The 144,179-nt window shown below is 39.8% G+C and overlaps 4 protein-coding genes and 1 long non-coding RNA gene across 8 annotated transcripts; 3 read left to right on the top strand and 2 right to left on the bottom strand.

Annotated features, from left to right (window-relative positions):
* The first annotated feature begins 2,197 nt into the window (after positions 1 to 2,197).
* Positions 2,198 to 36,988, top strand: psme4a (proteasome activator subunit 4a). Of its 3 annotated transcripts, XM_061746022.1 has the most exons (48): positions 2,198 to 2,834; positions 4,877 to 5,017; positions 5,315 to 5,431; positions 8,472 to 8,528; positions 9,925 to 9,969; positions 11,291 to 11,440; positions 12,850 to 12,913; positions 12,997 to 13,071; positions 13,429 to 13,551; positions 13,643 to 13,735; positions 15,701 to 15,966; positions 16,096 to 16,282; positions 16,397 to 16,486; positions 16,575 to 16,639; positions 16,969 to 17,119; positions 19,954 to 20,052; positions 20,157 to 20,226; positions 20,873 to 20,940; positions 21,028 to 21,243; positions 21,643 to 21,800; positions 21,938 to 22,033; positions 22,219 to 22,274; positions 22,736 to 22,792; positions 22,947 to 23,002; positions 23,223 to 23,321; positions 23,489 to 23,551; positions 23,632 to 23,727; positions 23,885 to 24,016; positions 24,137 to 24,346; positions 27,080 to 27,216; positions 28,130 to 28,183; positions 28,284 to 28,413; positions 28,510 to 28,591; positions 28,681 to 28,834; positions 28,925 to 28,994; positions 29,087 to 29,212; positions 29,298 to 29,450; positions 31,094 to 31,198; positions 31,281 to 31,372; positions 31,466 to 31,597; positions 31,696 to 31,904; positions 32,030 to 32,115; positions 32,225 to 32,353; positions 32,634 to 32,789; positions 35,101 to 35,263; positions 35,369 to 35,502; positions 35,581 to 35,722; positions 35,909 to 36,988. In XM_061746022.1, exons 1-47 carry the CDS (start codon positions 2,638 to 2,640, stop codon positions 35,713 to 35,715), a joined length of 5,544 nt encoding a protein of 1,847 aa, XP_061602006.1. In that variant the 5' UTR covers positions 2,198 to 2,637; the 3' UTR covers positions 35,716 to 35,722; positions 35,909 to 36,988. The 3 variants fall into 3 exon arrangements, with proteins under 3 accessions (XP_061602006.1, XP_061602007.1, XP_061602008.1); XM_061746023.1 differs by lacking the exon at positions 8,472 to 8,528; XM_061746024.1 differs by lacking the exons at positions 2,198 to 2,834; positions 4,877 to 5,017; positions 5,315 to 5,431; positions 8,472 to 8,528 and adding an exon at positions 9,333 to 9,590.
* A 1,016-nt stretch (positions 36,989 to 38,004) lies between these two features.
* On the top strand, positions 38,005 to 40,839 carry gpr75 (G protein-coupled receptor 75). The gene is made up of 2 exons (XM_061745246.1): positions 38,005 to 38,304; positions 38,609 to 40,839. Exon 2 carries the CDS (start codon positions 38,704 to 38,706, stop codon positions 40,360 to 40,362), a length of 1,659 nt encoding a protein of 552 aa, XP_061601230.1. The 5' UTR covers positions 38,005 to 38,304; positions 38,609 to 38,703; the 3' UTR covers positions 40,363 to 40,839.
* Positions 40,840 to 40,970: 131 nt separating this feature from the next.
* erlec1 (endoplasmic reticulum lectin 1) lies at positions 40,971 to 53,987 on the bottom strand. 2 transcript variants are annotated; one of them, XM_061744658.1, is made up of 14 exons: positions 53,676 to 53,987; positions 53,318 to 53,422; positions 50,934 to 51,014; positions 50,666 to 50,743; positions 50,512 to 50,575; positions 50,397 to 50,431; positions 50,085 to 50,308; positions 49,344 to 49,488; positions 48,373 to 48,540; positions 48,227 to 48,286; positions 48,009 to 48,133; positions 47,188 to 47,265; positions 46,995 to 47,070; positions 40,971 to 41,763 (listed from the first exon to the last, which is right to left on the bottom strand). In XM_061744658.1, exons 1-14 carry the CDS (start codon positions 53,811 to 53,813, stop codon positions 41,692 to 41,694), a joined length of 1,449 nt encoding a protein of 482 aa, XP_061600642.1. In that variant the 5' UTR covers positions 53,814 to 53,987; the 3' UTR covers positions 40,971 to 41,691. The 2 variants fall into 2 exon arrangements, with proteins under 2 accessions (XP_061600642.1, XP_061600641.1); XM_061744657.1 differs by having other exon boundaries at positions 53,667 to 53,987.
* Positions 53,988 to 127,882: 73,895 nt separating this feature from the next.
* On the bottom strand, positions 127,883 to 130,114 carry LOC133464014 (uncharacterized). The gene is made up of 6 exons (XR_009784399.1): positions 129,958 to 130,114; positions 129,166 to 129,225; positions 128,884 to 128,943; positions 128,719 to 128,781; positions 128,205 to 128,267; positions 127,883 to 128,020 (listed from the first exon to the last, which is right to left on the bottom strand). It is a non-coding gene; the product is annotated as an uncharacterized LOC133464014 (long non-coding RNA).
* A 644-nt stretch (positions 130,115 to 130,758) lies between these two features.
* On the top strand, positions 130,759 to 135,020 carry LOC133463926 (uncharacterized). Its single transcript, XM_061745712.1, has 7 exons — positions 130,759 to 130,785; positions 132,271 to 132,492; positions 132,856 to 133,019; positions 133,267 to 133,438; positions 133,602 to 133,813; positions 133,997 to 134,207; positions 134,864 to 135,020. The coding sequence occupies exons 2-7, from the start codon at positions 132,276 to 132,278 to the stop codon at positions 134,983 to 134,985; spliced, it is 1,098 nt and encodes a 365-aa protein (XP_061601696.1). The 5' UTR covers positions 130,759 to 130,785; positions 132,271 to 132,275; the 3' UTR covers positions 134,986 to 135,020.
* Positions 135,021 to 144,179: the final 9,159 nt, after the last annotated feature.

A 144,179-nucleotide genomic window follows, 5' to 3' on the forward strand; every position in this document is an offset into this window, starting at 1 on the left:
GAGTTAATATCTTGTGGCCACGAGTTAATATCTCGTGGCCACAAGATATTAACTTGTGGCCACGAGATAATCAATGCGCGGCCACGCATTATGCATCTCGTGCCCACGCATTATTTTACTCGTGGATGGCATTATAACCTACTGTCTGGACTTTGTGGATGCAACTTCCTTGGTGGGATGGTTATTCATCATTAATAACGGTAATTATAGTCTATTTATATGAAAGAGCAAAAGTATTGTCATGTCATGATACATAATGCGTGGCCACGAGCAGAGCCGGATTAAATAAATGGACTACACTAGGCAGACTGTGATTTTTGGGCCCCCCTCCATCGATGTTATTTATGAAATCTTAAACTTACCAAAGTTACTAATAAAACTTAATTCACATTTTACATAGCAAAGTCATAGTCAAGTTGGTTCTTTGTATTCCAAAATAAGTCATGTGTTGTATATTAAACAGTCTATCAGACTATTTTTAGATTTTTATTATTTATACGTTATTACAATGCTCTATTAAATGCTATTAAATTATCCTTATCTTATCGATTGTGAGCATTTTGCAGAAAATCTTAATTAAATGTGTTGATTAAATTGAATAGTTAAATAAGAAGCCAAATCTACAAAGACCAATACAATTTGCAGTAAGACAAAGTGTGCTGTAGTATGTATGTCTGTATGTGTATATGTATGTATGTGTATGCGTATGCAGAGCCGTTTGAGAGATTTGTGAGGCCCTGTGTGAAATAGCCAGGGGGGCCCTCGCGCGTGAGCGTAGCGAGCGCGCGCAAAATTTTTGGGTTTTTCGGGTCGGATCGGGTGTCTATATGTGCAATTTTAACTCTCCAATTAGCAAAATACTGGATACCTTCCCCTGCCTCATCATCATCTAGGCTTACCTCGACGCGGGGCCCCACGGCTGCTTGAGACCCGGGCGGATCGGTGATTTTTGTAACAAATTTATCAAACGTGCCTTTCAGAGAGGCATTAAACTCTTCCATTTTCTTTTGTTTTTTTCTTTTTTCATCCCCTGATGGAAATTTCCTGAATCTGTCTCGTTCTCTCGACATTGTGTGACAGTTTGTTCCAACTCCACCCGTCTGGATCAGAGCAGCTTGTGTCCGCGCTTGGTCTGATCAGTTGTATTGAACAACAGACACGCGTCATCATTGCACATATATTTATTGATATGCACAGACTAGTACACATTTAGGTCTGTAATGGAACGTGACTGTTGATATTTATAAGGAAAAAAAAAAAAAATAGGGGGAAAAAAAAAACGGCCCATAGCGCCAGGCCCCTTGGGGCGCCAGGCCCCTTGGGGCGCCAGGCCCCTTGGGGCGCCAGGCCCCTTGGGGCGCCAGGCCCCTTGGGGCCCCTTGGGGCGCCAGGCCCCTTGGGGTGCCAGGCCCCGTGCGGTCGCACGGTTCGCACATCCCTTGCGGCGGCCCTGTGCGTATGCGTATATATATATATGTATGTATACTAAATATAGTAATAATGCACATATATATATGCCTTAGGTTTTTACCGGCATGTTATCAACCATTAATATGTGTGCAGACAATTGTCTGGGCCCCGCCCCTGTCGGGCCCTAGGCACGTGCCTAGTCTGCCTTTGCGTTAATCCGGCTCTGGCCACGAGATAATCAATGCGTGGCCACGCATTAATAACTCGTGGTCACGCGTTAATAACTCGTAGCCACGAGTTAATATCTCGTGGCCACGCATTGATTATCTCGTGGCCACGAGATATTAACTCGTGGCCACGAGTTATTAATGCGTGGCCACGAGTTATTAATGCGTGGCCACGCATTATTTTATTTTTTTCAAATGTCACCAGAGGGTGACATTAAATGAGACGTAAAACGTAAATTTCTTTGTAGAAAGGCACTTTATGAAAATAAGTCCATTTACTTGTTAACTACCTATTTAGTTTACATCGCTGTCTTGCCCCATCCAATATGGCGGCGACGTTGACGTATCGCAGCAGCGGGCAAGCCCACTCGATGCGGCGTCTACGTCTATAGGCTGATTTATGGTTCTGCGTTACACCAACGCAGAGCTTACGCCGTAACCCTACGGCGTAGGCTCTGCGTCGATGTATGTCTACGGTTGGCAGCATGGCAGCCCCAGCAGCGGATATGACGTCCCTGCAGAGGCCGGTAGCTCGTGTCGTCTCTTTGCGGTAGTTGGATGAATCGGTCGACGTGACAGTCCTCGGGATATGACAGTGCTTTTGTAGTAGACTGCTAACTTTAGCTAGACCATTAGCGGGCTGTCAGGCTTTTAGGATTACCGAAGGACAGGAATTCCGGTGCTAAGGCAAATTTATTTTTATTTCAGTTATTTTTCTCAGTCTGTATTATGTTTAAAATGACGTAAACACGACTCGGGTTAATAGTAAATGTAGCTAATTGAACTTAAGGTAGATGGCTAGCTAGCGTGTTTTTAACTTGTGAATCTCAACTTGGTCTCTTAGGGCCACAGAAACCCCACGGGAGGGTAAGCTACTGGGTATCTGCTTTATATAGCCGTGCTTTCGGCCAGCTGGCATAAATAACCACGCACCAGCCGAATAAACACCATAAATAATACACTGCTGGCACATTGGAGCTAGCCCATTAGAATTTGTAATATGAAAAAGGCGCAGTCGGATGCATTAGGTTTTGCTCCTCAGAAAGACATCGTATACAACAAACTTTTGCCGTATGCCGATAAGCTAGATGCAGAATCCAATGACATCTTGAGCAAAATTAAAGGAAACTTGGGCCGAGCTGTTCAACTCAGAGAGATATGGCCCGGGGTCTTGTTTTGGACGAGGAAGCTTTCCACGTAAGTAGCAACATGACATTTAAAACATTAGAGTCGGTCTGTTCCCACGAGTATTTACAGCCTATACACTGTGTATTTATCTTTTTATTTAGCTATATATATATATATATATATATATATATATATATATATATATATATATATATATATATATATATCCCACAACTGTCAACCTCAGTGGAAAAGTCTGCCTGTTACTGTCTACATTGTATTAATTGCACAGTGTATTTTAATTGAATTGTTATTCAGGAAAGGAATATTTGTTTTATTTTATTCAATAAGCATTTTTATTCTATATATGCAGGCAGTTTATTTTTATTTCATTTTTTTTATACATTTTGATATTGTGCAGACCTCTGTTAATAAAGGTACCTGTGTGACATTTGGCACAAGGCTTTGTATTAAAACTGTTTTTTTAAGGGTTTGCCTCAGAAAAAAATGAAGCTAACAGAGATGCTATGCTATAATGCTATGGGGGAAACCCCAAATGATGGCACAGAAAAAATATCGATATATATCGAGTATCGCCATTCAGCTAGAAAATATCGAGATATGACTTTTGGGCCATATCGCCCAGCCCTATACACAGGACTGTCTCAGAAAATTTGAATATTGTGAAAAAGTCCTTTTTATTTTCTGTAATGCAAAAATGTCATACATTCTGGATTCATTACAAATTAACTGAAATATTGCAAGCCTTTTATTATTTTAATATTGCTGATCATGCAATCAGCATCATGCAAAGAAAACTCAAATATCCTATCTAAAAAAATTAGAATATTCTGGGAATCTTAATCTTAAACTGTAAGCCATAATCAGCAATATTAAAATAATAAAAGGCTTGCAATAGTTCAGTTGATTTGTAATGAATCCAGAATGTATGACATGACAGTTTTTTTAATTGCATTACAGAAAATAAAGAACTTTATCACTTTATCTATGTTTAATATTCTAATTTTCTGAGACAGTCCTGTATATATGTATATTTATATCTGTGTGTGTGTGTGTGTGTGTGTGTGTGTGTGTGTGTGTGTGTGTGTATATATATATATATGTGTGTGTGTGTGTGTGTGTGTGTATATATTTGTATATGTATATATTTATAGATATGTATATACAATACAGACTGAAAGTTTGGACACACCTTCTCATTCAAACAAATGGGAAAGTGTGTCCAAACTTTTAGTGTGTATGTATGTATGTATGTATATGTGTGTGTATACATTTATATGTATATTATGTATGTACACACGTTTCAGCTGTACTGTTGATTTGCATAGTATTTTTTTACTCTATGTATTTTGTTAGAAATGTACACTGTGTGAGTGGCCGTAATTTTGTCATACATTGTTCGTGAAAGATGTTTTGTCCCGTGGTGTGTTTTTGATGAGATGTAAAACTTTACATAGCGTTTAATCTTAAAAATACTCAAATCTGGTGTGGGTATCAGATTAGAGGTGGCATAGGTTTCATAATCGGGGCAGCGTAGTGTCAGATACACAACATGACCCAGACAGCGCAGCAGGTCATAATCTTACTGCTGTGCTTGTGTTCAGCCTTTCAAATTTTCTCTAAGTCAGCAAGTCAGATGTCAACTCAGTCTAAAATATTAGAACTTTGAGTGTCCTTTTGACGTTGCTACAGTGGTCCTTTGGGGGAATCCATAATCCACCAAACTTTCAAACTGCAGTGTCATGCTTGTGGTTTTACTCTTTCACCTGTTTAATGTTTAGCTTCACCATTCCTTTTATTACTTGAAGAAATACAAAAAATGGAATTTCATATTTCAGTTTTGTCACATTTCACTACAACACACACTTAACGTGACTTTTGATGACAGAACAATGTTTCCTATCTTATTTTATCTTCGCTTCACAATGCTATTGTATTGTGATGTCCAGAGAGATGGAAATGTGGTTATTTTAACTTAGTAAAGTACAAATAAAGACAAGGTTCTACCTGTTATTTATGGGGATGTTTAAATGGTTGTTGCAGGTGAGTAAACTGGAACAATTTTCCATAAGCCTGTACTTTTTCTTAAGGTACATGAGACTGTATGGACGGAAGTTCAGCAAAGAAGACCATGTGCTGTTCATCAAGTTGCTCTACGAGCTAGTGACGATCCAAGGACTGGAAATCAGTATGATGCAGGGCCTTGCTCGTCTTCTTATCAACCTTCTCAAGTAAGAACGGCCCTCATCTATTCTTCCTAATGACTTGTACTGTTGAACATTATTGCTCTGTATACATTTTGCAGTGAATGTTACTCAAATGTATGTATTCTTTTATTTATTATTTTATTTATTCTTTTAAAGTTATAGAACAAACTAAAATATACCAGCCACAAATCATGACTGTTGGCCATTTATTAATATAATAAATATAATAAATACTTATTTTTTAAATGGGCTTAAATCATTAAATTAGATTTTATTTTTGTGTATTTATTCATCTGTCGGGATGTGTTATTCAATTAACAGGAAGAGAGAACTGTTGTCAAGGGAGGACCTTGAGTTACCATGGAGACCACTGTACGAGCTTCATGACAGGATTCTCTTCTCAAAGACAGAGCATTTGGGCCTCAACTGGTTTCCTAAGTATGCCTTTAATTTGTATTTATGCTATTAGTAAGCTATAACAGCATGCCTAATATTAGGGCCATGTAATATTGAGTTTTTAAGATGCGTTTACATATTTAAAGTTTAAAAACTAAATATAGATGAGAGTACTCTTTATGGCAGTGTAGTTTGATACTGTATTTTTTTCCAACTCAAAGAATCACAGAGCCAACTCTTGCAGTTCTTTTGTCCAATACAAACTACTTCACGTTGACTAGAATTGCCTGGTTGAGGACTTTGTTTTTCCACTGCAACCGTGCAGGTGCCACTCTCTGTGAATAAAACAGCAGAGCCAGCAGACTTTTCCTTAGAATAGAGTTGTTGTTTTTTTTTTTTTGTGAATGAGCATTTTACATATCAATATTTTGCATAACGTACAGAACAACCATAGTATACTATCTTTAGCCCCTTTCACACAGCCAGTTCGAGGCGGGAACGTTGCGCCTTTAAGCCGCCTCGCTGTTCTGTGTGAAAGTCACGGAGGCGGAATGGGGGGGCCAAGTGGCCCCACCAATAAGCCGGCAGCGGAGGTAGTCACAGAGCCGAAACGGGGTCTGTGTGAATGACACAGCCGGCATGCCGGCATGCCACTAGACACTGACGCTGTCGTCACGCCTCTGATTGCGGAACGCCGGCATGCTGTGTGAATTTACAGACGGGAGCGGCGTTATGCCGGCGTTGTATGGTTCTGTGTGAACCAACAAAGGCGGCGTATTGGCAGGACTTCTTTACACCAATATTGCGGAATCTCTGTGTGAAAGGGGCTTTTGGAACATTTTGTAAGATGGTCTTAGAGCCATTCAGCTAATCACTGATAAACAATTAAAGATATTTTTTTTATTACACACTAAATACTCAGGATTTGAGTGTATTGAACCAAAGTGTTAAAAACTAATTAAAACTGTAAAGGGTAGGAACTTGTACAGCATACATAAGGAAGCACTATTATGCACATTCTGAATTGCATATCAGACCACTCAGACTAGGGATAGCAGTATCTGTGTTAGGGCTGGGCGATATGACCTAAAATCCATAATCAACATAAATTGGGCAGTTTTACCTTGATAATGATAAATGCAGCTTTGCCCCAACCCCGCCTACTTCTGCTCTGGGTACTGGATTGAAATGGAAAAGAAACTAGGCCAAGATGAATCAAGTCGAGTTGAGCCGAGTAGGTGCTTGTGAAAAAGCGCCATTAGTTTACCTCCGCTATGCATTCATGGAAGGCCTGAAGCTGAAACTCAGACATTAGCTGACAACAAAAAAATCTATTTTCTGATTGGCTGATGAGGTTGGTGACTCCAGACAGCTGCTCTGAGCTGAGAGCTCAGCGCACAGTAGGGTACCGTGACTCGTTTGTAAGATGGGCTGTTGGAGTTACTGTGCGGTGAAGTTAATTTCTCAGCGTGAGAAAGGCCGTGTATGGCGAGAGAGCCTGTCAACTTGTTGAAATCCGTGAGTCTTGCACTAGACAGCCCTGTTACGTCAGCCGCTTCCAGCCGACTGGACGGGTGGAGTCACGTGATTACACACACTGTACACTGTCTTAGAGGGGAGTGAATATAGCCTATAAGGACACGGTCAAACTGGACAAAAAGACGTTTCTTTTCTTTTTTCTTTTATCAAAACACACAATTTTCCAACATGGGAAAATTGATGTCGGTCATCGCAGTGAATGTCGGTAACGGTAAATTTTCGGTTTATCGCCCAGGCCTAGTCTGTGTCAACCTTTAGCTGTAGCATTTAGGTTAAAGTTAATTTAATTTAACATTCACCCACTTTATACAAGCTGTAACAAATTAAGACAAGGTTTGTTCTTTTCTTAACTCGTCACTCAGTGCAACAGTGCAATGCTATCATTTTTCTACAGAACTTCCTGAAATATGCAAAGCTCTTCCATCACTTTTGCTGTCTAATGTGGTCAAATATTTCTTTAAAGGATGTTTTTCAGTAGCCATTAAATCCAGACCCTTTCTGAGATTGGCAATTTATGTCAAATAATTTTGTTCCCAACTTAATTTATTCAGTTTAGTTAATTTCAATTCAGTTTTATTCATAGAGCATCTGTTACAATACAAACTGTCTCTAGGTGCTTTTCCTAGACTCAGAACATGACCTCTGAGCAAATGTTAAAGAAAATTAATCACTTATATTGTCCTGATGTTTACGTGGCAGCTTTTAACAGTTTCACAAGGCAATTTTATATATATAATATATTATATATATGTGTGTGTGTGTATATGTATATATATATAATATATATGTGTGTATATATATATATATATATATATATGTGTGTATATATATATATATATATATTATATTATATATATGTGTGTGTGTGTATATGTATATATATATAATATATTATATATATATATATATATATATATATATATATATATATATATATATATATATATATATATATATATATATATATATATATATATATATATATATATATATATATGTGTGTGTGTATATATTTATACATTGGTTTACTCTTATGGTATGGATTTTTGCAGGTTCAAATCAGTGTGTTGCTTAATTTGGGCAAGTTGGAGAGGAAGAGGAACATGTTTTATATCACAGACCTTCTATGTTGTAAAATACAGTTTCCTCTCTGAGCTTTACACCTAGCACGATTTTGGAGGAATTTTCAGTTTATCAGTTTAACCTTATAAAAGTTCCCACGAAGGGCTTGACAAGCAGTGCGAGGTACTCTCTTATGGTGGTATGGGAACATTGCATGTTTCTCACAAATTCACCTGATTGCACATAATTTGAACATACAGTCTGATTGCCAGCTCACCTGTCAGGATTTCTAGATTATGTAATTTAATGTACATTTGAAATTCCATTTAAGATTTAAAGTTGTATAATTTGGACAAAGCAGAATGCCGTAGGAAGATCAATGTCTAAAAATTTGATAAACAGCTTGTTTACATTTCAAGCAAATGACGCTTTGTCATGTGCTGAAAGTGTTCTTAATTCCTTTGTTTCTTTTTACATTCAGTTCTTCACGACATCGTTCATCTGCTAAAGTCATACTGTTAAATTTGGTTCATTGGTGGTAAGAATAACACTTTTTGTGGGTCACTTGCAGTCCTTAGGTGTTTACTTGCTTTTTTCCCCCACATTGCATGTGAAAAAAACTGGACACCCCATATGAAGTTTGTTACAGGAAAAAAAAAAAAATCAAGATTTCATCAATGTCAACATGCCAATCATATTGGAGGCTGTCGCACTGCAGCAAAAAACGTTTTATATTATTCCTTTCTATCTACCAAATGAGCCATCAGAGGATAACGAAAGACTATAGTGTCTTTATGTTTGGTTATTCATTTAAAACATTTTTAGTATTTCATTTAAAGTTAATCTTTACAGTTTATCATCTAAACTGGATTATGGGGCACCAGCACAGCAGCAAAATGATAATTACTGTTCTAAAAAAAACACTGCAGTTGAACGTTTCTGACACATTATAATTAAGTAACCAGTAGGAATGGTTTTCACTCTAATAATCACATAAGAGTTGTCTAGGTTTCTGCTGTTTTATATATTTATCCTGCTATCTTGCTGTGAACTTTGCCATCACTGCTTTACTAAACAACGTATATAAGAGCACAAGTTTTTTGTTGTGTTTCCTCCCCTTCCTCTGGGCTGGTGTTATGTTGAAAGTATGAGTTAATTTGAACTAAGATACAAATATAAAATGGTGTAGTTTGGAATTCCTTCCCCAAGGTGAGTGTGCACTCAATGTGACTAGATCTCAAAGCTGGACTTGCATGTGTGTGACCATGTTCCATTGGTGCTGTGTTGCAGGCTTTTTTTTTTATATATATATAACTCTGGGCTACATCCATTCATTTGGGTGCTGTTCTTTTCCAGGGAGTTACTCATCACTCAGCAATTGTTTAAGTATAACATGTAGAGTGTATCAACTAAATTAAGAGCTGGAATATGTGGAGATTGATAATAAGATGTTTAATGAGGTTTGCAGAGCATTTCTAGGCAGTCATGACCTCAGCTTGCGTGTGAGCAGATGGAAAGGATTGCAGGCTCAGAGGCAGTGGTTATATCGGTCCCAGGCTTTCAACATGGTTATGTGACCGGAGTCCAGCATCTGTAGTCTGTATGTGAGGATATTTGTAGGAAGTTTGTAGTGTGTAAAACATTTATTTACTCCAATTTAAAACCACTTCTGCTAGTATTGTTTTGCAAATATATTTAATTGAACAGGGAAAGATTAACTTAAACATTTGTGTAATTGTCAAATAATACAATTTATAACAATATAATAGTTATATATTCAATCCATAAAGGCTTTGCTTCTTAGTTCTTTGGACAGATGTGTTAAGCTATTGCTGTGTGCATGGAATTTAAATTCAGATTACATTGTTGTGATGTCACTTTAATATGAATCTTTCACTGACAAGTTTAACATATTTTTCTTCTTTTTTTTTTAGCTCAGTGGAAAGTGTGTTGAAAACACTTGTGAAAAGCTGCAGACCGTAAGTACATCTTAATGTCCATGAATACTCCATCTCCTTTGGTTTTCTAATTTAGGCATAGACAGCCCAATTTGTGTTGTATTTGTCAGAGAATTCCTTGGTTTTATTTCCGTTTCATCTGACAACTTCAAAAACATAATGTTGAGAACATTAGTACATGAAAAATTGCAGATGCTCAAACTAACTGCATAACATTTTGGATGCTTTAATGGGCCAGTATGAAGTCTCACTAAAATACTTTATCACTAGAAAAACTGCTGTCACTGGCTAATTGTGTTCATCAGAGTTGTGTGCATCTAGGTTTGTTAGGCAAGCGCTAGGACTTGTACCTCAGTTTGCACTTAGGCGGATAATCCTATTACCTCATCTAATTCGGTCTTGTGTGAGAGTTTTCTGTTACTGTGAGGATGATGAATGATTTCTCGTGAGCTGCTGTCCAGACACTGTGGATCAGCAGTGAGACAGAGAGTAAAGACCTGTATCTTTTTTTTCCTTTTTTTTTATGCCTCCAGTGGATGTGAAAAAAAAAACAACTAGGTGCTCCGAAATGAACTTAAGGGTTCGCACAAGCTCATGGTGTATCACGTAAATCCTTCTGTGAGCCCTAAACTCAGACAGAACCACAGAATCTTAAGTAACACCTAAAATGTTCCAAGTGTTGAAATTGTAATCTCCCGGTTCAGGGACATAGTACTCCAGCACTGAAATATCAATGAAGCCACTGTTTCCACCTGTACAAGAATTTCCTTTTCTAATGTGCACATTGTTTGAGCACAAACGGATGATAGATCAGCGCCACAATGACCAACTTGTTGCTATGCATGTCATGTTGGTGTGTCATCCCTAAGCAAAGAATCACTGTTTCATTCCCGAGCTGTGTGTATTATTTACTGTATATCACATTCATGTATTTTCTCTCTAAAATTATCTGTCGATATCTTCACCGTCCCTGTCTCCACTGTCGGATGCATGTTGTTTCTAATCACAAGATATGATGCGATCGTTGTGTGTAAGAGGCCTGGTAAAGCAGTCAAAAAGCACAAAACAATAGATTTCAATGAAGTGAAGACTAGATGACCCAGGCTGTAATGCTTTACGTTTGAATAAATAACTCTTATCATAGGTACCAAAACTCTGTTTCTATAAAGTCTTCAGATATGACAAGCTTTATAACACTGACATGCTCTCCAGGTTGAGATAATTCAAGTTTTGTATGCATTCATTCATAGGAGAATGAATGATATCGTTCTTGTTTGAATGCATTTATTGGCCTAATTTTACTAGTATAGATCTGATTGTGATTCTCTCTTTGTCCATACAGATACTTCTCAGAGGCTGCTACTCAGGAGATGCTTAATGAGTGGAGACCACTCCTTTGTCCCTTTGATGTCACCATGCAGAGAGCAATCAGCTACTTTGAGCTCTTCTTGCCCACAACTCTCCCTCCTGAGCTGCATCACAAGGGGTTTAAGTAAGATATTTCTCACCCTGTCCTACGTTTGGATGACTTTCACAGTATTGCACTTGTCTGAGGCCATTTTATTTTTGGAACACAGTAAAGAATGACCTAGTATTTGAAAGGAAAAGTAATGAATGAAGGGGGGTATTGTGTTGGCTGTCCTTAGTGTTATCTAGTGTATGTCAGCCATTTAGAAGGATAGACGCTCCTGATACAGACGTCATGACAGCCGCTCTGGGCTGGCAAGGATAATGGAATCAGTATCAGTTTTAATATCCATGTAGGTGTATCAAAACGTTTACCCATTGAGACGAGTGCTATAAAATAACAACTCCCTGTTCTGATTTTATTTTTGCATAACCAGTTGCTTTACAAAAAATATTCAAGTTTAGTGATTCATCTTCTTGTTTTAGTAGATTAAGCATATACAAATGCATTATAGTGTCGAGATTAGGGCTGTTCGATTAATCGATTTTAAATCGTAATCGCGATTATGTAATTAGAACGATGTTAAAACGTGAAACTCGTAAAATCGATTTTTCACTTTTTACATTTTTTTTAAATTTTTTTATTTATTTTTTAATCTTGTCTGCACACATATTAATGATTGATACCATATTAATAATTGATGGAAATACCTCTCAATACCTGCGACAAGTGCCCCATGGGAGAGGCTCTTTAGTGTAGGAGGGGGCGTTGTAACCATGGTGATATACTAACATGCCACCGGGCATCCCTCAAGCCAGATGCCGTAGACCGGCTCGTGTTCCTTGCAAAAAACTTGCAAATGTTAATATCAAATGTAATGACTGACATTACACACCTCTACCTCCTTCATGGGTTGTATTATTATTTAGCATGCAAAGACCCAGTTTAGTTTAATTAGAAAATGTCTTGTTTTATTTAATTGGAATTATAACTTACTGTATGTTTGCAAGTGCTGATTTGCTGATTTTTTTTTTCAGAGATAAAACTTTATATTTTATTATATTTTTTAAAACTTTTTTTCAACTTATTTTACAGAGTTTTGCACTTTATTCATTCGTTTTTGGTTTAATAAGAGCAAAGTTTGCACTTAAAGCCCAATGGGGCAAATGTTCAATAAAAAAACAGCATATTTGAAATCATTTCTTTGCCTTTTGTCAATTCACAAAATAATCGTAATCGAAAATCGGATTTTGAGAGAAAAAAATCGAGATTTTATTTTTGGGCAAAATCGAACAGCCCTAGTCGAGATGAGGTGAAGGATTTCTTGGTAAACTTTAAATCTGCTGGTGGATTCTCTTTTGGTCACCATTTAGTTTTATCAGTACGCCAACCATAACTTTTACTGAAATGTTTCTCTAGCACCCGTCAGGTAGATGCCTCATGCACCTGTGGGAGTTCTTGTCAGCTGTTGTAAATATTTGTTTGTCTGACAGGTTGTGGTTTGATGAGCTGGTCAGCTTATGGATGTCTGTGCAGAATCTCCCAAGCTGGGAAATTGTAAGTGTTGCAAAAATTAAAAAAGTTATAACTATGAATATTTCTTCCTCCTTTGGCTAACATGTTATTCTCCATGTTCACAGCACCTGGTCAATCTCTTCGCTCGCCTAGCCAATGACAACATTGGCTACATTGATTGGGACCCTTATATTCCTAAGGTAAGAGTTTCTTCTTTCCTGAATAATTCTTTTAGGACACTAATTACACAACTGAGAACTCTTCGGTGTGCCACATGCTGCCATGTGTTCTTGTGGTTTTATATTTCATGTTTTTTGTTGCTTGTCAGAGGAACAAAGTATCAGGTTTCTCTGTTGAGATTTCACAATGTGTTTAGAGGGGAAGTAAGCTGCATCATGTCTGTATATCCTCAGAGACACCAATGTGTATCACTATTAAACATATTGACCTGTTGACTTCAAATGTCATGTGCTTTTACTGAATTACAATAAATAGATCCACATTAAAATAATTAAATAACCATTGAACTCAGCTTGTTTTCTCCTCTTACGTAACAGATTTTCACAAGAATTTTAAGGAGTTTGAATCTTCCTGTGGGAACCAGTCAGATGATAGTACCACGATACATCACCAATGCTTATGACATCAGCCACGTGGTGCTTTGGGTGTCATCGCTCCTGGTAAGTTTATTACACCGAAAATTTATTTTATACTGTATGTGTTGTACTTGGTGCGGATGATTTTTTTTCAGTACTGTTCTGACATTTTCAGGGTGGGCCCAGCAAACAGGCTCAAGCACAGCTCAGTGGCCTTTTTAACAGTATCACATCCTTCTTCCACCCATCGAACCATGGCCGCTGGTTGGTAAGTCACTTTTACATCCTGCCAATGACTATAGAACTGACAATACTATAAATATTCAAGCCTCCTTGAGTATAGTTACATGAGCCAATAGGATCCGATGTTTGTAGCTCATCACTCTGGGAACCAAGTAGCTGCATCGTAACAAGTATGCCTTGAGAAACAATGAGTCATCTGAAATCTGGGCCATGGATTCCTGAAAAATCCAACTGGCTCATGGAAATCAATGGAATGTTTTTAAACCAAAGCCCACTTATTTAGTATTTAGATGTATGCAGATAAAATAAGTCTTCAAAAATCATGTAAAACTATCACACCTTGTCAAATCGTTTTGATCAAGTCAGTTCAGAATATCATATATCATGTGAAGCTTAATAAAGCTTCACATTAATAAAAAAAATATATGAATATATATTTTCAATACTCTGTCTGTGAGATTCAAAAGCCTTTCAATTATAAGGGGAAAAAAGCTAAGATAAAACAAAAGATGTCTCTGAGGATCTTATTAATTCTGATGTTTTGCCTGCTCCTGGTGAGTTAAAGCACATCACTCCACCATCTAGTTTCATCTATAAATTCCAATATCATTTTGGATAAACAATGAAGGAGCTTGTAGTTGCGTTTTCATTCTTCAGGAAGGTTCCTTGATATTGGCTATCTAGTTTTATATTAGTAACTAGCTCATAAATAACAGCAGGACATGTGAGTGAGATGACTGCAATGCTATTAAAGGTCAGTGGCACCACAGTCACATGCCTTTCTGTTTTGAGGATCTCTTGCACTTGATTTGAAGCAGCACAGGCAGCAATGCTGCCTCATGCACAAACGTTTTATGGGGAGGGAGGGGGTTGTGTATTTGAGGCCGCTGGTTAGATAAATGTGAGATGTTCTGACTGATAGCTGATATGATGGGTGTCAAGAGTGTTTTGCAGTCATGGTCAACAAATAAGTACAGTGCTAACTAAGTTGAGTAATAGTCTGTTATTGTAGGTAACAGACAACAACAGTTTGTATAGCTCAGGGGTCGGCCACTCAAAATGTTGAAAGAGCCATATTGGACCAAAAAAACAAATATGTCTGGAGCCGCAAAAAATGAAAAGTCTTGTATAAGCCTTAGAATGAAGACAAATGGCAAAAGGTGAAATGTCGAGAAAAAAGTCGAAATGTTGAGAAAATAGTCGAAATGTTGAGAAAATAGTCGAAATGTTGAGAAAATAGTCAATGTCGAGAAAAAAGTCGAAATGTCGAGATAAATGTTGAAGTACAATCTCGGGAAAAAAGTGGAAATGTTGAGAAAAAAGTAGAAATGTTGAGAAAAAAGTGGAAATGTTGAGAAAAAAGTCGAAATTTCGAGAAAAAAGTCAAAATTTCTAGAAATAGTCGAAATGTCGAGATTAATGTTGAAGTACAATTTCGAGAAAAAAGTCGAAATGACGAGAAAAAAGTCAAAATGTCGAGATTAAAAAGGAAAACGAAAAAGGAAGAAAAAGAGGAAAAAAAGGAAAAAAGAGGAAAAAAGAAAAAAGCAAAAGAAGAAGAAAAAAAAGGAAAAAATAGAAAAGAAAAAGGAAAAAAAAGGAGGAAAAAAAGGTCAAACATTTTTGAAAAATCTCCAGGAGCCACTAGGGCAGCGCTAAAGAGCCGCATGCGGCTCGGGAGTCGCGGGTTGACAACCCCTGGTATAGCTATTCAGTGGAATAAAAGGTGAATGAATAGTTCTTTCCCATTGCCTTGTGGTATTTCATTCATGAATCCTATCTTATTTTACTAGTGTTTCCATTATTTGCAAAAGATAAAATAATATAAGACTATGTTCACATTGTATTGGTTTTGTCTGTATGTCCATTATGTCATCTGTCTCTAGATTCCCCATACAAAACCTTCTACTTCATTTGTGCATTGGGCTGTCCACATCCATCACCCCTTTGTTATGTATCTGTCTTTCTGTCCTCTTATTCTCGTGTCCAGATGAAGCTCATGAAGCTACTTCAACGTCTTCCAGCCAGTGTGGTTCGGCGGCTTCACAGAGAGCGCTACAGAAAGCCCTCATGGTTAACGCCAATACCAGACAGTCACAAGCTTACTGAGGAAGACATCACAGACTTTGTGCAGAGTATGATGCAGCCAGTTTTGCTGGCCATGTTCAGCAAAACAGGAAGTCTCGACGCCGCCCAGGCCCTGCAAAACCTTGCTCTGATGAGGCCTGAATTGGTCATTCCCCCAGTGCTTGAGAAGTAAGTTTGTATTATAAACTTACAGATAGCAACATTTTGGCACAAGTTCAGTTTCAGTTATTTGCACCATTGCTATTTTCCACGTCAAAAGAAGAGAAAGGGACGTATTGTTCTCTCTGCCCACCGTAGAACATATCCTGCGCTAGAGACCCTAACGGAGCCCCACCAGCTGACAGCCACTCTGAGCTGCATGATTGGCGTGGCACGGAGCCTAGTGTCAGGTGGGCAGCGCTTTCCTGAGGGGCCTACTCACATGCTGCCCCTGCTTATGAGGGCTCTGCCAGGCGTGGACCCAAATGACTTCAGCAAGTGCATGGTGCGCTCCACTGCTCTTTAGTCTTCCATCTGCATTGTTAGTGTGCACATAATAATTCGTTTTCTTGCATTAACTGCTCAGTTCTGACACAAAACATAATTCCTGTTCTTACAGATCACATTCCAGTTTATTGCTACATTTGTGACTCTTGTGCCTTTGGTGGACTGTTCGTCTGCCCTACATGAAAGAACCGACTTGACAGAGGTGAATTAGTTTCTCTTGGTCTCACAACCTAATCAAAGTTGTTACATGGTTAGTGCAAAAAGCATCATGTTTTTGCTGTGATTCTTAGGTGGAAAGAGAGATGTGCTCCGCCTCAGCTGAGTTTGAAGACTTTGTGCTTCAGTTTATGGACAGGTAAATGGTTGCTTGCAGAACATAATTTAGAAGGAAAAGAACATCCATTGATTCACAATTCTTTGCAGATGTTATAGTAATGACATTGCTTTACTCCCTCAGTCAACTAAATGTACACCTGAAATCACATTATATAGTGTTGATAGCAACATCTTCTGCTTTTGCTAAATGTCTATGTTCCCATCCATAAAATCCAAGAGAGTTTGGCCTCAAACAAAGAGTTAAGACAAAGAATCAACACATTTTCTAAAGCAGAAGAGTTGAAATATTGAACTGTGAAGAGTAATTATGTCTGACCGTTTTAACTTGTGCATTCTTGTTTTGGACAGATGCTTTGCCCTCATAGACAGCAGCACTCTTGAACAAACTCGAGAAGAAACAGAAACCGAGAAAATGACTCATCTGGAGAGTCTGGTGGAGCTCGGGCTGTCCTCCACTTTTAGCACCATCCTCACGCAGTGTTCCTTGGATATCTTCAAGGTCTAAATCCACACTTTCCTTTTTCTGATGTTTATTTGTATACGTTTGAGTAACATTTATGGACATTTTATGGAAAGTGAGAATGCTTTCAGAAGTAGTTCTATAAAGAACCCCCCCCACCCCCCCAGACACAGTACCATTGCAAACACAAAATGATCTAAAGTTGCAGCCATTATTAAAGCTGCCTTTTGCACACAATTTTATAAAGTTCTTGGCAAGAAGTCACCAAACATCTTGAAGAGATTGCAGTACCTGATTTATGTGTGTCCTCTGTCAGTTCATTGTAAGAAGGCCTCTGTTTGAGCCATTCAACCTTGAAGGTTTTTCTTTTTAGTCTTATTTCTTCAATTGCTTTTCAAATGCTTTTTTTATGACTCCTCATGAGGAGATGCACCTCTCTTAAAGGTTGGATCTGTTAAATCTTATTTTATCTATAATTCTTTCAGAAAAGTTGTGTGCACACTGAACTTTTCATCAAGTTAGGCACGATCATGCATCATGAATACGTCAGTACATCGTCAATACAAGTGTTTTGGAAAATAATACAGCAATTCTTTTAACGGTTAGCAGTCACTGAGGAACTTGTTTCGAGTTGTTTTTAATTTTTAGATACTGTAGTTTGATACATTTTCCTTCTTTTTATGAGAACAATTTAAGAAAAAATGCCCGGTGGTGGACACCGGAAGTACAGGATGCCGTCAGACTGAAGAAGGAGTCCTACCGGGCTATGTTGGCCGGTGGGACTCCTGACGCAGTAGATAGGTACCGGCAGGCCAAGCGGGCCGCGGCTCGGGCAGTCTTGGAGGCAAAAACTCGGGTCTGGGAGGAGTTCGGGGAGGCCATGGAGGAGGACTTTCGGTCGGCCTCGAGGAAATTCTGGAGGACCGTTCGGCGCCTCAGAAGGGGGAAGCAGTACTCTGCCGGCACCATTTATGGTGCTGGTGGGGAGCTGTTGACCTCGACTGGGGACATTGTCGGACGGTGGAAGGAATACTTTGAGGATCTCCTTAACCCGACTGACATGCCTTCCACTGAGGAAGCAGAGGGTTGGGGCTCGGAGGCGTGCTCATCCATCACCCAAGCCGAGGTCACCGAGGTGGTTCGTAAGCTCCTCGGTGGCAGGGCACCGGGGGTGGATGAGATTCGCCCTGAGTACCTCAAGTCTCTGGATGTCGTAGGGCTGTCTTGGCTGACACGCCTCTGCGACATTGCATGGAGGAAGGGGACAGTACCGCTGGGGTGGCAAACCGGGGTGGTGGTCCCTCTGTTTAAAAAGGGGGACCGGAGAGTGTGTTCCAACTACAGGGGGATCACACTTCTCAGCCTCCCGGGGAAAGTCTACGCCAGGGTACTGGAGAGGAGATTACGGCCGATAGTCGAACCTCGGATTCAGGAGGAACAATGCGGTTTTCGTCCCGGTCGTGGAACACTGGACCAGCTCTATACCCTCCGCAGGGTGCTCGAGGGTTCATGGGAATTTGCCCAACCAGTCTACATGTGCTTTGTGGATCTGGAGAAGGCATTTGACCGTGTCCCTCGTGCCATTCTGTGGGGGGTGCTGAGTGAGTATGGAGTCCGGGGCCCTCTACTAAGGGCTGTCCGGTCTCTGTATGATCGAAGCAGGAGTCTGGTTCGCATTGCCGGCAGTAAGTCAGACTTGTTCCCGGTGCATGTTGGACTCCGGCAGGGCTGCCCTTTGTCACCGGTCCTGTTCATAATTTTTATGGACAGGATTTCTAGGCGCAGCCAGGGGCCGGAGGGGATCCGGTTTGGGAACCTCAGGATTTCATCTCTGCTTTTTGCAGATGATGTTGTCCTGTTGGCTTCATCAGACCGGGACCTCCAGCATGTGCTGGGGCGGTTTGCGGCCGAGTGCGACGCGGCAGGTATGAGAATCAGCACCTCCAAGACCGAGGCCATGGTTCTCGACCGGAAAAGGGTGGCATGCCTTCTCCGGGTGGGTGGGGAAGTCCTGCCTCAGGTGGAGGAGTTCAAGTATCTCGGGATCTTGTTCACGAGTGAGGGAACAATGGAGCGTGAGATTGACAGGCGGATCGGTGCAGCGTCCGCAGTAATGCGGTCGATGTACTGGACCGTCGTGGTAAAGAGGGAGCTGAGTCGAAAGGCGAAGCTCTCGATTTACCGGTCAATCTACGCCCCTACCCTCACCTATGGTCATGAACTTTGGGTAGTGACCGAAAGGACAAGATCGCGGATACAAGCGGCCGAGATGAGTTTCCTCCGCAGGGTGGCTGGACGCTCCCTTAGAGATAGGGTGAGGAGTTCGGTCACCCGGGAGGAGCTCGGAGTCGAGCCGCTACTCCTCCACATTGAGAGGAGTCAGCTGAGGTGGCTTGGGCATCTGTACCGGATGCCTCCTGGACGCCTCCCTAGGGAGGTGTTCCAGGCATGTCCCACCGGGAGGAGACCCCGGGGAAGACCCAGGACACGCTGGAGAGACTATGTCTCTCGGCTGGCCTGGGAACGCCTCGGACTCCCCCCGGAAGAGCTGGAGGAGGTGTCTGGGGTGAGGGAAGTCTGGGCATCCCTGCTGAGGCTGCTGCCCCCGCGACCCGGTAACGGATAAAGCGGGAGAAGATGAGTATGAGTATGAGTGAGAATTTAAGAAAAAATAGTTTATTGGAATTCTTGTGCGTTTGTGGATAAGGCATACAATTTACAGTTATCTAATCGAAATGGCTGTAAGTGCAGGTTCTCAGCCTTAGCTTGAGGCTACTTCCATATAGATCTGCCAGAATTACAGTTCATTACATCATTATTCGCTTAATTAGTTAAGCTGATAAAAGCTTCTTTTTTTTGTGTGCATCTGATAGGTTGCCCTGGAAAAAGTGTTCAACTTTGCAACCACCAACATCTTTGAGACGCGTGTAGCTGGGAGAATGGTAGCCGACATGTGTCGAGCCACTGCTAAGGTAAGTCTGATCAATTAAAACTCTTCATTGAAATGCAGCACATCTTCCATTAGATTTTTGTTTTTAGTTTCCTGTGTTCATCCTCACTGTGCTTCTGTTTTCAGTGTCATCCTGCAGAGTCACTCAAGATGTTTGTACCACACTGCTGCAACGCTATAAACCAAATTGCTGTCAGTAAGTAGTCAAGACACTGTAGTGGGCATATAAGAGGTTAAGAAATGTATGACTCACGCAGGGTTCCCATCTGGCCTGGAAAACCTGAAAAATGATTGGTCAATTTTCCAGTTCTGCAAAACATATGGAAAATGAAGGGGAAAAAAAGGTCAAATCTCCTGGAAATGGCTAAGTTTTCCTGGAAATTGATCCTCCCCCTGCTTTGATAGTGAATGTAAACGGGTTAAAAGTTCTGCTAAAAAGATCTGTTGTCACCTGATCAGAGCAACATTAAGGCTGCGCCATGGAGTAGAAGGCACAGCACTTTTCTGCTTCTAGCTGGCGCAGCGCCCCAGCCAATCAAATTTCCTCTTCCTCTAAAATGTATGTATGTGCACAGATAGATGGGAGAAGAAATTAGAGAGATTAATGACTTTTCATGTAGACTTAACCTCATTCATTTCCAATAAAAGTAGCTGTCAACAGAGTGAGTTGCTCACAGAGACTACAGGGAAGAGGAGCACTCTTAATTAAAATGTCGGCTTAAACTGTCCTGGTAAAGTCCTGGAAAATAATTTCAGGGAAAGAGTGGGACCCTGTCATGTCATCACACCCCTTTAGCTCTGGCCATTTGCCTAATGTAAACTTTTTTTTCTTTTATTTTAAGATGAGGAAGTGTTGAATGAGGAAGAGCTGGATAAGGAGCTCCTGTGGAATCTACAGCTGCTTTCTGAGGTGAATGAACTCATTTAACCTTTCGATTTGTCTGCCCTTCCCGTCTAAATTCTGTTACAGTACTTTTTTTTTTTTTGTGCACTGCAGGTGTCTCGGGTGGACGGTGACAAGATCTTGCGTTATCGTTCTGAGCTAGTCCAGATTTTGCAGTTGACACTCCATCTAAAGTGTAAGCAGGGCTACACTCTTGCTTGCAACCTGTTGCACCACATCCTTCGATCCACTGCCCTCATCTACCCCACTGAGTATTGCAGTGTGCCAGGAGGTTTCCATCAACCAGTTGGTGACTATCTACCCATCAAGGTATCTGTATGTTGCTTGTAAAAATTAAAAGCTTAACAAATCAGTGTCACATGTCTTTAAATGGTAATCCTTAGTGATGTGGCTGTATTTATGTTGATATCCCATATGTAATTGTATTTAGAAAAGTATTTTTAATCTCATGTTTTGCATCCAGAGGTATTTCATTTGCCTTAAAGCGTGTCATTGATTATGTTAGAGCATATCAGATTCAAGAGATATTGTTTCCTTGACTACCAAACAACCAAAAAACAATCTCAATTATTTTTAGTGTTGCAGAGAAAATTCCAAACAATACCAGTGCCTTTCCTCTTTAAATGCCTTAGACCTCTGTGCTTCCTATGTGGCAGATGTGAAAATATCAAATGTTGGATGGCCTGCTTCATATTATTTTCCATGCAGGACTGGGGTCGACCTGGTGACCTGTGGAACTTGGATATCCGGTGGCATGTACCCAGTACTGAAGAGATGTCATTGGCTTTTTATCTACTGGACCTGTTCCTCCAGCCTGAACTGCAGCGCCTGCAGAGATTTGCAAAAGGAGAACAGGACATGAGCAGGTCAGAAACTCGAGTCTTCCACTGGGCCCCCGTCAGAAATTGCTTTCTGCAAGTTCTCCGAATTTTGAAAGTGTATATTCACAAGCTGTGTACTTAGGATAGATGAAATATATATGGTGGGGATTTTGTGTTTTCAGAGACGATGTCCTACTGAGCCTCACCATCATTCAACACTGTCTTCTGGGGGCAGGCGGTCTGATGCCACCATTGAAAGGAGAGCCCATCACTGGACTGTGAGCACATTCATCCCCATAATGAAGACTGTGTTTTTTTTTTTTTTTAAGAAAACCCGAAAATGCTATTAATTTTCTCCTAAAATTTAAAGCAATTCATTTTATTTTTTATTTTTTAGTCTGCTTTACATTTTCAATCTCAAGTATCAGGAGTAAAAGTTGTCTTTGACCTTGTTTTTCCTCAGTGTTCATAGCATGGTGGATCTGAATGAAACCACCCTCTATACAGGAATGGAGTATGGTACATAACTTTCTTAAACAAATATTCAAAGGATATATACAGGACTGTCTCAGAAAATTTGAATATTGTGATAAAGTCCTTTATTTTCTGAAATGCAAAAATGTCATACATTCTGGATTCATTACAAATCAACTGAAATATTGCAAGCCTTTTAATATTGCTGATCATGGCTTACAACTTAAGAAAACTCAAATATCATATCTCAAAAAATTAGAATATTCTGGGAATCTTAAACTGTAAGCCATAATCAGCAATATTAAAATAATAAAAGGCTTGCAATATTTCAGTTGATTTGTAATGAATCCAGAATGTATGACATTTTTGTTTTTTTAATTGCGTTACAGAAAATAAAGGACTTTATCACAATATTCTAATTTTCTGAGACAGTCCTGTATATTACGATGAACAATACAATTGTCTGTGGCAGAATTTTTGCTTAAACCCTTTAATATTTTCTACAGATAAAACCAGAGAGAACTACAGAGATGCCATCTGCAGTGTGATGAAACAGCTGCTCCGTACGTGGTCACCCTCTTGAACTCTGCCATAAGCTTATAATCTACTATTTTGTTACAACTACAGTATAACGCATTTGCAGTCTCAACATCATTATACAGCGCAGTATGTTGGCGTTCTTTGTCTTACCATTTAAATTCCTTCCTTTCCTTACAGATTATATTCTGGAGCACACTGAAGATGACACAAAGTCTCTCTTCTCCATCATCAAGGTGGGTAGACATTAAAATAATGAACACAACACTTGTATATCATTTTGAAAGTCACAGTGGAGCACGGTTAACTTATTATTTGCTATGTGAAAAGACGTGGGGGTTCCTTATTATAAACTTGAACTAAGTCACTTTTGTTGTTGTAAACAGATGGGTGACAGAATTTGATATGCTGATCCCAACACTGATGCAGCTCATAATATTTTCTAACACGTTTTAGATCATCAGCGACCTTCTGCACTTTAAAGGTTCCCACAAGCATGAATTTGACTCCCGCTGGAAGAGTTTCAACCTTGTGAAGAAATCAATGGAAAACAGAGTGAGATATTTTATTGGGCTTGTTACTTTTGAACTCTTGTAATCCCAGAGGGGGATTAAAGCAATTGCACTGTTACATAAAAGGTTACTTAAGATTCAATATTAACATGGATTTTACTCACTAGCTCTTACCTCAAAGTGTTGAATGCCTTTGTGTTATTTCTGCAGCTTTACGGCAGAAAACAGCACATCAGAGCTCTGCTAATTGACAGAGTCATGCTCCAGCATGAGGTAAGTCTAATTTTGAGATGCCTTTTTGGATATAATTGTGTATACATAACTTATCGCATTAAAGCTCTGTCTTTTATCAGCTGCGAAAACTGACAGTGGAAGGATGTCAGTACAGGAGCATTCACCAAGAACTGATGAGAGACCTGTTGAGACTTTCCACGAGCACATACAGTCAAGTGAGTTACACAAGACACCAAACATGTTATAGCACAGTTTGTTTTTCCACCCCTTTTTAAAAATGTTTAATTACATTTCTTTGTGTTTTGTTAGTGTGATTTGTGTATTTAATACACTGTTAGAGGAAAATGTTTTGACACCTTGAATACCTTCCAGGTACGCACTAGAGCTCAAAGTGTGTTGTTCACCGCACTGGGAACCTACAACTTCTGCTGTCGAGATCTGATTCCACATGTCCTGGAGTTTCTCAACCCAGACAACAGCAGTGTCACTCAACAGCAGTTCAAAGTATGACAGCCCTCTCTATGCCATAGAAGTGTGAAAATAATTGTTAATCTTTTCATGCTGTTTAAAAAAAAATGTTTTTATTAATTATAATTACCTATATGTTTTTCTGGTTGTTGCCAGGGTGCTTTATACTGCCTTATGGGGAGTCACAGTGGAGTGTGTCTGGCTAATCTGCATGACTGGGAGTGCATCGCTCAGACGTGGCCTGCGGTTGTTCGCTCGGGCCTCAGCTCGGCCATGTCTCTAGAAAAGCCTTCCATCGTGCGACTCTTTGACGACCTCGCAGACAAAATCCATCGCCAGTATGAGACCATTGGCATTGACTTCTCTGTGAGTTATATACTAAAAACACATCCACAAATACAGCACAAAATCAAAAATAACTGAGATATCTGCTACGTATAATTGCAGGCTCATTAACTGTCACATTGGGAATTTAGGTTGGAGGTTTGCTTTGCTCAAGAGTATTTGGACAAAGTGATGTAATTCTGAATGTCACCATAATTTTGGAAGTTTGGTTAATGACTTCCTGAAATCTGGAGTTGCATCAACAAATTCATAGTTTTCTCTCTTGAGGAGAAACTGTCAGCCTCTCTGCCTTCAGTTTTGTTTTCAGAAAATTAAAAACATGCTTTATTGGGTTGAGTTCAGGCGATTGACTTGGGCATTGAAGAATAGGGAGTTTCTTTTCCTTCATAAGTCTTGAGTACCTTTTTCAGGATATTTAGGGTCAGTATTCATCTGCAATATAAAGCGCCGTCCTATCAGTGTTTCACCATAGCTGAATGTGAGCGGAGAGTATAGTCCTATACACTAGAGGGCTGCATTGGGATTGGGTCCCGCCGGGTCCCGCGGGACCCAACGCAAATCTCGCGGGATCGGGCGGTTTGAATTTTGCTGCGGGCGGGAGCGGGCGGACAAAAAAAACCCCTGCGGGATCGGGATGTAGTCTAGCAACCAGATGGAAATAAATGACGTGAAAAAGAACTTAAAATAAGGTCTTTACAAAGCAAAGACAAAGCAAGGCCAGTCAGATATTTGGAGAAACTGCATTTAGTGTCTGTGGGCGCATGTTGGAAGAGAGACGCACGGGATTGGGACGCAGTCGGTCAGCAGCATTCTCTTCCTCCACAGCAATGTAATGGCCAAGCGATTAATTTGTTAAATTACAGTAATTCGTTTCATTCATTAACATTGTTTATATTATGTTATTTATTAGTCTTATTTGAGCCACTCACAACCTACTCTCGTTGCTGTAACCACAATCACATAATTGATGCATGCGCAAAAGGCGAGTTTTGCGGGAGCAGGCGGGAGCGGATGAAAACACTGCAGGAGCGGGCGGGAGCGGAACACACAAGTTGCGGGTGCGGGCGGTAATGGTCAGAAATGCAGCGGGAGTGGGCGGGAGCGGGATGAAAAAAACAGTCCCGCGCAGGGCTCTACTATACACCTCAGATTTGATGTTGCTACTTCTGTCAGCAGTCACGTCATTAAGAAACACCTTTGAACCAATTCCATTGACATCCATGTCATAACACCATGTTTGACACATGATGCGACCTTGTCCTTTTAAATGTGAATCTTTTTAAATGTTTCTGACAAAGTCTTACTTATATGACTTTCCTTTTCTTGAAAGTTAGCATTGTTTTGCACTTTGTTGTAAACCCTCTTACATTAATGAAATGCCAACCTTCTCCAGAGTATTTTTGACTTGTGATGATGTAAAGGGATTTTCTTCAAGTAAAAATAGGATTCTGTGTTTCTCTGCTTTAATTGTTTTCTGTGGGCTTTTAAGCCATTCTATGTATCTATCTATCGTTTTTAGAAAATACCAAACTGTTGATTTAGCCGTACCTAAGGTTTTTATGTTGTTGTTTTTTCAGGCCTAATGATGGCCTCTTTCAATTGCGTTAACTTCATATTGGAAGCTCGAGTCAAACATCTGCCACTTGCCAACTCAGTACCTCATATATCAATGAACTTTTATCTGCTTCTTTTGTCTTAAAGTAATGAGGGAATTGACTGGACTTGGCTAATTCCTTTCTTTCTAGTCAATCATCCAAAGACTTTTGAGGCCCTGATTAAAGAGGTACTTTAGAAATGATAAATGCTGTAACTTTTAAATTAAAGCTGAAAGTCTGAACTTTGATCACGTCTTGATCATTTATTTTAAATCCATTGTGTTGGTGTGTGAAGGCAGAAACAAAAATTCTGATATTGTTTAAATACTGTACCTGTGGGCCTAACTGTACACGGCTGGCCAAAAATAAAGACATAGATTCTCATGTTTTTTAGGACAACCTAAAATGCCATAAATGCCATGGCCATTGAGTGTTTTAATCGTAGCTCAAGGTTGTCTTACAAAACATTAGAATATATGTCTTTGGTTTTGGCCAGGCAATTCTTTTGATTGGAAAGAAAAGAACTGGCGAAGTCCAGCCAATACTCTCATTACTTTAGGACAGAGGAAACAGATACAAGGTCTGGCATTGATATGAGGTACTGAGTTGGCAGTTAGCAGATGTTTGACTCTAGTTTCCAATGTGAAGTCCAAGGAGATCTCAAAGCAAGTGAAAGAGGTCATCAATAAGCTGAAAAAACAACATAAAAACTTATAGCCCAGCAAAAACCAGCTAAATCAACAGTTTACTGGCCACAATTTCTAACAAGGAAAAGTCTAAAGTTATTTTCTTCTAAAGGTTCTTAAAATAAATACTGATTGAAATGCCAGAATATTTTTGGAAATGCTAGTTACTTTTTTTTCTTTTTAAAGTTTTCATAAAATAAACTTGAATCCTGTATTTGCATTGTCATTGTGGAAATTGTGATTTAGTTTAAGGGGAATGAAATCGAATCCCTTTTTTAAGCTGAGTCTAAGACTTTTTAATAAATGGAAAACTTTAGTGTCTCAAAACTGTCCATATGCATTATATAACCACTGCATCACACGCAAGACATTCTTAGGTCTGAACTTAGTCAAGTATGTCACAACCTCCTTACAAATCCTGTACTTTTGAAGTAATTAGCTCTGACATATTTATTTAATTTTCATCTCTTTAGGTCCCTGACGAATGCTGTGCTGTGGCGAAGCAGCTTATGACAACAGGAAATCCTTTTCCTGACGACCATGTGCCCACTGAAGATGAAGCAGCTGAAGGTCTAAACAGACAGCAGCTCAAGAATACCGAGTCTATTGAGTGAGTTTTACAACACTAACAAGACCAGTAGGGGTGGGTATTGGGAAGGACCTCACGATACGATACGCATTGCGATTTCCCGATTATTATATTCTACATAGTTCACCGAAAAATTTAAAAATGCTTTACACATCTTAAAATCCAAGTTGTATATATGTACATCAGATGATAGTGATGGATCTTAAAATCCGAGTTGCACGTTCATCAGATTATAGTGACAATTCATGGGACAAACTGAGTCAAAACAATGTTTTATTATAACTATACAAGCTAAAGTTACAACATATTTGTATATGTTTTTCATATTATTTACATCATATGAAATTAACATTAAATTTAGTATGAGGTTGCTTTAATTATGTGGCAAATGATAATAAACACAAGAAAGATGGGTACTAAAACCAAGGACAGGCACAGTGATCAGTCAGTATAGATATAAATCCATAAATAAATAAACCTCTGTCCATTATTTTTCATTTTTTAAGGACAGGCAATTGTGTTATATAAAAAATAAATTATAAAATGAAATAAAACGTGAAATAAAACCTGAGCTTAGTGCAGGGCCCTCCCAGGGTTGGTAGAGAGTGGCAATGCCCAGGACTGTCACTTAGGTAGGAGCACTGGGTGATATAATGGGGAAAAAAATCGGGGATAAAATTAAAAAAAAAAAAAAAAAAAAAAAAAAATCGATATTCAAATTTTGAATATCGATATTGAATCAGCTGGAAAAGTATTGCGATATATTGCCATATCGATATTTTTGCCCACCCCTAAAGACCAGAGTATCACATCACTGTTAGGTTGAGCTGATGCATTTGTAAACCTCAAAGACTTTTCATCAAGTGAGATTTGTTCCTGTCTTTTTTTTTTTTTTGTTTAACTGATGCAAATACTATTTTTCCTACTTTTTTAGGAAATACAAGCAGATTATTGCTGATCTGCTTCAAGGTCTCAACAACAGGAACATGTAGGTTAATTTAAGTACAATGAATATACTAATATGTACGGTATATTAATAAAGAGCTGTTTGTGACGGATACTTTTCTTTTCCTTTTAAAACATCCCAGGCCTTGGAAGTTCGAGCACATTGCGATTGGCTTCCTGTCTCTGCTGTTGAGAGACGACCACCACCTCCCACCTGCAGCTGTGACATTCTTTGTGAAAAGCCTTAACCATGATTCCCTCTATGTTCGTAAGGTATGACATACATAAGTTAGGAGACATGTAGGAGTATTGCTTTCAGCTGAGCTTTTTCCTGAATATTTGTTTGAAATGTCTCATTTCCTCCATTAGGTGGCAATATCAGCTGTGGCTGGAATCATGAAACAAATAAAGAGGCCACACAAGAAACTCCCTGTCAGCCCCTCCGAGCTTTGTAAGGACAATCATTTTCTCCTGTTGAGTTTTCATATAATTTTCTTGAATATAATTCTAATTACAGTTTGTTATTGCTGTTCTGGATAGGTGGTGAGATGGAGCAAAGTGTGATGATTGCAGGGGACCGTCCAGACAACCAGTGGCTCCAGTATAACAGCAGCAACCTGCCGCGCACACAGCAAGAATGGGATCAGTGTGTGTTTATAGAAAAGACTCACTGGGGATACTACCGCTGGCCAAGGTTCACATCTTATAATGCCTGTATTTCTCTTGGTATTCGTCAAGCAACGCCTTTAATGTTTTTTTTACTTCTCCCAACCATATACTTCAGAAAACTGCTTAAGTATGCACCTGAGAAGGAGCAGCCCAGACAGAACCTAAGCAGAGAGGAAATGACTGAGGTTTGTTCACTCAAAACAATAAATTAAGTTGTGTGAAATCATGCCAAGCATAGCTATTAAATAAGAGCAATTGATTTTGTTTTTCCACACAGCGGGAGCAGATCATCTTTGACCATTTCACAGACTCTGTGTTCATCAACCAGTTCATCGAGTTTCTCTCTCTCGAGGACCGGAAGGGCAAAGACAAGTTCAGCCCTCGCAGGTTCTGTTTGTTCAAGGTGAGATGTCCGTGACCGTAAATTCACATAGGGATGTAAGAATATAGTGAATAATCACAGACTAATGTCGTCCTCTGCTCTCCAGGGATTGTTCCGTAATTTTGGCGATGCCTTTCTGCCTCTGTTGCGGCCACACATGGAACGCCTGGTGGCAGACTCGCACGAGAGCAAGCAACGCTGTGTTGCGGAGATTATCTCTGGTTTGATCAGAGGCTGCAAGCACTGGAGCTTTTCAAAGGTACACATCTGAATAAAAGTGAAGTGATTTAAGTTTCCACATTAATTTAGAAATGTTCTCATTTTTATTGTCTATTAAATCTACTAAGGCCACGTTTGCACGTAGCCGGGTATTCACAAAAACGGATATTTTCCCCTCTCCGTTTTCAAAAATATCCTCGTTTACACGGACTCGCATGAAAACGCTGGTAACGTCATGCCAGCCAATCAGAATCCTGGGAAAAAACATCAACAAATGACACGTGTAACTTCCAGTTAAGGCTGATTTATGGAATCGACGCGCTCGGTCCACACTGAACGCGTTATCGGCCCCACGTTCTACAACGTTCTTTTGATTGACAGCAGAGACTCGCCTTTTAAAAGGCTGATTTATGGTTCCGCGTTACACCAACGCAGACCTTATGGCGTAGGGTACGCGGCGCACTCACCGAACGGTGCGCGTCGCCGCGTACCCTACGCCGTAGGCTACGCCGTCGATTTTACGCGGAACCATAAATCTGCCTTTATTCACCCGCCCGAGAATCGCCTTTTATTCGCCCCACCAACCGCCCGTGCGTTCCTGAAAGAAACTCCTAAAAGAACTCCTAGACAAGGCGGCAGGAAGAAAATAGAAGCAGGTCTAACGTCCGCCCAAAGTGGGGAAAAAAACGAACAAAATAACGGCGTGTGGTGACGCAATCAAACAGCGAACAGCTGGAGTGACCGGCGTGTTCGTGGTGTTAATGCAGCAAACATGTCAGCATGTCAGATCATGTGGGGAAAAAGCAGAGGACACGAGAAATGATCAAATAGGTACCAGATCTTGTTGGATCCGGCACAAATTAAGCCCTAATAAGATTAAGATAAGATTCTTATTATATCTTATTATTTTATCAGAACCTTCCAGCTCCTTGGCGATCTCCCTCCAGCCAGCTGCCACTTTATTGAGGTTCTTGTATTGAAATTACTGTTTCCTACAGCGCTTTCAACTTTTTTTTCAACTTTCAACCGGCATTCAAAGCGAGCGACAGGAAGAAAATAGAAGCAGGGCGTGCGACAAAAGTCCAGCTCAAAACGACGCTGCGTCGTTCGCAACCAGTGTAACAGTGCAAATAAAAAATAAAGCAATGGAACTGTTTTTGACACTGACGCTCGCTCGCGTCGCATGCAGTGTGGACATGGTGACGGAACGAGAGTCTGAGAGAATTTAAAACAGGTAAAATAAAATAAAATATTGACGGTGGCCAAACAAATTGTAAACACAGGTCGCACTCATGACGCTGCTGGTGACGTTTCTGTCGCATAATGTGACGTAAATCTCCGTTTTCCTCCGTTTTCTCTGTTTAGACGCAAACGTGAAGACGGAGTTTTTGAAAATCTCCACTTTGGCCGGAGTTTTCAGAAATTATCGTTTTTGGGGGCTTTGACCTCCGTTTTCGGCCAAACGAACGGCCAAAACGCATGAAAACGCCTCAGTTTTTGCCCCGTGTAAACGGGGCCTAAAAAAATAACCTCAGATGTGGCTTCTAGAGATTTTCATGATTACTATGCGGTGATTGAGGGCCAATTAGTGAATACTTTACTACTCTAGATAGTTGAAATGACTTTTTATAGTACTTAATCCCTATTATTTTTTTTTATTTTTTTTAACCCATTCTCTGACAGGTTGAAAGCCTTTGGGAGCTGTTGTGTCCTTTGCTTCATACAGCCCTGTCCAACATCACAATAGAGACTTATGCAGATTGGGGCACCTGCATCGCTACAGCCTGTGTAAGTTAATTAAAATCTGACATTATCCTGTAACTTATTTATCTGCTTTTCCTAAATGGCTGTTTGTTTCTGACTTCAACAGGAGAGCAGAGATCCACGCAAGCTTCATTGGCTGTTTGAGATGCTAATGGAGTCTCCAGTCAATGGAGAGGGGGGGTCTTTTGTAGATGCCTGGTGAGTGCAGAGGTAACTGCCTTCAGCTGCTGTTTCTGGGGAACCAGGAAAATTGTCAAGATTGTTTTTTTTCCCCTTTTCCTTTCTGTCCAGTCGTCTCTATGTGCTACAGGGGGGTCTAGCCCAGCAGGAGTGGCGCGTACCAGAGCTTTTGCACAGATTGTTGCAGTACCTGGAGCCCAAACTCACTCAGGTGTACAAGAATGTACGAGAACGCATCGGCAGGTGAGGTCTTGTTTTACACTAATAGTGAACATGATTGTATTATTACACTTATTTGTATATTTTTTGTCTCATTAAGTCCTGATTTGGTGTTCTTTCAGCGTGCTCACGTACATCTTCATGATTGATGTCAACTTGCCGTTCACTCAGCCAACTACCTCCCCACGTATCTCAGACTTCACTGAACGAATTCTGTTGCAGCTGAAGCCCTTAACAGAGGGGGATGAGGAAATTCAGAACCACGTGGTTGAGGAAAATGAAGTGGGAGAGCAGGATGAGAGGACTCAAGCAATCAAGTTGCTCAAAACGGGTGGGTTGATCAGGCCTCGTAATTCTGCTCTCAGAAAAGAAATTGAGATTAATCTCTTTATGGCAAACACCCACATTCAGTGCAGTGAAGCATTCTTTAGTTTTGCTGTCTTCAAATGTCTACAGTGCTAAAGTGGCTGATTGCAAGTGCTGGTCGCTCTTTCACCACTGCCGTACCAGAACAATTACGGCTGCTTCCCCTCCTCTTCAAGGTGACAAACTGATCCATTCATTTGTAGTCTTGATCTGCAGCCCTCATCAATTCAAACTATAAACCCGTTCCACTGCCCTTTTATAGTCTATTTCCCTTCTCTTTTCCAGATTGCTCCAGTTGAAAATGATGAGAGTTACGATGAGCTTAAGAAGGATGCAAAGACCTGTCTGTCCCTGATGTCTCAGGGCCTCCTCTACACAGATCAGATCCCCACGGTTCTCAATGTCCTGAAAGAGGTGATTCATTTGAAAGCTTTAAGTTATTGTGAGATGGTTTTTTTTTAATTAACAACAGACCATTGCCTTCTTATCATAAATATTTTTTTAAGATATTAGCATTTTTATTTTCTACACATCTGGTAGAAATATTAACAAATAAAGTTTGACAGGAAAAGCAGAGCAAAATAAGAATGAGAAGTAGAAAAGATATGTACTCATCCAGGGCACAGGTTGTTCCTTTTTATTAAATAAAAGAAAATAAGTGGTGTTGATGTGTGATTGGTCTGTTGTGTTTCAGATTGCCGGCAGCAGCTCCTGGCATGCTCGATACACCGTGCTCACATACCTCCAGATCATGGTTTTTTATAACCTGTTCACATTCATGAGTGACCAGAAAGCAGTGAATGATGTGCGGGCGCTGGTGATAAAACTGCTGGAGGACGAGCAGCTTGAGGTAAAACCAGACGCACATAACCCACAATTTAAAGGTTAAAAATCAATCAAAATGTCAGACCAAGAGTTGAATCATGTAGTGCAGTATAATACCTAACTGGAAGGCAGCTGGTAGACGGACAAAATTACAGCAGTGTGATTATATAACAGTCGCCAAGCTATTGGCCTGTACATGCTTGTTTATGCTAGCAGGCACTTGCACTCGCTCAGCCTCACTGTAGTGATTCAGCACTCTCCTCCTAGACCTGGCTCTCCATTCCCTTCCCTCCCTCCAGTCGTCTTGCTGTTTCTATGGAAACCACTAGCTGCAGTAATCTGTTGCTATGGAGATAATGTTCAAATTGAAGGAGAACAAGGGAGAGGGAAGGAGTAGAGACAAAGAATGTGTGCGTGTATGACGAGGGCTAAGAAGAGCCGGTGGACGCAGTAGTGACTTGTGTAACTCTGTGCCCCATGATGTTCTTGTTGTATTATGTCTTTTATAAAGTCTGTAAAACACTGGAGCTTAGGTATTAATATGGACAGTAACACTTGACTGCCACAAAGGTCAGATTGTGGGATCAGCTTTCAATTTTTGATCTTAAGTTTTAATCAATGGTATGACCCGTGTTTCCAGATAAAATATTACTAATTTATTTCACTGAATTATTAATATATTACCATATTTCAATATCAATGAAACATAGTATGTCAACAATGAAATTATTTTTAAATGAAGTGCTTGTGATGGATAAGTTTCATGGAGCCAAGAAGGGCATGTCACTTCCACTAAGTGACACTAAGTATTTCTTTTGGATTTTGAAACGCTCAAGGTTTGTCTAATGCAAATGTTTATTACTTTCGTGGATTGCATGCAAGTGTGCAGCAAATAGACTGAAGGTTGTTAATTTGCTACCTTGAGGGTGTGCAGACATTTTCCATATTAAAATGATTAGCAACAAGTGGAAAAGCGAACTGGAGTTTGTTTTAAGTGTACTAAGACTGTAGGTGTGAAAGTGTTCGCCAAGTGTTGAGCATAGTGATGCACCGAAATAACATTTTTTGGCCGAAAACGAAAATAATAATAAACACTTGGCCGAATACAGAATAATACCGAACAATGGTTCTTCGCAGTTTTTCATTTATTTTGCCAATTTTTTCACCATTGCATAAATCAAATAAATGTGCAGTGAAATACCCGCTCACAGCAAGAAGGTCCTGGGTTCGATTCCCGCCGGGGGACGCTGTGGGTGCTGAAGTGCGTGTTAGTTCTCCCATGACTTCGGCGCCCACACCATGGGTGGGGTTGGCGAAAGGATCTTTCTGTGTGGAGTTTGCATGTTCTCCCCGTGTTCCCTTGGGTAGCTAATGGGAGCTACCCTCACAAAAACATGCAGCAGTCCTGGGCTATACATGCCCCCTCTGGCCAACCGGGGCGCCAGATGGGGTGGGGAGGATCCGGCCGGAATAACGTGATCCTTCCACGCGCTACGTCCGGCCGGAGAAACCCCACCCTGTCTGGTGAAAAGAAGCGGCCTGCTCACTCCTCAGGTTAAGGAGGAGACCTGAGCTCAGTGCAGGGCCCTCCCGGGGTTGGTAGAGGATGGCAATGCCCAGGACTGTAGGTTAGGTAGGAGCACGGGGTGGTAAAAATGGGAAAAAAACCGGGATAAAAATATTAAAAAAAAAAAAAAAAAAAAATTTGTCTATTTTTTTCTCCTGTTCAAATCCAATTAATCGGGCCACGGGGTGGGGCTGATCTCCGCAATTTGAAGCCTTGTATAATAATTGTGAAAATCTGGGTTATTTTCTTGGAGGATCTCGTCAAACATATCAGACAGTGAGGGTTCGTGCACCGCATCGGTAGTACGGGCCCTTTTCTCTGCGCTCTCTCTCCACGATCTCCTGCGCTGTGCGTCCCGTGACCGTTTCCATCACCAAGCGGCTTTCCCAAATCCAACTCAGCCAGGATCATTTCTCGTGTCCTCTGCTTTTTCCCCACATCCAAGTAATGAGCTGACATGTTTGCTGCATTTAACACGGCTCGCCCCTCACTCCACGCTGTTCGCTGTTTGATTGTGTAATCTAAACATGCTGTTATTAATTGTTCGTTTTTTCCCCCACTTATTCCACCAAACACCGAGAGTGTTTTTTTGCTATTTTCGGCCGAACAATTTCGGTTACCGAACATTCGGTGCATCACTAGTTGAGCACTTGAGGTCCTGAAGTCACCTGAATTAATTTCTTAAAAGAAATATTTGTCCATCTACTGCTACTCTGGGTCATGCAACACTGTGTTGAACTTCATATCTCCTTCTCTTCCTTTTACCTAGGTACGAGAAATGGCGGCCACTACACTCAGTGGTTTCCTTCAGTGCAATTTTCTGTCCATGGACGCCCCCATGCAGGCACATTTTGAGGCTCTCTGCAAAACTCGCTTGCCTAAGAAGAGGAAAAGGGAGCTCGGTTCTGTCGTGGACACCATACCCTCTGCTGGTAAGGAACTACAAACTACTAATTATTTATTAAACTACTCAAAAAACAAAGGATGGTACACATACTGTACAGTTTAATTCAATTCTTTGTCCTATGTGTTTGCAGACCTGGTACGCCGCCATGCCGGTGTGCTCGGGTTGAGTGCTTGTATTCTCTCCAGCCCATATGACGTCCCCACCTGGATGCCCCAGCTACTGATGGACCTGAGTGCTCACCTCAATGACACACAACCCATTGAAGTACGTATTATTGCCTGTTGATTATCCTGTGTAGTTGATTGTCTGGAAATAAGCATCATTCCTGTCATCTTCCTCTAGATGACTGTAAAGAAAACGCTGTCAAACTTCAGACGGACTCACCATGACAACTGGCAACAACATAAGCAGCAGTTCACTGACGATCAGCTGCTGGTCCTCACTGACCTGCTGGTCTCCCCTTGTTACTATGCCTAAAAACCTGGTAAATTATGTACTTATGTTTCAACGCAAGTTTAAAAACATTTGCAAGAAAATTGAAAGAGTTTAATTGCTGGATACCAGTCATTTCCTGAATGGAAATCATAAAACTGCTTTAAGGCATAGTTTTAGTGCCTAGACAGATTCTTTAACCATCTTATTACATTTGTTTTTGTTTCTCTTCCTTCAGTTCTGGACAACCCCAGACTGCAGACACCAGCTTACACTGTGGAGGAGATTCCAGTTCCTGACTGATGGAAAAACCCAGCATCCTTAGACCTGAAAGAAGAGAAATGGCACGCTAAATTGTTGCTGTCAGAAGGATTGAAATGTTGTGTATTTATGTATTTAGCTCATTAACATTTCTACTATACTTAATATTTAAGGATCAATCATGGCAGGAAAGAATGACCTGCAGTTTGTAACATTACTGTACAGATTTTTGTTTTATTTCATTTTGTTTTTCCTTTTCTTCTTGGCTTGTTTGTATGCATGTACACGGGTTTGTGTGTGTGCGTGCGTGTGTGTGTGTGCGCCCTTTTATGGGATGCTTGAAGACATCTGTTGGTGTCCCACACTTTTCTCAGGATTTTTCCTAAGTATCCATCTTGAACCAATGCAATGTTCAAAGCAGGACATACCCTTTACCATTTTCCAGCAGTGAAGTCACAAACCACACAGAATGGTCTCAAGAGGTTAGGCCTATACTTGCAACACACAATGTTTGTGTGGCTTTTTGATCTATATATGATAATATGCATCATGTATGTGTATGTCATGGTATAGCAAATATGCACAAACTCAAATATTTATTTACTTTTTTGAAGTGCTGAGTTTTTATTTTCTCCTGTAGTGTGCGTCTACGATCATGTAGATAACTTAGCAATTGAGCCTGTGTTCATCTACATCTCTTGTGCAAAGAAGAGGAGAGTGTGAGCTCCCCGGTCCCGTGCTGCGTGATGACCCGAGCACAGGTGGATCACTGTCATGCTTCAATACAGGACAGAAAAAGAGAGAAGCCAAATTACTTGTTCATAATTGACAAGTTTCCTTCTTACCGTTAAATTTCACTCTCTTGGAACCCGCTGAGATGATACTGAATTACTTATGTCTTGTGTATGTTTCCCCAGATGACTTGAAACCAGTCTTAGCATCAAAGCATTTAGTACCTCACACCTAGTGTAGTGCCAAAGCTGCTTTTATTTTCTCTTTTAGACATTTTGTTTGCTTGTTCAGAGATTACAATAAATTGTTTGTTACAGAAACACAATTTGAGATTTTTTCTTTCACATTTATATCAATTAGTAAGTTATGTTCACTATTAATCTAGTCAGTACTCGAGTTGAGGGGGGATGGCATCCCCCCTGAAATCACCTGAAAAATAACCTTTTTGACAATTTTCACTTGCAAATCTGCCGGTGGGACAAGATTTATCTTCGCATTACAAGCAAAAAAATCTTGTTCCACTGGCAGTGGCATTTTTCTACTTATTTCAACTGAAAATCTACTTGAAACAGGTGAAAATTGTTGTTTTTTCCAGTGACGAGTCTTGTTTTAAGTGTAATAAGATTTTTTTTACTCTTTTTTTTTTTACTTTTTTACTTTAATCAGCACAAATTATCTGTCCCCATATGATAAAATCCACCATCCCCCCTGATTTTTTTGTACAACTCTATTACTGAATCTAGTTGAATGGACATGATCTTGTATTAATAATATTATTATTGTGGAGCTCCGAATCGCCACTCTGTCGCCTAGCAACCGTCGCTTAGTTGCTGATTAAGGACAGCAGTAAAAAAGCGAGACGAAAAAGGGTTTTTTTTTGTGAATAAAATGACTGGAAACAGCGCGTTTTAGTCCTTTTTAAATTGTTTGGAGGAAGGGAGGAGGGGGGTACTGCAGTATAACGTGAAAATGTGGTGCCGCTTGATTTGATGTAGCGCCATAGAGAAACATCTCGGAGGTGGCTTCTCCTTTCTTTTTTTTTTGTCGTTCGTATAATCGTCAGTGGGAAGCGGTAAGATGAGTTTTTACAGATGGTCCGCTTGAACGCAGTGCCTATATGCTCATGCTCAGATACGTAGACAGTGACTTCATAAACCTGAATTATGGTACTGCGTTAAATCGACTCAGAGCCTACGCCGTAGGGATACGGCGTAGGGTACGCGGCGACGCACAACGTACGGTGCGCGTCGACGCGTACCCTACGCCGTAGGTTCTGCGTCGGTGTAACGCGGAACCATAAATCAGCCTGTTCCTGATCGTGTTTCTCTGCACGTCCAGCGTCCGTCGCTCTGCTGCGAGCCTGAATGCATCACTCGCTGCCATCCACTTGTCCTGCTTCCTTATATCTCTGCGGATATGTAACGAAACTTTATATACACTAATGCGTGTGCCCATCAGTGGATGATTGGCTGCTGTCGACGTTTTCTTTTTTTTTTTTTTTTTTTTTTTTTTAATTATTACTATTTTTGTTGTAATTGTTCCCCATAGCGGCGCTGCGTTCACTTGCAGTGCCATCGTGCTGCTTTAAAATGAAGACTGGCTGTAATCAAATGATGACGATGGACACACGATCTATTACAGGTGACATGATCTATTTTCTTATTGTTGGTGGAGACTGTTTCATTAATTAAGATGCAGGGTGAAATGATGTGAATGGGTTTTCTATATTTCAGCTTGCTGCTGCTGTGTTTGGGGGGGGGGGGGGGTACAAGGATGTAATTACCCATATTCAACCAGCCTTTTGTAGTAGCTGTTGTCTACCATGTCGGCCAATCTGTATTACAGTGAATTGTTAGATGATTGTGTATTCTTCCCTTTGATCGATATTGAATATGATCATCTGCACAATAACACACACAATAACATCTCTTTGTATCCTTTGCAGCACACGACCAAGGTGGCAGCAGACTCTGTGATCATCATGTGCTCCCTCCATGCAGAGGAATAATGCTAAACCTGATGACAGTGGGATCCGTATAAATGACCAGCAACACAATGAACACCAGCGTTTTGCCATCAGACCTGGTGGATGTGCCAAGACAGCACACCTTCAACGGCACACCTGGCGCGCACACGCCTTCAGGTTGGGCCGTGATCCACACCGCTACTCTGACCTTTTGCTCCCTCCTCCTCATCTTCATCTTCTTCCTGGGCTCTTACGGCAATCTCGTGGTGTTCCTGTCTTTTTTCGACCCGGCATTTCGCAAGTTCCGCACCAACTTTGACTTTATGATCCTCAACCTCTCGTTCTGCGACCTGTTCATTTGCTGCGTGACCGCTCCCATGTTTGCTCTGGTTCTCTTCCTGGATGCAGGTGGAGGGGACGGCGTCTCCAAGAGTTTCTGCTTCGCCTTCCACTTGACCAGCTCGGGCTTCATCATCATGTCCCTGGAGACGGTAGCCGTTATTGCTTTACACAGGTTGCGCATGGTTTTGGGGCAGCAGCCCAACCGCACCGCCTCCTTTCCCTGCACCCTGGCCCTCACTGCCCTTCTGTGGACGTCCAGCTTCACCATGGCCGCTCTCCTTACCATGCGAGCCTACCCACGAAGAGATGGACCCTGTTTGCCGCATTTTGGCCTGGGAAATGGACAGGCCAGAGTTGTGTTGTACGTCTACCTGGCAGACTTTGCTTTTTGCGTTGCTGTGGTATCTGTCTCCTACGTAATGATTGCTCAGACTCTGAGAAAAAATGCACAAGTCAGGAAGTGTCCCATTGTCAGTGTAGATGCCACATGTCCACATCCGCCGCCTCCTCTCCTTGCAGCCGGGTTTGAGAGCATGCAGTGTGCTGTTCAAGGCCCTTCTCTGTACCGCAACCAGACTTACAACAAACTCCAGAATGTACAGACACACTCTTACGTCACCAGGACCAACCAGCCTGTGGTTCCTGGAGCGGCCCAGGGGGCCACATGCTGTCAGATCGTCTCTTCTGTCAACTTGGCAACAGCTAAAGACTCTAAGGCAGTGGTGACCTGTGTTGTTATTGTGTTCTCCGTGCTGTTTTGCTGCTTGCCAATGGGGTTTTCGTTGGCGCAGGACGTTTTGTCTCCTAAAAGTACTTTTGGACACTATCAGTTTGAACTGTGCGGCTTTGTGCTCATTTTTCTCAAATCGGGCATTAATCCATTTGTGTACTCGCGCAACAGCGCAGGCCTCCGCCGCCGTGTGCTGTGCTGCGTTCAGTGGGCTGCACTGGGCTTTCTATGTTTCAAACAAAAGACTCGCCTGCATGCAATGGGGAAGGGGAGCCTGGAAGTCAATCGCAATAAATCTTCCCACCATGAGACCAACTCTGCATACGTGTTGTCACCTAAGCCGCAGAGGAGGCTGGTGGACCAGGCGTGTGGGCCCAGCCACTCCAAGGAGTGTGGTGGGAGTCCCAGGGTTCCAGGTGTGCGCAAACCTCGCCTCCCAAGTACCTCTACGCCGATCAATACCCGCATTGAGCCCTACTACAGTATATACAACAGCAGTCCCTCCGCGGGGCCCAGCTCTCCCACCAGCCTGCAGCCCGTCAGCTCTCAGACGTTTGCCTTTGCCAAATCTTACGTAGCCATGCACTACCACACTCACCAAGACGCACTGCAAGACTTTGACAGCACATCAGCACACCAGATTCCCATTCCCTCCGTCTAATCGGAGAACAAAAAGACTTGAGCAGCATTGTGTTGTTAAATTCATGCAAATGAAAACAGACATTTTTAATGTTTTTGAAAATCAGTACTAACCTCTTGTTTTCTCCATTAGATATAAATGCTATCGAGAATTATAAGCTTGGTTGTTGTAATAATTAAGTTGCTCTTTTTGTGTGTCCGCTCAAAAAACTTACTCTTTTACTGATTTTATTTCTCTTATGGATAGTTTCACATAAATCTCCCCTATTGTGTGCAGGCTTGTGCCACTATAACCCCCAATTATGGAGGTTTCCTCTGCCTGCCTCCCCTCCAGCTGACGTTTCGGAGCACTGACACCTGCTTTTACTTCGTCAGACAGCCATGTGCGCCTCACATGGCTGTCAGTGGAATGTGGTTGCACTTCAATGGACTTTTGCTTGTTAAGAAAAATGTATTTGTGAGCATCATGCATTTTTAAACACAATAAATGTATCCTAAACACAGAGAACAGCACCATCTAGTGGATTTTTCTTTACTGCACCAACTGCAAAAGTAAAAAAAAAAAAAATAGGTTCATAGTTGGGCCATAAAAAGGAGGGGGGATTTGGAAAAAAAAAGTGGGTCGGGGAGTAAATGAAGTCTCATGTTTATTCTTTGCTGCATATGCATTGGTTGCAATACAGCAATTTTAACAATCCCAGTGTGTATCTTCATAAAACCACAGAATACCTCTGAAATGAACACACAGACATTCTGAACATTCTACAAACTTAAATGAAATCTTAAACACACCGTTTTGTTCCACAGTCACACTCGAATGCATAAGTTACACTCATTCATCTAGTAAATTAGGAGCACACATTGTCCCTGCTGCAAGAGTCCCCAGCCTTGCATTTCTTTTTCTTTTCTCTACAAGTACAAAGTGCCACATTCAAGCAGTTAATCATTCATATCACACGCACGCAAATTCAGAAACAATAAAACCACCATGAACAGAGTAGATTCCCCTGATGACTGCAAAACCCCTGATTCATCACTTCTTTGTGTTATTAACACAAAAACAAAGCACAGATATAAAGTTGAGGCGTAGATCCACTGGGTTAAGAATCAGCCCCTTTTTGCTCCTTGCACAAAAACCAGTGTGCTGAAATCCACTGATGTAGCATCCGCAGCTGCACAGACCAGTGCATGGTTTGGAGCTCTGCATGAAGTCCAGGCTCAGGGGCGGGTTAAACCTCAGGTTTGGCTTTCAGCACGAGTCTTATGGCCATCTCTTCCACCAAACAAGCTTCCGTTTAATAAGTGTCCTCTCGTCCTTCATGCACCGCTGCTGTAGTAGGATCTTTTCAGTCTAGCTGGAGATCGACAGAAGTCCGTTTTCATCGGCTGTATCAAGAATTCTGCATATAACTGGAGACTCAACCTGAAGAAAGAAACAAAACAAAAAGGTCAGTTACCTTTAGTGTTCCATTCGTCTCTGTTAAGACACACAGAAAGTCTAAAGTTACAGTCCTACTACCGTACTTGTTATTCATTTTCGTTGTGTTTAATGCCATTCACTGGTTAAGTGTGACTGCATAATTGACAGGCAGGAATTGAACCTCTTCCGAGGTCATCAGTGGCCGGTTTCAAAACCACATGCTGTATAACTACTATACTTTTTAGTTGTCGAGACCACTTTTTTGTGGTCTTAGTCTTGTCACGGTCTCGCCAGTCTCTGTACTTGGTCTTGTCTCGGATAATTGAGATGCCGTTGGACACCAAGGTGACAGAATCTTGTGATCATCCGTTCTTCCTCTTGTTAATGTACAGTTTTGTAAACTATTTGTATTTTGCATTTGATTTAATGCATGTTTTGGTGCATCTGCATGTGTCCGTATTAAATTACAGTATTGTGTTTATAATAGCCTTGTTTGACTAAATAGGATAGGATTCAACTTTAATAATCCCCAAAGGGGAAACTTCATTGCCAGCATGGCCACAACAAGACAACATAAAACGATCAACAATACACATTAACATCCACCTAGGGACAGCAGTGGATCAATACAACAAAAACCATATATAACCATAATAACCAGAAAATGACCCCCCAAAAAAGGTAGATAAAAGAAAAATAATACAAATCAATTTAAAAGTGCAATGTGCAAGACAAGTATAGCAGCAAATTAAACAGCTAAGAATATAGCTGCAATTAAAGGTGCACTGTACAAGAGAATATGGCAGCAAGTTATGACAGTCTAAGAGAGTGGCTGCAGTTTAAAGTGCAATTTGCAGTACAAGGGTTAATATAGCAGCAAGACATGACATCAGCAGTCCAAGTTAAAAAGTCTGGTTGCTCCAGGAACAAAGGACTTCCTAAATCTCTCTGTGGAGCATCTGGGCAAAAGAAGCCGTCTACTTCTGCTACTTCTTGAAAAAAAGCTGTACAGGGGATGATCATATTGGGACAGGATAACTCTATGGCATCATTTTGAATAATATTTGCATATTATTGTGATTGATTAAGCGTTAGGTCTATGCCATCTCAGTTAGTTCGTTTGTTCTGTTTATTTAGAACATGTATAAAAAACAAGAAAAAAGATAAGAAAACAAATACAAGTGGGCATTCCACCACATAAAGAAAAAAACAACAACATCAAAACACATATTTCAGTTACATGTTCGAAAAGGAGTGGGGGGAAGTATAAACTTATTTAATCCCACCCCCTTTCCACAACTAAACATAAATTATATGTCCGTATTTACTTTTTATACTATACACTAATTTGTATAAATATAAATCATTTTTACAAAAATAACCTGTTTAATACCAGATGTAAGCTCTATCATAAATATAATGTATATAATCAGTGATGGTGATATACAGTGTAATATGGCTACTATAATGGTAAAAAATGCTAGTTCAAGTCGATAATTGTGTGTATCTTTAAAATTCACGTTTCATCTACAAATTAAATACAATTTAAATCAGTAACCTTTACTATTCACTAGGCTTTTCTGAGGTGGAGGGGGTGTTGGAGGCTGGTTATTTTGTTAGGTGACTTTGGTACTAGTTATTGTCGTGTCAATCCTTAAAAGCACTAGTCAATCCTCCAATAGTGTAGAAATAGCGGTAGTGCAGTCGCCACACATATTTGATCTCAGTTAATTGAATAAAACATTTATAGTGAGTTGACACATAAGACATCCACTTCTCTGTGTTATTGTGCTCCAGTTGAATACAACCTCATATGTAAACTAAGCAGCTGAACCAGGATGGTGCTGCTGTTCTACAACTCACGCAAGATAACAAAATAACTAGGTTTTTTTTTTGGTCTGGGCCTTGAGATGAACTAGTCTTGGTCTTGTCCTGGTCTTGACTACAAGTCTAATAACTACTAGTACATCTATTTCCCCCAAAACCTAAGATGGAACACACAAACAGTTGCAAAAACATACAGGATATGAAACACACATAGATGTTGTACTACATCCACGACAGAACTTAGTTTGCAGCTGGCCAAGTTCACCCCCCATAATGCAATGGTCCACTACAGCATTGTTTACTTCCTCTTTCTAAACTGAAGCCAGCTAAAAATACTGTAGCACAAATAACAAGCTCATTACTACGACGGAGTATTAGGGCCAAACTAAGACAAAAAAAATTTGGAAATTACGAGAATAAAGTCATAATATAATGAGAATAAAGTCGTAAAATTACGAGAATAAAGTCGTAATGTTGTGAGAATAAAGTCGTAATAGAATAAAGTCGTAATATTATGAGAATAAAGTCGTAAAATTACGAGAATAAAGTCGTAACATTACGAGAATAAAGTCGTAATGTTGCGAGAATAAAGTCGTAATATTATGAGAATAAAGTCATAATATTATGTAATTTATGAGAACTCTAACAGGAAGAGCATCTTCTCCCTGTGTTAAAATGAGGAATATTGAGCATCTTGTGAAGTTATATTTACACCGTGTTCCAAATTATTATGCAAATTGTATTTAAGTGTCATAAAGATTACATTTTTTGTTTTTCAATTAAACTCATGGATGGTATTGTGTGTCAGGGCTCTTTGGATCACTGAAATCAATCTCAGACACCTGTGATAATTAGTCTGCCAGGTGAGCCTAATTAAGGAAAAACTACTTAAGAAGGGCGTTCCACATTATTAAGCAGATGACCATTTCCAAGCAACATGGGAAAGAAAAAGGATCCCTCTGCTGTCGAAAAGCGTGAAATAGTTCAATGCCTTGGACAAGGTATGAAGACCTTAGATATTTCACGAAAACTTAAGCGTGATCATCGTACTGTAAAGAGATTTGTGGCTGATTCAGAGCACACACGGGTTCGTGCAGATAAAGGCACAACGAGGAAGGTTTCTGCCAGACAAAAACATCGGATTAAGAGAGCAGCTGCTAAAATGCCATTACAAAGTAGCAAACAGATATTTGAAGCTGCTGGTGCCTCTGGAGTCCCACGAACATCAAGGTGTAGGATCCTCCAGAGTCTTGCAGTTATGCGTAAACCCTCTATTCGGCCACCCCTAAACAACGCTCACAAGCAGAAACGGCTGCAGTGGGCCCAGGAATACATGAAGACTAATTTTCAAACAGTCTTGTTCACTGATGAGTGCCGTGCAACCTTGGATGGTCCAGATGGATGGAGTAGTGGATGGTTGGTGGACGGCCACCATGTCCCAACAAGGCTGCGACGTCAGCAAGGAGGTGGCGGAGTCATGTTTTGGGCCGGAATCATGGGGAGAGAGCTGGTTGGCCCCTTTAGGGTCCCGGAAGGTGTGAAAATGACATCTGTAAAGTATGTGGAGTTTCTGACTGACCACTTTCTTCCATGGTACAAAAAGAAGAACCGTGCTTTCCGTAGCAAAATCATCTTCATGCATGACAATGCACCATCTCATGCTGCAAGGAATACCTCTGCATCATTGGCTGCTATGGGCATAAAAGGAGAGAAACTCATGGTGTGGCCCCCATCCTCCCCTGACCTCAACCCTATTGAGGACCTTTGGAGCATCCTCAAGCAAAAGATCTATGAGGGTGGGAGGCAGTTCACATCCAAACAGCAGCTCTGGGAGGCTATTCTGACATCCTGCAAAGAAATTCAAGCAGAAACTCTCCAAAAACTCACAAGGTCAATGGATGCAAGAATTGTGAAGCTGCTATCAAATAAAGGTTCCTATGTTAAAATGTAACTTGACCTGTTAAGATGTTTTTGATTTCAGTAAATATGACCTATGTCCTAATGCTGTAAATTCTAAAGATGAGCATTTCAGTTCATAACAACCTATAAAATGTTATAAAACTCTGTTGTGCGTAATAATTTGGAACAGTGCATTTTAAGTTTTTTATTTTTGAAAAATTCTGTTATCATTGGGAGGTTTGTTCAATAACATTCGAATTCATTAAACAATTGGTTGATGACTTGAAAATTATGCTGACTGTCATTTGCATCGACTATTTAGGAAAATCTGAGAAAAATATCATTTGCATAATAATTTGGAACACAGTGTATATATTTATAATATATTACAACTTTATTCTCGTAATATTACGACTTTATTCTCGTAATATTACGACTTTATTCTCGTAATATTATGACTTTATTCTCGTAATATTATGACTTTATTCTCATAATTTTACAACTTTATTCTCATTACATTATGACTTTATTCTCGTAATTTCCTTTTTTTGTTTTTTTGTTTGGCCCTAATACTTCGTCGTACATTACATTGTCATGTGGCTAATGTTACCGACAAGAATCCAAAGGCGGATCACAGAGACTCTATTCTATTTGATGCCTGGCCTCATGTTTCAGGCTTTATAAATGTGAACATCCGAGTGAAAATATCAATTTATCATCAATACTGGTGATTTAAAACAGTCAGGGAATAAAAGAAAGAAAGTGAAATATGACTCACTAACCCACTAAATTTGATAAAAACGACACATGACATTGAACTGTGCTCATCTGTTTGCCTTCGTAAAGGACGGTCCGGTGCATCATCTTCTAAAACTGATACTGAAGGACTTTAACTTTGCATTTAGGGAATGTGCCCGGCTCTTATCGTGGCTGCCACGTCCAGGTCATTTCCCTCAGTTAGGCAAAAAGAAGACTATTCCGCCAAACCCGAGGATTAAGGATAATCCTATTGACAGTGACCTTATTGACCGACACGAAGGAAAAGTAAGCGACGACCCACGTGACCACGCTGGCTGTCAAGATAATGGCTCCACGGGAAGTGAATCGCCTCGCCACTCGCTCGACAGCCAGGTTCAGATTCACTCACTACCCACTACATAGCGGGCTACATAGGGAACTGACCATTCTGTAGTACTCTCTGAATGAATAGTGACATTTTGTAATTCAAAATCAATGGTCACTAACAGGCCAAAGGTGTAGCTTCAAGTATTGATGGAATAAAAAATGAAAAATGGCACAAATAGCTGCTTAGGTAATTTGCAATTCTAAGTAAATGACTGGAGTAGTGGCTGAAAGTGCTCCTTTATTATGATGAGAGCACCACATCACCCTCTACATACACAAGTAGCCAGTATAACGCAGTGCACGTCGCGTCTAAAATCACACACTGCTGCTGAGCATTTCTGTTGTTTAAACATTTCAGTGACTGTGGCTTCGAGTAAACTTACCCCAAGAATGTACTGACAAGTCTGAGGCTCCAGCATGTAGACTGTGACAGCGTGGGGGGACTCTGACTCCTTACATCTGACACAGACCAGAGAAATCATAGGAGTGAGTCGAATGTTTAGCCGTGATGTTGCTCACGCTGACATTTCAGAGGGCTATTATTCCCGCTCCGCTGCCCCTTCGCCATTCACTTACTTCAGCTTGACAATGACCTGTCTGGGCTTCCCCGTCAGATCACACATATCCCCGTGACCATAAAAATGGGAAACCAACCTGTCAAGGCACAAAGAAAAGTCAGAGGGAGAAAAAAAAAAAAAAAAAAAAACTGAATTCTGGTTCAAATCAGATTAAAGGGGACCTATTATGGCATCTAATACCTATTTTAAACAGGGATTGAATGTCTTAAAAACAAGCTTTTGATTGTTTTTGCTAAATAAATTAGAAATTCAGCCTCTGAGCCATGTCTTTATCATCCCAGTTTCTAACCTCCTTCTCAGAATCAGAAATCAGAATCAGAAAAAGGTTTATTGCCAAGTTTGATAGACACACACAAGGAATTTGTTGTGGTTATTGGTGCAATACAATACAAATATAAAAGCAAATATATAAGAGAGAAAAAGTATAAGCAAAAATAAGCAAAAATGTACGATATGTATGCAGGATTCTGAGTGGGCGAGGCTATGATAATGAGGCTCTGTGCTGATTGGCTGCCTGAATGACGCGATACACCGCTACGAAAAATGGCGGAAGCTCCGCCATTTTAAGTTGTGGCCGTGGTTTCACGTATCGGAGGCCAACCTATGTAAATCGTAACGACGGGAGCAGAATCTTATTGGCTCGTAGATCCACATCACACTGGATGGCTCATCCGGGCGGCTGTACAGACACTGCAGAATTTAGTTGCTTTCCTCCTTCTCTGAGTTGGCAGGCTGAGGGGAGACCACTTTATACATGTTAAAGCAAGAGAAAACGTGATTTTCATAATAGGTCCCCTTTAAGAAGTATGAATGTCCTACTTGACTTTCTGCACTCCGTCATCTTTGAGCTGGAACGAGCGGGCGACATTCTTCTTGGCCCAGTCAGTGTGCTCCCCTGCGTTCCAGTTCCCCACCACCACGATGTTCTTCCCTTGCTCCTTGTCCTGGGACAACAGGGGACATTTTAGGGACGCTACAAATTTTCTCTCCAACTGTGAGAAGGTACTGTGTCCAAGTGGCATGCAGGTGATTCTTACGTCGTGGTACTGATGGACGTGCTTCCCATAACAGAACTCGTACTTCCACCAACCCACCCCCTGGAAACACAAACAGTCAGATCAATACGACCGGATACTTCCTGAAATAATACTGATGATGGTACAAGCAAACCAACGCCACTCACTCCGTGCAAGCAGTACGAGCCACTGAGGAACTCCTTGATCAGCTGGTCGTCCGTCAAGCGGGAGATGTGAGTGGTGCCGACGGTGACCTGGGCCTGCCCTCCAACCGTCATGGGTCTGTGAGTGGAGGTGAAGGATTCCTCCCTGACCGGCGCCGCCGCCGCCTCCTCCTGAGATGTGTCAAAGGGACACGTGAGCCGCGCGTCATTTAGTTTTAGTTTAGTTTATTTCGGTCATGACATCACAAAAAAATAATAAAAATAAGACAAACATCAAAATAGCTTTTACAGAATTAAAAATAAAATAAAAATGACAACAAGGAAACGAATACACCGTTCAAAGAAAACATTACAAAAAAGTTTCCAATATACAAATAAACAGATAACATCTAGACCGAAAAAGGTGTAGGCTGAAACAAAGCTTATTCATTGCCTACCCTCAAAAGGATTATTTAAAGTAATTAAATAAAAGCAAGAAGTAAGAGATAAGACTGCCAGTAAAACAAATTGCCTCCATGGGGATAACAAAGATTGCTCGAAAAATAAGAAAGAAAAAAAAGGTGCAGTCTACATGTTTCCTTCATCCTTGAATAATCAAATCAAATCACCAATTAAATGAATACCCAAATCAACATAGTAAGCATCACCACTCATTACTTTGGTATAGAGAAATCATCCTTCTTTTCAATGTTTTTTTAAATAAGGTTAAGGTTCTACTTGATTTCAAATCCCTCTCCAACTTATTCCACTGCTGCCACTGTAGCATCTCAGTTTGGTGTTGGTTCTGATTTTTGATTTCCTGTATCTGCTCTCCCCTCTGAGGTTGTAATGGCTTTGTCTTAAATTAAACACGTTTTGGATCCAGTCTGGCAGCATGTTCTTGTTGATTTTGAACATACTCTGTGCAGTTTTGAAGTCCACCAGTTCATTGAATTTCACACGTGTAACATGCCACCTCTCTGTCACAGTCTCACCTCTCTGGTGTCGGCGGTGGAGCTGCTGAAAGGCGGCTTCAGCTGCTCTTCCTGCTCCTTGTCCAGTTGAGAAAGCCGCTGAGGCCGCAGAGGGGATCCAGCCATCGCCTGGCAGAAGATGGCATTCACCGGGGAGGACTTGAACCTGCAAAAGATACGTGCCAGCTTTGGAAACAGTCCCATAAAAGCAAACGTTTCAATTTATAAAAACTGAGAGCAAAACTCAAAATCTTACCAGGAATATTTGTCTTATTTCTAAAAAAAAAAATCTCATTACACTTAAAACAAGAGTCATTACCAGAAAAATAACTTGTTATTTGACAATTTTCACCTGTTTCAAGTAAATTTTCACTTGAAATAAGTAGAAAAATCGGCCATTGGGACAAGATTTATCTTCTTATTACAAGCAAAAAAATCTTGTTCCACTGGCAGATTTTTCTACTTATTTTGAGTGAAAATCTACTTGAAACAGGTGAAAATTGTTGTTTTTTTTCCAGTGATGAGTCTTGATTTAAGTTATTTTGCATAGAGACAAACAGGCGCATTATAAACATTTATGTCGCCGACGGTGTATCCGAAGTCAAATTCCCTGTTTGATGTATTCAAACCCTGTCATTAAATTCTGATTTTGATTCTGATTTTAACTAGAAATAAGACAAATATTCAAGACTTTGAGTGTTTGCAGTGAATGACTTTAAACAGCTATTCTTTTGGAGAACTGCGGTGCTTTGACGGATCTACCTGTACTTGGGGTGGGCACACAGCAGCGGGGTCAACACCACCACCTCGTATTCACACGTGGTCACCTCCGCCACAGACAGGATCTCATGCTTGGCCTCTGGGTGGCAGACGTACAGCACGGACGTGGAGCGAGGTTTGTTCTGTTTCAGGACGCAGGGCGTCCCGTTCCCCATGTCCAGTGAGTAGTAAGGGGTCAGCTGGCCCTCGATGTTCTTAGTGGACACCTAAGCACCCAGAGGTGAGAAAACATGAGAATCAAACAGCTCGTGCAGCAGTCCTGGCTGCATGCTCAGGTTTCCGTGTTGTACTTACTTCCATTTCTGATTCTGCTTCGGCATTTTCTCTCTCTTTAGACAAAAACAACTTGATTAAGAACCAAATCGTATACATACATTGTGCGATAAAATAAAATCCCAAAGAAACTTGCCTGTCTCTGCTGATTGGCTCCTCTGTGCCATATCCCCCAGGACGTACTCTTGAACGCTCATTTTCTGTTGAAACACACGTGTTTACTTTTGGTTCGTACTGAAAGAAGTGCCGGCTTCTTTGTCACGTCATTTTAATCTGCTGAACACACAGACCTGGCCGGTCTCCTTCTCTTCATGATATTGTCTCACATGCTTCCCGTGGCAAACCTCGTACGTCCAGTAAGACTCAATCTGAAGTTTTAATGGAGAAAAAGTTAGGAGCAAACTTTGCAGTTTTCCAAACACTGTCTGCATGAAAGCAGAGGGACAGGTTTGCAGTCACGGTCTGCCAGTGTTGCATAAGATCAAACCGAAAAACACAACTGAAACTGGTTTCAGTTTCAGTTCTCACAGAAATCATCTGAAAGCTGAAACATCTCACCCTGTAGGAGCAGCTGCTTCGTTTGAACAGCGGCTCGAGCAGTTTGCCTGGACTGGGTCCACCGTACAGCTTATCGTCACCCTAAGACACCAGGAGACAAAAAAACACACGCTAAAAAGAGAATACTCTAATGGGGAGGGAGAGAAGCTGTGAATATGTTTTCAAACCATATTAATGCATTCATACAGCATTTTCTTCCCTGCGTTTTTTTGTATTTTTCAGTTAACAACAACAAAAAAAGCAATGAAATAATATTTTTATTGCTTCACAGTAGCAAAATAAATGTGTAAAATTGAGTCAAGCGAGATAAAAGATCAGATAAACAGAAGTTAATGGACGACTATGATGGATATGAACGCTGATCAAAACTCCAGAAATGGGGCTGAAATTGAAGCTAAACTACTGAAAGAAAGAAAAATGCCCGAAAAATTAATGTAAAATACAAAACAAAATCAAAAATAAGGTAGCACTCATGTGCAAGATAAGATTGAAAGGGCAGAGCTGTGACTCATCTGTTGTAAGATGATCATCATAACACGTGTGTTCAGTTGGACCAAGTATGTTTAGGTATGTTTATATAAACCAGGATAACGACTTCCATCAATGTTAACTCTTGCAGTTAAAAAAAGAAAAAAAAAAGCTGAAAAAAGAATTTCTAAATAGATTTCTCATAAAATGTGCTCTGATCTTTACTTAATATGGTGTAAGAGTTGATTTTTTTTTTCAAAAACACAGAACATCTTCGAAAACCTCTAAGGAAACTGTGAGAAAGCAGGTTATTAGATAAAAATTTGTAATTAATCAGTGTAACATGCAAACTTTTGTAAATCAAATCCACAGAAATGACTAAGCCAGTCACTGAGTGGGAGTAAAAGACCCTGATGGGTTTGAACTGGCTATTCAAACGAGCTGCATGTGAACAGTTTGTATTGTTCATATATTTCAACCTCATACCAATCATTTATTCATGTTTCAAACTATTGAATGCTTAAGTTTTTGGCAGACCCCCTTTTAGCAGCGACAGTCTCTTCCTGTCAGCACTTAGGAAATTTACAAGGTGCTGGGGATGACTTCTGGACTTTTAATTGAAACAAAACTGTTCCAGATCACAGTTCATTTTAGGAGAACTGGACCGAACAGCTTTCTGACATTTCAAAACATGAACTTTCATCCTTTACAACCATTCATTTGTGCACCTTCACTCTTTGACTTGTGTAATTACTGGACATTTCCTACGTGTCAACACATGGATCACCGCTGGAGCTTCCGCCAGTAAAACTAACTGCAGTTATTGTGAGCTGTAATTGTGGGAAAGTATCCAGGTGATGATGCAGCTTCTCTGTGAGCTTCAGGACAAAAACAGTCCTGCAACTGGCTCTGCAACAAGTTATGCTTTGGTCTCCTGCCCACAGAGCTTTATCCTGCAAGCGTCATGGAAGACCAGGACAGTCCTGAGCATGTTGTGGTCTGTGGTCCTTTATCAACCCCTTTCTCTTCTCTGTATCCCTCCTGTTTTACTTGCATTAAAAAGTAGGCCTGTGTTGAAAAAATCGATTTCCCAATTCTAAATCGATTCTAATATTAATTCCTAAAAATCGATTCATTTTTTTTTGGTTTTTGGTTTTATTTTTTATGTATTTTTTTTTTCATCATAACATTACAACTTTTGGTTATTTTTTTGTTTATCCCCAAAAAAGGAATGTTTTGTTGGACACGAGAATAACTGGTGCCATGTTTTTGCCTTTAAATATGTTTAAAGGTATGAAAACATTAAAGTGTTGGGTTATAATTGCATAAATTGTCTTGGGGTTACATTTGCAAAAAATGCTAAAAACCAAATGCTCAAAAATTAAAAACCAAAATAGACCGAAAATGGAACAAATAAAAACGGAATGTGGGAAAAAATAAAACCGATTTCATCCGTCTCTGTTCCCTCCCTGGATCTGTTTGGTAATTCTGACCCACATGATGTTTCTGAAAGCAGTTCTATCAGCATTCTGGGAGCTGATTGGTCCTTACAGCATCATTAGCTGACAATACTTGCTGTTTAATCTCAATATAATACTAGTAGTAATATTTTGCATAACTACAGTCATATAATTCATGCAACAGCTCAAAACACAACCCAAATCAATATCGTAATCAAATCGAATCTAATCAAATCTTGATAATCGATTCTGAATCTTAAGAATCGGAATCGAATCGATTCTTGACATTTGAATCGATCCCCAGCCCTAAAAGCATTTATCTGCAGCAAGAGCCTGATCGGAGTCATGATATCAATTGTAACACCTAACTTTCTTCAAGAGAAATCATCGTTTTGGTATTTTGAAGATTAAAGCAAATGCTATAAATAATGAATCCAGAAATCCAGTGATTCTCACCTCATCTCCAGTTGCCACAGAAGGCAGCATGCATTTGTACTTCTCTTTCTCTGTTGTTGTCATAATCACGAAGTCCTCTTCTTTGTAAAGTACACCTGTATTAGGCTGTAAAGCAGAGATTAAAAAACAAATGTAAGCGAGGAAACCGAGGACAGCGTGGAGTCATCTCATTAAGGCTGATTTATGGTTCCGCGTTACACCAACGCAGAGCCTACGGCGTAGGGTACGCGGCAACGCCGTAACCCTACGGCGTAGGCTCTGCGTCGCTTTAACGCTAAACCATAATTCAGGCATTATAGAGATGACAGCAACGGCCGTGCATGCCACAATAAACGTGTCATTAAAGCACCATTTGTACCAGCGTGAACTCAGATCCCGGCCAGCTGATTTTGAAGGGGATTTCGTCTGTGAAGGAGGGATATCCCCCCCTGTTCGCGGACACGCAGCTGCAGACCTCCAGCAGCCCCCCGAGCAGCAGCAGCAGCAGCCCGGCCATGGCCTCTCCTGTGCGGCTGCGCAGCCTCCGGCAGCCCGCTCCTTCAGCACGGTGCAGACAAGTACGCTGCCTCCCGGACACATTCACTAAAACTAGAAAAAAAGGTGGGATGATGTCCGGGTTGACGGTTGACGGACTTCAGGTGCGGAGCGTCAGTGCAGCTGTAAACACAGGAAGTGACTGTTCGGCTGCCACGTCGTTTTCCGGCGCGTCGCCGGGTTGCAGCGACAGCTGCGCCCCCTGGCGGCCACTGCGGGGGTTGCAGCTGCGCTTTGTTAACCCTTGTGCTGTCTTTGGGTCAAAATGACCCAATTCTTCTATCCTTTTTTCCTTCTGCCATGCTCTCTCCTTCCTTCTTCTTTTCCTCCCCTTTTACCCTCCTTTACTCCTTTTTCTTCCTACCTCCCTTTCGTAATTCGTTCCTTTATTACCTTCTTTGCTTTTCCTTCCTTCTTTCCTTATTTTATCCATTCCTTCCTTCTTCCCTCCCTTCTTTCTTTCCTTTTCTCCATTCCTTCCTCCTTCCCTTCTTTCCTTTCTTTCTCCCTTTCTTCCATCTTTTCTCCCTTCCTTACTCCCTTTCCTCCTTCCTTCCTTCCTTCCTTCCTTCCTTCCTTCCTTCCTTCCTTCCTTCCTTCCTTCCTTCCTTCCTTCCTTCCTTCCTTCCTTCCTTCCTCCGTTCCATCTTTTCTCCCTTCCTTACTCCCTTTCCTACTTCCTTCCTTCCTTCCTTCCTTCCTTCCTTCCTTCCTTCCTTCCTTCCTTCCTTCCTTCCTTCCTTCCTTCCTCCCTTCCTTCCTTCCTTCCTTCCTTCCTTCCTTCCTTCCTTCCATCCTTCCTTCCCTCCTTCCCTCTTTTCTCCCTTTCTTCCTTCTTTCCTCCCTTCCATCTTTTCTCCCTTCCTTACTCCCTTTCCTACTTCCTTCCTTCCTTCCTTCCTTCCCTCCTTCCCTCTTTTCTCCCTTCTTTCCTTTCTTTCTCCCTTTCTTCCATCTTTTCTCCCTTCCTTACTCCCTTTCCTACTTCCTTCCTTCTTTTCTCCGTTCCATCTTTTCTCCCTTCCTTACTCCGTTTCCTCCTTCCTTCCTTCCTTCCTTCCCTCCCTCCTTCCTTCCTTCCTTCCTTCCTTCCTTCCTTCCTTCCTTCCTTCCTTCCTTCCTTCCTTCCTTCCTTCCTTCCTTCCTTCCTTCCTTCCTTCCTTCTTTCCTTCTTTCCTCCCTTCCATCTTTTCTCCCTTCCTTACTCCGTTTCCTTCCTTCCTTCCTTCCTTCCTTCCTTCCTTCCTTCCTTCCTTCCTTCCTTCCTTCCTTCCTTCCTTCCTTCCTTCCTTCTTTCCTCCCTTCCATCTTTTCTCCCTTCCTTACTCCCTTTCCTACTTCCTTCCTTCTTTTCTCATTTCTTCCTTCCTTCCTTCTTTCCTTCATTCCTTCTTTTCTCCCTTCACCCTCCCTTGACCCAAAGACAGCACAAGGGTTAAGGAGGAATAACTTTCCCTCGTAGTCCATGGGCCAGAGCCCAACATTTCACTTGTCAGTTCATGAAGTTACCCACCCCCTTCAGAAAATTACATTTTAGATGCTGCTGCATATCCTGGTTTAGACTCATGTACAGGATATCTGTCAATGTGTCACAATATTGTCTTTGGTATCATTTTAAAAGGGACCTTTAAAGCATTCATTCAAGCTAAGATGTGATACATTTCTTGAATCCTTATGGTCCTGTGAGTATTCCAGTTTTTGTAATTTGTGTCTCTGTTGTTCCTAGTTGACACAGGGATAAAAGATAGTATTACTTTTAGGCGAAAATTGTTTAAAAATGTGCATTGTTTATAGTTTAAAGAGCTGCAGTGACCTCTATGTTGGTCAGAAAGATTCACATCTTAGCTTGAATGAAAGCTTAAAAGGTCCCCTTTAAAATGATACCAAACACAATATTGTGAAACATTGACAGATATCCTACATGAGTCTAAACCAGGATATGCACCAGCATCTAAAATGTAATTTTCTGAACTTCATGAGCTGAAAACTATGATACAGCTGCCACTCAGGAAGGGTTATCATACCAAAATATCCTCTATAGACATAGATATTTTCAAAAATTATAATCAAGTTTTGTCACCTTGAGTGGTGCTGATATCTGGTCTGGCCCATGGAGTATTCGTGGGTAAAGTAAGGCAAGGCAAGGCAAGTTTATTTATATAGCCCTATTCAACACAAGGTAATTCAAAGTGTTTTACATCAACATTAAAAGCGGCAAGACACAATTAAACAGTAAATAACAAATAAAATGAGATACAATTATGAGAAAAGAAGGTAAAATAATAAAAAGCAAGAGTATTTGATTTAAGAGTATGCTTAAATACTAAATAAATGAAATAAAATGATAAGAAAAGAGGTAAAATAATAAAAAGCACAAGTTGTTAAAAATAAGGGCAGTAGTGTACAGCAGGTAAGTATTTAATTTAAGAGTACGCTTCAGTAAACTAATGTTTTTAGCCCTGATTTAAAGGAGCTGACAGTTGGAGCAGACCTCAGGTCTACAGGAAGTTTGTTCCACCGGTGAGGAGCAGAATAACTGAACGCTGCCTCACCTTGCTTGGTTCTGGTTCTTGGGACACACAACAAACCAGATCCAGATGAACCTCAGGGGTCTGGGAGCTTCATAGGAACTAACAGATCATCAAGCATGGATTTGGGTCCAAGACCATTCAGTGCTTTGTAGACCAGCAGTAAGATTTTAAACTCTATCCTTTGACTCACTCAAAACCAGTGTAGTGATTTCATAATGTGGTCCAGTTTCCGGGTGTTTGTAAGGACTCTGTAACTTTACCATACCTGTCAAGTCTCCCGTTTTGGCCGGGAAACTACCGTATTTCACCCCTCTTTCCCGCCGTCCTCCCGTATTAGTATTTTCCTGTAAATGTCCTGATTTATAATATAATAATTTTTAAACTGCAAACTGAATTGTCACTAGCCTCGCGAGACCTGCCACCTGCTGTAGCCTGGGTGAGAGTTCTCGTGAGGTTAGTGTCAACAACAGGAGCAAACTCGGAACAACAAATCAGAGAGATGGATGTAACAAGAGTGAAGGCATTTCTGGTCAAAAAAGAAAAATACTTTGTGTAAATATCTCTAAAAATGGGAAACCAAATTTATTTTCCTAAAGATGAGCAGGACGGGACACAGAAACCTGCGTCTGTGTCATCAGTCATGAATGCCAGAGAGCCACATGAGTGAAAATGACAAATTAAAAGAAAATGTAAATGTTTCACTTGAAGTCAACCAATGTGTATATAAACTGAAAATATTTAAAATAAATAAATGTGCTTTAATTCCCCTTTGTGTTTTCATTTAGGTTCTATTATAGGAATAGGAATGTCCACAGCATTTTAGTGTCAACAAAGGTCAGTCTATCAGATTCTGAGCACATAATTGTAGTTTGTAAGTGGTTGAAAGGTAGTTATTTTGGATTTTCTGTCTTAAAATGTAAGATACTGGACCTCAGTTGGGCTGGTGGGACAGCAGCGGAAAATCTTCCGTATTTTTAAATCCAAAACTTGACAGGTATGCATTACCCGTGCAGATTGAGCTAAATATTATACAATAAATACTTAGCTCGGTTAGGATTTAGCATGTTGAAACTGCACAGTTAAAAATAAAGTACCAAGTTCTTCCCTATTTGACTAAAAACAGAAGAACAGTTGAATTTCAGATCCTGTTTGTTTATTTAGATGTGTAATACCTCTCCTCTATGCACCACTGGCATGTTCTCCTTTCTCGTCATAAACGGAACCACAGCCTCTTTTGATGTAACATAAAGCTGTTGCTGAACTCAGACCAGAGCTGTTTGAATCTTTTGTCTCCTTTTGAGCGTAAACGCTTGAGATGGGTTTCCAGATCATTGCCTCCCAGTGGGTGGATTTGGAAATGCCAGTGCTGAATGCACTAAGGCTTCATTTAGGTGTTTAACTTTGGCTTTAAGGATCACACCTGAAGACTATAACTCCAAATGAGAAGCTGATTTTTCTTAGTAGCGCATGGTTGTGATTTTCTTTTACTTACCCTATAGACAAGCAGTGAATCCCTTGCCCTATTATCTTGTAACTGTTGATTCAGCATGAATAAATACATTCCCTCTACCTTACTTTATATGAATAGATCCCCTAATAATTAGTCAATTCAAAACCACAGATTCCACAGTGAGGGAAAGGACGGACGGAGACATTGCTTTGGACAGAGAGAAACACAGGGCGTAAACCTGAGACTAATGTTTTTCTGCCTGTGGGTGGAGCTGTTGATGTGAGGATGTGCAATATGTGAGCCAGGAGAAAAGGAGGAAGATTAGAACAGAGATTCTGAGACAAAAAGGGAGAGGATTAAGGGGAGAGGGGGATATGGACATACAGGGAAGGATACAAACCCCAGGAACAGCCGTCCTCCCCTACGTACATACATACATACAAATTATACTCACACCTGTCTTTAATGTGCATGCTATTTATAGAGATAGATAGATAGATAGATAGATAGATAGATAGATAGATAGATAGATAGATAGATAGATAGATAGATAGATAGATAGATAGATAGATAGATAGATAGATAGATAGATAGATAGATAGATAGATAGATAGATAGATAGATAGATAGATAGATATGAAATTATCTTTTTCATCCGCTGGGTGAACTTGATTTGCATAGATGCTTTCCATACACCCTCACCTTATGCATAATTGATACAACTGTCATCTCTCCAACCATAATAAAATCCTTCCAGAGGGAGCGTAGAGAAATGAAACTTGACATTTGAAGGTCTTGAGCAAAGATTAAGATATCTCCTGAGCTGTCACCTAAAAATATACATAGAATATGTCAGATGTCAAATCAATACTGGCACCCTTTTTTTTTCCCTCTAGTTTTTCCCTGTGACATTTTGTATTGATTTATGTAAAGTATCCTACCTGTTGCAGAGGTTTCCCTTGTTAAAAAGGTTTTTTTTTTTTTTTTTTTCTTTTCCCCCAGGTCCTTTCCTTTAGACTTGGACTGGATTCAGCTCCACCGATAATTCACTCATGGTTCACTGAGGTATTCATTTATGTTGTAAAATCTATCAACATCACATTACGCCTTTCTTCCTGAGTGCATTTATTTATGTTTCTGTTGCAACGATTGCACCAAAAGTCTCTAAGTGACTTAATGATTCTGATAGAGCCGCAACAAACCAACAGGTGTGTTTAACGGCTAAAGCAGCTTTTTATGACAGCACTGTGAAAGCTTCCTGATCTGCACTACTGGGCCTGCTCTCCAAATTGTATTCTCTTCTGCACAGGTACATTGTCGATTGTGCACCTGTTGTGATTCAATCAAACTAAATCACTACATTATAGGGTAAAGTAATCAGGTAAAGCGCAACCAATTAAATAAATACTGCGAAGGAGCAAAAACAGCAAGTCAGAGCAATGAGAAAGAAATAGAGTGAAACATGCCAGTGGATCAGAGTGGTGCTCTGCACATCCCTGCAGAGAAGGTAATGAGAGAGTATTTTTGTTTGGCTGGCTCTGGAGAGGATCCAGATCATCACAGAGCTGGTCCTCACTATATTTGTCTCCGACTGTGGTTTAGCTCCAGTGTGAAAATGTCAGAGGAGGCGAAGGGAGGGGGGTTGTCGGGAGAGACAGAGCAACCTTGTGTTTCTTGAATGCACCATAAAGGTACAGAGTGAAACAAGTTTTACAAGAATACAAATTTTGTCTCAGTTCTTCTGCATGCAGTGTTTTGTATTTCCAGCCTTTTCTGCAGAGCTTAGGGAAACGTCCACTTACAGTAACATCAAAGCGGTCTATTCCACCAGGACCACTCTCAAAGGTGACCAAGGATGTTTACGTAAATGAATTTGGCATTGTCTGAGACTTTAAGCTTTTTGAGGGAGTCTTGAGATACCAAGTTTGAATACAAGAAAAAAAGAAAAAAGAATCACTAGAACCCGAGAAGTGTCCTTTTGTTCTATAAACAAGAACAGAAAGTGGGTTAACTACTTGAAAATGTACTGTCAGCAGTGTGCATAAGCTGTACGAGCTTAGAGACTGAAGACTTGGAGAGTGAAAGTCATTCAGTGTCTTCACAGTGTGACAGTAAATGGTGCCAGTAGAGCACAAACATGAGAAGAGTTCTTGACTGAGTGGATGGGCAGTGCAAACTGTGGATATTTGTTCAAAAAACCCACTTCAGCTGCTAAGTGCATGGAAATGTGAACAGAAGTGGTGTATAACCAACATAAAATACATGATCCTATCCTTTATAATCTATAAAATGGAGGATGAAAGTTAGGTACAGCCTTTACTTCTTGATGCGCTTGTTAAAGGAATAAGCTTACCTTTCTGCAAAGCTAAATACAGACACAAACTAATACCACTTGTTAAATATTCAGTGGGAGATATTGAATATTTTATTGATTTCTCTGACTTATATTTAAGACATCTAACCAAGATCCCGTTAACTGTCCACAGCAACCCACACATGCTATCTACGAGGTGGATAAATCTGGTCGTGTCTCTACAAAGCTCTTCATCTCGCTAAGGAGAACTACAGTACGTTGTGCACTTGCTGCATCATTTGCATGCGACTCCGCTCTTGCGTAATTGATGCAAAGAATCCCCATGCAATCCATCATCATTTGAATGCAGTCACAAGATTTCATTGGCTCCAATCTGAGCCGCAGATGGGTTTAACTGGCTGAAATATGGCAAATATAATAGCTTCTTCAGTTTTATGTACAAGTCCGCTGTCTATCCTTTAGCTCCAAGGCAGAGAAAACAAGTAAAAACAGCAGTTTGGTTTATACAATTGTACCTTTGTGCTTTTATGTTTATGGACAAGACTGCAAAGTTGTTACAGATCATAAAGAGGTTTCAACACAATCAATACTCATGTGCTATTAAGAGATTTTGGTGAATAGCAAATTAGCAACACTGTTGCACATGCAACAATGCAACAGGTTTGAGAGTAATGAACAGCACATATTTGTATTCATTTCACAACATAATATTTGCAATAATTGATCCTTGTGCTGAATCAGTGTTGCCAACTCCTCAGTAAGGAAAGTCGCTATTGGCTGTCCCAAAAGTCGCTAGAAGTCGCTAAATGACGTCATCGCCTAATTTGCATAATTGGCAATTTGCATATAACTGTAATGGACGCTGTAGGAGAGAGGAATAACGTCTTGGGAGAGACAAAATTGAGTAAAAAACACCCTACATATGTTTAGAACTACAAATGTACAAAAATAATTTCAACATTAACAACATTTAATGATTTTAATGCTTTGTCTAGATCCACATTACACACATCAGTTTTGTCCTGTATTGTTAAATGTTATAACAGTAAATGTAATCAAAAGATTGTTATGTAGGGTGAAATTGCTAGCTCTAAAACCAACCCTCCTCCTTTATCCGGGCTTGGGACCGGCAAAGTGACCCAAAAGACGCACTCTGGCAGAGTCTAGTTTTCGTTTATAACTTAATACTCCACTTACCTGTAGGAGCCTACAACAAGTCACAGTAAACCATGAACATAATTTGCAACAACAATAACATGTTTAACATTTTTTTGTATAGACGGTTTTAACTTGACAACATTAACAATCTAAAATGGACGAAAAAGAGACAACAGAAAAAAAACTGTCAGTGGCAAAGAAAATGATAACTAGTTTGGCCCTAATTCAGGTTCATTGTTTTTTACAGGTTCCTCGGCCTCCACACACACACACACGCTGTCTCTGCGTCGATTTAACGCGGAACCATAAATCAGGCTTTACCCATTCATTTATGTGCGCTCGGCGCAGAGCGGAGCTCAGCGGCGGACGAGAGGCCGCCTGCCGCAGGGTTTGCGCTGGAACATTGTCTCCAAAACACCAGATAAGTCTCCAATAACACCAGAAAAAGTCGCTAGATTTGTCGCTAGTCGCTTTTTTGAAAAAAAGTCGCTATAGGGGTCTAAAAGGTCGCTAAATCTAGCGACAAAGTCGCTAAGTTGGCAACACTGTTCTGAATATCCGTAATCCGGATCTCCATAACATTTTCTACCAGTGCTTGTTACATTTACTGCAACTAAAAAAAAAGAAAATTCATATCCCATTAAAGGATGAGCAGTTTTATTGATGCACATCACTGTCTTTATCTGTGTTATCCTATTATTTCAGTTTTGCAAAAGGCTGAGCTTGCATTGTTCCCCGCAAGTTCTTCAAGGTTCCCCCAATAGACCTCCAATTTTCTCTGACTTTCTTTTCCTCTTTTGAACATGAAAACACTGAAACAATGTCATTTATTTCTGCTGAGAGTGCACAACTGTCACAGTTGCATTCATTTTCATTGAACGGTAGTGCGTTTCATTTTCATCCTCCAAAGTTTTCGCTCACCTTAGGCCCAACCTGCGTTTGCTAGAGGCTATACGGCATTAGGAAAGTTTTCAGTAAACAATGTATGGTGTTAACACTCAGATGAAAAAGACATGCTGAAATTATATTGGCAGGTTGGCATCATGCTGCTTCTTTTCCAAATGGCACGGGGAATGTGACCTTTACATGATCTCAGAGCTGTCAAAAGATGACCTTTGTGCACAGCTTCACATCGTCGATGCGCCTTTAGTCTTTAGACAAGGCAGGCTTCGCCTTTAAAAAAAAAAATCACTCGTCAGTACTAACATGGAGCACAAAACGATAAAAAAACAGCAAATTTATTTTGCTTTGCCGCTGTAACGAGACAATATTCTATCTATATCTTATTCATTATTCAGTTTTCATGAGAGTTGTTTATCTGACGATGAGTTTGAGTTTTAAGAGTTTTCCGCTTAGACTCAAACAAGAAAGAAAAAAGAGGAATGGTTCAAAGACAAATTTACTCCCAGTCTAGTCACAGACCCACTCTCCAGAGAATAGAAGGAATTTCAATTCAAACACCCACAGACAATCTGTTAATGTTTTTTCAGGACATTCTCACACCTCTTTTTTGGAGGGGGAGTTGAGAAACTTCGTAAATCAATAAACTTCTGTTATACTTCTTGGATTGCTGATGCAACCTCAGGGAGTAGCAGGAGGAGGAGGAGGTGCAGAACGGGCAACTTGGCTTCCCTGGTGGGTCAAGGTGAGTCTTTTAGCCTGATAGCTTCTTCACTCTGCAGATGTCATCTGGTCATTATCCTGAGGCAGCCATCTGCCAGTTGGTCCTGCAGGGCCCGGCTACTTCGTCTTCTGGGCTCCCGTGTGACCGACAGGATCCGTGCTGCTTTCTCTTCCACTCCGAGCCGCTTCTCCAACTGCCTCCCGTGCCCTGTAACAGGGCCGTGCTGGTCCGGGGCGGATGGAAGGCACGAGACACACTCGGAGAAACACAAAAGTAAGCTTTGAACCCTGTGCCACAACAAAAAACTGGGATAATTAATGATGAAACTGCAGTTTTTAGATGGGCTCCCCTCACAACTGTCTGCTTGGCTGCTTCTCATCCTTAGAGCTGCTGCGAAACAGACTCGACACTGTCGGCTGCCAACATGAACCCTATCCTCTATTTTAGACTCACACGTTACACTTGCCCGCGGTTTTCCCCCCAAAAAAGCTCCATTTGGCTTTGCTATCGCTTAAAATTATTGACAGAATCATCAGACACTAAAGGATGTCCTTACATACACACCAGTGTTAGGCCTTGAATTATCCAGATCATGTCTGGCGGCAGGTAATTTTGCCAGTAAATGCAAGCCTTCCGTTTGGACCCACTTAATCATACCCCCTTCAAGGTGCTCGATACGCCTGTGATTTCTGCTTCTAAGATGTAAATTTAACCTGATGGGCTTTTTAGGATGGCTCGGTCATTATAAAGAGATTTCACTTCTGAAGTGAGGAGAGGAATCTTCTCTGATACTACTGAGAAGTTCAGCTCTTCAGCATGTATAGTACATATTCATGAAGCATTTCTCACATTTCCCCGCAGGCCTGTTTACTTAAATGAATGGGCTCACATAAACATAACTGCCTTTGAGTTTGTTGAGTTGATGCATTTAGTTGATGGTTCAACATTTCTTTTCAAGATTTAAGAGCGAAACGCAGACGTGTAGCAGGAGTCGGGAGATTAACGGTGAGGCATAAAGACTGAAGCCGGGGCGAAGCAGCTGGAAAATGTGCCAAGTGAACCCTATAACAGTGATCTCTTGAGTTGTCATAGATAAGTAGCAATCAGAGCAGCAGACAGACGTAGATAATCTGTCAGAAGAGTCAAGCTTGCTCTCCCTGCAGCTACAAGTTTGTTTTTTCTTTTTCTTTTCTTTTGTGTGTAGATACAAAAAATAAAAACACAGAGCATCTGAAGTGGAAGGATGCACTGTTTCTTTATAAGGAAGCAGGTAAAAACTGACACATTTATTTAATTATGCAGTATAAGTTTACCTCAGTTATTATTTCCTCGACTGTGTATATTCATCTCCAGGTTGACTAAACATGGGGAATCTATACATAACAACCATTAAACATTCTGAACACCCATGAATTATCCATATCCATAAATTATTAACCAAAGAAAACTCGATCCAAAAGCAACAACTCAATCCTTTTGGTTGCAAAAGTTTATCACTAAAGTTATATTTGTTCATTCTGTTGTACAGGCAGTTCTGTGAAGGAAAAAGACTCTCAGACTTACAGGGAGGAGGTTATTTTTCTTTAACTTTCTGGGTTAGTTTAGTCACGGTACGATGAAGTGAGATGGAAGAAATACTCTAATAAAATAACTTTAAAAAAGACAGTTTGTACGGCATGTTCATTTGTTATCTTGACTGCGTGAGGAACACAGGGAAGTTACATTTGTTTAAGTCTTCATGCTAAACAAACCTTGGGACTTGACGTCGGCTCAAAACTGTTCTCTGCAGAGAATGATATCATTTTTATGCAACTTATATCTGTCCCTTGCCAAAAGAGATGCACAGTTAAATCTCTAACATTTCTCGCTGGAGAAGTGCAAATCTTTGTGCGGGTGATTTCATCTTCTAAGAGTTTTCTGTGACTGGTGTCGCTTTTCAACGCTGAACTTTGTGATTAGGGCATAGCAACATTATTCATCCGCTTTCTTCTGTCCTGCTGTGTGACACATGCTGATAGCAGAAGACATATCCACAGATAACCAATCAGGCAAAACTCATAAACACCCTCAGCTTCTGCCAGCGCGTAAATTCCAGGAGGCTTTCAATTTTTTATAATCTCCTCACTTTCATCATTTTTACTGACCACAAACACACACACACACACACACACACACACACACACACACACACACACACACACACACACACACACACACACACACACACACACACACACACACACACACACACACACACACACACACACACACACACACACACACACACACACACCTTTGATCTCCTATGTGCTCTGATATTTCAACCTTGCCCTGGTTTGAACTCAGGACCTGCAGTAATGTGCTGGACATGAATGGCTGCGTGGGCAATTTGCTCCTCCTTTCCTTCTGTTGTTTTTTTTTTTTTTGTTGGACCACTCGCGCTGTTGTTTAGGACGTAGGAACACCGTGACTTGAGGCTTGGCTCTGTTTCCAGGACCTGATATAAAAAGGCAAATCATGATTGCAGGAGGCCCACCCTGTAACCTGCCTGTGCCCCTGGCAGCCTGAAACGGCCAGCTGGTCCTGTCAGCAACCCTGACGGACGGCCCGCTGAGCGGATGCTTTTAGATCATGATTCACTCACCACACAAATGTACAGTCGGATGTTTAATGTACTGAAGGAAAGTGTTCTTTTGTTACAGTAGCATCCACAGAATGTACTACATGCACTTCTGGCATGTAAACAAAGTTTCATTTGGAGAGTATATACTGTATATCATGATACATTTAAAAAAACTGAGCAAAAGAAAAGACAAAAATGTCCGCTTTCAAAACAATTTGGTTCAATGCTTAATGCACGTACAAAAGAGGTATTTATCTTAGAAGAAATGAAATATATAAATTGAGACATTTAACACAAACTGTGAACCTTTGTAATATAATCAAGTCAAGCTGTTTTGTATTTTAGTGAACAGTAGCACTTTGTTCCATGCAATCATTCTCACTCTGTTTCTCTCTTTTTTTCCTCTTAGATTTTTTTGCTGCCATGTCTTTTTGTTGTTGTTGCAATCCCCACCCACACAGGTAACCTTTATTTGGATGCCATGTAGCGCATTAGCATACTGGAGGATATAAAGGACTTCATGGAAGAAGTACAAAGACAGTGCAAGTTGATGGTGTAATTCTGCAGACTGCAGCAGAACACAATTATCCCTCTGTGAAGGTTTGAACACCATGTAAGAAGCAAATATAAACGGTGCATTGGTTTGCAAACAATCTGAACCCTACATTTTAATGAAAATTAGTTTTGATCATTTTTGCTGTGGGAAAAATAGTAGACCTTGTGTGAGCCACCTGCAATGCCAAGCTATATGTTCAGGTTTTGGAGAAACATGTGCTGCTGCTGACTCCTTTTCTGATTACTTCTAGACTACAATGCCGCAGCAGTTTCCTTGGGAGGGGGATTTTCTTCCTCTATATGTAAACCCAGGCTTTAGCAGAATACTCCCTATTATAGATGCATCACAACTTACTGCAGTCCAGTAACAGAAAAACGTAGCTGTGGTCACACTGGATACACACAAGACTGTGCAAGTTTCACGTGTAAGCAGGTTCTTACAATAAGAGGTGGGATTCATGTATGTAATGACTTAACACTCATTTTTGTTGCATAGCCAAGCTTAAGATGCACATGATGGAGTTGGACATTAAAGATCGCGATCTGGCACTGCACAACAAGCGTTAAACATGCAGGAGGGAAACTGGGAAAAGTAAAAAACAACAAGAGAGATGACAAGAACAAAAGCCAATGTGAAAAAATGAGGACAAAGAAAATCATATTAATAAATTAATTTATTTACATGTTTGAATTTGTTTTTCCTAATATATTTCTTATGTCCAAGACAATTCTTTCAATATTAATCTCATTTAAGTTTCCTTTTTCTCATTTCCGCTTTTAAATTCTTTTGCAGATTTTTTCTTATTTATCCTATTCAAAACAGTAATTGGAATATAAATTAACTGTTGGGACACTGGATGAAATGATCTCATTATTCACTTTATGTCACACTGAAGGCATCTCGTGTGATATAACGCTGCTTTAGCAGGAACAAGCTGACTAACATGCCAGAGTATTCTCGATGCTGCGTTTGTGTTTATCTGGGCTCATTCCTGCTCGTGACAGCCACAGGAATGATCGAAGGTCTGTTGATTTCTGTAATAAAGTGCCTGTTATTACGATAGGACATGCTGTGACAGTTTAGTTAAACAAAGATCAGAGACAATGATATTGAATTGGACAATAATGAATTCATCAGGACTGCATAGTGGCCTGTGTTAAGCAGTGTCGTGTCAGAACTGGAAGGGCCTGGTTCTTTTCCAGCTGGGGTTTTCTGTGTCTAGTATTCTTTGGGTTTTCTGTGGGTGATCCAGCTCCCTCCCACGGTCCAGAGATATGGATGGGACTCTAACTTGACCAGAGGAGTGAATGTGAACATGAGTGGTTGCTTGTCTCTGTGTGGACTTGTAATGGACTGGTGACCCGTCCAGGGTTTAGTCTGCTTTTCATATTGAAACACATGAAAGGCTTCAGCAGACCTCCTAGATCCTGCAAAGGCCCTACAAGTTTTCCAGTAGGACAAAGGAGTTTGTAGAAAATGAATGGGTGAAATTTGGTAGGATTTGAAAGCAAACCTGTATTTGAATCTGAAGTGACAATTACTGAAATGAACCATCTTATGGTTCATTTCACATTTCTCTTTCAAATTTGTTTCCTTCAAACTGAGCTTTGAATGCCTGAACATCTGGAGGGAACTTTTGTTCCTTGAGTGACTAAAAGACATCTGCCTCCTCTGCATCTGCCAGCAATGGTTTGACACTCCTCACTTATTCAACTGCGAGCCATGTGGCACTGTGCCGCTCGCATCCTCTCAGCCAGTGAAAAAGTCTTTAGTCTGGGCGTTAGGAAAGCAAACTGCATCGCAAAGCTGCAACAAGCACAGTGATGAGGGCACTCTTGTGGGTTGTTAAGTTGCAGATGCACGTATTTCCATTTTTGGATGGAATGCTGCAGTTGAGCAGAACTCTGAATAGTGCTGCAGTGAAAATGTCTGCACAAAGACACAGTAGTGATAAGGGTCTTCACCAGTGGATATCAGATATCACTGGCTATTATATAAGCGACTCAAGCTGGTCTAAGTATCGTGTAGAGATGGCAACTTTGGAGGAACTGTTAGGATTTCATGTTTGATATCAAAGCATGAAAAGAAAGCCTTGCAAACTGAAGGGCTCCTTCCTTTTCTTCTTCTTCCGACTCCTCTTCTTCCTCTTCCTCTTTAACACCACTTTGATATGATAATGACCCTCTTTATGTTACTCAGTAACTATTCTCTCTATCATTTTTTTCAGGAACTCATTCTGTAAAAGCTATTGGTATCACTGGATGGCTTTGGTGGACGTTTCTCTTTCTAAGCATGTGGTAAACTCCTTTAACCCACCCAAAAAACTCTGATACACAGAGCCCAAAACTGACAAACCTTTCATCACTGCAATGCCTGAACCTGATGTAATACATCAGGGCTTTACCTGGGGATGTTTTGCCCAATTTAGAAATAGCTCTCTTTAATTAATCTACAGTTAATGGATAATTGATTGGTTTGTCAACTATAGATCTCATCCTTTACAAATGCTCCCAGATATTGTCTCACTAGTTTCTCTCTTCCTTTTTGCTTCCTTAGTGAGATTTCCTGAGCTGTGTATTTTATCAGTAGTTTTTACCATCAGTTCTGATCTTTCTTTCTCTCTTATTCATATTTCTCTCTCTCTGATTCTAGGACGGGATTATCTTCTCCTTTCTTTCACCATTTAGCACTCACTTGCCCGTCCTTATGCCATCCGGTTTTCCACCTCGTTTTGCACCGTTGTAACTTGCAGGATAGTTGTTGCTCTCAAAACTAGACTCTTTCCAAATGTCCCGGTTACACCTTTTCATCAAATTACTGAGCGCTATAGTTAAGTCCCATGCTCTGACTTGTATTGAATATGCATCTGCCCTGGTGCCTTTCATAAAAAAATGTAAAAACAAAACAAAACAAAACAAAAAAACTATTTGCTGCATGTCCTCCTCTTTTCTCTCCCTAAATATTCCTGTTGAACTACTTTGAAATAAAGGCAACTACAGCCACAAAATAATAATAATGATAAAAAACCTAACAAAACAAACAAAAATGAAAAACACAAATCCCTTTCCTGTAAGAGACTTTCCACTAACTGGCCATCACATCCACCTGAATCCCTCCCAACATTTCTTTGAATACATAAAAACCACCATAATATTTTCATCTATCCAGGTGCCGTGTGGAATAAACTGTCTATATCAAGCCTTTTATATATACACACACGCGCACGCACGCACGCACGCACGCACGCACGCACGCACACACATGCACACGCACACACACATACTAGCCTGTACTCTACCACTTAGACGTTGCTTAGGAGAATCATTTTAATTTCCTTCTTGTGTGTCCATTATTTTGGAAAACAAAATGAATATAATGTTTCTTGGATACTCCTCATTAGTAATTTGAGATCATGTCTAATCTCTTTCCATATAATTCTACTAATTCAAGGGGATCCGCTGCTGCTTTTTCTGTCAATTAGATCCTTTGTGTTTCAGATTTCACACCAGCTGTTATACATTTCCCCTGAAATTAATGTCACTAGTATTTTGTTCTTTTTAGGCATCAAATTCTCTTGCAAGACTTCTTTAAGTGTCTTCCTTTGACCCAGAGACCGCAATTTCATTTCCATGTCCTTTAAACTGCTTTGTAGCTTTAGCATATGTCAATTTCATCTCAACTCTGACCTCCCGAATGTCTTCCTCCTGTTTCATTATCTCACGCTCCCTAAGAGCAGCACCGTGAATTTCTCCACAGTTGCAATACCTTTCTTAAACCCCACTCCACATTTCCATATTCATATCTTAAATATCTGTCCAAGTCACCAGTTCATTTTTTTTTGTGACATTTATACATTTTTGTTATATACAATTTAACACTCCCTGTGGATTTATTTATGATTTTCATTTACTTGAGAGGATTGCATCCTACTCTCATTGCAATTTTACAATAAATTTTACATTTAGTTTTTCTTTGACCTTTTGGGAAAAAAAAGAGAACAGATCTCAAACTGCAGAGAGTTAAAAAAAAAGTTTTCGTGTATCGTGAGGTAGTTCCCAAGCGTGGAGGAGAGGAGAATAACTGCTGCACTGACCTGTCCAGACTGCAGCCATCTCACTCACCGTAAGCTTTTAATGTCATATGACAAAGTGACTACAGGGCTAGTGAAAGTCAGACCAGATTTTCAACCAGCATGCATCGCTTCAAGGCCATAATTTATCACTTCAAGTCAGCACTGTGCAGCGCCACATCGATTTGAACGCATCTCCTGCTAGACGAAGAGCTGTTTTACTTGAAACCATCCATCTTATAGGAGCCACAAGTGAAAACGGTTTTGATCTTCATAGATTTCACAGTGATAAGAACTGGACTGGGGTGAATTTTTATGTTCATAGATAAAGCTACACTTTTCTGTATGTCCTTTTTGATTGGCAGTCTACAATATTATGGGCTTGCTGTCATTACTTTAACTATTTAGCATTTTTGTTGAATTTGACATCTCCCACGTATTAAATTTAACATGGCTTCTTGTGCTGCTAACAGACGGCCACAACCAGCTCTGGGTTGACCTGAGACATGTATAATCCATATTTCTCTCTGCCAAAACCAGCTGGTACAATTACAGTGTTTTTCAGACCAAGGTCTTTTCTCACCTGATCTAAGTTCTGCTACCTGAATCCAAGTGAGGAGTGAGGGAGGGACGGAAAACCATCTCACAAGAAACTGTAACTGCTGTGTTGACGGTGAAATAAATAAGCTCATTATTTCTACTTCGTTGACCTGAACATAGATCTCTCAGATGTTAATTTATCATTCAATCTGCCACGCCAGGAACCTCCAATAAAGCGCTTGTTTGCTTGTTAAATAGAAGTCATGCTAGTCATGTTCAGGCAGGATAAGGCATGCCCTCATACACAATGCAACAGCAACTTCAAAAAACCTAAAATAAAAAAAAGACACTTAGAGATTTTACTTTACCCTATAATACCAGATGGTTCATATTTGATACATGCATTTCTGAGACCTGTGCACCACCCCCACGATCAAAACAATAATTAAAAAAAAAAACACTTGTAGGCCATAAAACAAACAAATCTGTTGAAAACAAAACTGGAGGTGTTTTTTTTATTTCAAAATGTTTTATATGTTGAATTTAAAAAAGAAGAAAAGTTCAGAGTATTATTTCATATGTCATGCAGGGATACTAACAGCATGTAGGAAACAGAAAATGAAAAGCTATGTATAATATTATAATATATTATAATAATATAATATCTCCTTGTTTTTCCCTGAAATAAATATATAAAGAAAAAAACTACTTAATAATCTGAATCTATTCCGTGCTTCTATAGATTATATTTGTTAACAAATGCAACAGATTTACTTCCAGGGTATGACAACCCAAAAAATGTAATACATTTCCATTCACACTGTGAGCTGAACTGTTTGTGGAGTTTACTTTTAACAGTTTTAAGTTTACTTGAAAAACATGTAACACACCCACAGCTGTCTAAAACCTCATAATGCAAAGGCCGTTTAGGGATATTCATCTTATGCACATTTTATAACTTCCTAAAGCACAGTATACTACAAAAAAAACATGAATGAAAAAAAACCCTCCATCAGGAAAAGTAAAGATCTGTTCTCATTAGGACCTAAAAAACAAAGTAGAGCAAGTGTACCCTCAACAAATAAGATATAGCACTGAAATCATACCAGTCAAAATTGCTATCTGTCTTTATATTGAATTGGGATTTGACATCAAAGGAACAATAAATAATAAATCTTATTTGAACTTGAGTGCAAATTCCACCAGGTTGGCGATGCTTGTCTCTGAGTCTAGCTCTTCTTAGAAAATCCATCTCCTTTTTTGCCCGCACTTAGACTTTGTCTCAGGATTCAAAATATTAATAAAATATCAAAACCCCAAGATTATCAAGACAAGATTCGATGGCCTTATATAAAGTGGTGAAAGCTCTTGAGCCAAACTGGACATTTGCCACAACTGGTAAAAGGTTAGAAGAGACTTGCTGGCAGATGAACATCACACTTCACCTTTTTTTAAGAAGGATATATATTTGATGTGATTCCCTGTATCTGGTAGTGTTTCCTGTTTTATAAGTCAAAAGGGGACATTTTGATTTAAGCTGATATGAGATTTGTATTTATTTTGTTCCCTGAGGACAGAAGTGTGACTCACCACATGTTTAAAATCACATTTTTGTCTGAATTCACCAAAGTCAGTATGTATAAATTATTTATTTAACACTGAGACATAGTGATATTTTTATTAAAAATATTTCTTTTGTCCATACATTTATGGATAACTGGGACAATAATTTTAACATGTACATGTATATAAGCAGTAGAGTGCCTGAATTCTAACTTCTCCTGGTGCATCACATCTGCTAGTAGCTGCTTACAAGTTATGGATTTGCCTTTTGTTAATTTCTTTTACTTCAGTCAATTACCTGGTGAACAAGTTAAAGGCCAAAGACCTGAGTCCTATGCAACAGTGATTAGTTTATAAAACAGCTGGGTTTTCATGAGATTTATGACGATACAATTATGGGACAACTCCGGCCACAAGGTATTTGTGCCAAAACACAAGAGCTTGGATCAATAAAGGACCTAGTACTGGTACTTGTTGCCTGGGTTCAACAACACCTCCCTTGGATAAAAAAAAATAGAAAATTGGTTGAATTGTGTTGTCTCTGTTGCCTCACAGCAAGAAGTGTCCTGGTTTGAATGACTTTCTGTGTGCAGTTACTATGTTCCCCCCTTGCTTGTGTGGGTCCAAACAGTCCAAACATGTAGGTTAGATTAATTTGGTGATTTTAAAACTCCCTATAGGAGTGAGTGTGCATGGTTGTTGGTTTATATGTAGCCCTGCTATGGACATTTCAGCTGACCTGAGGCTGTCCGGGAGTTTGTTCCAGATATGTGGAGCATTGAGGCTGAAAGCAGCTTCTCCATGTCCGGTTCTGACTCTAGGAACTGATAAAAAAAACTAGATTCAGATGATCTGAGGCGTCTGGAAGGTTCATACGGGGTCAGAAGGCCCCTGATGTATTTTAGTCCTGGATCATTCAAAGCTTTATGGACCAGCATCAGAACTTTAAAGTCTATCCTCAGATGGACAGGCAGCCAGTGTAAAGACCTCAGAGCTGGACGGATGTGGACTGATGTTGGTCCACGCCTTCGTCTCCTCCAGGCTCGATTACTGCAATGCACTTATCATCAGGAAGAGCCTTCGAAAGCTCCAATACATACAGAACAGTGATGCTAGGATCCTGATGAGCAGTACTGGAGTTGAGGGGGGATGAGAGGGGATGGCATCCCCCCCTGAAATAAAAACGGTCCAAATCATCCCCCCTGTAAAACTGCCACCCCCCCCCTTCCCATCCCTTATGTCATTTCATCAATGAATGTGGTTTTACTGCTATTTCAACATTTACAGTCATCACCAGAAAAATAACACCAGAAAAATAACTTATTTGACAATTTTCACCTGTTTCAAGTAAATTTTCACTTGAAATAAGTAGAAAAATCTGCCAGTGGTACAATATTTATCTTCTTATTATAAGCAAAAAAATCTTGTTCCACTGGCAGATTTTTCTACTTATTTTAAGTGAAAATCTCCTTGAAACAGGTGACAATTGTTGTTTTTTCCAGTGATGAGTCTTGTTTTAAGTGTAATGATATTTTTTTTTACTAAAATTAGACATTTTAACTAGAAATAACACAAATATTCTTGTTAAGATTTTGAGTTTTTGCAGTGATCCATTTTACTTATCCTGTGAAGGACAGAGTCATATTGATAAGTTCAGAAAAGTGTTTTTTATTGTTGTGTTTTGATGTATTTGATGTAAGCCCAGTGGATATTTAAAGCTTACAGAAGGCTGCATTTAACTGCTGCTATGTCATTCCTGCAGTATTTCTGCAGGTGTTTTGGTCAGTGCTATTATTTGTAATATATTATATTATTTGTAATCAGCACAAATTATCTGTCCCCATATGATAAAATCCACCATCCCCCCTGATTTTTTTTACAACTCGAGTACTGCTGATGAGAGTGCGCAAATACAATCACTCCCATCCTCCACTCACTACACTTGCTCCCCATCTCCTCCCAGACAGAATACTAAATCTCCCTGCTAACTTACCAATGCGTCCATGGCAACGCACCCCCTTACCTCAAGGAGCTGATCCATACTCAGCCCCCCACCTGCACCCGTTCAACAAACAAGAACAACCTCCTCAAACCCACCAAGACTAAACTGGTCGCCATGGGAGACGGGCCTTCTGCTCCGTTGCCCCTAATCTGTGGAACGCCCTCCCTGCCCACCTGAGAGAACCACAGTCAATTGACTCTTTCAAGAGCAGACTTAAGACCCACCTTTTCAGTAAAGCATACGCCAGCTGTGATCTATGATTTGCCATTGATTTTTATGACTTTTTTACGTTTTAGTGATAATACTGCTGCTTTGTGTTGATTTTCTTCCCTTGAATGCTGTCGCACTTTGAGATTCACTGAATGTAAAGTGCATTATAAATTAAATTCATTATTATCATTATTATTATTATTATTATTATGATGTGGTCCACTTTTTTGGTCTTAGTGAGGACTTGGGCAGCAGAGTTCTGAACGAGCTGCAGTTGTCTAAGTAATATTCTAGGTAAACCTGTAAAGATGCTGTTACCATAATTTAGCCTACTAAAGATGAATGCATGGACTAGTTTTTCCAGGTCCTGCTGAGACATCAGATCTTTTAACCTTGATATATTCTTAATGTGATAGTAGGCTGACTTTGTTATTGCCTTAATGTCGTAATGTGTTTTTCCAAATGTAGGTCTGAATCCATCACTACATTTCTGGACTGGTCGGTAGTTTTTAGGTGTATAGATTGAAGCTCTATGGAGACCTGTAATCGTTTCTCTTTGGCTCCAAAGACAATTACTTCCGTTTTGTTTTTGTTTAGCTGGAGAAAGTTGTGGCACATCCAGTCATTAATATCATGTCATTAAACACTTTGGTTAGTGCAATCTCAGTGCTGTGATTCTGTCTAAAACCTGGCTGGAAGGCTTCATAGCAGTTATTTTGAGTTAAAAAGCTATTTAGCTGTTGAAAGACCACTTTTTCCATGATCTTACTTAAAAATGGGAGATTTGAGATTTGAGATGGGCCCGTAGTTGTACTACATAGGACTCCTGAGGCTTAATTAATTTCAACTGTGCCACAATATAATTTCCACACTACATAATTAAAAAGGATCCAAACAACAGTACTGTAGAGTAATTTATTACATACTATGTAATGATTTGGTTTCTGATTGCATCTGTCCCACAAGCGTGCTTGATTGTACATCATGCAAAGGACTGGAAAAGTGAAAACTTCCTGAATGAAATGTCCCGAGAGTCCTATGCACACAAATGATCATGGACAATTACAAGTCGAGTCAAAGGCCGGACACTCCCGAGCAGTCGTGTGCAAAGTGTATTCATTCTGACACGTTCAACAACTGACGGACTGAAAACAGGTTCACAGAAAGCCTCTTAAAATATTCATCTTGGTTTCTTTGAAAACTTTCTGACAGAAGAGCCGAGCACTTTAGTCTGTGTTACAAGTCTGGCCTGCATGCCTGCTTTCTTAAAGAATACGTGATGAAGTTATAACTTTTAGAATAAGTTCATTTAAGGACCAAATCTCACTTTGAAAAGATCTAGTTATATCAAAAACCAATTTTCACACATAGTTACTCTTCATGCCCCCCAAGGAATGACTTTCCTTCAGAGAAACTGAATAGGATTGGCTAAATAGGTAAAACATGAACCCGTTGGCTCCGCAGAGCTGTCTGCTGTGATTGGCCCAGTTAAATACACAATATTACCGCAATTCATCCACATGAATAATTCATTATTGTTTTTATTCTTTAAAGCTGTCAATTTCAAAGACCGCTGTGCTTTACATTAAGAGATACAGACCGTGTTAACTCTGTTTGCTTTGAATTTAGGCTTTAATAAAAATAGAGTCGGATGGAAAAAAAGAGAAACTCGTGAAGATGTACTCACAGGACGATAACAAGTCATTTTAGACCACAAGATAGGGCATATGAATCCTAGTCAATGTGTCTTTGTGAACTGATTCATTTTTTGATAACTTATCAATCCATTTGATGTGCGGTGAACTATACAGGATAAGAGGCTGCCTTTTCCTGACACACTACATCATTCTTTCATTTAATCTCTGACAAAGAGCACAAAAGCCACATCTATAACTAAAATCTGGGGAGCATCTTGAGGGGCTATAAAGTCAGCCTTATCAGTAGATACAGGATTACTCTCAATGGCTTTCACATTCAATAAGGGAGATATCATTCAGATCATACAATTAACACAAGAGAAAAGGGCCTCTTGTTTATTGTATATCATTTCAAATGGAATTATTTACTGAGCTTTTAGGTTGTTTCTTGGAAACTGTCCATGTCAAAGTCTCACTCATATACCGTATTTTCTGGACTATAAGCCGCACCCGCTCTATTTAAAAAAAAAAAAGATATACAAGCTGCAGATATTTATGTTGTTAGATTAGATATTTAGTACATGTACAGAACCATTTTGAACTGTAAATGATGTACATGTTTGTACCTAAATAGATCCTTTCCTAACAGTGTCTTTTAACACGGCAGCAACTTTGCTGATTAAAACGGGACAGAACCAAGAGAAAATAACCGGTATTTATTTATCTATTTATCTGTTTGAAATCTGCTTCTACCTACTTCTATCTGCTAAAGAAGAAGTAGCGTATTCTTTTTTGCATTTATTTTGTCTTAGTTTTGATTCTAATTCCGGTTAGAGGAAGAAAAATTCACAGAATAGCCGCACCTTTGTATAAGCTGCATGGTTCAAAACCTATGAAAAAAGTAGCGGCTTATAGTCGAGAAAATACGGTAGTTTATTTATAACACACAAAGATTTTATAAATGTAGACTGTTTGCTGGTCTACATTATGTAGCTAGTCATTGATGTTGCACAAGGGAGTATATTTATCAAAATACAGTATCACAAAGTTAGTGCCAGTTAGGATACCAAAACAAATAGAGAAGGATGTTATCCTCTTCAGAACACAGACAGTATAACACCCTGAAAACAAAGATTACTTTTGGAGAAGATTTTCATATGGTATGAACAATTAAATTCACAGTATTTCACACTTAAGATCAAGATGTTTATTTAATAAAGTCTGTGTATCCATGTGTTTACCAGCCATCAATGAAAGATTTTAATTGAAAAATGTTGCCAATGCTGCCAAAAACGGCAGTAAAACAAGTAACGTTTCCAAAGAGATGCTTCATCAGTGAGTCTGCCCGGGCAAGCTGTGGAAAGATATTGAGGAACACACTTTCATTTTCATGCTAAACAGCATTAGTAACCGTGAAAGCTGTCTATACCACCAAAAATGGCAAGGTGAGAACTTATAGAGATACAACTACTCAAAATAACGCCTTTTTTGTGCTGTGCTTTAGACTTTCTAAGATCAAATAAACACACACCATCAGGCATTATCATAACATAGCTACAGTAATCTCACACCCAATCCAAAGTCAGAGACAGCTGCTCTCAAATGTTGGTAAAGAGGCTTAAACTCAACCCACTATCAAAGCATGAATTGAATATGCATAAGGAATTAAAAATCCAGAGAGAATCAGGAAAAATGACTAAATTCCTTCGTTTTAATCATGTATACACTGCATTTATGTCTCATTTGCATATGATGAAATTCATACTTTTTGAATGTGGAATGAAAAATAAAATTTGATCTACAAGAATTCAGAGGAACATCAGGCTCAGCTGTGACATCGTCTGGGTTCCCTGCTCAAATACAGTTAGCAGCTGTCTAAGTCCTAATTTACAACAAAGATAAATGTCATAAAAATGTAAAAATAATATGAGTGCACCATGAATTGACATACACAGAAAAGTGTCTTTTAAGGTAATCTGAATGCAGGTACGCCTGAAAAAAAGCCAATGTAATAATTTCTCATTATAATATATAATCATAAAATATAATATAAATATATAATCATATCAACAATCACATCAATAATATAATCATAAATATATATCCAATAAACAGAAAAGTGCATTCCTTGGGGGTGAAAATAGGAGTCTAGAGCCCTATATAATCTTTCTATGTGACTTAATTCTAGAGATATGGAGTTTTTATGTGTAAATTCGACCTTCAACATGACCTTGAAATAGGAAATCTATCTCAGAATTGAATTCCTAGCACCAAAACAAGTAGAGAAAGTGACAAGATACAACAATCTAGGACTAAGAGAAGCTGAGATATGACCTTTGGTCTTTTCGGCGGGAGCCATTTTGAATTTTCTGCAAACCGGCCACTAGGGGGCCGTCCCAATTTGTTTGCAGTGGTTTTTGAAAACCTTATGTCCATACCTAACACCATGCCAAATATCAAAAACTTGTCACCAAGTGCACAATCTTTATGATTTTTGACATATTCCCACCCAGCTATTACACGTTTACCAAGTTTCGAGTTCCAGTTTATCCAGTAGGCTGCATAGTTTTTACAACTACAAGGTTTTAACAAGATTGCTTACTCTGAAAGAAACACTTCAACAGTAGAAAAAACAAGAAATAAAATTATAAAATAAGATCAGATAAATGTTCAGATATAGTCAAATAAAACTAATGCATTTTACTGTTTGTAAACTAAATATAACTTTAAAAAGAAAAATCAAAAACTTACTGAAACAACTATATGGTTGCATAACAATTAACTAAATTGCATACTAAACCAACAGCATACATTTGCTTTAATCAAATGTAAAGTGCGTTATACGGTATGTGTTTCAGTTGATCAGATTTCCAGTATGAAATTGATCAGTCAATCAATAGTCAAACAGTGGTAGATTCTGGTTTTGCCATAGCTTTTATGGTGCTATACTAGATTCTATCAATAACTGCTGTGTCAGAAGAGGATACAGGATAATATGCACTTACTTATTATCATTTTACCAACTGCTACTGGTGGCGCAGACAGTTTTGGACAGGTTTTCTCAAACAATGTTACTCAAGTCTCTCCATCTGTCACCATTCTTTTTTTCCCCTAAACCTGCTTCTGGTCAGGTTTTACATTATGTCTCGTAGCTCTGGCCCATGTAGCTCTGACAACTGATACAACATTTTTTTTGCAGAACCAAGAACTCAGCTAAAATGAAAACATTAGAAAACAGCAGAAAACAGGATTTCTTTATACAAATTAGTCTGTTTTGCTTCCTTTAATCTGTTTGATCACCCTCTGGCATCACTTTGTTGTTTCCAGCTGTGTGCAGCTCTCTCTTCTACAGTGACACGTTGTATTGTGGGGCTGCAGCTCCACATTTGAAACATTTGTATTTGAGGTGTGGTGCTTTTGCTGCTGGTGATGGAAGACTTGGTTCATTTTTAAGCACTTTCTGGTAAGAGACAACTAGCCAGGAAAAGGGAGAGAATACCAGCTTTAAATTTAATCTTTATGAATCAAATTTGTGAGAATGTGGAGAGCACTCTGGAGAGTCGTGGCCTTTGTCTCCAGTGTTGGAAAGCTGTTGGAGCAGAAGCAGGCTCTGTTACCGGTGAGCTACATGGAGCTGCAGACCTGATCAATGCCTCTTTGATCGTCTTTCAGCAGCTCTCCTCTCTCCTGCCTCAGCTCACCGGGGGGGAATCAAGCTGCTTCTTCATGTGAATTGTAGCTGTCAGAAATGGCTTTGGTGAGATGTTGGTAAGCTGCTGGTTTCGCCACCTGTGTCATTCATTTCTGGCTCATAACCTCTTCCTGCTCTCTCCCACGAGGAGCTCAGAATGACAGGGATCACTCTCAACAGATGTGCACCAAAATGCTGCCGCGGTCTGCCACTACCAGGAAAATGTATGTGTCATCTACAATTGCTGTTATTTCAAAAGACATGTCTTCCATAAGATTGCCCCCTGAGCAAACCTGTCATGTTTGTTTGCACATGAATGACCCATCACTCCTCATGTCTGTTTGCTACATCAATGAAAATGGTCTCAACTGCTGAACTATATGCAATCTTTACAAAGTAAGAATACTCTTTATGAAGGCAGTGTTATGTTCTGAAGTAGCAGAAAAAAAAGACAACCTATGCTTCCTGTCTAAAAAAAAATGCTGCATTCCAGTCATTATTTTTCTGTCAGCTAGAACTTGTAACAGTAAATCATGCATATGTAAAATGGTCTCCCATCTAATCTTTGATGCACTAAGATAAAAACAGACCCCAGTCTCTCGCTCGTCAGTGTATAATGTTGTACTGGTCACTCCTTTTATGTTTTAGAGCTTTTGAGGAGTTTTTCACTGACTGCTTGTACCAGGTTTTACCTCAGTCTGACACGATCGTTATGTACAACATTACAATGGTTTTTTTCTTCATCTGAAAAGGGGGAGCACTTTGATTCTCTTAAGCTCAAGTCCCATCAAAATGTATGAGGGTGCCTGAAGTTACCACGGTACTAAACCATTTTTAGAACAATGTTCCTCTGTGTAAAATTGGAAAGACTTTGAAAATCGAATCATCTACACTTCATAATATCAAAAAAATATGCCCGGAATCTGGAGAAATTCTGTGTGCCACGGACAAGGCTAAAAATCCGTACTGGAATGTCTTATCTTCCAATATTATTTCCACAGAGGTGCCCTCAGGTGGCATTGCATTAAATAGAGGGATGATTCTAATTTAAATCTATGCTTGGACTTATCAACACATCCAAAAATCATTGTAACCACTGTGCTGTGCCATCCACAAATGTGCTTGAAGCTCTGTCATACAAAAAAGAAGCCATATAAAAACATGATCCAGGAGTAGCATCATTTTCTCTGGAGCAAAGCTATTACAAGAATGGACTGAGGCAAAATCGAAAACTGCCCTGTGGTCTGGCAAATTAAAACTGGAAATTATCCAGGGACGTGCGGTCAGGGGAGGCAGGTGAGGCAGAGCCTCACCTCTCATCATGTCAAGTAAAGAAAATAATAATTATACCATCAAATTTATACTAATATTTGTCCACTGATCTTTATGTATGGCTAATTTTGAACATTTATTATAGTCAAAATCGCTGAATTTGCCTAATACGGGGCTGAAACGTGAGGTGAGGCAGCAGCGAGCCGAGCCTCCCCTCTGATTGCGCAATCCATCACAAACTGGGTTGATACGTGTGATTGGCGCGTGCTGGTTGCCGTATCTCTGCATGTCGCCAATATAAAGTTTGCAGATACGTTTATTTGACCTGATTTTACACAGTCTGGCTAATGTCTTTAACCATTAAAGTTTAATGTTTGTTGGTGAGATATTTAGTTTCGCTGATGGGAAATAAAACTGCAGTGAAAAAGGCACAGGGGGAGGCTGACAATACTCTGCCTCACCTGAAGGGGGCGAAAGTGAGTCAACGCCGTTCGCTCACGTACTAAAATAAGGAGGACTTTTACAACAGAGTAACGGAGGTTTTTGTGGCGAAGGACAGGCGCATGGACTTCATCATTTACAAATAAAAGTAAGACCAAAAACACTTTCAATCTTATAAAAAAGAGATTAGACTAAGAAAAATACAATAGAATATTTAAAAACTAAATTTTGGCCTTAAATAAAATATTCTTTGTTTTTCTTTTCATGCTTTTTGTTGAGCAATCTGTATTAAATTGATTAAAGTATCAGAATTAAACATTTTAAAAACAACTGAATATTTCACTAAAGGTAAAAATTTAAATCTGTGTTTTTTTACACCAGTCTATACTCTCAGTTATGTTGTATGAATTATAGAATTGCGACGGCCTATACATGGAGGGTGTAGAGCAAATGCATGTTTTTTCTTACCTTTTTGTACCGTGTGTGCGCGCGTGCGTGTGTGTCGGTGTGTTTTTTTTGTGAAGAATGCTGATGAGATATGAAATAACCAGTAGCCAATTTAATAAGCTACCCTTTTTGGTTTATATATTTGTAAATCTGACACTAAAGGAGTCAGTGCCTCACCAACCATGAACCTCACCGCACGTCACTGATGTATGCCTTGGCAGTTTGCTAACAGTGCACAGAACCCACATCTCTGTAGGTAAGGGGGTGTATTAGTGCAATTTTTGTGGCACAAAAAATACCCTAAAGACCACCCAGTCCTACATGAGGCAAGGAAACCGTTCATCTCCCAAGATGCCAAGAAGCTGGTCTCCTCATGTATTAAAGAAAAAAAAATCCTTGTCATTGTCCAGAGAGCAAGAAGACAGCAAGGCAACTCCTGGGCAACATTGTGCTTACACCATCTCCTCTGTCTTTTTAATGTCAGGTCGTGACTATCGCACCATGCTGTCAACTGCTCCACCTCCCTCCTCTATGCAGACTCCTCGTTGTTAGTGATGAAGCCGATGATAGTTGTGTAGTCTGCATATTCAATGATGGAATTGGAGGGGAAGGAGGACTGAGCACGCAGCCCTGGGGGGCCCCGGGGCTCAGTGACAGGTAAGGAGAGACATGCTTGCCCAGCCTCACAAACTGTCTGTGTGGTTAGGAGGTCCAGTGTCCAATTATACAGAGGAGCACCGAGGCGTGTGTTCTGATTGCATAGTTAAATCAATAAGAATGCATGAAGAATTTCCCAGTATGATATATGTTTTAAACCCACAGAGGTTGATGAAATATGGCCCCCGCTGTGATGTAATGTTTCTTCCATCCAGCCCTGCGAAGTTTGGGGCCAGTGTAGCACACATTTTCTTGGCACTGAGTCGGTGGTAACTCTGGCACCAGCACCAAGATAGCGCTTGAACCGCTTTGGCTAAAAAGCCCTTCGAGAGGAAAATTAAAGGTAAATAATTGAATCTGCACTGCATCTGTTTCATTGCTCTGTCAGTAAATTCAGCTCTTACATTAATAACAAAACCCAAACAATCATGTTTCATTCGCCGGCTGAGTCTCACAAACACAAATGTGTCAAATATGAGGATAATTTCAACAACATGACATGAACATCCCAACAGAAATTGAAGTAACGTTAACAAAGACATACAGCAGCTACCTTAAATGGCCAATTTCACCCAAAGCAAAAGAAATTCAGTTTAAAATAATAAACAATATTTATCCTGCCGCTGAAACCCTAAGGAGAAGGTTCAATTTTGACGTAGACCCTTGTATATTCTGTAAAACAGAACACGAAACAATTGAACATTTATTTTTTTCTTGTTCATTCACAAAGCTTTTTTGGCAAGATGTTTATCGGTGGTTAAAGATTGGGATCAACAACTGTATGTTCAGCAAGTTTCAGGTCATAATTTATGTGGATGGTCTACCAAAGAAGGTATCCAAGATGGTGAACATAATTCTAATTTTGGGTAAATATCATATTCATAAAAATAAATGGAAAAACAGCAAACCCTCCCTAGTATGTTTTAAAAACGAAATAAAAAGTTATTTAACATCTATTAAGGTACTTTCAAAAGATAATCAGTTTATACAAGATTTATATGAAACCATGTTAGAGTCTCTTGTTCTTTAAGTTTAAATTTTGCTACGCTTATACATTTTTGTTGAAATGTCAACCCCTGTGATTATTTTATTTTGTGATTATTTAAATTTATTTTATTTATTTTCTTTTTATTTAAATTTAGAAGTTTATATTGGAAAAAATGTATAGTTACATTTCGCTTGTGTGTTGTGAATTTATGTTTCAATTGCAAACTAATGTTTCCTCAAAGGAATTTTGTAATTTTGAAAATGTTGAATAAAGTTTGTTAAAAAAAAAAAAAAAAATGACATGAACATCCCTGATCATTTTAAAGAAGGTAAAGTTAGTCAAATGAATGCTAACCTGTCTTGCTCCGGGAGTACAGTTCCTTTGAGAATGCTGTTCTCAGCAGTTTAAATAACATTTTCATATGTGTGAAATGTAATTTGTTTGAGTGTGGATGTAACGTCTTTGTATTTACAGCTTTGGATTAACGGTGTGACATCAAATGTAGTCCCTGCTCCTGCCTGTGTTTAGAATGTCCTCAGAGCCAATGAAGTGTCTCTCTGTATTCATGTGATGGAGCCCGTGGCCATTTAGTCTCTCGGGTTCGAGTGACCCTCCTGTTTTCCTGAATAGTTTCTGTGCTGGATTCAGTGGAGTTGAAAGTCTATCAGACTTAATTGATGGAGACCCTCCAGAGTCAATGAGGCCGGGAAAGCAGGACAGCTCCTCTCTTTGGCAAGCCAGGAGGCCATCAGTGAGGGAGGCAGGATGAGGACTGCGTATGATGTTCATGCGAACCTGGGGCCTTTGGAATAATGGTGTGTGTCTACCCTGGTGCCACGCCACATAAACTTAGGAACTTCCTGTCAGATCCAGACAAGAGGCCTACGGCAACGCACAGGAGGAGTTCGCAAAGAATAGACTGAACACTCCAAATGCCTCCTTGTCGTCACGTAGGTTTCACAGCAAGGATGCTGCGTCAAGAAAACGGCAGCATTTCATTTTCTTTTTTAAGTAAAACACACATATTGCTTGATTGCACACTTTGTCTTAATTTAAAAAGGCTGCAGTAAATTACATTTATCTAAACTAGCATTTTGGGATTGCATTTTATGTACACCATATGCACTAAAAGCACACCTTCAAATTAATGTACTGTAAATTGGGTCAAAAGAAAATGGTCATGTGTAAACTTGTTTCAATTAACTGTTTATAGTTTCAGTTATCTTGTAGGAGTCTGTAAATCAAACAAATCATAGGAATAGGAATAGGAATTACTGTAATCTGTTGGCTAGAAGTTAAGTAAAAAGCTGTGGCTCGATCCTTACAGCTCCTTCGACATCTGTAATGTGAATGAAGTGGGCCGACCCTGACGAGGGGCATCTGGACAATCAGCCACACCACACTCATACAAATGAGACCTGAACTGCTTCACAACATACAAATAAAATACAAGCTAAGGTTATTGTTCAACTACGTCTTTTAAGTTGACCATCCTTATTGTTTGAGTATCCAACAAACCTTTAATAATGTAGGTATTAAATGACTATTGACCAAACAATGTCTCACTTTGCTACGAAAGGAGGTGATATACAATTGGGTAGGGCTGGGCGATATGGACCAAAAGTCATATCTCGATATTTTCTAGCTATACATCTCGATATACATCTCGATATTTTTTCTGTGCCTTAATTGGGGTTTCCTCCAAAGCATTATAGCATAGCATCTCTGTTAGCTTCATTTTTTTCTGAGGCAAACCCTTAAAAAAACAGTCAGTTTTAATACAAAGCCTCGTGCCAAATGTCACACAGGTTCCTTTATTAACAGAGGTCTGCACAATATCAAAATGTATAAAACAAATGAAATAAAAATAAACTGCCTGCATATATAGAATAAAATGCTTCTTGAATAAAATAAAACAAATATCCCTTTCCTGCATAACAATTAAATTAAAATACACTGTGCAATTAATACAATGTAGACAGTAACAGGCAGACTTTTCCACTGAGGTTGACAGTTGTGCAAATAACAAAACATTTGTGCAAATCTCAAATAAAACATTCAAGTCAATTTGTCACAAAATAAGCTATGTCAAAATCATAAAAAAAAAATGTAAAAAAAAAAATATATATATATTTTTTTTAAATCGATATAAACGATATTGTCTCGTACCATATCGTGTTTGAAAATATATCGATATATATTAAAATCTCGATATATCGCCCAGCCCTACAATTGGGTTTTGCATGGTTAAACTCGGATGTCACAACCCAAAACAATTGAAGTTGGTATCATGCCATTTGGTAAAATATATAGGTTTTCTTACATGTATCCTTCATCATTTACAAATGAGATGCTTGTTATCTGCTGTTGATGGTTTTATTTTCTATGTGTCCGTATTCCTCTGTTGGCTACAGGTCAGATCTTGGGTCGGGGATTGTGGAGCCGGCATGGAGTGCCTTGGTTAGTTTGGGCCCAATTAAAATAATAAATGCTGTTATGAGAGTGAGTGGTGTGAATGACCCAAATGCAAGAGATGAAAGAGGTAGAAGTCATAAGACAAAAGTCCTTTAATATTAAATAAAATGCAATGCACCGCAGAAATCCAGAATACAAAAATTAAACTAAAAAGGGGAAACAGAAAGACAAGCAGTAAGACTGACATAAAGATGATGGAAAAGAATAGAGTAGGAAAGACAGGACAACAAGAAACAGTTGGGGATGGTTAAGATGAATCCGCACAGAAATGAACAGGAAGTCAAGAAGATACGACACGAGGGAGAAGACTTTCCAAGTCATGCAGGAACCAAGTCAAAATACAACCAAACAGGGCACACAAGAAGAATAGAAAAAACCTAAGCAAGACTAGAAAATACAAAACATAAGCCCCAAAACAAAAGAATAATGAAAAACACACAGAACTTATAAAGAAAGAAAGAGCACAGAGAAACCAAAAGACACAGACAGGCAAAGTACAGAGAGACACCTGCATCAAAACACCTACATCATGTCAGATGCAGGATTTCCTGCTTAACACTAGAACCGCCAGCCTTCTAGCACCCCTTCCAAGCGCAGTAGCCATCTCACAGACCGTTAGATATAATTTAAGTGATAGGGTACAACAAGTTCTTGAAGGGTAAAAATTTGTGTTAACTCTTTTTCCCCTTCATATTTTCTTTGTGCGCATCTGTGTGTGGGTGGAGTGGAAGGACTGAGGTAATTGAGACAGTTGAATTTTTTATTTGAAATGTATTACAGATTTGTGCAGTGAAGTGAAAAATATAAAGATTCAAAATATATAAAAACATGTTCACCAGACCAGCACACTCCTCAAAACATTTTTTTTTTTAACAAACTCAATATATGACAAACACACAACACGCACAGACATAATGCTCATGAATAAACTGTTTCTCTTGATTCTGTTGAGAATTTGGTTTATAGTATTATTTGTTAGGAATTGGTTGGAGTAGGACCCAGATGCAGGAGACCAGGAGGGAGGAGTTCCAAAAAATACAGTGATTTATTACGTTAAACAAACAAAAGCCCTGCTGAGCAGGATACAAAAACCAGAGCTTAAACATGAATCAAAAACCAAAAACCATCAAATTTAATCAAAAGATTGTTATGTAGGGTGAAATTGCTAGCTCTACAACCAACACTCCTCCTTTATCCGGGTTTGGGACTGGCAAAGTGACCCAAAAGAAAAAAGAAACGTTTACATTTACATCCCACTCTGCAAGCCAGCGGCGGCTTTGCGCAAGCGGATTTCATTTGCAGTCTGGACACGGAGTGGTGAGGGTCTCCTCTCTGCTCTGCTCTGCCCACCAGATAAGTCTCCAATAACACCAGAAAAAGTTGCTAGATTTGTCGCTAGTCGCTTTTTTGAAAAAAGTCGCTATAGGGGTCTGAAAAGTCGCTAAATCTAGCGACAAAGTCGCTAAGTTGGCAACACTGGCAGGGAGCAAGAGAAAAACAAGACCGGATATACAGAAGGGTTAACGAGACACAGGTGCAGACGATCAGGATAGATGGGAAACAGGAAAATCCAACCAGAACTGAAACACAAAAACACAGGCTTCAAAATAAAACAGGAACTATCAAAACCATAAAATTATTATTACTTTCATAATTGCTTGCTTTTTTATAATAGTAATAATTATCATAGATCTTCTTATTGTAGTGACGTAATTACTGGAGCAGACATCATCCGTCTTCACTTAAAGGAGCTGTATGTAAGAGCAATAATAAAACGAATCATAAAATGACCCCGATATGTCAACAGACATTTAAAAATCATGTTTATTTCAAATACTTATGTCACTGACAACAGCACTCAAGCCAGGATATTCCAGTTTAAAAAGAGGAGTTGCAGCCCTCAACTGATGTTTATGTTGTCATTTTTTGTTTTGGCCTGAAGCTCCACCCTCCACCTATCTCCCAATCACCAAGTCAGTATTGTTTCTGAAGCTCCACCCTCCACCTATCTCCCAATCACCAAGTCAGTATTGTTTCTGAAGCTCCACCCTCCACCTATCTCCCAATCACCAAGTCAGTATTGTTTCTGAAGCTCCACCCTCCACCTATCTCCCAATCACCAAGTCAGTATTGTTTCTGAAGCTCCACCCTCCACCTATCTCCCAATCACCAAGTCAGTATTGTTTCTGAAGCTCCACCCTCCACCTATCTCCCAATGACCAAGTCAGTATTGTTTCTGAAGCTCCACCCTCCACCTATCTCCCAATCACCAAGTCAGTATTGTTTCTGAAGCTCCACCCTCCACCTATCTCCCAATCACCAAGTCAGTATTGTTTCTGAAGCTCCACCCTCCACCTATCTCCCAATCACCAAGTCAGTATTGTTTCTGAAGCTCCACCCTCCACCTATCTCCCAATCACCAAGTCAGTATTGTTTCTGAAGCTCCACCCTCCACCTATCTCCCAATCACCAAGTCAGTATTGTTTCTGAAGCTCCACCCTCCACCTATCTCCCAATCACCAAGTCAGTATTGTTTCGGCATCCGGGTTGCCAGCTCGGCTCTAATTATGGCAGCCATGGCAGCCTACGTTCCTGCTGCATTCTGCAGCCTACCTGGCAACCTCTGGTCTGGGGGAGGAGGGGGAGGGTACACGCCGCTCAACAATATTTTGAAAGTGACTGCAGTACCTGTTTTGGCCATTTCTTACAGACGGCTCCTTTAAGCAGCGGATAGTTGTGCTGTTGAGAGTAATGGCGTTATTTTATTAATTTGTGATGGCAATTTCAGATATTAAGCCTACTAAATAAATTTGTATTTGCAAAAATAATTTGTGTGTAAAAACCCTCCCTAGAGATCTAACAGCTGTGTCAGCGTACTTCTTTTTTCTCCACGAGGTTCCAAGGCAAGGCAAGTTCTGTATAGCACATTTCAGCAACAAGGCAAGACTAGAGCTTTACATAATGAAAACATGAGGTATTAAGTTGAAAAGAGTCAGTGTCAATGGAAGGTAAAGGATTAGCTAGAGAAATGTGTTCAAATACGTTTTTCCAGAGAGACATATGTCTGGTGTTCTTTGATACACAGCTCATGAAGATGGTTTTCTTGCAGATAGTTAGGGCTATGAGAAGTTTATTCCTATTGTGTCCTGAATTCTGATAATCAGATAAATCTTCTACTAGGCACAGTGAGGGAGACAATGAAATTCCAGGTGGCATGTCATATTGTGAGCAATATGGTTGGCGAGAGAGTAATGGTAGAAATATTGAGTTTTTAAGCCTCCCTGAGGTTTACGTTTTTTTGTAAAGTACTAGTAATTAGTTTAATCGTTGGTGTATATTCTTGCAATATAATTTTGTAATAACTGAATTTAAAGATTTAAACCAGGTGCGAGAAAGCTGCGTTGGGGTCAATGAGAATAAATAGTTTATTTTAAGGAGATTACTATTTTAACTATTGCTATTCTGTCCATGATAGACAGTTTTTAATAGTGGGGTAAAGTTGAGTCCAATCACCTCTGACAGTCTGGAGGAAACTTTGACGCCTAAATATGTGGTGTGATTTGTGCATAGAGAGATGGCTGATGTGTGGATGACCTCATTCCATCTAGTTTTGTGCAATGGAAGAATGGATGACTTATTCAAATTTATTGAGTAATCAGCAATTTTGGAGTACAAATTAATTCGTTTTACTACTTGGATGATTGAGGTTTTTGTTAAAATAGTAAAATGTCATCAGCCTATAAGCTGATTTTATGATGCACTTGAGACGTCAGGATTCCTGTGATATGGAGGTTCTGATGGATCGCTGCTGCTAAGGGTTCAATAATATTACCCAGTTACCCTATGCAATGTAAAGCAAGGCAAGTTTATTTCTATGGCACAATTCAACAACAAGGTGATTCACAGTGCTTTACAAAGACATTAAAAAAATACATAAAAAGCATGATTTAAAGTCTTAACAAAAAAATCCAAACAGAATTTACAGGACTCAAAATGGAGAGCTTTGTGATGTAATACCATTGGTGGTCACCATGGCTGAACGTGCATTGTGTCAGGTCTTGATTCAATAATAAATGACTTCCCAAAGCCGAATGTTTTCATTGTTGTGAAGACAAATTCCAAATGACTCTGTTGAAAGCCTTTTCTGGATCTAAAGTGGCTATGATGGTATATTTCTGTTGTAAAGATGAATAATGAATTGAGTCAAAAGCCTGTGTGTGTTACAGGAGGCTTGTCTTACTTAAAAAAAAAAGTTGGGTCTGGATGGATTATGTAACGGGGGACTTTTCAATCCTGTGAGCGAGAGCTTTGCTTACAAATTTTAAATCTACATTAATAAATGAGACTGGGCAGTAATTTGATGGAAATGTTAGGCCCTTGTTGGGTTCGGGAGAAGTGAGATAACTACTGTATTCATATGCTTTGGAGATCTTGAGGCTTGTTTTATTTGAGTTATTGCTCTGATGAATAGTGGAGACAAGATATTTCAAAATAGGAGCCATCCGCTCCAGAAAATGTGTTTTTCGGCACGCCACTAAGGACGGCTACCAGTTAATGTGCAAATGGTGCATCCATTTTGTCAACTTGTTCCTTGTTAAGTTGAGGGAAGTCAATGCTATCAAAAAATTAGTCGATGGCTTCCTGTCCTGGGTCGATATTAGATTAGTATAATTTTGCATAGAATTCTCAGAATATTTTATTGATTTCTTGAAGTGAGTTAGTCAGCTTCCCAGCTAAGTCTTTAATAGTGGGATTCATTGCTTTTTCTTTCATTTTATTGCACAAATATCTAGTATACAATAAATTATTATAAATGATCACTTCTTGGCATTGATTGCCTACGGTCAAGCTTGACAAGTATTTATAGTGTGTAGTGGATAATAAATGTACCATATTGTAAGAAACTGTGATGTATAGAGTATCTTTGTTAAGTATAAGATGCATAAGGACAGTTCTACTGAAATAATCTTTGGGCACACTGCAGTTATCTTTTTTTTTTTTTTTTTTTTTTTTTTTTTTTTTTTTTTTTTTTTACCTTGTCTGCACACATATTATTGATTGATACCATGACGGTAGAAACCAAAAGTGTATATATGTGCATTATTACTATATGTAATATATACATATATATACGCACACATATGCGTACACATACATAAATATACACATACAAACCCAGTGTTTTTTTTTTTTTTTTTTTTTTTTTTTTTTTTTTTTTTTTTTTTTTTTTTGGGGGGGGGGGGGGGGGGGTGGGGGGGGGGGTGGTGACGACATCCACTGCCAATCCAGGAAGCAGGAACACACGGAGACACACGTCAAGCACTGGAAATCTGCAACAAAAAAAACCACAAACAAAGCACGAAACCGGCACGGAGCCATCCAAAACACGAACAGCAATCGACCTAAATCTTGAGATCTGATCGCAGTCTGAGCTAAGCTATCGCTACCGCTACCTAAACCCAAAAACTAGAGAGCCAGCATGCAGGTGAACAAGCCAGTGTGTATGTCTATGTGTGTGTGTGTGTATGTATATGATCATGCATGTGTGTGTGTGTGTGTGTGTGTGTGTATGCGTGTGACTAAATTACTATATGTGTGTGTGTGTGTGTGTGTGTGTGTGTGTGTGTGTGTGTGTGTGTGTGTGTGTGTGTGTGTGTGTGTGTGTGTGTAATAAACCAAACAAAGCTCCACCTGAAGTGTATCTATAGTGGGGGAGGGGGGGGAGCAACCCCGCCACCCGTGAGACCAGAGGCCGACAAGGAAGAGCCCGGAACCCAGGCCACCGGCAACCCCACAGAGGGGAGAAGTAGGAGGGAGGCAACCCACCGCCTGCGAGGCCCCCCCCCCCCACCCGGCGGCGGCCGAGGGGGCCCGCGGGCGGGGCCCCCACGGCGCGGAAAGAAGCAGCCAGGGATCCCGCGGCGGCGGACCGCGACCCAGGCAATCCCCGGCCACCCGGTCCGGGCCGGACACGCGGCCAGGAGGCCCTCACCCTTCAGGCCAGCGACCCCCACCCGGCAGGGGGCCAGCCCGCCCGGAGAGACAGAGCCGCCCCGGCCGCCGACGCGGGCAGGCGCACCCGTCCCCCACGAAAGTGGCCCTCCAAGACCAGAGAGGCGCCCCGCCGCAGAGGCAGCGGGGGGGACCGGAGACGGGCCCGGAGAGAGGGAACCCCCCAACAAGGCGACACCCGCGCAGGCCCGACAACGGAGGGCCCCAGACCCAGGCATCCCATTCATTCATCCATTCACCTATCCGATACCTATACTAATAATAATATAATATACTATACATAATAATAATACTAATAATAATACTAATAATAATAATAATAATAATAATAATAATAATAATAACCATCTTTGTATAACATAATATTGATAAATTATTAAGTTTTTGATGTCCTGCCAATGGAGGCTCAAATCCTCCATGGCAGGACCCTTCCATACCGCATTCTCACCGACACAGACATACAATCACGCACCGTTTCCCCCTCCCCGGGGGGATCCAGCACCGCCAGAAGGCACCCCAGGCTGCACGGCGGGCCCCGCCAGGCCCGGGTAACCCGACCCACCCGTCCCAGGCCCAGGCCGGTGAGGGAACGCGGGTGATGTGGGACCCCCTCCCGCCCCTTGTGTTGAGTGCATGTGATTAATGCCATAAAAACAGGGAGGAGGGAGGGCCAAGTATCGATTGACACAGACCCCCCCCCCCTCCCGAACTACGTGTCCTTGTCAAATGTATTTATTAAGTGTTGAATGTGCAGTGTCTATTTTGCTGTTAAAACCGTGAGGCGGGGAGTGCCAGGCCCCGCGGGACAGTGCCCCCCACGACCCGGACCCCCCGCCTTTCGCCTATGTGCGTATGAATCGTGTAGGGGGGGCAAGAGGGGGAGCGGAGGCCGAAGCCAGGAAGCAGGACCAGCAAAGCCGGCCCTGATAAGACACCCGCGTCCCCCCACCGGCCGTCCAGTAGACGGGGGCCGGCCCCCCGAGCCGGGCAAGGGCCCCACCGCACCTCCAAGGGCGCCCCCGGCGCCGCCGGAACCCCCAGACGGAGGAGGAAACGGTCCAACATCCTCCCATTCATACTGACAACATAAGACATAGATACCTGGGAATGGTGCCACCCCGCCGTCGCGCCCGCCCGTGCACCCCCCGGTCAGGGGAAGCCCGCTCCCCGGACCCGGGCCCACCCCCCCCCGAGGCCACCCCGGCGGACACCCCAAGGGTCCCGGAGTCCCCACATCCGCAGGGGCACTTGGCCCCCGCCCAGCGACGGAGGACCAAGGCAGCAATGCCCCCCCAGCGCAGACAGCCACCCCCCACCCAGGCAGGGCCGGGCCCTCCGGGTGGGACCCCCACGTCCACGGCCCCGCCCCCCCCGGGAGGCCCGGAGACGCCCCAGCCACAGCCCCCCGCCCGAGCCCTCCCCAGCCACCCCCCCCCACCGCCATGAGGTAACCCCCCCCACAGGCCCCCAAGGCCCCCACCGGCTAGGGACAGGGCCCCGCGGCCCCCCCCCACCGCCCCCCAGGGGCCACCAGAGGCCCGCGCCCCAGACCCCCCAAGCCAACCCCCAACCCCAAGGGCTACGAGATCACCACCCCCCCGCCCCCACTAGGTAACGAAGCCAATAAACGGGGACCACAGAGAGTGCAATTCAGCCGAATGTTGTTCAGTGGAGGCAGACATTATCTCACTACTAATATGATCTGATAAAAGATTCCTAAAATGGTTGATACATAAACTGGATTTTTGTTTCCAATTTACTAAAATGGTTTTCTTTGCGATACATAAGGCAGTGAGAACCCGGTGTGTCCAATTAGGATCTATTTGAGTGTCTCCCAGGTGACCTAATATACACACCGTGGGGCACACTGGGATTCTGTGGTTGATCCATGTGGATAAATCCTCACAAATCTCCTTCCAGAACCTCTGTACCGGTGTACAGAACCATAAAGCATGCATATAATTATCTGGGGTGTTCTCTGTGCACTGTGAACAGATATTAGAGGTGACAAAGCCCATCTGGAACATCCTTTGTCCAGTATAATGTATTCTATGAAGAACTTTGTACTGTATAAGTTGTAGGTTTGGGTTTTTAGTCATAGTAAACGTATTTAAGCATATTTGTGACCAAGAAAACTGGTCGGTATTAAGAGAGAGATCCGCCTCCCACTTAGAGATCGGGAGAGAGACTGAATCGTCCAGTTTAGACACTAACCTGTAGAGTTTTGATAACAACTTTAAAGTGCTTAGATTCAATAAATCTATTATCTTAGCGGGAAGTTGTAAATCTAATTGGCTAATTTTGTATGTTTTATTTATTATTGCCTTAAGTTGTTGATACTCTAAAAATTTATTCCTGCTAACTCCGTATTGAACAATAAGTGTATTGAAAGGTACAAACTGTCCTCCTACAATTACGTGCTGTAAGTACCGTATTCCTTGATCTCTCCATTGAACGAAGTTAACCATCTTTTTATCATTTTTCACGATGTCTGGGTTGTTCCATATGGGTGTACGGTCACATGGAAAAAGTGAAATTTTAGCTATTTTAAGAAATTCCCACCAAGCTGATAAAGTTGTGCTAATATTAATGCTTTTGAAACATTGATGACGTTTGATACTTTGACTAATAAATGGTAACTCTGAGATTTCTAGTTCATTACAAAACACTTGCTCTGAGTCCAGCCATTGACTATCTAAAGGATGATCTTTTGACCATTTTACAATATACTGTAACTTACTGGCTATGAAGTAATACTGAAAATTAGGTAATTCTAAACCTCCATATTCTTTGGATTTTTGCAATGTCTTTAAACTAATACGTGGAGTTTTATTTTTCCACAGAAATTTTGATACATATGAGTCCAACGATTTAAACCAGGAAAGAGGGGGTTTGCATGGTATCATTGAGAAAAAATAATTTACTTTTGGTAAAACCATCATTTTAATGGTGGCTATTCTACCCATGAGCGAAATGGGGAGAGAGCTCCATCTGGAAAGATCATCTTCTATTTTCTTTATAAGCTGAACATGATTTAATTTTATTAACTCTGACAGCCTAGGGGAGATGTTTATGCCTAAATATCTAATGTTCCCTGATTGTAATTGAGTATTGGTTATATTCCTAAAATTGCAGTTAACACACAGAACAGTGGATTTAGACCAATTAATAGAATAATCAGACAGAGATGAAAATCCCTCTATAAGTGCAATTGTCTGTGATAGTGAAGATCGTGAGTTCTGGAGGAAGAGGAGTACGTCATCCGCATAAAGACTAATTTTGTGCTCTAATATTTTACATTGTATACCTTTAATATTTTGATTTTGTCTAATAGCTGCTGCTAAAGGTTCAATAAATATTGCAAATAATGAGGGAGAGAGAGGGCAACCCTGTCTAGTGCCTCTTTGCAAGGTAAAACTTGTAGAGATTTGATCATTTGTCCTTACACGTGCCTTGGGAGAGCTGTATAATATTTTTATCCAGTCAATGAAAGATTCGCCAAATCCAAATTTATGCAAAGTTGCCAATAGAAACTTCCAATTTACCTTATCAAATGCTTTTTCCGCGTCTAAGGATATAATAGTAGTCTCCTGTTTATTGATACTCGAATAGTCTATAATATTTAATAATCTGCGAATATTAGTAGACGAATGTCTACCTTTAATGAAGCCTGTTTGATCCGGATGTATAATAGAAGGGGTGACTCTTTTCAGACGTTCAGTAATGGCCTTGCTAATTATTTTAAGGTCTACATTTATCAATGAAATTGGGCGGTAGCTCGATGGGAGCAAGGGATCCTTGTCCGGTTTTAATAAAAGACTAATATTAGCAGAGTTCATATTTAAGGGTAAGCTTTTATTTTCCCTAGCATTTAGAATCATTTTATAAAATGTTGGTGCTAATATACTCCAGAATTCCTTGTAAAATTCAGCTGGGAAACCATCTGGGCCCGGAGCTTTATTATTGGGCATATGTTGAAGAGCTTCATGGAGTTCTCCTATTGAGAGCGGTGAGTCTAAATTCATAACCTGTTCCTGATGTAACTTCGGCAGATTAATGTCTCCAAGAAACTCATTAATGGATTGATCAGATGGTTCAATTTGTGACGAGTATAATTTATAGTAAAAGTCTCTAAAGACTGAATTTATTAAACAGGGGTCATGTGTAACTCCCCCTGACTGGTCTTTAATGGATGTTATGGTTGTTTTTTCTTTGTTTATTTTTAATTGATTGGCTAAGTATTTTCCCGATCTGTTAGCATGTGCAAAGTTTTCCAGGCGAAGCCTTTGTACTAGAAACTGCGTTTTTGCGTCAATTATTTTATTTAATTCCATTTTAGTTTTCCTTATTCTGTTAAGGATACGTTCGTCTGCAGAGGTCTGCAGTTATCTAAAGCCAGGTGCCATTAAGTTTTTGGTGTAACTTAATGGCACCTGGCTTTTAATATAAAGGCAAAAAACCCGACTTTTATACATGGTTGTATAATTTTATAATATCCAGAATGAAGAAGGAGCCCCAAAGTTTTTATCCATCCATGCCAAGGCAGCCAAGTCTGTCTATCTTGAATGCACAACAGGAATTTCTCAACTAGTTATGATAATTAGCCTTGAAATCTACATGTACCGCTACCAAATTTGACTACATTTTGCTTTGCAGGTAGTTCTGCATCACTAAAAGTGTTTTTTTATTATATATTCATTTATATCCAACTATTTCACACATTTGCTCTGCATCCTTGCTCTGTTTTTACAATTTCTTAAAGGTGACTAAACACACAAAAGACCCTGATAGAACATGTGTGCTTAAATAGCAAAACAAGCATATTAAATATGTGACAGCTGGCATAACCACAGTACAGCCCTGAGGAGACATGGAAGGTGTTTAATCACCTGTCTGTTGTGTGGGTGGTACAATACCAAGAAGGAACACTAGAATATTCAAGTCAGAAATATCACAGATAAAATACAGGGTACAAACATGCTTGCCAAGATCAACAGGCTGGTAGCATGTAGCTTCATTTCATTCAGGCAAGGCAAGAGATGAGGTTGGAACTTACTTAGCAATCAGAAATGAATCACTCCAATTTGTTACCCTCTACATGAGGGCTCCATGCAACACCATTCACACAATAGTATTTGGTAGCACAGCAATCAGTAGTAGAAGTGATCCTTCTATTTGTGGGAGGAAAGAAAATCTTCAAACTAAAAACTAAAGTTTTATTCAAAATGTTTTCATCTGCATATGTGGATTCACTTGTTGATTAAATAGTTTCTGCTTCACCTTATTTATAACAATATCTGTTTTGCCATGAATTGCATTTGCATAAAAGTGAAAAAGTCTGAAAATATTCCACGACCTCACCGTTGCCTCTTAAAAGGTAGAAAAATATACTCAACCTCTGCACTGCCAGCGGTGCTGCTGAGGTTGAGCTTAATGTATACAGATGGGGAGTGCGGAGAGCGTGTAGGATGAGACGTTCCTGAGTTTCAATGGGCACATAAATAAGAGAGCAGCACAAAACTATCCCCCAGGACTTCTGTCAGTTGGCATCTTAACACGTTGGATACTAATGGGAGGCAATGCCGCATCACGCACCTTACGCAACGTGCAGCCTCCAGATGTATTGGGTCGTAAAAGGCAGACTGTAAGATGAAGGTCTGCAGTGTGACATTTATGAGAGACATAACACTAAGATTCAACTTTATACCAACAGAATTTTACATTTTCTGAAACAGATTAAATACAAACATATATTCCTATACTCTTTAGTGAAACTTTCAGCAAAATAGGCTGAAGTTCTGATAACAGTGGAAATGTACTAATGTAGTTGTGAATTGTGTTGTGGAGAGTATGACATTAATCTTTCAATTAAATAATAAAATGACCTCAGGTTCCAGTCCTGGCCTGTGACCACTTACTGCGATGCTTTCCCCTCTTTCTGCCCCAATTTCCTATGCTGTTAATAAAGACTACTAGAGCCATACAAACTTAAAAATAACAAAAACACAAATATTTAAGTCAGTTGTTAAAAAAAATACTGAAAATGTGAGTTTTAAAAAATATATAATTTTAGGGGTTTAGTCAAATTCTTATGAAGAAGCTTTGCACAATCTGGATAGAGGGAAAGCACATATATCACACATATCTTTCTGTCAAAGCAATTTACCTCCATGCAATATTGTAGTAATCCTCAATTAAAGGCACACATGTCATGCCTGCAGAAACAAATTTGGCTGTAGTTCTGTGCTGTCCTTTTTTAAAAAAAAAACCTTAAATACTGTTACACTCAACTTGAAAATAATACAAATTTGCTACTTCAAAGGAGTGAACAGCTGACAAAACTGTCAAGCTGTTGGTGGGAGCTGCTGTGTTAGTATTTGGTATTATCATTAGTAATCGACAAAACAAAAAGACATAAAATTATGGGGAAAAAAACCCACAAAACTTTAAAATCTTTTCACATGACATGTGAGCTAACATTTGAAGTATGAAGTAAAACAAGTTGTCAGCTCAGGATGTTTTTTTATTTTAAAGTGAAATCAATCCTGTGTCCATTATTAGATGGTACATCACTGTAAATGTTTGTAAAGGACTAAAACAATGTGAATCAAAGACCTTTTAAAGGAGCTTGAGGCAGGATTGAGGCAGGATTTATGAAAAAAATTCGTAAACGTTTTAAGTTTTCTAGTAATAAGGTCAAATGAAGCGTTCCAAACCAAAACGAATGAGCCCTCTAGCGTATCTCTCCTTTGCCTTGAACAGGCTGTGTGCTGCAAAATGTGCTGCAATGCTGGGGCCGAGTCTCCCGCACTGTCCTGCGGATGTGATGTCAAATGACGCTGCATGCGCGTTCTCCCCTTTCTCCCGTGACGGCTTCACTGTTGGCTGCAGTACCCCCAGCGACCGTTGTGGTGAAGGGTGGCGCTAGAGAGTCTCATTTTTAAAAAGGAGCCTCATGCTCCTTTAAGCTAGAACATACCTCATTCATACCTCCAATATAAAAAAAACAAAAACGAGTTCTAATTTTGTTAGGACGCAAAAATCAAAAATCTAATTATATTTTACTACTTAACAAATAACAATAGCGACCAAAACTCCAAAGACAGAAAAAGTCCACTAAAGAAGTAGACTAGATTCAATACAAATGAGAAAGTTACATAGTTTGAAAATTTCAACACTGTGTGAAATACCAGCCTGATTAATGAATTAACAGTGCATTTTATGTAGCTTCTTAGGGCTTTGTGTTAATTAGTAAACTGTGTTTCTGAAAGCCAAGTAGTTTTAATGCGTAATGCGTAATTATAACCAAATAGCTAGTTCATATCCATCCTACTAGCTGTTACACCACCAGAGTTTGGTTCAAGTTTAATAAAATCAAAGCAATTCTGTGATGTACTCTAAAGCTTTAAGAAACACAGGACCAAAGGCTGCCAGAATCTCTGAAAATTACTTGTGCTGAATGAACAGTTGAAGGATGTGAAGAAGTAAATTGTTTCCAGTCTTGCTAAGCTTTGTTGGCTGGGTGATGGACATAACCTGATATTCGCAGGAGGAAACTGATATCAGTCTCCACTTAGCTGCATGTCTTAGCAAGGTTATTTGGGGAAATTACTTTGAATTTTGGAAAATATTTCCCAAATGATGAACTCTCATCTCAACATTGCTACTCGGTCCTGATTACAACTATTTTGAAACTACCACTAGATGTAATAACCACTTTCAGTGAATATTGTTTCTTGTGCATATGCCTGGTAGTGCTAGTACATTGGGGAAACAGACTTCAGCAAGAATTCTTTTTTCAGGCTCTGACTATAGCTGTCTCATGCAACTTGCATTGCATTTTTGCTAGGGATCAAAGTTCCCGGAGCAGGCAGGGGTGGCAGCATACTCAGTTAAAATGACAGTGTGGGGTCAGTCTCCTGGAGCCAGCACAGCACTCCTCACTAAAACAGAAAAAACTCCACTTCATATACTAAAATACTATGGGATGTGCATATTCAGCATTTAATAACACTTATGGATGTATTGCAGAGAGACATAGATCCATATAAACATTCATTTTATCTCTATGTGAACATTAAAATTGTCTAAGAGACATAATGCATTGGTGCTGAGTGAAAACATTCAACAAAAACTACTAGAGTGGAGAGGTAGCGACAACAAATAAAGATTAAATCAATTTGAACTGAATTATACTTTTAATACAGATGTGATATAACCCTCCTGCTCATTTTCTATGGTCCCAAAAGGACCTGAATCTGTGCTTTTATCTTTTGCTCCTTGAGAGTTGAAAATTCCCTGGTGATGCACAGGCAATGGAAGAGCAATAACTGCTTTTTGCAGCTTCAGATCAGTACAACTTTTACTTGTGACATGACCGTGACAAAGGAGGGGTGATGGTGGGAGGGGGTGAGTCATTCTGAAAGTCTGTGCTGCTCATTTTTGTAGTTCATGGCGCTTTAGACACATTTTTTATCAGTGAGACTGTCACAGATTAGCATGGCTAGGAAAAAGATGTTTAAAAGGCGATATAACTACTTGCTCAGCTGTAAGCAATCCTTGCTAATGTTATCTAATGGTCGTAAATGATAATATTTATAACATTTCTAATCTGTAATTATTAGTAGTTAAATAAAATCAGCATTAAATCAGAATCAGATTTATTTCTGTGCATCGTCTCATTGCTGCATTATTAGTATTAACTGCAATATTAACATATTTTAGTTTATTTTTGTCATAAATGGTCATAGTAGGTCGTGGATGGGGTAGAAACAAATGCATTATAAGTTAGAAGGACATACACTCGGAAGCTGACCCATGATCTGACGTTAACCCCACCATAGTGCTTGTTAGTGTTTGAAAATAACAACAAAAATCTCAAAAGTGAAGTTTAAAACTCTGAATTGTACTTACTTACTCAGAATAATAGCTCAAAACAAGACTTTTTTTTTGTTACGTTATCTTTAAACTCACAAAGACTAACTATTGGCTGCAAAACACTGTGTAAATCCTCACCCATACGCATTTACATATTGGAAATTATTAATATGATTTGGTCTTTTTTGTTTTTAAAAAATATTCATACACTGCTGCACAGACAAACTATTGTAAAAAGGTGGATGAAGGGGCTGAAAACTTGACTGGAACTTCCTCCAGCCTTTTCAATATGGAAATTTGTTGCCTGTTGAAACCAGCAAACTTCTCTTTCATGACAGCTTCACGGGGCCTCATGAGACTGTGATGCAATAATTACACATTCTGTACTACATGCAGGCTTGGAAATAGGTTCAGTGATATTGTTATTCCGTGATAAATGATACGAGAGCCTAATATAAGAACATATATTGATGTAGTCTCCCCCTGCTGTTTTGGTTTACCTCAGCCTCATACTACTGCATATATTATTCCTATATATATATATGTGTGTGTGTGTGTTTTTTTTTTAAACATAGCTTGAAGGTTATACAATTACTGCTTGCAGCTGCTGCATTTGTAACAAGCAACATGTAAAGAAGCATCAGTCCATTGACTTGTGAAAAACAAGTTAAATATAAATACAAAGGTTTGGATGGGGGAGAGCAGCTGCAGAACTCTGGATTTGTCTTTTCTGGATGCACACTTTCGCACTGCTAACCTTTATGTCTGTAAAGTGTAGTGACACAGAGAGATGGAGCCACTGGCAAAGACCACACTGTAACAAAATGCTGTAAAAAAACAGTCAAATTCTGACAGTAGCATACTGTTTCTCATTAAAACGGTAATATACTGTAGAAAACAATGCATTCTGGGCAATATCGACGGGCAGTTTGCCGTTTCCCATAAAATACTGTAATATACCGTAAATAGCGTTGAATTCTGGGAGTGATGTTTGAATCAACAGAACGCTACTGCATTTCTAGAGGAGACATGCAGAACAGTTGAAGCCATCTCTGGACTTTCTTTTTGAGGATTATCCATCTGAATCCTGCACTTTATGAGCAAATCACACGGTAAGTTGAAATATCTTTTATCTGTCTGGTGATTACTCTTGTACAATTATTTCAATATCTTTAAACCGTGTTTGATCAGTAGACCTAAGCTTGAGGGACAGTATAGTAGTGTTGTTTAGCATACAATATAATTATTGTAGGTAAGTTAGTCATATTGTGTTTTTGTTTAGTTTTTTGTTTGGTTGGTTTGCAGCTAGAAGCATTATTGTGCCTCTATTTTGGGGATTTTGGAGTTTGTCCTCTATTTCTGTGTATTTTCACATGAATTGGCATGTTATTCACATGTTATTACTCTGACTTTTTCCTCTGGAAAACGTTTTGTCTTTTTGTACTGCTGTGGTGTTTTGTTGCAGCTACCACCTGCACTGTGAAACTAATTCCACCGGCCTAGCCGTGTGGCAATAAAAGGAAGTTGAGTTGAGTTTGAGTTGCATGGATATCTTTAGTGGTAACATTAACAGCTAACGTCAAAAGACTAACTTTAGCAGAGCAAGTTTAATCATAATTTTAAGAAATATTGAAAGTATGTTATGACCGACAATTTCTCTTTCACAAGCTTCTTGGAGACGTAAGTTTGTTTCTCTTCGTTCTTCATTTTTATTGCATTGAGTTGTTGCCATTTTAAAATTCATCTCATGGAACTAATATGCTCCGTACACTTATATTGTCTGTGCCCTACAGATGTCTGCAACAGTGGCTGATGTAGAGAAGACCCTCACCCTACCCTCGACTCCTCGTCTAATACTGCTCGGTATGTGTTCAGTGAAGTGACATACTGTATTTTTCATATCAGATGAGCTTTTAAAGTTATCTATATCCCAGCAAAGCATGACTGTTCTTCCAAATAGAGATATTTATACATGTCAAGATGCTTTCTGAAATTACTCTAATTTCACGTTTCAGGTGGAACAGAGCGTGTGACTGCTGGACGCTGGATGATCAGCCTTGAGGGTCATATCATGCTACTCTGTTTTCAGTGTACTACATCTGCAATCTACAGTACCAAGAGGAGGCTGCCTGTACACTTGAATTCATTCAAAGGTAAGACTTGTGTTGTCCAACAGATCTTTTTCAAAGCACTCATTTTGACATGAAATTGTAGGCTAAACCCAAGTGTTACTAATGACACTAATGAAGGTTCCATTCCATTACACAGAGCCAGGGTCCGGGTATTGTTAATGTTAACTCACTGGAAAAATTCTGCTACACTAAAAATGGAATGGAACCACAATGTATTAGTAACACCTCTGTTTCCCTGCTATTTCATATCAAAATGGCTGCTCGGAAAAAGGTCTATTGTCCTATATTCTCTCTTTCTCACATTCATTCATGTGCATCTTAAACCCTTAACTTAATGACCACTAAATATTAGGGTTGGGCAATATATTGATTTTATATTGATAGCATGTTTTGAGACAAGATTTTGTCTGGGATTTTCGATATCATGATATTGCATGTGTTGAGACAAAAAAAAAGTGTCGCACACTCTGATTCTATATGCATTTCTCTTATTTAGATCTTCAAGATCAATAATAGTGGAACACAGGCACTATTATGTAATATACCTAATAACATATCTGATGGAGATTAGACAAGATCATGCTCCACCAATAGGGTGAAAAAAACAATCGAGAAGCTTACAGCAAATCAAAACTCTTAACAAACAGAGTAACGGCAGCCAATTAGATCATTTCAAACAAAGTGACAAGAACCATAATGTCTCATATTGCATAGAGATTTGAATTGTGGTTAAGTATATCCAAAAAATGTTAAAAATATATATTTATGTAAATATCGATTTTTAATTGTTATTCAGAAAAAGTTAAACATCAGCTCCAAATTAACTTTATAAACCACATAATTTAAATATACAATAATCCAAGGTACTTAAAGGAAGACACTTCATGTCATACTCATTCAATCCATGAGGTCACAGAATTTTCTATTATGCATTGGATACACTGTCTGAAAACCCTGTGACATAGACTGAATATAGAGTATGACATGAAATGTCTTCTAAAGTACGTCAATTTATTGAATATTTAGATTATGTGGTTTATAATCTTCATTTAGAGCTAATGTTGAACTTTTTCTGTATATCTATTAGAAATCTATTCAACGTACATGTATTTATCATTTTTGGATATACTTAACCACAATTTAAATCTCCATGCAATATGAGCCATTATGGTTCTTGTCACTTTGTTTGAAGTAATCTGATTGGCTGTAGTTCCTGTCACTGTTTGTTTAGAGTTTTGATTTGCTATAGGCTTCTTGATTGTTTTTCCTCACCCTAATGGTAAAAAAAATATTTTGATATTTGATTTTGTCCATATCACCCAGCCCTATTTTATATAGCAGCAGAATATGTTTTCCAACCTCTAATCTCAGACTACTGTGTTTTTCAGGCGCTTCATTGGGATCAACTCAGAAAAAGGGACCAAGGCCAGCCGGGGCAAGATTGTCTCCAAGAAGACAGGGAGAGTCGTTCAGAAGAGTCACAGTCAACCCCCGTGTGTCCTCTCTTCTGAAGAACCTCATAGACTTTGAGTGGGATTTCATGTAGGTCAGTGAGATCTCTCTACCCAGGAACTTCACATCAGTGTAGCCACGGTTATTGCCCATTTTTTGTCTTTTGTCTTTCTCCTTTCTACTGAATTTGCTACATTAAAAGATGTGGCTATTTATGCTGTAGAGCACTGCAGAAAAATTATTGTTTATGTATTTTGTATTAAAAAGGCAGCACTACTTGCAATGGCAAGATGCATAATTCCTCGAAGTTTATTAAAAAGTTGATTAGTGTTCATTGTGTTCACAGTTGATGAAAGAATGGGCTGCCTTGTTCTGTTATGCACATTTGAAATTTCCAACTGTAATGTTTGTTTAAGTTCATACTGCCTCTTTACAAATAAATGTTGACTTATATAATTGATCTAATATTTTCTAAGTCTCTTCTTTTCCATAGATTTTTATTGCTGCATTTAAGTTAACTGAATCATTCAGTATATTGTATAGAATACCACGTTAAATTTGCTTATTTGCTAATTGCTAGTAATATGCTCTTTACAAAAATGACTGGATGGTACTTTATTTGGGATTATGGTAAAATTCGGTTGTTAATATAAAAAACAATATTGTGGCTACCTTGCCACTAGTTTACTGTAAATCCAATAAAATACAGTAATATACTGTGTTTTACTAGATAGTATTATAACAGTAATAAACTGTAAATTAGGTTTACAGTAAGCAAACTGTAGAAAAACAGTAATATACTGGCAACCCTGCTGCCAGTAGTCTACTGTAAAATCAAGAAAAAACAGTAATGTACTGTAAATCAGTACATGGTATTATTACAGTAATATACTGTAAACTAAATAACAGTAGGAGAACTGTAAAATTAACAGTAAAATACTGGCAACCCTGCTGCCAGTATTTTACTGTTAATTTACATGACAATCGTTTACAGTGCAGCTTTTGCAAGAGGAGTTGCTGCAGTGTGGGCTGCTGCGGAGAGCAGCCACAAATGCTACATGTGTGGTGATGCGTAATAAAGACGTGTCAGAATAAATAAACATGTGTAGTCACCAGATTCTGATGCTGATGTTCATTTGCTAGTTAAATATAAATGCCTTTTAGTCCCTAACAGACAACAGGCAGTGATATTGAAAGAATCTACACCAAGAAGTTTGACTATGGTAGAGAAATAAATATTTAATTCATCATGAAAAATTTAAATATTTATTTCAAAAGGAAAATATAATTTCCACAATCCCCCGTTTGGAAACAGGCACATAATTTTTCATAATTTATGTGACAGAAACTGATTTATCTGAAGTCAGATGAAATGTATTTTGGTTAAAGCTTCTCAGCTATGCCTCTGAAAACTTACAATAAGAAAGTTTCGGATCGCAGGGAAAACATGTAGAGTAAATATGCAAGCATAATAAGTTCAGAAAGTGGTCCACAGCTGTGACCCTACTTGATCCCAGAGTATAAAAAAAATGGTAATTTTTTATTTTAAAATCAGCACAAATTGTTTTACTTCCACTAATATGTTCTTTCCATTCTCTAAAGGCGTCAAAGATGGATGAGCAAACTTCATTCCTAGCAAACAGGCTAAGACCCTCTGTTACTTCACTGACTGGTCTGTTTTGTGACTGAAGCGCCAGTCAACTGGAAACTGATTTTACAAAACACATTAGATGGCAGGAAAACAATCCATTACTTTACAAAGTGTTTTAAACTACAGAGAGGTGAATAATTTTAATTGCCCAGTTGCAGTTCATTACACATTCATTTATTCATGTTTTCACTATTTCTGGTAATTACTTTTCATTTTAATTAAGGGTCATGCAGGAATGGAGTCAATCCCAAAACAAGCTGTTAGTCCGCAGCAGCATCAACTCTGATGACAGAAACATTCTGTGGTCCATTTGGCCAGAATAAACGGCGATTTTCTGTCAATAGAAATGCCTGTCAAATGTGAGGAATGCCTCATTCTTGAATTGTTACAGCAATGCAGACTGACAGGGCCTTCATCTCAGAGCTTTAACTCTTTTATCTGACACCAAGGGCATTTCAGATCAAATAACAAGGACTATCCCTGATCAGTAGGCAGAATGCACCACCCAGGAAGCAACAGTGTGACACCTGTCAATGGCAATGCATTAAAAGCATCAGTGGCTGACCGGTTATGAGCTGGGGTCTGTGAGAATCGGGGTTGCTGAGCCACCATGTTCTGGAGGCCTTTGATCAGCCTGCATCCCTGGCCAATCAGATGAACAGGCACTGAAGCAGAACAGAGCCTTTGAAGATCTCTATCATCTGTTACTGATAAGGTTATTATGTAGTTGCTCTTTGCCTTCAAGGCTGTAATCAAATGTGACAGAGACTGGCTTGTTGGTGCTCCCACAGGGCAGCAACGAGTTGAATGGCATCCGGATTTTGACGGGGGCAGCTAAGTTATCAGATGTTTTTGGTTTGGTTGCAAAAATATGGCAACCAACATGAAAAACCAATTGATATGCAGGGGTGGGTTTAGTGATACACAGCACACATGCTCTCACAGGTGTAGTAATTGGACACAAAAGATTTCTTCATGTTTAATATGTGATTATTTCTGTCTGCTATCCTGAAGGCTTTGCTGATGGCAACATCTTTTGCACATATTTGAGCTCATGTATGATGACACTGAATGCAGATCAAACGCAAGCAGAAAACCCTTTTTTTTACCAGCAGCTTTTCCCTTCTAGCCATCACAACCAAAATAATCTAACCCTGAAAGAATAACCTTTTCCCACAGGGTAATCAAAGCTTACTAAAGAAGGCTTTTATTTTGAAATGACAGCTTGAATAAATGATGAACTCCAAATAAATATGCCATACATGTGTCGTGAAACTTGAGCGTAGCTGACTGTAATGTGTTATTAGCTTCCCCTCAGTTCAAGTCTTATGCATAATTCTCTCTGCTGCTTCTCTGTGTACACGAATCAAACAAAATCAGTCAGATTACAACTAATTACTGTCCGTTTCTTCTTTTCAGTGCAGCACTGTAATCTGAATGTTGTTTAATCGCTTTTTGAAAACAAATTCCCCAAGCAGAATACTGAAGATTTATCAAAACGTTGGTTTTTTTTGTCCATGTGGTTCATGTACAGCTTCAACATGTTTGTGATTCTCCTTCAGCCCTTTCATATAAGAGCAAATCAGCCGGTGTAAGATCACAATGAGCCCACAGAAAACAGGAGAAGAATAACAAGCACAAAGAGGACTTCAGACAGAAAAAAAGAACTAGTTTCCCTCTAATCTTCTCCATCTCACACCTAAAATCCAACGGATTAGGCCCTGCACTCCTGAGCTCACTATCACAGTGGTGTCTACTGGTGCATGAAACATCCCTTATCACCTTCATTTCATTTCTGCCTTTTTATGCCAAGCATTCTTGCTCAGGCTACTTAAAATGAATGCCCAAGTGCAGAGCTCAATTTTTCAGGAGATTATTCAGATGGACATGTGCGGCTGTTTTATCAGAAAGGTAGCAATACCTACTTTTAAAAATAGTGTTTTAAAGAAAGTGAAAGGAGAAGATGAGCTCAGTTCCTCGCAGAGAGAGAGGGAGAGAGAGAGAGAAAGAGAGCAAGAGAGATGTTTGTAAAGGATACTGTTTGTCAGGACAAACACGAGTTTATGAGTGAAGCCAGACAGGGCAGAGCTGAAGGTCACCAATCCATCATCTCCTTGTTAAATAACTAAAATGGAAATCAAAGAACAATAAAACAGGGAATCAATAGCAACTGAAGCTCAAGGAACAGGCACACTCCTTTGACAGGGATTATCAGCGAAGCTCACTGGCTTTTAAATGGCAAGGGAGGCAGAGAGCTTCACCAGCAAGGCAACTAGCCACAGCTATTTCACGCACATTTCACTCCCTTCTGTATCGCTGTTCCTTGAGGCAATGACCTTTGCAGCAATATTTCCATAGACATGCTGTTAATGGACAGGGCTGACATATAAGAACGCTTTGCGAAGTTTGACATCAGGAATTATATAACAACCACTGTCATTCAGAGGGTGTTCAGGGTGAAAAGTGCCTGTTCTTTTCAGGTTTTAGACTCTGAACCGTTGTTTGTTCTCCTGATTAGGTAATTGCAAGTAATTAGACGATAATTCTCTAATTATGTCATTACAGAGAAAAAATCCTCTACATACGTTCCTGTTGGAGTGAATGGAGCTATATAGTTATTTAATTTATTTTCTGCACTGGGATGTTTTGACACCAGAAATGTCTTGCTTATGTATGTTTGTTTATTCAAAAGATCATGCTCATTAAAAGTATATTCTAAAGTTGAAACCAAACAAGTGATGTTTTGGGGGGAAATATACCCAATGCTTCAGGCTTCGGTTGCGTTAACTGTTTTAATATAATATTTTGGAATATGCAAATAAAAATGAAAAGAGAATTAAAACCCAAACGTAATGAGCAGCTGATTTGCACAAATAACCTTTGTTTGATGAGGCACCGAACCATCAAGTCATTTCATTTTCATGCTGATATACAGGGATGAATAATGCAGTTTGTTAAATTCTAAATTTCCGCTATTATAAATTAATCTTTAACTAAATGCAGCTAATTCAAATAATTTTTCATTTTAATTTTCTCTGTCAGAAACATGCTCCTCATTGCCACTGTGTAATTCATCAAATATATAAAATCCTCTGCTTCACAACTATGAATAATGGATAATCAATAGCAGTAATGATCATTAATAGTCTGCATTAACTATAATCCCCTGATGATTTAACTGAATGAGCAAGCAAAACAGGCAATTGAAAGTTGTGGAAAAACCCTTATTACCCCTTATTACCCCCGCTCCACATCTCTCAAAGATACACAATTTTTTCCTTTTCCCCCCAACTTTGCTTACTTTGTAGTGAAAGTAAAACTACCGCAGTACATAGGCCCATAAACTCAGACTTAACTCATTTTGGTTGTTTTGGTTTGAGTGGGTGGAAATGAGGCTCTGGAACCTAATTAGCAAGTGACATGTGGGACCTTTCATATGCTTAAACCTTTGACACGAGTTTATACTGTTCTCTTTGCTGCTGAAGTGTGTGTTGTAACGATAACAAGATCCAAATAAGCTTTCAAAGTCTTTCAGAAAAAAGTCTCACCTTTATCTATTAGGAACATCCACAAGGTGCTTCATAAATCACATTTCTAAAGACATGGAGTAGTTACACTGCTCAAAGCCTAAAAATACAAATAAAAGCAACAGTCAAAAGACAGTCACCATAAATGGCCTTTGAAAAGTGGTAGTAGAATCAAGTAGGTCATAAGTGTGTCTCCTTTTCATGTGCTCTTAAATTACTTGTTGCTCTTACAACAATTTTATGGACACCACTCCTTAAACATTCAAGTTGAGGATGCTACAGTTTAAGTATGTATTCATTTTGATTACCGAGAACATGGAAACTTAATTGCACTCATTGCTATGCGTTGTTACTTCACTAGTCAACATACTGAATATCAATGAGCCCCAGATAAATCATGTCTTTTGCGGAAGACTCCAAGGAAGGGAACGGCAATTGCTTAGTGCTGCTCCAAAGACACAAACATCTAAATTAGACTCTAGCATGTGTTAAATGAATGTTACACTATCAAATATTGCAATTGCAGATCATTTAGCAACAATCAGGTCTTGTCAAATCAAGTTAAACATTTCTCTTCTACTTTTTTCTTTCATGTCAGTACATGGGAAAAAGGATTGTTTTGCAAATATAGAGGAAACAAAGAAAAAAAGATGTTGGTTTATATTTAGATTCAGATTACCAAGATTATTGTCCAATATTACTCATGTGAGTTATGTGTTATTTCAAAAGAACTTTATCACTTCATTAGTCATTTTAAAACACTTTAAAATATAAGATTACAGTCATTCAATGTGATAAAAAGAAATTAGGTGATTCCCCTTGAAACAGCAGTTGGTGAGAATGGTGAGACTGAATATTTTAGATGCCTCCCATTCACCTGACTCAGAGCACTGATAAACAATGTACACAATTAAACAATGAATGAACAAATGTGGCCACTTGCACTGTTGCTATGTTAGTCAAAACTCAAAGTTTAACCCAGTGTTAAATGGTTATGTAACCTATGAAGTCTTGTGACTCCTTAATCTCTGCTTCTCTATCGTTGGTGCTTGTTATTTGGGTGACTGAACTCAGTTACTGTCTTTAAAAGATATCACAGCAACCACTAGGTGTCTCTTTTCCTGCATGTGTGCATGAATCTGATGCATGTAAGAACTTCAATGAAGAACTTAAGTTACCACCATGGTCCCATGCCTACAGAAAAAGTCCAAATCATCACCTCTCCAAAATCATGACTTACATGTCTAAATGACTTGTGGTTTGTTCAGATACACTGCTGCAAACACAAGGCATGTTCTTTGAGGAGAGAAGAGCCTTTTTCTCTTCTGGCAACTCTTCCAATAACAAACCAACATTTATTTTTTTTTTTTCTTAATGTACTGTCAACATTTCATCATGCTAATGAGGCCTGTTAGGCATAAGTCTTAAGGATTCTACAGACTGCACAATTTGCAGTCTTAGAAGGTTATTACATCTCACACTGTTCGACTTTGATCTGCGTAATCTTAGGGAAGATGTGAAGAATGGTGTGCACAGACTGTACGATGATGCCCCCTTGTGTTACGGGCAATGACCTGATGTGGCTGCATGCACAGCGGTAAATAAACAAAACCTGAAAATGAACAACTCTGGTGTCGCTTTTTTGCGGGCCAAAATTACTATAAAGATAATTGGTGAAGAACAATGTGTTCCTGGTCATGTTTCAGAAGAAGAAACCAACTTTGGATGTCCGTAACTATAATGCTATAATAATGTTATTCAGACTACAGATACAAATGTTCTGTGCAACATTTTGCAATGCCTTCATAGTGCTGACTTCTGTTACCAAAACTCCACCAATTTGGATTCTGTCTCAGAGTCTCGTAGGGCTTAATTCATTTTACATTTAGCTTTTTTTTGAAGGAATTGCTTGAGGTCATATTAATACATAATTTAAGTTAGATTTTAATTGGTTAGTCAGTAGACAGAGTCTTACAATTTCAGGCATGATCAGAAAATTAAAGCTGGCAGTCTGTGGTAGCAAGACCAGTGTAATGATAGTGAGACGGCTGATTTGGACCTGTGATGACGTCTATTTCCATGATTCTTTCACAACGGCCATCTAATGTCTGAGTTGGCCATAAATCATGCAGTGTGTAAGAGGCTGTTGGTTTATTTTAAATCTCTTCTCGTCATGGCCACTGTGGCAGGTGTCAGCATGCTAAAGGCTGTGCCTCAACTCCACACCTGCTCCTCATTCGGTAACCAACCTCAACCTAAGAGAACTCAGGTGAGACTTCCAGTTGGCGCCAGATCGCAAACTCTCCTGCTGAATTAGTGTCCGTTCTGGCCTCAGAAATAGTAGCGCCAAAGATCCTCTATACAGAACATAGCGCATTACCGTTACTGCCAATGGTATGAAATGGTATACACTTCCTGTCTCCTAAGTGGGCGTGGCCGCCCCTCTCCCCACATCGTTTTGGAACATACAACACTAGATACAGTACAACTTTCTTCCAAAAAGACTTAAATAATAAAAATAACAGTATTATTAAGCAAAGAAGCAAGTTTTATTTTAGTTTTAAACTTAAAGTTTAAAACTTAAAGTTTTAAACATTTTATCCGATGGGAAAACGGTGAGAGCCAAATCTCGCGAGAGTGTGTTGCTCAGACAGAGACAGGTCTCAAACAAAGTTCATATTCTCTTAATCTGTCGGTCTGAAAATTGCCATTTTGGTGTCAGAATGTTCAGAAGGTTTGTGGCTTTTGGAAAATGGGTCCCATATTTACTTAGGTTACTATTGGGCGAATGAATTGGTAATAATCTGTGCTCACGTTCACTTTTCCCATAGGACTCAATAGACTCAGGACCTACTTCCGGTCTCCTAAAGGGGCGTGGCAGTCACGTGACACAGATACAGGAAACCGAACCGTAGTGGGCTGTCTCGTTTATTGAACGTCTCTGGTAGCGCTTAGTGTTCTGTCTGCTATGAGTGGTTCCAGCCTAATCCTCTGCTCTTCGACTAGGAACTCCAACTCCAAGCCTCAGTCCTGTCTGTCCCGTTACCAGCCTGCCTCACTCCCCCTGGATCTGCCCGCCTGGTTGTCTTTGCATACCACTGCATCCCGGTCTGCTCTACCCTCCGTTGGCTTTGCAACCCTTGGATCTACATGCCTGGCCATCTCCGTCACCTAGCTCTGCTCGGCCTGCTTGTCATTAAAACCTGTTTAACCCGCCATCTGCCTCCTGTATTCCGAATTCCCATATCTGAGCCATAAAACTTTTCTTTGAGCATGGTCTGGTCTGATTTTGCAGCGAACTTGCTTGGATCCCTACTCTTGGAAAGATTAAAAACAGTTTTCTACTTGTGTATATTCCTTCCTACGGCAGAATGATGGACTTATAATTCTTTGTGCACAGTTTCCTTTTCCATGAAAATGACTATTTGTAAGTTCATGTGGTTGGGCAGCTGAAGCTTTTTACATGCCGATTGCTTTGTAGCCAAATTCTCAAATTTGTTTCAACTGCAAACACATGACAGGTAAGGATACTCACAAAATGAAGCACTGCAGCAGGTACTGTTTAGGGGTCTGTGGGTCTGTGATGGGTTTATAAAAGATGAGGAGGTTCTTTCTTTACAGCTCAAAGGGCCATATGGCTAACAGCAGTTTCTTGCTAGGGCTGCTGATCCCATGTGGTGCTTACATCTCAGGGCAACTGTAACATTAATGCCACTTCATATGTAGCTATAAAATTAGAAATTTAAAGCATCACATTATTCTAAGCATCCCTAAACTTTGATCTTATAGTTATTTTCGTCTAATTCATCACAACAGCATGCTTGTTTAAAACATATGATATACTTGTGGCCATCCTGTTTTCCTCGCACATTCACATCCTTGCCAGTTGTCATGATGATCGTTATTGTTCCTGCCACTCACTGAGCAGACTGTGTTGGAGTAGTCAGCTGCCACATTTACACAGCATGCCAATCATTGTGATAACTGAATCTTACTTCTGTGCGTGACTGAGTAACGGTTTGATGTGCGTACAGTACATTTAAAACAAAGGGGGTGAAGCTGAGGTGGTGGTGGTTTTCTATATTATACAAAAGATTGTGTTGGAAAATATTCTTGGGCAACCAGTAATACACTTGTGCAACACACGCGAGTATTAAAGTATGAGAACGTATTTGCTTTTCTGTGTCTCAAATCTTGAACATGTGCGAAGTAGGGACACTGTTTGTCAAACAAACAAACAAACAAACAACAACTTTGAAGCATGTGAGCTTGTACAGAGGTCACCTCTCTTTCTGTCTTTTGTGTAATCTGCAGTCTGGTTTGGCTCAATGTAATTCAAGCAGAAGGATGAAATAGGTAGCCTTGGAGAAACAGTCATCAATAGTTGGATAAACTGTGCCACTGTCTGAAGAGTTGGTACAGGTTGAGGTCTCAGCTAATCAACATTTGCTCAGTGGAAACACAAGGGAAGGCATTTCAGTTTACTTCGATCAAACTGAATTGAATTGAAAATCCTAGAAAGCAGAAAATGCTTGCCCCAAAAATGGAGCAACTTTGGAGTTTTCTTTGGCCCACATTAATCATTGACTATTGGTGTTGACTCTGGGAGAATGTGACTGCCCACACTCAGCTACATATCCACCAAATCTAAATCTACAGATCTACATTTTCTTTGCATATTTGGGCCTCCTGACACTTGACATAACCCCTCTCAAAAGCTGGCTTGTTACATGCAAACCCCATCTGGCACATCCAACTCATGCCATGATTTAGGTTAAAGGAGCCGTCTGTAAGAAATGTCCAAAACTGGTACTGCAGTCACTTTCAAAATATTGTTGAGCGGCGTGTACCCTCCCCCTCCTCCCCCCGACCAGAGGTTGCCAGGTAGGCTGCAGAATGCAGCAGGAACGTAGGCTGCCATGGCTGCGATAATTAGAGCCGAGCTGGCAACCCGGATGCCGAAACAATACTGACTTGGTGATTGGGAGATAGGTGGAGGGTGGAGCTTCAGAAACAATACTGACTTGGTGATTGGGAGATAGGTGGAGGGTGGAGCTTCAGAAACAATACTGACTTGGTGATTGGGAGATAGGTGGAGGGTGGAGCTTCAGAAACAATACTGACTTGGTGATTGGGAGATAGGTGGAGGGTGGAGCTTCAGAAACAATACTGACTTGGTGATTGGGAGATAGGTGGAGGGTGGAGCTTCAGAAACAATACTGACTTGGTGATTGGGAGATAGGTGGAGGGTGGAGCTTCAGAAACAATACTGACTTGGTGATTGGGAGATAGGTGGAGGGTGGAGCTTCAGAAACAATACTGACTTGGTGATTGGGAGATAGGTGGAGGGTGGAGCTTCAGAAACAATACTGACTTGGTGATTGGGAGATAGGTGGAGGGTGGAGCTTCAGGCCAAAACAAAAAATGACAACATAAACATCAGTTGAGGGCTGCAACTCCTCTTTTTAAACTGGAATATCCTGGCTTGAGTGCTGTTGTCAGTGACATAAGTATTTGAAATGAACATGATTTTTAAATGTCTGTTGACATATCGGGGTCATTTTATGATTCGTTTTATTATTGCTCTTACATACAGCTCCTTTAAGGCCCAGCTCATAAACATGACTGTCCTATAAATAGATGATCAGCAGATCAATCCCTAGCCCAATCACATGTTGAAGTGTGCTCATTGAGGTATTAGTGATTGTTGAGTAATAGGTAAATTAACTGACGTTGGGGATCAGGGAAAGTTACTACTTGATCTGAAGAGAAAAAGCCCTTTCAGACCACAGGAAGTTTACTAACCTCGAGGTAATGTCCATGGGATATGCATCCTGCACAAACTATAGTCTCTAACAAAATGAGAATCATAAATTGTTCCCAAAATCATGAAATAAATAAGAAACTATAAGACCCATTTTCTGCACTGATGTACAACTGGTTTTCCTGGAGCTTCTTGGAGGACCAGGATAAAGTGCGACTTAAACTCAAACTTTATTTATTTATATAGCACCAAATCATACAATATAAATGCAACACATGGTGCTTTACATGCAGAATAAAATAACAATCAAAAACACAATTTAAAACATCCCATACGACCCCACTCCCCACGCGCACACACACACTCACTCACACTCATACACAAGTGCACACAATCACACGCCCACACACACACACACACACACACACACACACACACACACACACACACACACAGTAAGTGGACTGGTGACATGGCTTAGCACTCACGATCCAGGTGAGGAAACACACTACCTATGGGTGGCCGTCCACACCGAGAGGCATCACCAGGTGCTTCAGTCTGTTTAATAAAATGTGATGGTCTACTGTATCGAAGGCGGCACTAAGATCCAGTAGAACCAAGACTGTGAGTTTGCGGTTATCTAAATTGCACCTGTTGTCATTTAAAATCTTTAAAAGGGCTGTCTCGGTGCTGTGGTTCATCCTAAAGCCAGACTGAAATTTCTCTAAAATATTGTTTCTTATTAAAAAATAATTTACTTGGTTGAAAACCAGCTTTTCTAAAATCTTACTTAAAAAGGGTAGGTTGGATACAGGTCTATAGTTATTAAAAATGCTGTAATCTAAATTGCTCTTCTTCAGAAGGGGCTTCACCACCGCCATTTTATAGGCAGCAGGGAAGACACCCGTCTGAAGAGAGCAATTTACTATATTTAAAATATGTTCCTCAAAGAATTCATAAAATGTCTTTAAAAGTGATGTGGGAATAGGATCCAAAAGGCAGGTTGTTGGGTTTACCTGGGAGAAAACTCGACCAAGGGTCCTCGCATCAACCAGGGCAAAACTCTCCAGTGTTTCCTCGGATAAAAGCAACTGTCCAGATGTGTTAAAAATGACATTTTGATGTGGTAAAAGACTGGACCTAATGTTGTCAATTTTACTTCCAAAGTGGTCTGCAAAATCCTCACAAAGATTGTCTGTTGGTGGTTGTGAGGATTTCTTAAAATGTACATTGGTTAAAAGATCGAAGGTGGAGAAAAGTCATTTAGGATTGTTTTTATTGTCTGTAATGAGTTTTGAGAAATGAGCAATTCTTGCCTGTTTGACGGTTTTATTGTAGGATTTGAGTTGTTCACGAAATATTTGATAATGTATTGTAAGTTTACTTTTTCTCCGCCTTCTCTCAGCACTGCTGCATTTTCTTTTTGATTTTTTGACTTCCTCAGTTCTCCATGGGGGTGTAGGCACTTATGTCGGGCCTGTCACTAGGAGAAGATCAGGATCCACCCAAGTCCATCACTGGCAAATAATTGATCATATCTTTCATGATCCTGCTGAACAAAACATGGAAATCACCAGGAGTAGTAGTTTAATCCAAAAGGTGAGATTCAATACTCACTGTGGTGTATGCTGTTTTTCATTTGCCACCATTTCTGATCTGCACCACTTTATTACCTCCAACTGGACCTGCAGTCAATGAGTAATGGGCTCATTGGTGTGGCCAGACCATACTACCAAGTTTGAACTCTAAACTGAACCTAAAAGAAGATTAATCTTAGCAGTTTTCAAAATCTTTTAAACAGAAATGTGATATATGGTACAATGTGACTTTTAGGTGCAGTGAAGGAGAGAATGTTGGGTTACCATTTCTAAACAAGTGTCTTCTTGGTTTTACCCAACTCGCATTCATATTAATATTCCTTGAGTGAAATTCCCAAGGTAGCTGTTGGATGTTATTTAATATCCAAGCATTTTCCATAAAATCCCCACCGCCAATGTGTGACAAACAAATAAATATTTGTTGTTTGTATGTTATTTACTGTTGGATGGCTTGAGGTGTTGTCACAGAACACTGCACCCAAGTTTAACATTTTTGAACTTCAGCATACATTGCCGACCCATCCTTGCACTGCTCAGAACATAGAAATTAATTGATTCCAAAGCAGAACGCAGTGCCCACCATGTCCTATCTGAAAGGCCCTTTAACGAATGACATACAGAGTTCAGGAAAGTCTTTGGTGCCAGATATATAGTCAGTCATTTGGCGAGCGTCTATGGAAAACAGATAGATGTGTTGAAGGAAATTAACTTGATCCAGGGACACTGTCCTGGTAGTAGCACTGGAGAATTAAGTGATTAGGGACGGAAAAATATGGTTAGGATTTAAACACTCACTCCCAAGACCAGTTGTTGTAGGACAGTCCCTGTGAAATTAACTATCAATATAATAAACTCACACCCTCCTGGGGCCTGTACTACGAAGCAAGTTCAACATACCCAGGATATCTTTTCCTTATCCAGATTCACTAACCCGGACAATTGCAATCACGCTAAGCGGTCACACGACGGTGGTTATCAACTCGGTATATCAACCCAGGTTTCTCCAATCTGGATATGAGCGCGTGCACATAAAAGGGGCGGTGTTTTCAGCGCATGACCAATCGCAAGCATGGAGAAGTCCGCTGTCAGAGCCGCTTATTTCAGTAGCGGAGAGCAAACAATAATTTTACGGAAATATGATGAGTATAGGCATATAATACAGGCAAAAAGCAACACAGTTGCAGCTGCAAAATGCAGGAAAGACAGCTGGCAAAAGATCGCTGACTGTATAAATGCGTAAGTTCATAGGGATATAAACATCACTGCCCCATCATTAGGGCATAAGTAGATCTGACTAGAATTACAGTTGTCTATTCTGTTAAATGCATGTGTTGCTTAGATGTATTCGTATGGCGTGTATGACAATTGTAGCCTCATTCCTTCAGCTGCAACCCCAGCGGAGTGAAACGCACATGGGAGCAAATAAAAAATAAATATAAAAACATAATTCAAAGCGGTAAGTAGGCTCACTTTCATATCTTAGAAGTACAACAAGTACAAGGCTTTAGTGTTTCTATCACTCTCTGTTTTAGGATGATATCAGTATACAAAAGCACAATGAAATAGCATTGACATTACTTGCAGCAAACAGAAAAAAAATGACAAGAAGAAGACAGGAGGGTCCCTGAATACGCGTTCTCTTCGGAGGGATCCTCTCACGATCCGCGCACCGAGCTCCACTGGATTAATTTTCCAGGAGAGCTGATTGGTCAGTGGGTGGTGCTTTTATACCCGGCGATCTGTATCTCGAACATAACCTGCTCCGGAGCAGGTTAGCGGTTCAGCATAAGTTACCATGGCGATGTACCCCGGTAAGAAGAGAACCACCGCCGTAGTCCTGAAAACCCAGGGTTAAACCTGAAGTTACTTCGCTAACCCCAAATCCCGCTTCGTAGTACAGGCCCCTGGTCATGGTCTGTGTACGGATCCATCTTGTATTTTACAGATTACTAAAAATGAACAAAAATATGATATTTCTTTTTTTTTATCTTGCAGTTCTTTGATTTCCATTGTCATTCACTGAGTTAACGGTGGCTGTCATTCTTATACATTTTTATTTGATCTTTTTTTGTAACGAGGCAGTAGTTAACAGTTGTAAATGTTCAGTATCACTGTGAGGATGATCTGTTTTAGTTTGCTTGCATGTTTGTTTGTTTTTTCTGAAGAAGCCTCTCTTGGAGCTCAGTGCTAGAGGCACACTCAGTACTGATAATAAACATTATCACACATCTTCACTGCATAATACTAACTTTAGCCCTCGCTAGATGTACACAAAGCACAACAGGATGAGACTGTCATGACTTATGAAGAACAGAGTGGCCCATTTTTTCCCCAACATAGAACATATAATTTGTAATATATGAAACACCCCCCCCCCCCCCCCCCCCCCGCATCAATATAGTGCAATTATGGGAAGCAGAGAAATTGCTCATGCAACTAGGCAATCCATACTTCTGTCACTTGCCACATCTCAAATGCAATCAGAGACACATTAGGGAAAGCTAGACACAAGATAATGCATTGTGTCTTTGTTGAAGCAGAATCCAATATTTTCTAACATATTCTCTTAGTGCCATGAAGGACGAGATATCCCCTCATTGTAAATGACTGGCTATGAATGGTTTCATTTTCACAACTAATGGCATTAATTCAGAGAAAAAAAAAGGCTCCCAAAGAAAAAAAAAATCATGAAGGATAAAGAGCAATTTGATAGAGTGTGAATTTAGTACCAGCAGCTTCATTTTTCATGGTTCCTTAAAAATCATACACGAGTGTGTAATGAAGCCAAGGCTTCATCAAAAACTTGGAGAGCGGTGAAATGGAGCAGAACTAAGCATCTGGAAACAGCAAAGAATAGTTCCCTCAAGGTGTTCAGTATATCCACCAGAGTGCATGGCCAGTTTGCATGATCTCTCACTGGGAAGATAACTGTGATTAATGTTTGCTATTTAAGTTCTTGTTTGTTTTCTTTTTGTTTCAGTGGTTCAATTTCTGGCCTCTGCAGTCCATATGTTGAAGTGCCTTTGGGCACCAGACTGAACCACACATCGCCCCTGAACGGGATTAAGAGAAGATGACATTTTATTTATCTATTTATTTATTTATTTTTTTTAACTTTTCTAATGTTGGTGACTTTCTGTGTTGTAAAAACTGAAGCCACTATGCAGATGCAGTTTAATACGCTGTTTTAATGTGGTGATTTGCATTAACACTGCTGATGGATTCATTTCTTTTAATTTGCTTGTCTGATTTATTCAGAGGGCTCATTAAATAATTGAACTCAACAAATCAGCACTGACATGTGGCTTGTTTTTATCAAAATTACTCATTTGGCATGACCTGGACATGAGTTCACTCATCAAATCCATATTCCATGTCAAACAAAGCAAATTAATTACATGAACAGGAACAAGGACATTTTCAGATTCTTCTTCATTTCTGGTTTCACCGTCAGTCATCGGAACGATGACACTCTCTTCTTGGCTCAAACTTTGAAAGACTACATGCAGGTTATGTTATGTAATGTTGCATGATGGGAGGAGAACCATGTTGTGGGATAAGCTTTCTGCTGCTTTTGCCTGCTCCCACAGTTATGTAGGATTATGACGAAAAGAAAACGGAGGAAAAGGAGTGCACACTTTTTAATATTGGCAATGTTTGGAGCGATGGCCTCAATATCTGGGTAGAGACATGTGTGGATGAGGGATTGGAGCCAGGAGTTGGGGACCGTCATGTGACCGGCTTTACTAAGCAGGATTTCATCCCCAAAAATTGTGACATTAAATTACACAATAGTGATGTCAAAGATAAATGAGGTATGACGTGACAGTTCAGACTGAAGGCGTATTTGGGGAAAAAAAACAAAGGGAAACAAAAATCAGATACCTATTAATTTAGTACTGCATATGAAAGTGACCCAGATGTGGGAAAAAAACAACAAAAAAAAACGAAATCTGATTTCAGTTGCTTTTGCCTGCAGTGTGAATATAATGAATGAGACTTCTTCTGAGATTTGTATTTTGGTCCACTCCTCATGATAAAACTACTCTGTCGCAGGTTTGAAGGGTGTCTTCTCCAAACTGACCTAAATGTTACATTTCTGAATAAAATTTACAACTGTAATCATCTGCTGGGAGCTGCTGGGAGATGGTCTTATAGCCTTTACCCTGTCAACTTCCTTGTCAAGAGTTTGTTCTGAGCTCTTAATACAACTCTCCCCTTTGTTTCCCCTGGTCCTTATTCAGAGCACATCAAGATACCAAACAACAGAATGAGGACTTTTCAACCTTTGGATAGTCCGCTGACTGATTACAAACTTGAAAACACCTATGATGCTAATTACAGGACACACTTGAGCAGTGGCATAACATCATGGTGATAGACCCTGGTGCACATTTTTTTGTGCCCCCACCCCTGGCCTAAACAAAAGCAGATATTTACGGCTGTGCACTTAAGTTTAACATGTCACTATGGTCAATTTTTTTCCTTAGGTGCCAACTAATTTGTCCAGTTCACTTTTGAACTATAGTTTAAAACCAGTATCTGATTTTCATTTGTCAATGCCCAGTAAATTATTTATTATTACTTTAGTTTTGATTTATTTCAGTGACCATTGTGGGTTTCTCCTTCTTTAACGGAGGCGTACCAACACAGCTGCCCCTTCGTGCTGCGATAACTACTGTGCATCTCTGAGTGTATTTATCATGTGGATATGTTGAGCAGAAATTGTCATTGCATTAAAGCAGTGATAGTCACAGATTTCCCGTATCAAAGATATTCCCTCTTGAAACACAAGACAAACATCTGCACTGTCCTTGACATTCAGTAGACTTACATAATGTGATTTATATGTCCTATTTATCACATTCATTTTAATATCCCCACAGTAGTTTTTGTTTACGTGAACTTCAACAGCACACAACTCTCTTCAGTCTGGTTTTGTGTTGCAACATGATTTTCAATTGCCCTTGTACCGTTTGTTCACCATTCATATTCTCTTAAACAATTAAGCAGCAAATTGAGCTCTGCATTGACATACACAATTGTTATTTCAAAATGTAATAAAAAAAGAGAAAGACAGGGAAGAAAACTGAAAAAACATGCAATCAACCTAACTACTCAAAAATCTTAAAGTCATCACTGAAACTCACTGCAGTCAATGGGTAAAAAAAATTAAATTGGATAGTCATCTCATAAAGTCTAGTGGCTGAATTTTATCCCAATTTTGGTGAAAAGAATGACGTTTCTAGCAGTTTAAAAACTGAAACACAATTTGCTTTGATATAATACTAGTCACTCTGTGTAGGTTTGGGATAAAGCTTAAAATAGCGATCAAATGAACAGTACAGAGCTAAAACTTATATTCCACGGTATACCATTCTTATCATGGTGACTGGCCTATGCTGGAAATATATATAAATATATATATTTTCTTCTATTACTATTTCTTTATTTTTTCATTTATATTGCTTGAAAGGTTGACAAAGTCAATAGAGCCAAACAAGGTGGCAATAGATTTTGAAACATCCGCATATTATTTACATTACATCTGTGGATGTGGGCAAACGTATCTCTTTTGTAAAGTCTTTAATATTTACAGAGCTCTGGTTCTTAAGGGGAAAGAGGTAATAGTCTGAGGTGAGGAAAGAAAAATGATAACTGTAAAAGCGATAAGAAATGTCATTTTCTATCAGCCAGTAATCTTTCACTGTAGGTTTAGGTGAAGGTAGCTGGGGTGCACCGTCAGCCTGGAATGGTAATTCCTGACCTTCAGTACACACTCTTTTAAGAAACAACACAAACCAAGGTTGAATACTGTATTTTATACAAAAGTGCACATTTTCATAAATTATACTGAACTTAAAAATATCCCCAGCATCACAGCAAGATAAAGTATTTAACTAAGGAATTGGACAATTACAAAACAATGAATGCAATCATCAAAGGCCATTTCAAGTTCTCGTCAACTGGCTTAAAACATTTTTCAAAACTTTTAGAAATAACATACTGAGTGAAAATCAAGTAATTAATGAACCCCTGCCACTTCATCCCCAGCTTTTTAACAAATATTTTGACATTCCCAGTGCGAGTTATGTGTTGGTCCCTTTAACTTCTATTATCTCCATTCTGCAATGTTGTTGTTAAAATCAAGCCTTTTTTTGCAACCTGTGACTCTAACTTCCTATTTTGGTTTAATTTGTCACGGTTAAAAGATTGGTTTTACTTGCTTGTATTGCATGCCTACATGTGGTTATAAGACTTCAGGCTCACAAATGAACAACTGTCAAGTCACTATGACAACCTTAAGACCAACCTTAAAATCGTGGGATGTGTTTTACACACCAACATGAATTGCTGAAATATGATCAAACCTGTATTTATATTCTCACGAAACAGAGGAAAGGGCAGGAGGATATTACAAGACTCATGTTCACTTTTAGTTCCAGCACATTTGATTAATGCTGTGTTCTTTCAGAGGTTGGATATTCCCTCCACTATATGGATTACAGTGATTTTTAAAAGAACATATTCTGATCTCAGAGAGCCATCAACACATAATACCGTTTTAAATCTATAACTGGGTGCACAGGGAGTAGATTCTTTATTTAGAATTAATTATTAGGCGTGACAATGATCAACAACATACCTAAGAGCTTTTCATTTCTGTTATTCCATAATACGGACCAGCACTTGTCCACACAACTAAACATACCTCTGTGTGGCAGCTGCTTTACCCTCTCAGACCAGTAATTGAGTTAGGACTTTGTACAAGTGCAAATCTAATTTTGAAACCCTCATTACAGTAAAAACCCATCCCATGGTTTCTCCATTAGATGTCCAGGGATACGTGGTTGGAAATCATTACACTACAAAGTGGCAGACAAACCCCATGGCAGAGTAGAGGGTGGGAAAAATTCAAACACAACTTGGTTGTTTTGGTGCATATTTGTATCTTTGCAGCTTCTCCCTGCTACATAAACTCATTCACGAGCCTCCTCTAGATGCCATCAGCTAGCTCACCTTATCCTCATCATGCCAGCGGCATGCAATGATATTCTATTTAATGTAGTGATCTTGGTCTAATTTATGACCTCCTGAATTACAAACGACACTATCCCAAACAAGGAGGCTGGAATATACATGATCCTTTTTGAGCAAGTTCACACTAAGGGGAGAACTGTCCCCCTCAGAGTCAAAAACTTAAAGAATACACATTTGGTCAAACAAAACAAAGAAGAATTTGAAAAGGTCCCTGCAGCGCCTCGCACAAGTGGCGGGCAAAGCTTTTAAATCATAAAACTGACTAAAAGGAGAAAAACCAGACCTTTACCTCCCTCTTGAAGCAGTCCACATGTCTGACTGAATCAAATTTTAAGATTGGAATGTGTGAATTTACTTTGTTTAATAAGCCAATAACGTGATGTTTTTATTTCTTTAAAACTACTGTTAATATTTCCATTTCACCACCATGGCTGAATGACTGATTTTAAATTTCTTTTTGAGGTTATGTTAAAATTTTTTGCATTTTCTTTCATTAGTCGGAGACAAAATTCAATCAGTATCTTATGTGGTATTTCTGAGCTACATTATGCATAATAACAGTAAGAAAGTTATATCTAAAAAAAAGGTCCAAATATAGAAATCAATCTATCAGCTAAATGAACAGAAGAGGGGGGAGAACTAAAGTTTGAAATGTGTTAACGTCAACCTCTTAAAGAGCATATTGCAGGTTGGAGACCCCTGTGAATCAATGTGTAGGAAAATAACTGAATTTTCATTGAAATATGCATAAATATATACTACAGTGACCTCCGGAGTTGTTTTTGTGAGAGTATTTTACTTCTGCATCTGAAAAAGCTGAACCGGATGTGACGTCCCATATGGAAAAGATATATATAAATTTTATAAAGTTTTTGTATCTTTTATCTGAAACTTGTAAGTTAGACATAAGACAGTCAAACCAGATATAAGATCCTTAGTAAAGTTGTACAATATGAAACTTGTATGATTTGGGGACTTATAAGAACAGTATATAATAGTAATTCTACATACAATATCCTTAGTAGATATGCGTAATATCAACTTATATGACCTGGACAACTATCAGTGAAAACTAAAGTCTTATAATTATCATAGAAAACACCTACAAGACTTACGCGAGGTGCCACATATATAAGACATACACATTAAAAAACAGTATAATCTTACAATACAATTTCATGGAAAAGCACAAGATGACTAAAAAAACAGGGGTTTGACACTGGGAGGTTAAAATTTTGCAAATGTTAGCATCTTCTCAAAACCAGCTAGCTCATTCTTTCTCAACTAATGCATTTTCCTAAAATTATTACATGGGTAATATTTCTTATTTAAGATTTTCGGACCAACTGCAAAATGATTTTGTATTCACACAGAAAATATTTAAAATCCCCATGGAAAGTATTCAATATGAGGCAAAGATATAGAAAAAAGACTCATTCTTTCCTTTCTTGCTATAGAAAGACTTTTAATTTTGCACAAGATTAGAATAACATGCAGTACAAAATGTCTCACATAAGAATACATGTGAATTTTGTCTTGTAACTAAAACTTCATTTTAGTTACATTGGTAATAGTTTTGACAGAAACGTTTCCTTTTCAGCTCAGAAACTCAAGATGAATAAGTGACGATCTTCACATTTAGTTAACATTGATTCACTTACAGTAATATGTGTTCAGGAGCTGGCATACAATCGGGCTGGACTGTGGACACTGAATATACATACATGGTCTAACTACCTGAGTAGTATTTATGGCTTTGTGAAAGCCTGTGGGAAAGTGGACAGCTGACATGTAGCTCAGTTGAGTTTTGATATGAGAACCTCTGGCTAACTTCTGCACTGTGCAATTACCATAGTTTCCTATGGCATATAAACACTGGTCACCCATGTCAATGAAGTGTGAGACTCTAAAAATACTCCCATCCTTCAAAAGCACAACAGAGTTGTTTCTCTGTTTCGTTTTGCTGTAGGTCTGACCATGAACGACTTCGCCATTTACAGCAATTCTCTTGTAGTACCTCACCACAGCATTTGTGGGAACCTCTCTCACTGAGTGGAGAGCAGCTTGATCCCCCAGAGAGAGTAAGCTTACACTTGGTGAACCAAGACCAGTCACCTCAGTAAAGTTTTTAAACTTGACACGCTGCTTTCCATTTCTCATTTCATTGCAGAAATCTTTAACTTCTGCAGGTGCATTTGTTAAGAACTGCTTTGCTAAACGTGGAAAAGCACGGGTTAACGCCACTCGTTTGCATATTTGTTGTGGTACAGCTTGACTACTTTTGACTTGTTTCAGGAGGTACCCATTGAAATCTTCAAACATGAAGGCTGAGTGAGCCCACAAAGGACCCCAGCGCACAACACTTTTGCTCAAATGCAGAAGTGAATGAACATTGAATGTCATGTGCTCTTTACCATACAGGGACTGCACACCTCCAACGAAGTACACTAATGCCTCATGTGCGTGACTTATCAGTTCAGCATTTAATGCAGACCCCAACAGAATGCTTACGCCTTCTATCAACAATGCCCAATGAGAGTGATACTTCTGTGGAAGTACGCGTTTCAGAACTGGCAAACTATAGTACAAAAGCCAGTGTTGCCACTCGTGGGCTTTCCAGAATTTGCGTTCTGTTAGAGATCTTGGAACTCGAGCAACAATACCTGGAGGTTTTATTGACAAGAGATGTCTGTCCATGACTGCTGTTTGTGCACCAATATACCATGGTTCAGAAATGCTCTTTGAATCCATCCATAAAGTTGCCATGTATCTGCACACACCAAGCAACACACAGTGCATGTAATCAGGGACCATCCCGTTGATTAGATCAAACATTGGTAAATCGGTAAGGGCAGATGGGCCCTTTATGCCCAATACAGTTTTCCCTTCTTTTTCAGCAATTTGTCCTATTTTTACTGTGGTTTTATGATTTCTGTCACTTGGCTTTTCATCAAGACATGTGTAAACCCTTGTGTTTCCTCTTCCTTTCCTTGTTTGCACCCCAGGGTGAAGGCAGACTCCACACCCATATTCACCATTAAACTGCTTAAAGTTCTGTAGCAATGGCCTTGCTACTGCATCACACACACAGCACAATGTGTGCACTTTAATGTGTCTGACTGACTGATCACTAGGATGCTGCCACTCAAAACCAACTTCCGAAAGACTGATACACTCCTCAACAAATGGTTTGAAGAAGCACAACATGTCTGGCTTTTTGGATCCAAACCATAAACTACATAAAAGTACATGGTTATCTCTACTCTCAGGGGGTATCTCATTAACACAACACAGTATTGGCCAAATACTGAATTTAGAGGACTGAAAGACTGGTACACCATCACAGTTGAATGTAAGGGATAGGAAATCATCTTCACTGTTTGACTTTAAGGTCTGATATAAAGTGCCATCACATATGTCCTTTATTAAATCCCTTCTACTGTCATCAGCACGAAAACAGAGATCGTGCATGCCCTGGTTCTCGAGAATATCTTTCAGCTGATCCTTTAATGGAATCCTAATAAAAAAATGTCCTTCCTGTAAACTGGCTTCTACTGTTGTGGATGAGGAACATGACACACATTTAAGAATTTCCTCTTGAGATTGTGAAGAACCAATGTATTTAGTACAAACTCTGCAGTAATGATGCCGTTCAAACTGATCAGCAATACCAGCTAACGGTTTCTCCAAAAAATACTTGCTTGTTGGAACTGCACTAGTCCCAGCGGAATGTAACTTAAGTAGTTTCAGCAGGTCTTCCATCAATACACCTGTAGTGTTGTGTCTCAGTGCAAAGGAGAGAATCGAGATGATGCTTTGTCCTTCCGTTAGTCCATGGAAGTGGACATCTGCTTGAGGGACACTGTCCTAAAATGATTGACAAAAGCAGAACTGTATTAAACCTTAATCTTATTTGGGTTGACTGTGCTAGCATAAAAAATAAACACAAGTAACAAGACATGAGGAAAAAAAGGGTGCATTTTGTTACGGTTTGTCAACTGACATTTAATGTTCAAAAATTTAATTAATCTCATACTGTACTTTGCCTCACCTGTACCATTGTGAAAGATCCTGCTCTTTGCTCTTGACTTTGGCTGGTATCATCATTGTTTTCCTGAGAAGGATACAAATCACCAGCTCATTACAGAGGGAGAGAGGGAGAGAGAGGTAGAAGACTGTCTAACACTATAGTTTTGTCTCACCTGTACCAGTGCGACAGGTTCTCCTCTCTGCTCTTCTCTCTGGCTGGCATCTTCATCACTTTCCTAAGAATGACACAAATGAACAACAGATGTAGTAGCTGTAGTTTAACAGTAAGAGTGAGGGACAGAGTGAGAGAGTGTTGTATAAAAGAACTTTCTTCTGACCTGTGTTAATGTGAAATGCTCCGCTCTCTGTGTGGCATCTTCATTATCCTGAAGGGAACACAAGTCCATTATTTATTAAAAAGATAAAATAATGAGGAAGTGAGATTGAGAAATAATAGTTGTAGTTTGACAGTGAGGGTGAGAGTCTGAGAGAGAGAAAGAGAGAGTGAGATGTAAAATACTGTAGTTTTGTCTCACCTGTGCCAGTGCGACAGGTTCTCCTCTCTGCTCTTCTCTCTGGCTGGCATCTTCATCACTTTCCTAAGAATGACACAAATGAACAACAGAGATATTAGCTGTAGTTTAACAGTAAGAGTGAGGGACAGAGTGAGAGAGTGTTGTATAAAAGAACTTTCTTCTGACCTGTGTTAATGTGATAGGCTCTGTGCTCTGCTCTTCTCTTTGGGTGGCATCTTCATTGTTCTGAGAGGAACACAAGTCCATTATTTATTAAAAAGATAAAGGAATGAGGGGGAGAGATAGAGGTTGGTACTTGTAGTTTGACAGTGAGAGACTGAAAGAGAGAGAGAGAGAGAGAGAGAGAGAGAGAGAGAGAGAGAGAGAGAGAGAGAGAGAGAGAGAGAGAGAGAGAGAGAGAGAGAGAGAGAGAGAGAGAAGTGGATAAAACTGTAGTTTTTTTCTCACCTGTGCTAATGTGAAAGGCTCTGCTCTCTGTTCTTCTCTTTGGGTGACATCTTCACTTTCCTGAGAGAAATATGAGTCCATTATTTCTTAACATAGATAGCAGTAATTCATTACAAAAAACTCAGATTACTGTAATTTAGTTTTTTGGGGTACTTATACTTTTATGTACTAGATTGTGTATTAGATTTTCAAATCTGTACTTTTACTTGTACTTAAGTATTAATTATGCCATGTAATCTACTTAGTTACTTTTAAAATCATAGTTGAGTACTGAGTACAATTTTCATTAATATCCAAACCTTTCACCTGCATTTTTGTAGCCAGTAAGGTGATTTGATAGCAAACAAGCCAATGAAAAGCAGGACACGAGGACGAAAAACAAAACAAAACATAAAAAGGATGTTAATGATTGATCTCTAATTGATTTTGCATTAAAAATGTAACCAGTTAAAAATGTATTCATGGATATTTAATCAATAAACATGGCATCTCATGTAATTTTGTTTTTTGTCTGCTGGAGACATTTGCTGAATAAGAAAATAAAAACTAACTTTTTTTTACTTTTACTTCAGTATTTTTCTAACACCACTACTTTTACTTGCTAATTGAGTAATATTTTAGCAATGTAACAGTACTTGTACTTGAGTACATTATTTTCAGTACTATTTCCACCACTGTTTATTAAAAAGATAAGAATGAAGGGGCGAGGTAGAGAAATGATTGCTGTAGTTTGACAGTGAGGGTGAGAGACTGAGAGAGAGAGCGCTGTATAATATTGTAGTTTTGTCTCACCTGAGCCTGTGAGAGAGGTTCTGCTCCCCAATCTTCTCTCTGACTGGCATCTTCATGACTTTCCTTAAAACAACACAAATCAACAACTTCTTAGAGACAGATTCCACACACTTCCCCAGAAAAACATTACAATGCATTTTTTCCTTTCCTTTATTGATAACTGGTTGGTATTGAACTACACTGTAACATAAAACTGTATGTTTTGTTGATATGTTGAAAACTGTACCTCTTCTACTACCTTGTAGATTACATTTGCTACCATTACTATCTCCAGTTAATGAACAAATTGATTAAGCTTTTAAAAATCATACAACATGAATGATAAGTCGGAGAGTAAAGGAACTGGTTGCACCTACATGTTGTCCTGTTGTGTGCTCTCCGATGTCTTTCAAAATTCTGTTGATTTTCCTGACGAAACAATGGACAGTAACTAGTTACCCATTACTGTAACGTTACCGTTACTTATGAGCTGCGTTAGGAGACATGTCATACCTTCTTTTCCATCTTGTTAGAGTACGTGCAGGAATGTTTTTCCTCAACCAGTCTCTTTCAGTTGTGTCAGAAGTAACGACTTTCCTCTTCGGCATAGTTGTCTCGTCTATAATCCATCCATGTTGTGAACCGCTTATTTGACCGCTAGAAAACTGTATATATTTTTTTAGCCATGAGAGCGATGATTGGTTAAGAGTAGGGTGAGAATATTAGGATGAGCCAATCAGAGGGCGAGTAGGGGGGAGGGGTAACGTATTTATCATTTGAATAAAGCAGAGCGGCAAGTCAGAGATTCAACCGTTATGGATACCACACAGAGTGAATCTATCGTTGGCGGTAAGTACATTTACTTATTTAACGTTATGTTGAGAGATAAATATGTTAATATAATGTATATATTGTAAGCTCCGTGTGTTTTCCGTTTTTTATTTTCAAAAAAAAAGATGGGAAACGGATTATTTTGGATTATTTCTCTATTTTTATTTTGTCATTTCAAAACAAAAAACGGATGGCCGCGAAGTACACGGACCGTTTTAGCTTAAATTTGACCTGCACTTGATATTCTTTTTTGATAATGTTAGCATTGACTGTTAGTTGAACACATCAAAATTTGTAAGAAATGTGGATTTTATCAATGACAGACTTGTGCATATCAGTATATGAAATTGTTATTTCATTCTATATGGCGTTAGAAAATCTTTAATCTTTAATCGCGGCGACGTGCACCGTACGGCCGCGTACGCTACGCCGTAGGCTCTGCGTTGGTGTAACGCGGAACCATAAATCAGCCTTAACGACGCGAGTACCGCTCTCATACCGCTGCTGAGAGCGCGGGCGCGGGCATATTATTATATTATGGCGCCGGCCAAAAAAAGAAAAAATATGGCGGGCGACAGACAACATGATATAAAGAAATGTTTCTGCCAGGTACGTGTGTTTGCATGTGACGCTGCAGGGAATGAAGGAAAAAACAGCCCGACGACACACCAGGCGTCCGCGGGGTCCTAGTGCCAGGACACGTATGAGCGCGTCAAGGCTGATTTATGGTTCCGCGTTACACCGACGCAGCACCTACGGCGTAGGATACGCGGCGACACGCACCGTACGTTGCACGTCCCCGCGTACCCTACGCCGTAGGCTCTGCTTGTGGTTTAGCTTACATTTTTGTTCTGATCGAGCTTCTTTTTTTGGTAAGGAATAATGATGAAAATAACACAGACAATAGATTGTCTTTCCACTAGAACCACTAAAGGTTAATTTTTTTCCCCAGTCAAATGCATGTAACTCTGTTATAACAAAACGGGGAAAAAAATCTTCTACAATGTTTAAATTATTTATAACTGATATAATCTCAATTGTGAATAGGGATGTTTTGTGGCATATGCCGTCAGCACAAGCTTTTCATAGAGATCCCTCTGAAATATATAGAGAGATGTGCTCAATGGTCATATGGGGTCAGACCAGCACACTGCAGCCTTTCAGGCCCATGACACTTTGGTTAAAGGTTAGATGAAGTCTAATGATTTCATTGAAGTGATATCATTCACCAATATAGGCCTACAATGATTTTTAATGTAAAACTTTGTTATATTGCTGCATGTCACATGTCCAATATGCTGTCCACGCGCCTCGTCTGTTTAGGGTTTTTTCGGTGGTACCACCGGGCCTGAAAAAAATTCTAGGGGAAACACTGAGAATATATAGAATTTTTTTTTTTTCAGAAACAATAGTTAGCATTTATAACATTATCTGTCTGGTGGTCTGTCAGCCATTTATTGATTGCTAAGCTAAGCAATGATTTTATTTATTTGATCACGTCAGAGCACATGGAGAGGAAGTTTGCTGTGGTGCAGTGGAGTGAAGGGGAGGATTCTGGGAAGCTCAGTGAAGTAAAAACTGATACCATTCGGGGATATGATGATTCAAAGATGGACCAGCATGGGAATCCCATATCCACCTACTCAGCCGTTATCGAATGGCGCCATGGGAAGAAACCACGAGGAGGGTGGCCTCACTACAGAGGCACTGTTGTTTTTGTCAGTGGTAAGTTACTGATGAAATTGTTATTAGATGGTTATTAGATTGTCTACTGCACTGATTCCTGAAAGGGCCGGTGAAGCTGCAGGTTTTTGTTCCAACTGTGCAGCAGCACAGCTGACTTGTTTTAGTCAATCAACTAGTTGTTTTCATTAAAGGTCTGAACCAGTTCAGTTGATTGAATGAAACCAGTCAGCTGTGTTTCTGCATGGTTGGAGCAAAAACCTGCAGCCAAACATAAATAGGGCAAGATTCACCCTGTTTTAAATTGTGTGCTAAATTGCCTGCTGAGTCTTTGCCACATTTGTTGTGCAGTACATATGATGATTACTTAGTTTGCAGTGTTATTGATACTATATTGTTCTCTAGCTACTCGTTTTGAGACAACCCGTAAATTTAAGTCACTGCTGAAGGAAGATGAACCTCTAGAGCTGACCAAGAGGGTATCAGTCCCCCCTCAAAAATATCAGGATGATTCTGATAACTCAACTGACACCGAGACTCAGATTCTGACTCAGTCATTGCACGTCAAGGTGATATCAATTTACTTTGAACTCTTTTGTGATTACCATATTTCTCAGTGAAATCATGTCAGCATATTGTGTAAGTGGTTTGCACTACTAGATAATAACCATTACTATCTAGCTTTAAAAAATGCACAGGATTAATAATTCTTGATACTGAATCTGTTGTCTGTACAGTTAAGCTGCTAAACGCCACCATCAGCTTGGTTTTTATTTTCTATGTAATTATTCTATTTTCCTTTCTCTGGACACACAGAAGTCAAAGGCTCTCACAAGGAAGGACCCTGCAGAAGATTTCCTTGAGAAGTACTGTCATTCAGAGCCTACTTCAGATGATAGAAGTCCGAGAAAGACAATATTTGTATTAAAGCAGGAGATCAAAGACCTGAAAGAAGAGAATGCTAAATTGAAGGAGATGGTTGTTCAAGGTATTTGTTCATATCACTCATTAAACCATTTGTTAACTAATACATTTTTTTCTAAATCACTTCACACTGTATTTACTGTATTATAGTGTACTTTGTATTGAAGAAGAATAATGATAGCCTTTTTGTTTGTTTGTTTTGTTTGTTTCTGATGTACTGTGTACAGATGTGCCAGAAATCCTACGGACCATGAAGAATATCCTTGATTCGGCTGTGCCTCCTAAGAGATCCAGGTTGGACCTTACCACACCACCGCTGCCCCCCCAAAGTTCCTATTCTTCATCGGCAAATTCATCGCCATCCCTCCCCAGATCTACCCCGCCCAGTTCCATGTCTGAGTCTGTTACTCCATCGCTGACGGACTCCCGGTCTTCTAAGGTGATTTTTTTTTTTCTTCTTAAGAATAAATAAATACAGTGCATAAATTAGGTCTACTGCTTGTCAGAATATCTTTAATGAGTATGACTGATCTAATTTGCTTTTATGTCAAAAGTGTCTTGGGCGGAACAAAACATTCGTATTTGATCCCTAAATGCTCACCTTGTCTCCTTGTTTAAACAGGTGGAGATCCATCCTGGGACTGGAGTCATGGTTGAGAAACTGGCGTGGACCTATGCCCTCAATGCAAATTCAGCTACAGTATTTGTGAGGCATCTGCTCACAGCAGTCTTCCCACTGGAGATACTGCTGTTGAGCAATCTTCGAGGGGGCAAACGAGGCGGAGGAGATGCTCGTCTACCACTGGACAAAAAAAAATTGGATGCCATTTACAGTACGTTTTCAGCTTTTTATGTTATGTGTTTTGCCAGTAGTCCATGCTTTTTTGTATCTCATGATTTCAAACAAGGAACCTAAAAGCAGTGTCATCATACCAACATTCTGCAGTGCCAGACTTTAGTAACAGTTGAGTTGAATTCTATGGGAGATGCATAGAGAACATATCTATCCAACATATATCTGTCGTATAACCGTTAATGAAGAAATGCCGCTACCAAATGGAAGAACATAATTCATAGAATATTGTCTGATCTTCCTTTTATTATAGATCATATATAAGTGTAATATTGATCTAATCATGAAATGCCATTGCAAGCTACCCCTTTCTCTGCTGTTTTAAGTGCCTTTGGAGTATCTTCGATGTCCAAAAGCAAATAAACAAATGAACATGTATAGATAAATCAATAAGCATTTTCTAGTCTGAAGTATATTCTTTCATGTGATAAAGGCATTTCTTCATCAAAGGTCATATAGTGTGATATCTTGCTTTTCAGTGAGCCTCTCCATTTATCTTTCATACGCTACTATAGAACTGCTACCAAGAGAGTCTGGCACAATTTAACATTAATATTATATAATGATCCTTCCTTCCTTCCTCAGACTACCAATTGCACTAAGATGGTATTTGTGTGTGTGTATGTTCATATGTAGGTGCAACTCTTGAGAGGTGGCCTGGGACCCAGCTCTCCAGCATCGGAACCACAATCAATGGCAAGATCACAGAGCTCCGGACCAAAAGTAAAAATGTTGCTGTGTCCACAGCATCATCTTAAATTGTTGTTAATCTGCTTGTTCAATCAATACTATCCCCCTGGAAGTTAAGTTCTTTGTTGTTATTATGTCACACTGATTTGTTTGCACTGTAATAATTGTTCGCTGCTAATAAAGTCTGTTAAATTCAAAAGTTTGTCTAACGGCCATGTTTTCAGTATTACAGATATTGAAAGACTGAATTTACAGATTGCATTTATGTAACTGGAAGGGAATTGTAATGGTATAAATGAGTTGTTATAGATTCTGACCAGGCAGTCTGTGCTAGTTTGTAATTTAGTTTGATCCTATTTCAGTGTCAGTATAGTGTCAAATGAAGTCATGTCACTTCAATATGTGATTTATATGTTTTTGGCTATGGACACATGTATGATTTTGTATGAATTCATACATAAAAAGTATGTATTTTATATACTGCTATTGTAAGTTTCATAGACTAATATATAAGAATTATTGTAGAAAAAATATAAATAAAATATAGTTTACGAATACATTATATCCCATAACATACAAAAAATGTATATGTAATGCTACATACTCATATAGGTTTTTTATACTGGTTTTAGTCATTTTAATTAGATGACATATAACAAACTTATATAAAACATAAAAAAAAGCATAATTCCCTTGCAAATTTTGTACACTTTACATACAGAAAACCTGCATATAATGTTATGTTTCCATATAAGAAAAGCATATGTCTTGAAAACTGACATATAATTAAAAACTACAAAGATTATATGAAACATGTATGGAAAACATAATTTGCTGTTCAATTTCCTTATAGACCACATACATTATTTTTACTTGATTCATACATAATTCTTTTTATTATCTTGTATGAAAAGAATGCAAAAGAGGCCACTTTCAAGAGTTTATCATAGTATGGGACTTATAAGTCTTATAAGACACACAATATATGTAAAGCCTAAAGATTTACTACTGTAGGTGATGTAAACTTCCTGTAAGTTTTTTATATATCTTTTCCATATGGGGTGGCACCAGGGAGCGCGGTGAATTTCAACAATAGGAAAAATAATGGATCTTAAAGCGACACTACGTAACTTTTCCACCTTAATATCATATTTCCAGAGTCATTGTGATGGTACATCAACTTCCAACAGGTTTAATGACACCTCTGTCATGGTATGAGGGGGTCTGTATCACCTTCACTGGCACTATGTAACTTTGAGGAGCATGGTAGGAACCCTGCCACACTAAAAAACTACAAATCGTTACGACTTTGACTGCTTTACGGCATACGTCACTTCCCCCTCCTTCCCGATTCGCAGTCGAGACGAAAATGGGCGGGGCTTGGAGCTCAGAGCTCCGCAGAAGCTGTTGCTGCGTTGCGGCTGCAGCAGCTCCACACAACAGACGTGGGGAAAAGATCCTAATGGTTTAACTTTTCAACGGTTTCCTGCTCGGAGGCAGAACCACGGAGACCAAGTATCTGATATAACAAAGTAAAAGAGTGAAAGAGTCGTCGGCTCGCTTTGGATCGCGGCTGTAAAGACCAAACACCGGCTTCCACACAGTAAAGCCTGAATTATGGTTCTGCGTTAAATCGACGCACTCCTACGGCGTAGGGTACGTAGTTTTATTCCCCACTTCGCCAGCTAAACGCAGTTGCTGGCCAGCTCTCTGCGGTGCAATTAAGCCCAATCTTCAGATAAAACTAGTTTGTTGAGGAAAAAATATTAACTCTTATTTGTAGCTGCAGAGGAAAAAAATAATCTCACGAGGAAAACAAAAATATTGCTCACGCCTCGGAGCCTATTCACCATAATATAGCGGTCAAAAAAAAGAAAAGAGAAGTAAGAGGGATACAAAACATGTACTGTATGTTGTACTATTATACAAATTTATTGAAACACATGTGTCTTTAGTAGGGATTTCATATGGATCCAGACCGTTAATAATCATTATTTTCTCAATATACCGCTCCCTGGCTTCCTTGTTTAAGGTATCCCGGTAAATTCCAGTTCCTTTCCAGCAGTTTAACATCTTTTTTTTTGCGTTCCGTCTGTTCACTTGGTGAAACAGAAAAGCATCCCGTCTTCTATCCAAACAAATGCAGCGACGGGACAGGAGTTTTCCGGCAGTACGCGCTGGTGCTCATGGGAAACGTAGTGTTCTTTCTGGTAAAGCACTACCGCTTTTGTCCAAAAGATGCCGCCAAACTCAGAAAAGCTGAAAGTTACGTTGTGCTGCTTTAATGTTAGTTGTGACACTGAAGAGGTTGTGAATGTGTATTCACACCAATATGACGGGCTACAGCCTTATAATTACGAACCCGTTAGGCCCCCCACGTTCTTTTGATTGACAGCTGAAACTCGCTTTTTAAAAGGCTGATTTATGTGTCCGCGTTACACCAACGCAGACCCTACGGCGTAGGTTACGCGGCGACGCACCGAACGCTGCGTGCGCCGCGTACCCTACACCGTAGGCTACGCCATCAATTTTATGCGGAACCATAAATCCGCCTTTGTACCGCGTTTGTACTTTCTAAACAGAAAACAGGCTTATTATCTTCTCTTTTTTCTGATTAAATGCATCCGAAATAGCCAGGTATTCGTCTGCGTTTTCGACCACATTCATAAGCATTCCAAACCTGTAGATCATCTGGTCTTCCGGCCTTCGGGCCGCCTCTGCGGCGCAGCTTTCCCGGGAGCGGCGTCTCCTTCTCGGTAACGAGCTCGAGTCCCCCCGTGTCCCACCACGGAGCTGCCGCGTTAAATCGATGCAGCCCTACGCCTTAGGGTACGCCGTAGGCTCTGCGTCGGTGTAACGCAGTAAACGGCTGTCCAGAGCAGAGACCATTTATTTAATAAATAGCTTGGAGGACAGATGGTGGATCATCTGTAGTTCTGGGTTGCACGTTAGACGTCAGACTCACAGCAGATTTGTTGTTGTTTTGGAGCATAATGTGACGTTCGAAAACGCAAAACTGCTCTCTGTCTCCGTCTACATGCATCTACATAAACAGAGTTTTCAAAAATCTTCACTTTGCCCAGAGTTTTTTTAAACATTCGTTTATTTGCGTTTTCATGTGGATGACAGGCCCAAACGTAGGAAAATATCTTCGGTTTAGCAGATACCCGGCTACGTGTGTACAGGGTCTGCACAGTCAGATGGGGCAGAGCTGTGGAGACGGCTCCCTGGTGCTGCGTCATATGACGCGGTGTATGAAAAAAAAAGCGTTTGTAGGAGCTTGGCTAAAATCAGCCACTTTTTCCTCTGAATACGTGCCCTTATGTCTTGTAAAACATATTAAATCCTACATTAACTTCTCACATAGTCATTTTCACATAAGGTCAGGTATAATTTTTGAAAGAATTCTAACCTGCAATATGCTCTTTAACAGCTCTAGGACTGGCTGAGGTGCTACTTGACCCTTGACCCTAACGTGGGCGTTAACGGCCCTCTGGGGCAAAACTCAGCTGCTGCCTCTCTTCACTTCACTTCTTACTACTTCTTACCTTCTTTAAACATCTTACATTAACTTTTTTTTTTAATTTTGATTTCTTATTGTAATTCTTTCATGGCTCGTTCTGAGACCTGCTTAATTTTCTTTTCAGAGAGTTTTGATTTTTTTTATATTTTTCAAGCTAAGTTTGAGTTTGATTTTTGACCTTGCTTTTGGTTTGCATCTCTCACCACATGGCAAGAAGAAACTTTGGTCTAAACTTGTTCGGCCAACAAAAACCTCACAGAATTTCCACTTGTCAACTTGAAGGCGAGAAGAGGGACCAACCTGAGACCACATCCATCAGAAGGGCACAGTTCGCAAGAACAACTACAATGTCACCAGGTCATCGACATCTGACTTTGGGGAAATCATGGAAGTCGGCCTTTGTCTAATTCAGCGTACAATTTTGACCTCCTTCTCTCTGCCCACTAACATTACATTTAGCAGATGCCTTTATCCACAGCGACTTACAACAGAGAAATACAATAAATCTACAGTAACATAGGAGAGGCGTCAATAGGTAAAAAAGTGCAGGGTTGAATGCTGAAATGGTGAATAAGAGCTAAACTTTGATGAAAAAGCAGGCACTGAAAAAAAACTGCCGAAAAATCAAAGAAATCGCTTAAAAAGTCAAGTTAAAATTTGATGAAAATCATAAAATATAGCTCACACATTTGAAAACACTAAAGAGAAGGGAAGAAGAGTAAAACATATTTTTTAATTGCTAAAGAAGGTGAAATTCATCCAAATAAAGATTAAGAGGAATTCAACAAAGAGGAAAGGAAGGCGAAGAGGAGGTAGAATGAATCTTAATAGCAGGAAGATGAGGAAGGGATAGTGGACAGAAATACAGAAAGCACAGAAAAGCAGACATGTATATATGTTGAAAGACATGAATTGTGTTATAATTACAGTTTCCTCTCTGTTTCTTTTTAAATGTTACCTGAAACCATATATATATATGTATATGTATATGAATAGAGTGGATATATACTTATTATCATGTGCAAGCCACTAAGAGAAATGTAAACAAGTACACACTTGGGAGGGGGGGGTACATTTTTGCTGAATGCATTGGTATGAGTTTAAAGTCTTCTGACTGGTTTAAAATGTGAATGTTCCCACTAGCTGAAAGTATGTAAGTAAGTAATAAGGTCTGACTGATTTGAAGATGTCCCCATTACCTTCCAATGGGCCTCAGGTTTTGAAGGTCCTGGAATATTGTAAAAAGTTTAAGGATTTGAAGTACCAAAATAATTCACATTACCAAGCTGAACATCTTGATATATGAAGGGCTGAAATAGCTTAACAAATGCGGAACTAGATAGCCAGTGAAAAACAGCGGAAGAAGATGAATAATAACGAAGATCAGGACCACAATAGGTTGAATCCTGACTCAGCATTCAACCAGTAAGTGCAAGTTAGTGCCACTAAGAAGAACCCTCAAGTGCTCGGGAAGTTGAAAGGGGAGAAGGCCAGTTCACAACGGAAGGTGTTCTTGGAAGAGGATAGTTGTCAACACCTTCTTGAACATAGAGAGACAGGATTCGGCTCTTGTGGCCACAGGTAACGACTGAGGACCGATGTGGGAGAACCGTCTTGACTGAGATCATCTTGTGTGAGGAGACGTAAAGGCTAGCCTGTGTTCTTGTAAAGAGGGCAATGCGTGTGAAGGGGTGTAAGCTTTTACGATTGAGTTCATATAAACAAGGACCCCGAGATCACCCTGTAGGCAAGTGACAGGGACTCATTTTCAGGACACATGTAACACAGTGCACTGGGAAACGACATTTTGTTGCCTCTGGCAGAGAAAAGCAAATAATGATACAGTTTAAAAACTCAATGAACAGAGGCGTGACTTGTGCCCGTCTGGATTGATCTGGACCTTTTACGCGCATTTCCACTATCGGAGGTTCAGGGTACATTTTTTTTTACCAGGAAGACCCCTGTAGGGTGGCCTTCAGGAATCTTTACGGGGCCAAAAAATGGCCCTGTAGTAGGAGAGGGCCTAGAGGGGCTACCTGGTGGGTGGTCTCTGCTGATTGGGTATTCTAAAAGCAGGAAATTATATTTAGCCATCTCACGTGAGCTTAAATCATATGACCAAAAATCATTTAAGGATTTTTACCAGAGACATCATGCTACAAGTACACTTGATGCAGTTGGAGTACATGAAAAAGAAAAGTTGGATGGACCGACGAGTGGGCTCAGTTCTTGCCGTCAAATTACACCAATATAGAGGCCTGGCGGGCGGGGGGGGGGGGGGGGGTTCTTTTAATCTCAATCGCTACAAATGTGGCGTATATTTAAAAAAAAAAAAAAGCAAGTAACATCCGTGGGTTACACGTTTCTTCTTCTTTTTATTCTTCTGCTGGCTGTTTGCGAGCTGCAAAAGATGTGCATTACCGCCATCTGGAGCTTGGTTTCACTATTTTTTCAGTCAAAGGTTGTGCAGCGCTACAGTGTAATGGTAATGGAAACACGCTGGCTGAAGGGGCCGGGGGAGTCGGTCGGCCCTGCAGATTTACCCTGAATTTAAGTTGCATATTGAGTCAGGTATGGTCTTATTTTTTGAAAGATGTAGAAAGCGAGAAAAAGAAGAATTGCTGCACATCAAAATATTGCATCCACGGGATGAGGCACCAGGATGCTGGAGCGTGTTGCCTCTCTCATCAGAGAAATAAGACTTTCTGGCATCCTGCTAGCTCATGCTAGTGACTCGGGTATTATCCAAAAGTTAATTGAATAAAAATATTATTTTGATATTACTTAGTCACATCAGTTAGAACCAATCAAACGTTCATATTAAATTCATATTAAACAGACTACATTAGAGATCTGTTTGGGGAATTGTTGCAAATTGCATTTAATGTTTGTCTACTCAGCCACAGCGTTCAGAAATGTATTTATCTAGGTGTCATGTAGACAACCACAATCGGCTCAGAGATGAGTGAGAGATACCCAAACCGTCATCCAGCTCCCTCTGGAAAAAAAAAAAATGTAGCTTGGATTCTGAGCATAGTGAGGACTTGTACTGGTGCTGGCATGGCACCACTTCTCCCAGTCTCACCATGTAACTGGGATCAATTCAGGGCAGAGATGCAGAGGGGTTGTTCTTGGTACCCAAATCAGCTGTTAATCCAGTCGTCTTCGTGGGCCAACAGGTGAGCATAGTACCTGAAGACACGCTCACAAACCTTTCTATTGGCAATGTCTTCAAGTTGTGCCAAAGCTGCTGTTGTTGCGCAATTATGCACAACTTCACACAATCAGTTTTAGGAAACATATTTAATTACAGTATCTAACCTTGTTGATTTTGGAACTTTTCTCATGTGACTTGTTTTTAATCAACATGATCATCCAATATTGTTTTCTTCTCAGTGATACCATTTAATTTCATGTGAGCTCATGAGAGTTAACATCTGGACGTGACAGAAACAGAAAACTCATCAGTTGTGGCAATAACTGTAAGACATAATATATGTGGAAAAATAAGATTATAAGTGGTTTTGCTTTGTTTTTTTGTTTTTTGTTTTAATCATAATTGCTAAAACACATGAAGAAATATGTTTTCCAAATCCTTCTCGACTTCAATAAATTTAGGAGAATAAAATTTGGTCTATAATACCGAGTCTTACTACTGTATTTTATAGTCGGCATAGTCAATTGACGTAATTTGTGTGGCGGTATGCACATTTTCAGGGCAGGTAAAGAAATTGGTGTGGCCGTACCGACAAATCCACACAGAGTTCATTTTAGTACATCCCTACATGTGGGTGGAATATTGTGTACACACCATTAGTACTCAAGGCCCCAGATCCTTAAGATTCAAGTAAGTTTGGAGCTGATTCCAAAATGTAGGTTGATTGCATAATTAGAGTCCTTTCTTCTTCTCCCCATTTCAATTCGGACTCAATACAGTCAAAAGAAACAAAAATTGGGAGCGAAGACTGTAATTTCCAGAGCTTTAATGAAAAATGTAAGTCTGTAGGTAGGATGATACAACGGTGAGTTAAAGCTTAAAGATCTGTAATGAACCTCAGCGCTCCATGGTAGACTGCATCCAGTGTACGTAGACCACATCACCATAGTCCGACATAGATGTAGAGGTGGCAGAGGCAAGTCTCTTTGCCCTTGACAAAGGTCATTTACACATCTGTGAAGGCAGCATTAAGTCAAAAAAGTACAATGCAATTCAAGAGGAACATATGCTGCTGACAAGACCACATCTTTTCAGGGGACTTTCATGCGTTTTTTAATAGGACAGTACAAAGCCACATCATGAACCTTTTTCAAAGGAATGGTCAAGAAGGGGGTATGGGTACTGGACTGACCACCTAGCAGTCCTGACCTGTCCCCAACAGAGAGAGAGAGAGTGTCAAGAATTTAAAAAATGAAAAATTAGCTGACGACAACCCGCCCCATAGCATGTAAGCTATGTTTACAGAAATAATGAGACAAAGAATTCTCAACATCAAAACATCTTTTAAGAGCTGTGATGAGGAATGGTAATATATTTAATTGGTAAGAACTTGACTTTCCAGCTTTCAGTGGAACGTGCTGCAAACCTAAAAAGCAAAAATAAGCTAATATTAAGCAGGATGGTGTCTTGGTGGTTAGCACTGTTGCCTCACAGCAGGTGTGTTCCTGGAAACTCAGAACAGGCCTTTCCTCAGGAGTTTGCATGCTTAACGAAAATTTCGAATCAGCCAATCACATGGCAGAAACTCTATGCATTTAGACATAGTCAAGGCGATCTGCTTCAGTTCAAACCAGCATCAGAATGGGGAAGAAAGGTGATTTAAGTGACTTTGAACGTGGTATGGTTGTTGGTGCCAGACGAGCTGGTTTGAGTATTTGAGAAACTGCTGATTTTCACGCACAACCATCTCTAGGGTTTACAGAGAATAGTCCGATAAATAGAAAATATCCAGTGAGTGGCAGCTCTGTGGGTGCAAATGCCTTGTCAGAGGTCAGAGGAGAATGGCCAGACTGGTTCGAGCTGATAGAAAGGCAACAGTAAGTCAAACTCGTACAACGGAGGTGTGCAGAAGAGCATCTCTGAACAAACAACACGGCGAACCTTGAGGCGGATGGGCTACAGCAGCAGAAGACCACACCGGGTCACTCCTGTCAGCTAAAAACAAGAAACTGAGGCTACAATTCACACAGGCTCACCAAGATTGGACAACAGTAGATTGGAAAAACATTGCCTGGTCTGACGAGTCCAAATTTCTGCTGCGAAATTCGGATGGTCGGGTCAGAATTTTGCATCAACATGACAGCATGGATCCATCCTGTCTTGTACCAACGGTTCAGGCGGTTGTGGTGGTGTTAAAGTGTGTGTGTGTGGCGGGGGGGGATTTTCGTGGGGCACTTTGGGCCCATTAGTGCCAGCTGAGCATCATGTCAACGCCACAGCCTCCCTGAGTATTGTTGCTGACCAAGTCCATCCCTTTATCACCACAGTGTACCATCTTCTGACGCTACTTCCAGCAGGGTAACGCGCCATGTCATAAAGCGCAAATCATCCCAGACTGTTTTCTTGAACATGACAATGAGTTCACTGTACTCGAATGGCCTTCACAGTCACCAGATCTAAATCCAATCTTTGGGAATGTTTCTTGTACCTTGTTCAATCAAAGGGGAAAATTAGAAAAAATAATCTTGTTGAAAGTTTATTCGTCAACAAATGCCATCACAAGGTCTTCCATGTTCAAAGAG

The sequence above is a fragment of the Cololabis saira genome, chromosome 17, assembly GCF_033807715.1.
Source record: "Cololabis saira isolate AMF1-May2022 chromosome 17, fColSai1.1, whole genome shotgun sequence".
NCBI classification, from domain to species: Eukaryota; Metazoa; Chordata; class Actinopteri; order Beloniformes; family Belonidae; genus Cololabis; species Cololabis saira.

Bases quoted from the DNA above. Each gene is read 5' to 3' on its own strand.
- LOC133463926 (XM_061745712.1), top strand. From the start codon at position 132,276: ATGGAGAGGAAGTTTGCTGTGGTGCAGTGGAGTGAAGGGGAGGATTCT. The intron at 133,020-133,266 runs GTGATATCAATT...CTGGACACACAG, and splicing joins CTCAGTCATTGCACGTCAAG to AAGTCAAAGGCTCTCACAAG. The intron at 133,439-133,601 runs GTATTTGTTCAT...TACTGTGTACAG, and splicing joins GAAGGAGATGGTTGTTCAAG to ATGTGCCAGAAATCCTACGG.
- gpr75 (XM_061745246.1), top strand. From the start codon at position 38,704: ATGACCAGCAACACAATGAACACCAGCGTTTTGCCATCAGACCTGGTG.
- erlec1 (XM_061744657.1), bottom strand. From the start codon at position 53,813: ATGGCCGGGCTGCTGCTGCTGCTGCTCGGGGGGCTGCTGGAGGTCTGC. The intron at 49,489-50,084 runs GTAGATCCGTCA...TATCTTTTGCAG, and splicing joins TGTGCCCACCCCAAGTACAG to GTTCAAGTCCTCCCCGGTGA. The intron at 48,541-49,343 runs GTGAGACTGTGA...GACACATCTCAG, and splicing joins CCACCGCCGACACCAGAGAG to GAGGAGGCGGCGGCGGCGCC.
- psme4a (XM_061746022.1), top strand. From the start codon at position 2,638: ATGAAAAAGGCGCAGTCGGATGCATTAGGTTTTGCTCCTCAGAAAGAC. The intron at 20,227-20,872 runs GTAAGTAGTCAA...TTTTATTTTAAG, and splicing joins TATAAACCAAATTGCTGTCA to ATGAGGAAGTGTTGAATGAG. The intron at 22,793-22,946 runs GTACGTGGTCAC...CTTTCCTTACAG, and splicing joins TGTGATGAAACAGCTGCTCC to ATTATATTCTGGAGCACACT.